Here is a 139,463-nt window from a genome sequence, read left to right as displayed (position 1 = left end):
TGGTCTGCGACTGACAGAAGGAGCTGAACTCACTCATCAAACGAGATATCAACGTCTGGTGGGTAAACTTATCTATCTCTCCCACACTAGACCTGACATTGCATATGCCGTGGGAGTAGTCAGTCAATTCATGCACAAACCCCAAGTTGATCATTGGGAAGCGGCTCTAAGAATTGTGCGCTATCTGAAGGGAACACCAGGGCATGGGATCCTATTCAAGAACCACGGGAACTTAGAAGTACACGGGTTCACAGATGCAGATTGGGCAGGGAACCCGAATGATCGAAAGTCGACTGCAGGGTACTTTACCTTCGTTGGAGGTAATCTGGTGACTTGGAGAATCAAAAAGCAAAAGGTGGTAGCCCTATCAAGTGCAGAAGCAGAATTCAGGGGGATCAAGAGTGGGATAACAGAGATCCTATGGCTAAAGAAGTTACTGACGGAACTAGGCTTGATGTCAAAGGAACCGTGCAAGCTCTTTTGTGACAATAAAGCAGCGATCAATATATCTGAAAATCCGGTACAACACGATCGAACGAAGCATGTTGAGGTAGATCGACATTTCATCAAAGAAAACATAGAAGCAAGAGTGATAGATCTCCCATATGTTCGTTCAAAGGACCAGCTAGCAGATATCCTCACGAAAGCAGTTGACGCTAGAAGTTTTGGTGAAGTATTAGGCAAGTTAAGAATGGGAAATTCCCTTACTTAACTTGAGGGGGAGTGTTGGAAGATACACAATATCGCATAATATCACGGAAGATACACGAAGATCACGGAATCAATTATAATTATTCTCTCCCTAATTCTAGCTAGGGTAAATCATATTTGTATCTTACCATGTGTAGAATTCCTTAGCCTATATGAGGCGTGTAATCCCTCCATATTGTATATACTAGAATACATATAAATTCTCCTTTTAACAATAATTGATCTTCTGCTATTTTTTTATACACCTACACCCCAATTCTTGGTTTACTGGATGTAGGCCATTCCTCCATTGTTTTTCTCTTGAGAAAGCTCGATTTTTCTTGTATAGTACCTTTGGTTGCGAGCTTTTCAACCTCATTTCTTCATAAAAGTGGATGTTGTTTAGTAGTACTCCATTAATATCACTTTCTATTTTAAAACTATAAAATGTCAAATTAGTAGAATGTATACCAGGTTTGTCATAACTCAACGATTCTAGTATTTGTTTTGTATTATCGATAATTTAGGATTTTTTGAGACAAACGTATAGTTTCAATCTTGATTGCTAATATTGATGATTTGGTATTTTTTGACACAAACATATAGATTATGATTTAAATTGATATTATAATAGACTACTACTATTTAAAACTGGAGTATGAAAAAAATTAACGAGTAATCTCGATTTTTAGTGATTTTATATGTGATGCTACTGCTACATCATTGTCACAATTTGCCTGTGTAAAATGTATCCAACTTATCCAATACAGATTAATCATTAATCTATACGATAAAGCATTAAACGGAAAATGATTGTGACACGTTCATTTTTTCTCGATATAAATAAATGGACAGAATAATGAATAATGTGGCCACGAAACAAAAGGGAAGGTCGATTGAGAGGTGGCTGCATCTCCACCATTTATGACCCTTTCTCACCTCTAAGACCATCCACAACGCGTCTCGCGCCGGGCTCGCGTCTCGTCTCGGAGAGACGAGACCCCCGCGAGACGCATTGCAGCGCCCATCTCGTCTCCAGCTCGCGACCGTCTCGTCGCGTAGCTCGTCTCGGCGAGACACGAGACGAGATGTCTCGCCACGCGCCAGGGACACGTGGCACGTCCCCATGCGTGCGTGACGCCTACTCGCTGGCCCGCGAGTGGGCGTCGTCACTGATGACGCAATAATTCATTTTTTTTTAAAAAAATTGATTTTTAATAAAATTTTTTTTTTTTCAAACGGTAATATTACCGTTAAATATTTATTTTCATTTTTTAAATTTTTAATTTTTTACTCTATAAATAATTCTATTCCATACTCATTTCAAATACAAACACACATCTATTCCTCTCAAATCCTCTCTATCACTCCAATTTCCATCTTCAATCAACTCAAACAAATGGATCCTTTTGAGCAAATGCGCCAATTAATGGAACAATCACTCGAAGAAGATCGACGACGAGAGGCGGAGGAAGCCGCACCACCCCCACGACGCTCCCGGAAGTACATCAATCGGAACCGGGAGGAAGCCGCCGCACGGTTAGTACGCGACTACTTCTGCGATAACCCGATTTGGGGAGATACCTATTTCCGTCGCCGTTTCCGCATGCGGAAACCGCTATTTCTCCACATAGCGAATACTTTGGCGGCCAGGGAGGAGTTCTTCCGAGAAGGGTTCGACGCGGTCGGTCGTCCCAGCCACACGACGCTGCAGAAATGTACTGCAGCCATCCAGCAGCTTGCGACTGGACAAACGGCCGACATATTCGACGAATACCTGCACATCGGAGACAGCACTGGGCGCTTGTGCTTGCTCAACTTCTGCAGAGGCGTCCGGGCAGCCTTCAGTGACGAATTTCTCCGGAGGCCAACCACGGAGGATTGTCAGTTCCTCCTCAACCTGCACGAACAAGTGCACGGATTCCCCGGGATGCTTGGCAGTGTCGATTGCATGTACTGGCAATGGAAGAATTGCCCGGTGGCTTGGAGGGGTTCCTACACGAGCGGCCACAAAGGCACCCACCCAACCGTTGTACTCGAGGCCGTTGCCGACTACCGACTTTGGATCTGGCACGCGTACTTCGGGGTCCCTGGCTCGAACAACGACGTAAACGTGCTCCAACAGTCCGACCTCTTTACCGAAGTTTTAGATGGTAAAGCGCCGGCCATCAACTTCGTCGCCAACAACCGGCGGTATAAAATGGGGTACTATCTCGCCGACGGCATCTACCCGAAGTGGCCGACCTTCGTGAAGACGTGCGGCAGGCCAGCGAACCCAAAGCAGGCTCTTTTTGCGCAGAAGCAGGAGGCTGCGCGCAAGGATGTGGAGAGGGCGTTCGGGGTTCTCCAAGCGCGCTTCAACATCATCAAAGCCCCGGCTCGTTCGTGGTTCATGGAGAGCATGGTCGACATCATGTATACGTGCATAATCTTGCACAACATGATTGTCCGAGACGAAGGACCCGATGCCGGAAATTGGTTCGACCCCGAATCCCCCGGAAGCTCAACCGCAAGTAGTCCGCCGCGAAGTGGAGCGCATCCATCTATACAAGAACGGTTGGCTATTCGGGCAAGGACACGCGACTCTAGCGCCCACACCCAACTCCAAGAGGATCTAATTGAGCACATTTGGGAAAACTTTGGCGGAGAAGATTAAATTATGTCATTTTTATTTTTTTAGAATTTTAATTATGTCTTCGTTTTTTTTAATGTTAAGTTGTAATATTGTTTTAATTTTAATAAAGTGTGTTTGTTTAAATTGAATTGGGTTTTAAAAAAAATTATAAATTAAATTGAATGAATAGTAATTAAGAGACGGTATAGAGACGGTTAAGAGACGGAGCGTTGCAGGTTCCGTCTCTTAGTTAAGAGATGGAGGAAAAAAGGACAGTGGGGCCCTCAAATAGTGCTCAAATAGTAGTTAAGAGACGGTTTAAGAGACGGTATAGAGACAACGTTGTGGATGGCCTAAGACTCTAACTTAATAAAGTGTTAACATCCAATTAAATATAGTAATAAAATACTAAAGTAACCTTAAGCCTAATTATGTGAGAAGTATTAAACATGTAGTCAAGTATATTCAACACAAATGAAAGAAATTTAATTCGATAAACAATAAAATAGGGTTATTATATATCAAATTATTAAAATAATACTTATAGTACACTAATTATTTTGACTCATTTGTATGGAGTATATAACTATGCATTAAATGTAATCAAAATTAAAAAAGCGGTTGTATATCTTGTGGAACAATCCACCAGCACAAAGGATTGCACTACATACATCTAGAATATTCTGACATTTCATTTCTCCGTTAATTTTCTATTTATGATTTTCTTTATATTCTAAACCTCAGCTATTTGCATCCGCCTCTCCAAGCCCCAGAGTTCCTCTTTCATAAACCCTAAGCCCTAGCGATACACTCTCAATTTCAATACAGCTTTCCATTTCAATGGCGAGCGCCGTCCTCCTCCGATCTCTCCGTCGCCGTGAAGTTTCCTCCGCCTCTAGCTCTGCTTTCAGAATAGTACGTCTCGCCGATTCTCCGATTTTCTGATTTTCTTTTCCTTTTTCTCTAACGTTTGATTCGTTTCTGTGATCTGGTGTGAAGCTTTTGTTACTGTCTTAGATCTGGTCTGTAATTCGTTTCTATTTAAATGAATCTTTTAGAGAATTTTTACTTCGCTTTATGTGAATTACTGGTGATTTTCTGTGAGAGTATATTGTGAATTCGTGGTTTATTGTCATCTGTTTTGGAATTTCAAACCATCTCTGGGTAGAAATATTATTACTTATAATTAAGCGATTATCCTATTTATTACTTAGATTCTTTACTCAAATTCAGGGAGGTCCAATTTGTCGACAAAGGTCGGTGACTGAATTAGTGGCAGTACTTAATATGTCTTGCTCTTGGGGACTGTATTGTTTTGACGATACTATTTGATTAGTAGATTTGAGTAGTCGAACTATTTACTGCTTAGGTGAAAGATCATATTTCTATGGATGGAACCCCTCAAAACTCAGTGTCTGAAGATTATACTAGTAGCATTAAGAACCTTGTGATATTTTGGTGCCTACTAATATATTTTGTATTTCAGTTAACTGGAAACACTAAACCATCGTGGGCTGTAAGCAACAACTTGGCAGGTCTTGTAAGGCCGTTCAGGTATATGCCATGTTCATCTTTTGTATATCAGGCATTAGGTCATTGTCTTTTTCAGTTTTTTAATTCAATTCTATTTATTACTGAGCAGTACCAAACCGGCTGGAAATGATGTGATTGGTATTGACTTGGGTACCACAAATTCTTGTGTATCTGTTATGGAGGGAAAGGTGCAAACATTTTTTTCTCTATTGAATTCTGCATCATACTATTTGATCCCAATTGATTACTTACATGTAGTATAAATTGTACAATATTTCTAACAGACTCCAAAAGTTATTGAGAATGCTGAGGGTGCTCGGACAACGCCATCAGTTGTTGCTTTTAGCCCCAAAGGAGAACTGTTGGTTGGAATACCAGCAAAGAGACAAGCTGTCACCAATCCTACCAACACAGTCTTTGGAACCAAGCGGCTAATTGGTAGACGTTTTGATGACCCTCAGACACAGAAGGAAATGAAGATGGTTCCTTACAAAATTGTCAAGGCTCCTAATGGAGATGCATGGGTTGAGGTCAACGGGCAGCAGTACTCACCAAGTCAAATTGGTGCTTTTGTCTTGACCAAGATGAAGGAAACTGCTGAAGACTACCTTGGGAAGACTGTAACCAAGGCTGTTGTTACCGTTCCTGCTTATTTCAATGACGCGCAGCGACAAGCCACCAAGGATGCTGGGAGAATTGCAGGGCTGGATGTGCAACGGATTATTAATGAGCCTACCGCAGCTGCACTCTCTTACGGCTTGAACAATAAAGAAGGCCTTGTTGCAGTTTTTGATCTGGGAGGTGGAACATTTGATGTATCCATTTTGGAGATTTCCAATGGCGTCTTTGAGGTGTGAAATACTTGTTAAGCACATTTTTAACTATTCCCTTCCATGTTTTATGTTGTTATGCTGAACACATGTTTTCCTGCAGGTGAAAGCCACTAATGGTGACACATTTTTGGGAGGGGAGGACTTTGACAATGCTTTGTTGGAGTTTTTGGTCAGTGAATTTAAGAGAACGGACAATATTGATCTGTCAAAAGATCGTCTTGCTCTGCAGAGATTACGTGAGGCAGCTGAGAAGGCAAAGATAGAGCTCTCATCAACAACTCAGACTGAGATCAGCCTGCCCTTCATCACCGCTGATTCAACTGGTCCAAGGCATCTGAATATCACATTGCCGAGGTCCAAGTTTGAGGCTCTGGTTAACAGCTTGATTGAGAGGACTAGGAATCCTTGCAAGAGTTGCTTGAAGGACGCTGGCATCTCCATTAAGGAGGTTGATGAAGTACTCCTTGTTGGAGGAATGACTCGTGTTCCCAAGGTTCAGGAAGTAGTTACTGAAATCTTTGGCAAGTCCCCAAGCAAAGGGGTCAATCCAGATGAGGCTGTTGCCATGGGGGCTGCTATTCAGGGTGGCATTCTCCGAGGTGATGTCAAAGAGTTGCTTCTTCTTGATGTTACACCGCTGTCTCTTGGTATCGAGACACTTGGAGGAATCTTTACCAGATTGATCAACAGAAATACCACAATTCCAACAAAGAAAAGCCAGGTCAGTAGCTATTAGCATTTTATGAATGTGTATTTTCTGACATTATTGTACTATTTGACTGGCAAATCCTTTATGTTTCTGGTTAAAAAATTTCTGATGCAAGTCTTGTCATTATTTCAGTCATTCTCGACAGCTGCTGACAATCAGACCCAGGTTGGCATCAAAGTGCTTCAAGGAGAGCGTGAGATGGCTACAGATAACAAACTCCTTGGTGAATTTGAGCTCATGGGTATTCCTCCAGCTCCTAGGGGCATGCCTCAGATTGAAGTCACGTTTGACATTGATGCTAATGGTATCGTGACTGTTTCTGCAAAGGATAAGACCACCGGCAAAGAGCAGCAGATCACAATTAGGTCATCAGGTGGTCTATCAGAGGATGAGATTGAGAAGATGGTAAAGGACGCTGAGTTACACGCCCAGAAGGATCAGGAGAGGAAGGCATTGATAGATATCAGAAACAACGCGGACACCACCATCTACAGCATTGAGAAGTCCTTGAATGAGTACAGGGAGAAGATTCCAAGTGAAGTAGCTACTGAAATTGAGACTGCCGTTGCAGACCTGAGAAGCGCGATGGCCACTGAGAACATAGATGATATCAAGGCTAAGCTTGATTTGGCAAACAAGGCCGTGTCGAAGATTGGACAGCACATGTCTGGTGGTTCAAGTGGTGGTCCCACTGGAGGCTCTGAGGGAGGTGACCAGCAGGCACCTGAGGCAGAATATGAGGAGGTAAAGAAGTAGATGGGTGATGTGGGATGATAGCCAGTTGAACTAAGTTAATTTTTTTTTCTTTGGCGGTTGTATTTACATTACAAGTAGTTTTGGTTGTAGTTGTTGGAGTTCGATTAGAAACTTCCTCGGGCTGAATTAAGCATCGGTTTTTTTGACATAAATTTGGCTAAGATTGATTTATGCTAAAAATATACTACTGTAGTATAATAAATTCTATGCCTCTGGGGATTGAGATTATTTTCTACTGTATTTGATTTGTTGTGAATATTGCATTATTTGGAGGTGCCATATCTTTGCATTGTCTACGTTCGTTTATGCGCTTTGCTATGCTATAGGATAAGATGAATGAAAGGTGAATTTCAAAGTGAGAGGAATAATACTCCCAAGATTTTTCTTTTTATTTATTAAATAATAATCATTGTAGGTTATCTATTTTTCTAATTTAAATGTTAAAATAATTGGTTTTAAACGATTAATTAATTATATGGTTGAAGTGAGTAAGCCAATCAAAATATTTTAGAGCCCACTGTCAAATATGGAACCTTTGTGAAACGAGTCATATTGTTTGATATGAGAAGGATTGCATATGACCAAAATCCATTTGGAGGGGATTACTATTTTTATGTCAAATATTAATTAAATATTACTTTTAGGGGTAAATGAGTTTTTTATTTATAATATTAATCATTTTTAACTGACATACTTTTATATATATGTGTATTCCTTAATTAACTCAGGGAAGGGAGTGTATATTTTAACGTCCAAATTATGGTGTAGAGTATTTAAATTTTCACCCTTTATAAATCCGTTTTTATATTTCCAATTAATCAACAAATTTATAAAGCCTAATAAAGATCGATAGCAAAAAACATTGGGTCGGGCGAACCGAATCCGTATCCGAATAAAATACATCACGTAGGTTTCAAACTTCAGCCTCCCTCCCTTCCATCTCTCCCGTTTTGCTTTCTCTCACTTCTACTCTTTTACTGTGTGTGTTTGTTTTTGTATTGATTTCTAGGAAGGTTTGTGTTAGTTTGGTTCTGACGATGTGTTTTTTTATAATTAATCAATCAACGGTATAGAACATGATGGTGCGTTTTTATACCTCTGCAGAAATTTTTTTACAGTTTTAAGCTGAGGTGAATGGGTAGCATCAGAAAGAGGAGAGAATCGCAGGAATCCGCGTTAGAAATTGGCGAAGATAAGCACAAATTGAATGCGGCGGATGTCGAGCCGTCGTGAAAGAAAATGAAAAAGGAGAAAAAGAAGAAGGATATTGAGTTGCCGGAGGCTGAGAATGTGAGCGATGCTGATGCTGCACCGGCATCTTCGAATGCTCATAAAACTCCCTTGAATTCGATGGAGAGGAGGAAACATAGGAAGTTGCAGGATAAGGTGAGGCACTGTGGAGATAAGCGGATAAGCGATTCAGGGCTTGAAAATATGGACGTGGAATTGAAAAATGAGAGTGGTGGAACGAGCAGTAGTGGTGGTGGAGTGTTGCCTAAGTTCCTCATTGGGGTGTTTAAGGAGCTGTCAGCTGCGGATGCGAGTGTGAGGGAGGCGGCAGCTAAGACGTTGGTTGTGGAGTTGAGGGAAGTTCAGAATGCTTATGATACCTTGGAGAATGAGGGAAGTTCAGAATGCTTATGATACCTTGGAGAATAAGGATGAGGTGGAGGAGAAGGATGATGGCTTGAATAACTGTGCTCCCTCTGGGAGGTATGCTGTGCGGAGGCTTATTCGTGGTGTTTCCTCATCAAGAGAGGTGCGGTTTCTTATTTTTTAAACAAATAGGCAGAGAAAGTTGTGGTACGCTTAATAGAAAAGTTGACAAGTTATTTCTTGGAGAGTGAGTTTATCCTATTTTTAACTTTATTATGCATGAGAAAACATGTTCCGTATGGCGCAGTGAAGATTTTATGTTCTTATATTCAGTCTTCACTCTTCAGATATGATTTCTTTTAGCGTCCTATAGGGTATTGACATATTGTTATTTCACTGTTTCTTTACCGTATTACATATGTACTTTAAGGATGGTTCGAATTTGATTGGAATTTAGACGCAATGCTTATAAGTTCTGCTCTTTTCTCTACTGTTCTATTGCAGTGCGCAAGACAAGGGTTTGCATTAGGTCTCACAATGTTAATTGCCACAGTTCATAGCATTAAATTAGAATCCTTGTTAAAGCTAATTTCAACTTTGCTGGAAGTCTCGTCTTCCATGAAGGGTCAGGTGAGTAATGGCAACTTCTTAAATGTAGTCAGTATCTGAGATTTATGTTTTATTTATGAGGAAACCTTTTATCTATAGGAGGTTAAAGACTGCTTATTGGGTCGCTTATTTGCTTATGGAGCTCTTGCAAGATCGGGAAAGATCACTGAAGAATTGATTGCAGATAATAATAGTGAACTCATCAAAGAATTTACCAAATGTCTTATTGATCTTGCAGTTAAGAAACGGTACTTACAAGAGCCTGCTGTTGCTATTTTATTGGAGATGGTTGGAAAGGTAATCCAATGCATTACCTGCAGCACATTATTATTTTTGCCATCATTGTGAGGAGTGGAATACTTTTGCATACAATGATCATGATGTACATTCTAGTGGTCATGAGGACTAGGTCAAAGACTTTAGCTCTTTTTTTTGTATAATCTTTTTTAAGTTGTGTGTATACGATTAGGCTACAATAGCAATTCTTAATATGTACTTCTGTAATCACTCTATTAGATCATGGTACGACATAACTTGTACATCTTCATTAATTTACTTATAGCCACCTTTTGTATTAGTTATAGGCCTTCTTCAGTGCCATATCTTTTCAGACTTGTTCATTGTTGGTTTTATACAGTTGACTAAATATTACCTGTATCTGTGTCATGGTTTAGTTGCCTGAGGAAGCACTACTAAAACATCTCCTTGAAGCACCAGGGCTACAGGAGTGGTTTGAAGGAGCAACAGAAACTGGAAATCCTGATGCATTACTTTTAGCTCTTAAAATACAAGAAAAAGTTTCTATTGACCATAGATTCAGTAAACTGTTGCCTTCCCCCTTTAACAAAAGTGCCCTTTTTGCTGCTGATTATCTATCCACTATTTCCAGTTGCCTGAAGGTACTACTCATATTTGTTTCCTTATAGATTTTATTACATGTTAAGTGATATTTTATTCTTTACTGATGTATCTGTCTGGGATATTGCAGGAATCTACCTTCTGTCAGCCACGAGTGCATAGTGTATGGCCTGTTTTGGTTAGTTATCTCTTACCTGAGGTGGTACAAGATGTTGATTCAGCATCAGGTCTAAAATCAAGTAAGAAGCACAAAAGAAGTCGTAAGTGTAGCTCTGCTGATGAAAATATAGAAAAAAATCTGCTCTGCTTCTGTGAAACAATAATTGAAGGGTCACTTCTAACCTCATCTCATGATCGCAAAAAGCTAGCATTGGATGTGCTGTTGCTTCTGCTTCCAAATCTTCCTTGTGGACATACTCTCCACAAAAGATTCTTGGCTTTATAAAGTTGCTCAACATTTTCTTAAAGAACTGTCTGAATGGGTAGTGCATGATGACATGAGGAGGGTTGAGGTTATTATGGCTCTGCAGAAACACAGCAATGGAAAATTTGATTGCATCACCAGATCAAAAACAGTGAAAGACTTGATGTCAGATTTCAAAACTGAGTCTGGCTGCATTCTGTTCAGTGAAAGCTAGATTACCATGTTTCTTGATGAAGGTCAATCTAACCTTCAGATCAAAGTCAAACTACTGACAACAATTCTGAGATCGGATCTATTGAGGATAAAGATCCTACTGGGACACTGGGAAATACTGAATTCCTTAAAAGTTGGGTTGTGGAATCCCTTCCTGCTGTTCAAAAGCATTTGAAGCTTGACCAAGATGCTGTAAAATTCCGCGTGCAGAAAGAAGTTTTGAAGTTACTGGCAGTTCAAGGTCTATTCTCATCATCACTTGGAACTGAAGTAACGTCTTTTGAACTACAAGAAAAGTTCAGGTGGCCAAAATCAGCAATTCCCAGTGCATTGACCCATATGTGTATCGAACAGCTTCAGTTGTTGCTTGCAAATGCACAGAAAGGAGAGGGGCCTCAAACTGTGGCAAGTAGTGTGGAGGCAAAGGATCTTGGGTCTTATTTTATGCGGTTTCTGGGTATATTATACAACATTCCTTCAGCTTCTCTGTCAAGGGCTTTGAATAGTGATGATGAAAAAGCATTCAAGAAACTGCAGGCCATGGAAAGTCAACTATCAAAAGAGGTACTCCCTTTGAATGTATGCTATGGCCTGCATCCCTTAATGATAGTCCCTTGTTCATCTTTTATCTGGTCCAAAATCATAGGTAACATGTTAAATGTGCATTATATTTTCCTTTTCTTTAATCTACCCCTGATTGATAATCTTTGAAATTAGCAATCTTTTTATTTTCTGTGAGTATATAGGTCTAGTAGGAAATCTTTTATGTAATTTAACTAATTTAAGTGCAGAAAATACATTTTCAGCTCTCTTAGTTACATAAAATACTTGAAGTATTTTATTATTCCAAGTACATAAAATACAGTTTCATAGTGTGTGAAAGACGGGAATGATCCTTTTGAAATATTCTAAACTAACTTATCATCTGTTTATAAGAAAACTATAATTTAACCAATCTTATCTCTAGAAATCTTATATTTGCGATAAGTATTATTTTCAAATTGCTTATTTTATTTTTGACCAATGCCTTGAAATTTGGAGGCCTTGTCGACCTCCACTAAAATTAGTTTTAACTACTTAAATCTTGGATTTTCTTTACAGGAACGTAATTGTGCTATCACCACAGACGCAGGTAAGTTACATGCTCTGAGATATTTACTTATCCAACTACTGCTTCAAATCATACTTCGACCTGGAGAGTTCTCCGAAGCTGCCTCCGAAGTTGTCATGTGTTGTAAAAAAGCTTTCATCTCTTCTGATCTCGAGTCCTCTGGAGAAGATGAATATGAGGGGGATGGTGCGTCTGAACTGATGGATGTACTCGTTGACACAATGCTTTCTCTGTTGCCACAGTCATCTGCTTCATTGCGATCTGCTATTGAGCAGGTACCAAATAAACATTTATGTTACTTCCCTGTAGTTAAGTGCTGTAAACATTTTATTTGTCTTCACATCGAATATCTTAATGAATGATTCCATTAGCTGACTAACTTTGGCATATCTGAGTAGTGGGGTGTTTTTGCAATTGACTGAATAAATTCTAGTGCTATATACTCCCTCCGTCCCGAGATAGATGTCACAATTCGGTGATGGCACAGGATTTTAGGATATGTTGTTTTGTGTTTTAAGCAGCTAGAAAATATATGTTATATATTAATGTGAGAGAGAACTTTTACCAAAAAAGAAAATGTGACATCTTTCGTGGGACAAGAATGTGTGACATCTACCTTGGGATGGATGGAGTATTATTTGATGGTACACTGGTGGGGGCACTATTCTTGCCTCCACTTTGTTCCTCATTGCCGTGTTATAATTTCTAATACTTAGTCAATGTTCCTGAGATATGGACCTGGGCAGTGTATGATGCAATCTTTAATGTAGAAATTTTTTTGGGTCAAATTATCCTTTAATGAATTACTCTACATGTTTCGGGTACAAGTAAAGATCAATCGCACACTAATATAGATGAAGGATGTTGTTCATATTTATTGGCATCCCTTTGTGTTTGAGAAACACTGAATTGAGTTTAAGGAATTAATAAGAGACTTAGTGTGGCTCTGTTGCAGCAAGGTGACACCAGACCAAGTTTTTTTGTTATGAGTTTGTTTTTTGCATGTAAATAAGGGTCAAAGATTAGTGTGATGGTGTGAAAATTCAAATCTAAATAAATTAGCAGTTTAACAAAATTCTGTTTAACGAAAAAGATTGCATGAGTTGTTAAAGACCATATCCTACTTCAGACATGAAGTGTATTGCATCAAATTCAAGAAATCATGTACTATGAGATTTAAAATAAACTGTTGAGCTGGAATTCAGTATAATAGCAGTATATTACTTCTCTATGGTAAACCTATCAGTTTCTTGGTATGAAATCTTCATATGTAAATACTTTATATGACCTTTTGAGATAGTATTAATTTTCAAGTAACTGCCATCATCTGCATCGATAGAAATTGTCATGCTTACTTGCCTATGTGATGAAAGACTTTGGTGCATTCCCTTATAGCTTATCTATCGTCCTCCTCCAGGCTAAATAATTGGTTTATCTTCTACAGGTTTTCAAATGTTTCTGTAAAACTATAACGGATGATGGGTTACATCGGATGTTGCAAGTTGTCAAAAAGGATTTAAAACCTGCTCGGCACCACAATACAGATAGTGAAGATGATGATGCTGAAGATGATTTTCTTGGTCTTGAAGAAGCTGAAGAATCTGATGAGGCTGAGACAGGTGAAACTGTTGATAGCGATCAGCAGACAGATGAGTCTGAGTCAGTGGTTGGGGTTGATGTAGTTACTGCTGAACTCCCTGATGCCTCGGATGATGAATCTGGCGAGGGAATGGATGATGATGCAATGTTTCGCATAGATACTTATCTAGCACGAATATTCAGGGAAAAGAAGAACCAAGCAGGAGGAGAAACTGCACATTCTCAGCTTGTCCTCTTTAAGCTCCGTGTCCTCTCGTTGCTGGAGATTTACCTGCATGAAAATCCAGGCAAGTTGAAATGATATATAACTTGAATTTTGATCCATTCCTAGATCTCAGCTCCATGCCCTCGGTTTTGAGCTCTTTGATCCATTTCTTTAGATATATAACTTGAATTTTGTCAATTTCTTAGTATTGACATTGCGCGAAGGCATTATAATGCTGGATTTACATCAACTTCTTCTATGTATTTGATTGTTGAATGATTATGAATCAGACCTAGTCGTCCTTGGTTATTGTTGATGCAGGTAAACCGCAGGTGATCAAAATATTCTCAAACCTTGCTCAAGCATTCACTAATCCACACACGACAGAAGGAAGCGAGCAGCTTGGTCAGCGCATGTGGGGAATTATACAAAAGAAAATATTTAAAGCCGAAGAGTATCCAAAAGGAGAAACAGTGTCAGTTGCAGTACTTGAGCCTCTCCTGGAAAAGTATCTGAAGCTGGCAGCAAAGGCCTTCAAAAGAAAAAAAATCTGCTTCTAATCCATCTAAGAAGAAACAGTCAGCCTCCTTGAGTCGGCACAAAATGATCAATTCACTTGCCCGAAGTTCAACATTTTGGTTTTAAAAAATCATTGACGCGAGCAACTTCTCGGAGTCTGAGCTACAAAGGGTCTGCGAAATACTGCAGAATATTTTAGTGGACTACTTTGATAGCAAGAAATCACAAATGAAATGCGAGTTCCTGAAAGAAATATTCAGACGGAGACCATGGATAGGTAAACAGCTATTTGGTTTCCTATTAGAGAAATGCAGTTGCGCCAAATCACAATTTCGGCAAGTTGAAGCTTTGGATTTGGTGACTGAAGTGCTGAAGTCTCATGGTAGTGCAAGTGACAAGGCATCCGAAAAGTTTTTGAAAAGCCACATTTCAAAAATAAGCCATTTGATAAAGCACCTTGTGGTGAATATGCCAGAAAAGCAGGCGAGAAGAGCTGCTGTTCGTAAATTTTGTGGCAAGGTGTTCCAAATGCTAACCACTTTTATGTTCAGTTCTAGGTTTGTTGATGCTTTGGAAGAAGATGGTCATGGCGCCTGTCAATCCCAACTCGGTGACATATTTCTTGCTCTCAAGAAACAGCAAGTTTGAGCGAGGGAGAATAAGTGATAGTACTACATATTTCTTGCTCTCAAGAGGCCGCAAAAGAGAGGCAAGTTTGATTCTCTAAACTCTACTAACTTTGTGAGATTATTTACTGGGGCCACGGAGCTTGCAAATTACAACTATAGGGCCAACACAAATAGAGTCAGTTTTGCACCTTATGTTTTCTTGTTGGCGTAATACTTTTTCACTTTGTATAGTTGAGCTTGAGTTTAGTTTTGCTTTATCAGATTGCACATTCTGCTGATATATAGCCTTAGTACGTTTTCCCTATATATTGTTATGCTGCCTCATAATTGTCATGTGAAACTGAGATTATATATTGTTGTGCTCAGTTTCAATACCTAATGTCTCATAATTTTAATTGAATTTGAGTTTATTTCACTATATAAATTATGTGTTTGGTTTCTTATTCTTATGTTGAACAACAAAATTGTGAGAGTTTTCCTCAATCTTTAATCTGGCTGAAAATTTGAACAATTAAAGCATATTCAGTGGAATTGTTGTCAAATATGCAAAGGTGCAACAAGCTGTACAAATAGCTTTTTTTTACTTGGTAGAAATACCCAGCATTTCTGGGAGGACAAAAACTGTGACAAATTAACGTAACCAAACTAACTAAAACCTTTTAACAATTACTCCACTATTCTTCCTAAGCTTAAGCTGACACTTCCCCATGGAAGAGTAATCCAACACATTAATCCCATTCCTTCATCATTGGCATCTATAACAACAACCTTATTTGCCATTCTGCCAAGTCAAATAAAATATCCTTCAGCTCTTGTACATTACCAATTACCAATTACCAATTACCAATTACCAAAGTAACAAGTACGCCGTTGCAAGAAACACAAACCTCATGAACAAATATGCTAATTTGTGAGAGTACCCAAATGCCCGACCAGAGTAGCACTGAATTCATTTCAGATTTGCTCAAAACAGTTATCAAGTCATGACTGTGCATCATCTGCGTCGGACTCACTACCAGAGGAACTCCCTGAATCAGAATCTGTAAAAAGCAAGCTCAAACGCATGAACATCTGTTTCTGTTTACTTACTCCCACCCTCAACACAATGTAGAAACGCAAGAAGAATCAGTATCAATACCACTCGAGGATGATGAATCACTACTTGAGCTGCCACTGCTCGAGCTACTGCTGGCATTGCCTCCACCATCATTCTCCTGTCCAACAACACCATCATTCTCCCGCCCAACAACACCATCTTTCTCAATCTCAATCTCGACAGGAGGGAAGCTCGCTGCTGGCATATCATCATCAATATCTACATCTTCTTCATCATTCTCTTTCATCTTCTTGCCACACTCGTCATTCTTCTCACTCAATGCGCCCTACACAACATTACAATTAACATGAGTAAACAGTTAAAATACCACAAAAAAGGACAAATCTTTGTGCAAATTAAACTTACCAGATCAGCATCTGTAACAGGACTGGAGGGAATAGAAACTCCAGCAGCTGGATTGTTGTTCATCATCAACGCTTGCCGCTTTGTCTTGCTCACCATCTTCTTCCAATTGGTCACAAACCTATCAAGTTCCCACTGCGTCTCCGTATCAAGAGCCTCAATATCAAGCTCAATTTCATCGCCATCCTGTGCCAAATGCTCATCCCTCTTCCTGATTATCTGTACAAGTTGAGGCATCTTCTCTTGGGGTAAATTCTGCAACCCAAATCCAAGTTTCTGCTTCTCGTCCATACTCATCTCTCTCTTATTAACATCCTTAGCCCTTGGCTTCGGCTGTTTCGGTGTCACTACACGTCCAGGTTTCTGCTCCTTAGCCGCAGGTAGAGGAGGAGCTCTCACTGGAGAGGGAGGTAACGGCTCTGGCTCTGGTGCTAATGGTTGTAGATTCATCGGCGGTGTTGAAGCAGTAGAATGGTCTTGCATTCTATCAGACTTCTTCATAACATGGGAAACAGGAACATGTCCACCTTTCCTCTTCGACTTCTTTGCAGCAAGAGCCTGACAACCATTACTGTTCCAAGAGCTGCCCTGCAATTCCTCAACCTCCCTGAACGACAAATCATTGTTGATTTTGAACTCGTGGGGCTCATTCTTGGGCAGCTTCTCTAGCACGCTGTTGAACTTCTCCTGTACAGGCCTGAACATCTCCTCGAACCGTGCCAGAATTTCCTCTGTCATGCCATGAACAGGATCCGTTTTAGGGTTGTAGAGCAACGCATTGTTAAAAGTCAGCCTGACGTCAGCTGCGAATTCTGCAGGCGACCGATACAAATTCTTCGCCAGATTCGCTTTAACGGTGCCGAGATCCATTGGATGCTTCACAATCAGATGATAATCGACAAGCTTAAAAGCCACTGCATCCACCGGATCTTTGAAAACATAGCCGAATTTGCCTTTGATCAATTTAGTCACAATCTTTTCGCATTCTTTCAACAAAACCCCAAAATTAACAGTCTCCAAGCTGCCATTTTCATATCCATCGCCCAATCTCTTGGGAGCGGATCTAATAGCAGGGCCAGGACGTTTACTGCCACTATATTTCTTTGATTTCGGCTGAAATCTTGGGGTTTCCCCAATGTTGAACCGACCTAAATCAATTCGATCACGCAAATCACGGATTTGATCGAGTTCAGCAGAGAGGCGTTTCCGGAGCTCCAGAAGCTCTGATTTAGTGTACGTCGCAACATTGTAGGTCAAATAGCCACCGTAATTCCCCGCGTTACCAGCCGCAGGCGCCTGGTTGAAAGAATATGCATCATCTGACGCTGTCTGCGTGACGGCCGGCGAATCGATGTTGTTGTTGCTGATGCTACGGTAGCGACCGGTGGCACCGTTCGCTGGAAACGGGTGGAATTGCTTCTGCTTCTTTTTAGGGTTTGGATTCAGGTTGGGATTCGCGTACTGCGTCTTTCCCATGTGGGCCCAGTTCGACTCATTCTGGCTCGCTAAAACAGCGGACGCCATGAATCACACCGTCGGCAGCGCTCAGCTCTGTTGAGCCTCCGGCAGCGATTCCCCCCAAATATCATGTATAGAATAGCCGGAATCTTCCGCTGAATTAAATTGAAAAATTAGCTAGAATTAGGGGGAAAAAGAAAATGTTATACTTGACTCCAATTTCACTAGGTTGAAGAGATATTAGGGTTTGAGCGAAGAAATCAGATGGAGAGGGCATCCTTCTTAAAGGCCATGAGATCTGCCCGATTTTATTTCGGGCAGAATCGCAGCCGTCGATTATCCAGGTGACGGAAATCTAACGGCAACAGTGGGTTTGTCTTTTGGCTGAGAGTTGAGACGGGGCTGTTGGAACACGTGGCGGATGAGTTTAAATGGGTCGGGTTATAGGGTTCTGTGGGCCCTCTGGAAATGATGACATGGCAATGAAGTAAACTCGCTTTGGCACGTGACGTGTCAGGGGATCTCGCCACGAGCAGAGCAGAGCAGAGGGTTAAGAGCATCAGCAATGGAGGCGTCAAAATCGCGACGCCGATTTTTCGCCGATGCCGATTCTGACGCCGAACCATTGCGACCGGGGTCGGCGAAATCGGCGTCAACTTCGGCGTGGCCATGCCGATTCGTGTGATGACGCCGGTTCTAACGCCGATCCTCACGGCGCCATTGTAGGCCCCAGATCGGCGTCAGATTTTAATTTTTAATTTTTTTTTGTCTCGAATTTTAATAGTATTATTCGAATTTCTCATATTTGTCTCGTAAATTAAATTTCATATGTTGATACGATTGTAAATTAAATTATATAATTGTTATTAGTGATGTGGATAGGTAGTGGGAAGGCTATGTGAGAGCTATTTGATGTCCAGTTGATGTGGCAGGAGAATTTTAGTGCTGATGATGTGGCAGTGTGAAGGCTATGTGAAAGCTATGTGAAGTCCAGTCTCATTGTGGATGCTTAAAAGGCCGACGAATGCCTGCAATAAATGGGTTATGGAGGTGCCTTTTTCCACAAGTGTTGATTTTTTTGAATTCTATTTATAATTATTTTGGTCCCCACCTGACAAAGTAACTAGTTTTGGTATAAATTGTTTTCTACTTATATAAAAGGACCCCTTCTAATAGCATTATCAATTGAATTGGTTGCGATTTAAATAAGATTCCATTCCTTCCCAACAATATGTTAAAAGTGGTTGGTACGTAGGAGTGAGTCTATGGATTTTTTTATCAATATTTATTCGGTTGTTGCTCAAAATTAAGATACGAATGCAACTAAAATCACATATTTTTTAAGATTATTTGCTCATAAATGCATGAACTTTCATCACTTTTTATTTTTTTTTAACTTTACATAAACTTTAAATTTTTCTGATTTTTCCCCTAAACTAAAAATTAAAATTGACGTGGCAAAAAATTAACAAAACAACCTCTTTCTCTCTCCCGCATATCTGTATCTTCTTTCATCTTCCTAAACTTCCATTTTTTTTCTACTTTTCTCTTTCAATCACAGAAAATATATGACAAAATACAATTTTCATTCTTAGATTTTCTTGGTGCCTCTACTTCCCATCACAGTTATCATTTATGTTTAGGCTTGATTTTTACTGTTGTTGTTTGCTAAATTAGTGAACACACTCATATTGCATTCGTTTATGTTATAAACATTGATTTAAACTTGAATGCTTTGGAACATGATAGCCTTTTATAATAGAAGATGTTATTTATTCTTAGTGTATGATCCAATTTATATAAATGGTTTTGCTTATAATGTGAAATACCAGTGTGCTTTGTATTGTGTATTGTGAGTGTGTTTAAAATTTTGAATAAATCTATGAATATCCTAAATCTAAGGGTGAGAGTTATCAGTTATGTTTTCGTGGTATATTTTGAGCAATTGAAAAAGGAGATCGAAAAAGATGGAGATATGGGAACTGGAACGAAGGCAGTGAGGAAGAAAGAAGACGAGAATAATGAGATTAGTAAGGTGGAATTTCATTTTCTAAAATTTTTAAATAATAAAATCAAAACTACGTCGTTTGATTGCCGTGTAAGATTTAGTTTGCCACATCAGTTTTTTTCTAAAAAATGAAATGTGACATCTTTTATTAGACAAACTAAAAAGGAAGTGTGTCATCTACCTTGGACGAATGGAATATAATAGTACAATATTTTTAAGTTGTTAAAGAATCTAAATATAGTTTAAATTTTTTCTTTATCTCATCATAGATTCATAGTAACCGGATCCATGTATCATCCCCTTTGTGCTACCGTTGTTTGCTCTGCACACAAATCTTCTACTCATTCGCATGAGAAATCGTGAGTTCAAATTGAGTAGCACCACCTCACTAAACAACGAGGAGGTGAGGGTGTCATATGCGATGAAGAGGAAAGTAAAAGAGGTGACATTGATTTTGTGGTGATTTTATTAGATTTTTTTATATATATTTTGCTTCCCATTCATCGCCATTAACCATAGATTCTCCACCTCTTCGAGATATGACGAAAATTCTTTGCAACATCTCCATATTCATGTTATGCACAAAATTTAGAGCGACACTCATGAGAGTATGTGGTTTGGATGAGAATTGAGATTGTTTGTTTATTTTATTTAGTTGATGTATCTATGTATCTATTCGAACCATAAGGACACCCGCAACATGTTACTGTAACAACCTAGAAAGAAAAAAAAATCCTAACTTGGTCACCAAGTCAATAAATCAATTTAATATATTCTCCCCACTCCCTATATCTCTCCCACATCAAAACAAATCACCTCTCACGTTGCACCATCATTCAGGTTCTGTATAATATATGTTCACATCTCTCACAAGAACAAGGCAACTCTTAGATCGAATTCGAACTCAAGCCTCTTGCAAGGACAAAGCTACCTTTTCTCCCCGTTCCAATCTAGCCGAGCTCAAGGTAATCTGCAAAACATCCCCTATCACTAATCTGCCAGTTTTGGATAACCCATTGAATTTTCTCTGTTAGAAAATCTGAGAAAACTAAGAGAGGAGAGAACGAGAGCCGAAACCTCTTTTTCGAGCCAATTCGTTCCCAATCTACCAAGGTATATCAATTTCCTCTGCAATAGCCTAGATTTTGTGCATCTCATAAGCTCTGTAACCAATCTAACAATCTGATAATCAAAACAAATCGAATAAAGATTGAACATTTAACGAATCAGGTTGGTATCCAAGCCTCCTAGCTCAACTGGTTGAGAAGGGATGCAAGGATATGGCGCCATCCAGGAGGTCCTGAGTTCGAATACTGGATGGCGCAATTTTGGGATTAATTTCCCTGTGGGCCTAAGGCTTGTTGCCTTGGGACTTTGCAAGCACACGGGCCTGGACTAGTCTGAGGGTGGTCAACTTACGAGCCGAGACCCGTCTGAGGGTGGGTTAAGCAGCTAGTTCGTGGGCCACGAGGGAAAGGGAGAGGCCGGTGCTTGGCCTGGACCCGTCTGAGGGTGGGTTAAGGGACTAGTTCGTGGGCCACGAGGGGCAGGAGGAGGCTAGTTCGGACGTGACCACGAGGGGCTGGAAGAGGCTGGTTTGCCTCGGGGCTGTTTCGGGGAATCGGGGCAACGGAGTGGCAGAGACTGACCGACGGACGCTGCTGACAGCAGCGGCGTCGTGTCTTCCCGACGAGACAACAGCGGCGTCGCGTCTCCCGGAGGCGACGGAGCAGCGGCGTCTGATGGAGGTGGACGATGATGACGAACCGGTGGCTGGACGTTGAGGGCAAATCGGCGGCAGCAGCGGCGACGGATCGGGAGAAAGATAGAGGGGGGGCGGCGGCGTGACGGTGAAGAGAGAGAGAGAGAGGAGTAGGCGCAGCCGGAGCGGCGGCGGAACGATGGCGACGAGAGAAGGGAGGGAGGCTGTGCATTTTGGGGAATGAAGGAGGAAGAAAGAGACTTAGGTTTTTACTTAGGTTTTCTTAAATCGGGCTTATTGATTGGGCTAGTTCTTTTATTTACTTGGGCCAAGGGAGTGAGGAAATTAATGTGAGCCCAATTCTTTTAAAATCATAATGGCTGCTTTAATTGGAGGGAGGCCCAATTTTCGGATTTAATTATTGTGGGCTAAAAATGGGAGAGAGTCTCGGCCCAGTTTCGAAAATGGTATCATTTGGGAGAAAATATAATACTAAATTTTAGCCTAAGTTTTAAAATAAGATTTCATTAATGTTTACTTTAATTATTGTTTTATGATTTCTTCAAATGATGTAATTAAACTAAAATAATGGATCTTGGAATTTATTTCAGAGTTTTACGTTAAAATTTTAGTTACACATGGAGTGTCACTTAGTCGGAGCCCGAAATAGCAACAAAGTAGTAATAGATAATGTAAGTTTTAGAAAATTCTTAATGAATGATAATTACACTAATAGTAGTAATAATATTAATTATAAAAATAAAAATAATAATATTAATAATAAAAATAAAAATAATATTAATATTAATAATAGGGTTAAACCTTGAGATTTTTCTTTCTCATTTAATTAGATTAGTAAAACTAAATTAGTATTTTCTTATTGTTTTATTTTCAAAATGGTACGTTCGCAAGTAAAGTCGGAACGAAAGATTCAAGTTAAGGGAACTAAACGATCAAGGTGAGCTTTCTTATACTAAAAATACAAATCGTATTTTGTGAAAACACGAACTCATGTTCGTGATTTTTAAGGATGTTGTCTTGCCATAAATGTTTTGTGTATGATGCCTATCTGTTGGCTACGGCCAAGTGAATTATGAATGATGATATATGTGAATCGATTCGAATTTGAGTCCTGGTAGGGTGGTGTCCCTACTTGGAACCTCTGACCGTGAACGGCAGAGAAGGTGACCGTGGAAGGTGGCCACCTTCCCGGCACGAGAAACCTCTGTCATGATGGGCAGAGAAAGTGATCGCGCGAGAACACCATCTCGGCGGGCAGGTGATCAGATATGGCTAAATACAGGAAAAAGGGGCTGCAGCCCAATGTGAATATTTTTAGTAAGCTCGGGTCTTTTTCAATAACACCCCCGAGTGTTACTGTGATGATGGCTTGGCAATATTTTCAAATGTATGTGTGTAATTTTCAGCAATGTGTTCACTGAGTACATTTTGTACTCAGCCCTGCATATATTTCTAAATGTGCAGGTTGAACAGCGAAGTGGTGGAGGAAGTGCTATTGAGACAAGACATTTAATTCAGTCAGATTTTGACTCTCGGAGGTTCATGTCTTCATACATGGAACCTCGTTCATTTGCTTCCGTTGTGCATCTTAAAAGACTCAAGTCTATTTTGTTCAAAACTCTGATATTTTAAAATTTTTACAAACAATTACTCGAGTTTTCATGATCGAGTATCTTTTCTTCTATGTATCAGCACTTGATTAGTCATGACTCGCAACCAATGTTTGATTTTATTTTCCCTAAATTCTTTTCCCGCTTCTTATACCCTCACCCCTAGTCACGGTTCCCCGACTATGCTATCCTTAGCAAGTGCGGTCGTGACAGTTACGCGGGTGTCCTGCGTTCCGTCACGGAGGGACGGGACGCCGGCGCGATGCGTTGCAGCGCCCCGTCTCGTCCCCAGCCCGTCCCGATCCCGTTCCGCATCCCGTCACGGCGTGACGAGTGATGAGCCGTCTCGCCACGCGCCGAGCTGACGTGGCGCGCCCAGGCGCCATGCGTGACGCCCACTCGCCGGCCCGCGAGTGGGCATCGTCACGTTGACGCAATAAATCATTTTTTTTAAAATAATCGAATTTAAAAAAAATAAAATAAAAATAAAAATTGTAAACAGTGTTTAATTAGCCGTTTTTTAATTATTTTTCCTCATTTCACACACAACTACACATCTTCTCTCCCCAAATCATCTCCATTTCCTCTCCAATTTTCATCTAACATCTCATCACAAAATGTCCGGCGACAGAAACTCCGGCGTTGGCGGCTCCGGCGGGTGGGATCTCAACGCGTTCGGTGACTGGGCGAGCATGTACAACACATTGGGTGGTTCCGGTTCGTCGACGCCGGGTACCCAGGGTTCGTCGACGCCGGGGGTACCAACCACCCAATTTTGACGTGGATGCATACGCCCGTCCCTTTGCCCCGCGGTATTCGCAGGGATTATCCCAGATTCGGGCGGATTATTCCGTTGAACACACTCCGGGAGGAGGCCGAGGCGGTGGAATCTCTAGGGTAGAGGCGGAGGCGGGCGAGGAGGAGGATCTAGGCCGGCATCCGTACAGCAGCAAAGAAACGATGGCGGCGTACAACGCCTGGATTTGTGTGTCATACGATCCCATCGTTAGGAATCAACAAAGCCGGAAGTGTTTCTGGGAAAAGGTTTCCGAGGCCTACCACCAGATTAAGCCGAAGGGGTCCCGCCTCCACACATATAAGATGCTTCGCGCTCACTTTGACCGAGTCGACAGAAAAGTCAAAAGATTCTGCGGCATCTACACGAACGAAACGGCTCAGTACCAAAGCGGATCCACGGGCGCCGACATTCTGAGGTCGGCTTTGCGCGTCTACCACGACGACACCGGCAAACAATTCAAATTTGTTGATGTTTGGCAGGTCGTCAAGGACGAGGAAAGGGGGTCGCCGATGTCCGCTCCAACTCGGGCTCAACCTCCAAGCGCACGAAGCACATGGCGAGTGGCCAATACTCGTCTGGTGACGCCGGTGAGGGCAGCGGTTCACAAGAGAGTGCCTCGCAGGAGGTTGAGGGCACGACCGGCGATACTGGGGGATCCTCCCATGGGCGCCGTTAGCCACAAGGGACTAAGGCGGCGAAGGTGGCTAGAGCGAGGAAGGGCCGAGGCGAATCAAGCCAGGCTGGCTCGGGCTCGGGCTCGGGGGGAGGCTCGAACTCCCTTATGGCCATGTACATGACCGCCACAATGGCGGACACTTCCCGCTTTACGCCCGCCCAGTACTAAGCCTGGTGGAACGGAATTGTCTTTATAGCAGCACAACTTGGCCTTCTGCCTCCTACTGGCTTTAGTGCACCCCCACCGCCTTCGGGGGATGATTCGCCGGCGGAGTAGTTTTTTAATTTTCTATAAAATTGTATTTTAAATTATGCCACGTTTATTTTTTTAGGATTTTAATTGTGTTTTTTTAATTTTTTAACTTTTAAGTTGTATTTTTATTTTATGTTGTAATGTTATTTTATTGTTAATGAAGTGTGTTTTTTATTAATTGAATTTGTTGGAAAAAAATAAAAAAATGAAATTGAATGAAAAGTAATTTAAGGGACGGAGAGTTGCAGGTTTCGTCCCTTAGTTAAGGGATGGAGTAAAATAGTACAGTGTGGCCCGCAAATAGTGTTTTAAGGGACAGTTAAGGGACGTTATAGTGACAGCGTTGTGGATGGCCTAAGGGCATCCGCAACGCGTCTCGTTGTGGTCCCTATCTCGTCTCGGAGAGACGAGACGGCAGCAAGACGGCGTTGCGGGAATCGTCTCGTCCCCAGCCCGTCCCCATCCCGTCGCGTGTCTCGTCGCGGAGAGGCAGTCAACGAGACAGCTCGCCACGTGCGTTGGCGACGTGGCGAGCTGTGGTTCGTCCGTGACGCCCACTCGTCGGCCCGCGAGTGGGCGTCGTTTATTTTCGTTGAAAATGTAATTTTTTTATTTTTTAAAAAATTCAGAAAAAAATTTGAAAAAAAAAATCCCAAAATTATACTAGCCGTTTTTTGCATATTTTTAATTTTTTATATTTTTTTAAGCCCACAATCACTTCTATAAATATCAAATCATTCCCACAAATTAATCCACCATTAAAAAAAAAATTCTCTATTCTCACTCAAACACTCTACATTCTTCATCTCAAAACATTATTCTTCTCCCAAATTTAATTTACTCATGGATCCATTTGAGCAAATGCGTCGAATAAAAAAATAAAACATCCTGAATTTTCAAGTATCGTTGGAATTCACAGACTAAAAGTTCGTCGGAGCTCTCTCCCAAATTCGAAATAAAATCCTTCACCTCCCCAAGTCTATCGCTGCGAATTTTTGTTGCCTCGAGCTTTGATCCAACGGAATAAGACATCGCAACTGATGATATCTTCTTCTGCTTCTTTGAGTTTTGAGATTTTGAATTTAGAGATAGTGAGTGGAAGATTTTAAATTATGTATTTTATATTTTTTTAAGGATTTTATTAATGTGGTTTTTTATTTTTTTAGAATTTTAAGTTGTAATTTTATTTTATTTAATGAAGTGTGTTTTTATTAATTGAATTTGTTAGAAATAAAAATAAAAAATGAAATTGAATGAATAGTTAAGGGATGAGATGGTTAAAAGATGGTTAAGCGCTGAGGTGAAAAGTATAGTGGGGCCATGAATAGTTAAAGATAAAATGGTTAAGAAATGAATAAGAGACAGCGTTGCGGATGACCAATGATGAGACCACAAATTCCTTTGAATTGAAAGCTTTTGGTGGAATATGGATTTAATGATAGGAATTTCGCTTAAAAGTCAAAGTTTGTGTTCCAATAGATAATTGTCGTTTGAATAAATTAATTAGTCGTGCGTTGTAATAGATTAATGTAGGACTAATGCAATTTTCTATTACCGATTAATCGAATCAAAACTTGTCGGTTACCAAGCAATCAAAAAACTCATTTGTTGGAAGATTGCATAAGCTCATATAATGAGAATTATATTTTCTATTTGAGGGTATCAAAAGCTTATGACATGAAATCTTATTTTTTCAAGAATGCCCACGTCATTTTAAGAATAACAATTCTTGTTATTTGATTGTTACAACCCTTGGTTCATCTAGGAGTTCATATTTGACTATTGAGTGAGTCTGAATCAGACTCTCTAAGTCGTCTTTGGTTATTGTTGATGCAGGTGATCAATATATTGTTCAAGCATTCACTAATCCACATACAACACAAGTAACGAGCAGCACATATGGGGAATTATACCAAACAAAATATTTTTTAAGCCAAAGAGTATCCAACACCAACAGTGTCAGCTGCAGTGTTTGAGATCAATTCACTTGCCCCCAGTTCAACATTTTGGATTTTGAAATTCATAACTTCTCTGAGTCTGAGCTACAAAGGGTCTGTGTCTGTGATATATATTCTGTGTTTTGCTTCTTGTGAATAATTTTAATTGTGTCTCACAAATGAGTTTTCATGTACTCCTGTTTGGTTTCATTATCTTTTAAATCTGTGGCTAACAAATTTGTGTACTTCAATAACTCGGCCTTTTTTCACTAGGTAGAAGAAATTCCCACCATTTCTGGGGAAGAAGAAAACTGTACTACAAATTAACCTATCCAAACTATCTACTTCTATTTTCTTCACCTAAGCTTAAGTGACACTTCCGATGGAAGAGTAATTCTATAGTTTTAATCTATTTTCTTCATTCCCGGCATCTACAACAACCACCTCATTTGTCATCCTGCAAAGTCAAATCAAACATTCGTCAGCTCTAGCACATTGACAAGAATCAAGAAAGCCGCAGCAAGAAATACAAAGCAGCTAATTTGTGACAGCCCGACCAAAGTAGCACTGAATTCATTTCAGATTTGCTCAAAACAGTTGTCAAGTCAAGACTCTGCATCATCTGTGTCGGACTCACTACCAAAGGAACTCCCTGAAACAGAATCTGTAAAAAGCAAGCTCAAACGAATGAACATCTGTTTCTGTTTCCATACTTCCACCCTCAACACAATGTAGAAACGCAAGAACAATCAGTATCAATACCACTCGAGGATGACGAATCCCTACTTGAGTTGCCAGAACTGCTTGAGCTACTGCTGGCATTGCCTCTACCATCATTCTCCTGCCCAACAACACCACCATCATTCTCCTGCCCAACAACACAATCTTTCTCAATCTCAATCTCCACAGGAGGGAAGCTCGCTGCTGGCATATCGTCATCAATATCTACATCTTCTTCATCATTCTATTTCATTTTCTTGCCACATTCGTCATTCTGGTCACTCAATGCGCCCTACACAACACGACCATTAACGTGAGTAAACAGTGAAAACACCAAGAAAAAAAAGGACAAATCTTTGTGCAAATTAAACTTACCAGATCAGCATCTGTAACAGGACTGGAGGGAATAGAAACTCCAGCAGCAGGACTGTTGCTCATTATCAACGCTTGCCGCTTTGTCTTGCTCACCATCTTCCTCCAATTGGTCACAAACCGATCAAGTTCCCACAGCGTCTCTGTATCCAGAGACTCAATATCAAGCTCTATCTCATCACCATCTTGAGCCAAATGCTCATTCCTCTTCCTGATTATCTGTACAAGTTGAGGCATCTTCTCTTGGGGTAAATTCTGCAACCCAAATCCAAGTTTCTGCTTCTCATCCATACTCATATCTCTCTTATTAACATCCATAGCTCTTGGCTTCGGATGCTTCGGGGTCACTACTCTTCCAGCTTTCTACTCCTTAGCCGCAGACAGAGGAGGAGCTCTCACTGGAGAGGGAGAAAACGGCTCCGGCGCTAATGGCTGCAAATTCATCGGCGGCTGAGGCGGATTAGAAGGCGTTGAAGCAGTGGAATGGGCTTGCATAGATGCATGCATTCTATCAGACTTCTTCATAACTTGGGAAACAGGAACATGTCCACCTTTCGCCTTCGAGTTCTTCGCAGCCAGAGCCAGACAACCATTATTATTCCATGAACTGCCCTGCAATTCCTCAACCTCCCGGAATGGCAAGTCATTGTGGATTTTAAACTCGTGGGGCTCCTTCTCACGCCGCTTCTCGAGCACGCTGTTGAACTTCTCCTGCACCAGCTTAAACATCTCCTCGAACCGCGCCTGAATTTCCTCCGTCATGCCATGAACAGGATCCGTCTTAGGGTTGTAGAGCAACGCATTGTTAAAAGTTAGCCTGACGTCAGCTGCGAATTCTACAGGCGTCCGATACAAATTCTTCGCCAGATTCGCTTTCACGGTGCCGAGATCCATCGGATGCTTCACAATCAGATGATAATCGACAAGCTTAAAAGCCACTGCATCCACCGGATCTTTGAAAACATAGCCGAATTTGCTTTTAATCAATTTAGTCACAATCTTTTCGCATTCTTTTAACAAATCCCCAAAATTAACCGTCTCCAAGCTGCCATTTTCATATCCACCGCCCAATCTCTTGGGAGCGGATCCAATCGCAGGACCGGGACGTTTACTGCCACTATATTTCTTTGATTTCGGCTGATATCTAGGGGTTTCCCCAATGTTGAACCGACCTAAATCAATCCGATCACGTAAATCACGGATCTGATCGAGTTCGGCAGAGAGGCGTTTCCGGAGCTCCAGAAGCTCTGATTTCGTGTACGTCGCAACATTGAAGGTCAAATAACCACCGTAATTCCCCGCGTTACCAGCCGCAGGCGTCTGGTTAAAAGAATATGCATCATCTGACGCCGTCTGCGTGACGGCCGGCAAATCGACGTTATTGTTGCTGATACTGCGGTAGCGACCGGCGGCAACGTTCGCTGGAGACGGGTGGAATTGCTTCTGCTTCTTCTTAGGGTTAGGGTGAGGGTTTGGATTTAGGTGGGGATTGGCGTACTGCGTCTTTCCCATGTGGGCCCAGCTCGACTCATTCTGGCTCGCTAAAACAGCGGACGCCATGAATCGTACCGTCGACAGCGCTCAGCACTGTTGAGCCACCGGCAGCAATTTACCCCAAAAATCATTTACGGAATAGCCGGAATCTTCCATTATACCGCCTCGCCGAACGATCTGCGGCGGCTCGGAGCTATATTAAATTTTAAAATGGCAAGAATTTAGGGGGAAAACAAAAAAGCAAAGGATATTATACTGGACACTATGTTACAAGGGTGGGGAGATCTTAGAGCATTTCCAGTGGGCGGACATCTCACTAGAACATCCACTAGAACATCCCAAAAACACCTCATGCCACGTCACTAGGACTTCCCATCCCACTGCCACGTCACTAGGACATCCCCTGCACAATCCGCCCTTCCCATCGCCCTTCCCACTAGGACATCCGGCAATAAAAAAAATCACAATAATTTAATTACGTAAAAACAGAAATATAATTTTGACACAGAATACGTGAAAGCAAAATACGGACAAAAATACATATTCATAAAACATAAAAAAAACATAGTTAGAAAAAATCAAAATACATAGTCATTCGAAAAAAGAAAAATACATAATTTGTTGGATATTTTAGTGTAATTGGATTAACTTGATTGATCAATATAATTATAATGAGACATCAAATAAGTTGGAAGTGCGGAGTGCACACTTATTTGAATTCGTTATGATTAGACGGGGGTTCAGGGGCAGCGCCCCGAGAGCGGGGTCCAAGGGGCAGAGCCCCTGGCTGGGGTCGAACTGGAATGGAATTACTGTGCAGAAATCTTCATCCGGAAATGGAATTTTCGATAATTGAAGGACCAAATTGCAATTTTATAACCCGCCAACAATCAGTTATTTTCGGTTGTGAAATGAAGGGATGCAACGCTTCATCCTAAACCTCTACATAATCCAACATCCCCGGCCCACTCCGCGTTGAAATGAAGTTCAACGAGCCGTATATATAGAGTTTTTTTTTTAAAAAAAATAATAATTTCCGGACGTCCGACCCGGACGTCCGACCCTTGCCACAGTGGCGGACGTCCGCCCGCCCGTCGCCTGGACGTCCGAGGACACCCGACGTCCTCACGGGACGTCCGTATCCGACCTAAACGCCACATCCGTCGCGACGTCCGACCGGACGTCCGCCATTGGAGATGCTCTGAGAGTGTCCACTATGGGACGCCTGCGGCTATAGCCATGGGTTGGGGTGGTAGGCGGGCGAATTATAGGGGCGGGCCCGGCGGACGTGGGTGGGGTGGGCGGACGGGCGATCGCCGGCAGCGAGGCGAGGACGCGGCGGGGGGGGGGGGACATAGCCGCGCCTATAGGCGCGGCGACTATAGTGTGATTATCCGCCGCGGCTATTGCGGTGTGATTTTAAATTTTTTTTTTTGTTTTTTTCCTCTATAAATACCACTCTCCACCACCTATTTTTCACCATTTTCACAAAATCCATCCACTCACTATCTACACAACCACTCTCTAAAAAATGCAACGAGGAGACGAAGAATCACCCGACTCTCAGGAATCGGGATATGGCAGCTATCCATCAAACCCCTCGGGCTATCCTTCGCAGCCATCGGGTTTTGGCGGATATGCTTCTCAGCCGTCGGGCTTTGGCGGATATGCACCTCCGTCCCAGCCTTGGACTTGGAATCAATTTCCCCCACCGTGGGCATCGAGTCCACCCCTTCCTCCATCTCAGTCGTGGAGGTCTTCTCCAACTCCGCCACCTTTACAGCGGAATCTGAGTCGTTCCGCATTTGGAGATTACTCACCCAACCTAGACACGCTTCACCAGCCGCGTCCGGGTTCCCCTTTCCAAGCCAGCCAATCTCCGTTCACCGAGGCAGATCAAGATGCGTTTGATACTATGATGGGTCTGCTCAGTTCTGGCATCCCAGATACGCCGGCAGCACGGGCAGAAACGCCCGTTCCGACATTCCGAGTGGCGAGGGCAGTGGCACTGGCGGTAGCGGTGGCTCTGGTTCTGGGTCAAACCGGGGCAAGCCATACACCAAAGACGAGAGCATTGCCGTGGAGAAGGCTTGGGATGCTATCACTTCAGATCCCGTGGTGGGCACAGATCAGGCCGAGGGGAGCTTTTGGAGGCGCGTCATGTTTGCATACGAGGAGTTCAAACCCGCCGGCGCCGAGAGGCGCGACCCAGAACAGCTCCGGAAAAAGTGGGGTAGGATTCTCCATGCGACCAAGCGGTTCGCGTCCATATACGAGAACAACATTCGCCACGCTGAGAGTGGCCGCAGCGCAGCTGATGTTAAGAACCTGTCTGAGGGCCAATACCACACGGAGGGCTGGCCGAAGTTCACCTTGTGGGAAGAGTATCTTGTCCTCGCGGATTGTCCGAAATTCAGGTCGATCGTGGCGAACGAAGTGGGAACAGCTCCTGGGCCAAAGTGCACAAGGCACAACCTTGCCGGCGACTACAGCAGTGGAAGTGGCTCGCACGAGGTCGAGCAGTCCGACGAGCAAGTCGAAGAGCCAGTCGATACTCACACTAGGCGACGACGGCCCATGGGACAACAGGCCTCTATCCGCAGCGCCAGAGGGGGTAGAAGTGGCTCCCGCCTATCGGCGGGCGCGTCCGGATCGCGCATCCACCAATCCACCCCAATCCCACAGCCTACGGTGCAACCCCACGAGGTTTTGTTCAATACCATAGACGTGCAGTTGATGCAACAACTGCAAGACGTATGCAGCAAATACGCAGGGGAAACTGACCCGTACGTCAGGAACGTCTACAAGAGGCTCATCACTCGGATTGAGAGTCGAATGGGGTTGGTTGATAATGCGCCTGGGATACCGCGGCCGGCAGCAGCGAGAGAGGAGGAGGAGAAAAAGAAGAAGAAGATAAAGACGAGGAAGCCGACTCCGACACCGAGTAGACGGTGGCGGAGTTTTGTAGTTGTATTTTATTTTAATTATTCGTTGTATAATTTTACCGCTTTGCAATACAACCAATATTCGGCCCTAATTACCTCGTATTCTAGTTATTTACACTGCGATTATTTAAATTACACTTGATTGAAACTAAAAAATATTTAAAAATGAAAATTGATTATAAAATTTGGGGGTATTGGAGGTGTCCACTATAGTGGCGGAAATAGAATTTTGGGGCTATGGACAACAAAATTGGGGCTATGGACAAAAACTGGGGCGGGGCTATTTGGCGTGTCCTCCTTATAGTGGACACCCTTAGGGTTTGAGCGAAGAAATCAGATGGAGAGGGCGTGCTTCTTAAAGGCGATGAGATCTGCCCGCTCATATATTGGGCAGCATCACAGCCGTTGATTTCCAGGTGATAAAAATCTAATGGTAACAGTGGATTTGTCTGCTCGCTGAGAGTTGATCGAGACTTCTCTCACGGACGGCCAAGATGGGACTGTTGGGACACGTGGCGGGAGTTCGGGTTTGAGATGAGATGAGTCGGCTTGTAGGGTTTCTGTGGGGTTCTATGGAAGTGGTGACGTGGATATGAAGAAAACTCGCTTTGGCACGTGACGTGTCCGGTGTATCTCGCCACGAGAAGAGGACTTTGTTTTGAATTCACCAAAATGCCCTTGCTTTTAATGGAGATGCCTTTTTCTACATGGTCTTTTTACACGAAGTAAGCCGGTCCTATACACAATTAATTTGGTCCCCACCTAGAGATGCTCAAGGTTTTCGGTTTCGGCGGTTAATCGCGGAACTGTAACCGGCGGTTCCGGTTCAGAACCGGGTCTTTTTTATTGAACCGGAATCGCCATATTTTGTACTCCGGGCCGGTTTCGGTTCCAAATTTTACGAACCGAAACCGTGCCGGAACCGCTGGTTCTGGACGGTTCCAAACCGGAATAGTGAAAAATCATCGGAAAACCGTGAAATCTAGCCGGAACCTCGAAAAATAGCCGAAAACCGGCGGTTCGAAACCGTAAAAACTGTCATAAAACCGGCGTTTCGGAACCGGAACCGCTGATTTTCGAACCGAAACCGGAACGGTGAAATAGCCTCACAGTTTGGTTCCGGTTTCACATTTCACGAAACCAGAACCGGCGGTCCGTGGGCATGTCTATCCCCACCTGACATTCGGAACTGCCGATTCACGAACCGTGGGCAGGTCTATCCCCACCTGACATATAACTAGTTTTGGTACGCTTATATTATTTTCTTAAAAAAGGACCCCATCTAAAAGCATTACGATTTGGATCGGCTAAATAAGATTTCATTCTTACTTAACAATATGTTGATAGTGGTTGGCAGGAGAGTTTATAGAATTTTTGTTTAATAATTATTCGGTTGTTGCTCAAAAGTAAGACAAGAATACAACTAATTATAATGTAATTACAAAAAGGGGAATTTGAAACATAAGTTTGTGTAGAAGATCTTGTTTTGGATCACAAAGTTTTCATGGATAAATGTGATTAGAGTGAGATTATCTAATATAAAAGGTAAAAAATAAGTACTATGACCCGTAATTACAAAAGTACTATCATTTGTAGTTAGAGTATCCACGTCGGCCGCCCCATTCCCGCCGATCTATAGTGGCGAGGACGTCCACCTCGGGGCGGATGGCATTTCCGGGGCGGAAGGGCCTCTGCCGAGAGTTGTGCGAGGACGCGCCGGTGCCCGATCGCCGCGCCTATGGGCGCGCCGGCCGCCCAGGTCAATTTTATTTTTTTTTTTCAAAAATTCTATTATAAATACCACCCTTCCACCACCCATTTTACACCCTTTTCACACACTCTCCATTCATTCAATCTCTACACTTTCACTCTCTAAAAATGCACGGTGGAGACGACGAATCACCCGGCACTGACGAATCTGGATATGGCGGCTATCCTTCCCAGCCGTCGGGATATGGCGGCAATCCGTCCCAGCCGTGGAGTTGGAGTCAAACTCCCCCTCCATGGGGATCGAGTCCAACCCCTCCTCCATCTCAGCCGTGGAGGTCTCCTCCCACGCCCCAACCTTTTAAGAGGAATTTGCGTCGCTCGGCGTTTGGAGATTACAGACCCAACCTCGACGCGCTTAACCATCCGCGTCCGAAGACCCCTTCACCAATCCAGCCAATCTCCTTTCACCGATGCAGATCGAGACGCACTGGAGACGATTATGGGTTTGCTCAGTCCGAGCATACCGGATACGCCGGCAGCGCGCGTGGATACGCCCGTTCCGATGAGAGCGTGTGGAAGCAGGGGCGGCGGAAGAGGCGGCAGCAGCGGGAAAGGCAGCGGCGGTGGCAGCGACTCGGGCAGCGGCGCTGGCAGCACCGGCGGTGGCGGCGAGGGCAGCGGCGCCGGAAGCCGGAGGTAAACGGGTCACGCTCTACACCAAAGCGGAGTCCATTGTTGTGGCGCGGGCGTAGGATGCCGTCACATCGGACCCCATAGTGGGAACCAATCAGACCGAGGGGAGCTTTTGGAAGCGCGGCCTGTTGGCATACAACGAGTTCAAACCTCAAGGTGCCAAACCGCGTGACGGGGAACAGCTCCGCAAAAAGTGGTCTAGGATTTTGACGGCCACCAAGCGGTTCGTGGGCATATACGAGAACAACCTACTCAATGCTGAGAGTGGCCGAAGCGAAGCCGACGTGAAGGCACTGTCTATGAGTCAATTCAACACGGAAAACTGGCTGAAGTTCACAATGTGGGAGGAGTATCTTGTTCTCGAGCACTCTCCAAAATTCAAGGCCATCTGTGCACAAGAGCGGGCAGGAGCTCCTGGGGCGAAGCGTACTAGACACAAGCCGGGGACTACAACAGCGGCAGCGGATCGCAATCAATCGACCTCAACAACGAGCAAACCGAAGAGCCCTCTGCTACACACTCTAGGCGCCCACGCCCTCCGGGACAACATGCCTCTATTCGAAGTGCTAGAGTGGCTGGAAGTTCCTCCTGCCTATCGTCGGCCGCGTCTGGATGGCGCATCCTGCAACCCGCCCCTATACCTCAGCCCATGGTCCCCACGAGGTCTTGAGGGAGAACCTAGATGTGCAGTTGATGCAACAACTACATGATAACTGCCTCCGCTACGAGACCGCAACCGACCCGATCATCAAGGGTATATACTGGATCATGAGTCCCAGCCGTTGGATAGCTCCGATGGCCGCCACGTGTGCACCCCCACACGGATCATGAGTCCCAGCCGTTGGATGGAGGGTTGTGTTTGTTTGCGGAGTAATATCTCACAACCTCCTCACTTCCTCTCCTCAGTTAGTCTGTTACTCTCTCTATCTTGTTATTTACTCGGCCTTCTCTCTACACTCTCTCTCTACGGCGGTTACTGCCGTTCGTCTTCTCAGATCTCTTTCTTCCTCCGATGATCATCGGTTCTGATCTGAAGTTAGGTCACTGCTTCGGTTTCCTTCTCAGGTCTTGTTCGAGGTCTGACCACAGGGTTAGATATAGTTAGAATCAGAAGTGTTCTTGTGAGATCTTGTGTTGTGAGGCGGAGATCCAAATGGTTCGTGGTGATCTGTGTGTGAGAAGGCTGTGGTGTACGGTAGTCGGTGAGATCTAGGGTTTCTGATCTCAGACAGTGTAGTCCACTCAACGGTTTCCTCTTTGTGATTTACAGTTGAGATTTGGGGAGGTCCAAGGCCTAGTGCAGTCACTGCTATGACCTGAGCCATATCCTCTAATCTCTACTTTATGAATCGTGTCTGTATACGTGTTAGGCTCTACGAAGTCCTTTCTTGTTATACTGACGGTTTTCTTTAGTGTGCAGGTGTTAAACTGGTGAAAGCTTTGAGGCCAGATCCTGACGAGGAGCTGATCTTAGCTAGGGTTCAGGTTGTAACCAGTACTTAGTTAGTTAGATTGTACTTAGGTTTTCTACTGTAATTAATCTTTTGTATTTCGGCTTGTAACTCTGAGATTAGCCATCTTAATAGCGGTGTAATTGAAAAAAGTCTCGGTAATTAGTGAATCTCGAATTATTTGATCCCTATAATAATGAATAAAATTCTTTACTGGGCTGAGAGGATATTTGTAGTGAGGATGTGATGAGAGAGCTCTCTAAAGTTAGTTAACCATAATGTAATTGAAATCATGTGGGCTATACTTTAATTAATACCATCTCACGGTAACACTTCTTACCCATATATGTGGGCCCTACCACGTGCCATTCTTTAAGTTTAGATAACCTTCTGGGGAACGGATCCCCTGCTGTGGAGAAATCACAGCAGGGGCTGCTGTGCTCAAAACGCAGCGTTTCGGAGTTGGGGAACGGCGTCGTTTTGTGTGTTCACAATTCAATTGACAATTTCTTCCATGTTTTCATTTCAATCTAATTCCTCTCTCTTTCTGATTTTTTTTCTTTACTGGAAACTAAATCAATTTAATAAAAATAAGAAATATGATACGTATACAAATCCAATTATAAACTAAACTAATCTATGAAGGAGTTACAGAATTGTATTTAGTTAATTTGTATAAGGCAATGGGGTATTTATACTTGAGATTCAGACCAAATGTTCCAAGTAATGCATACCAAGTGCTCGAAGAAAAGAAAAGACCAAACAGCGCCGTATTGCATGCTTAATTCAATAGTAAAAAAGTGCTATAACGTTTTAATTTTCTGCACTTCCTCTCTATTCCCAAATACTCTACTTTGAATATTTTCGTTTCCCTCTTTTTCCGTATATTAGAATATAGAAATTGAATCATTAACTTTTTCATCTTATTCTTCCCCACCAAAAAGGCACGCACGACTTCTGCTCTCCTTTTTCTCTATGCAATTTTCTTTTTTTCTCAAAGCTTCTCATTGCTGATAAGCATCAGGTATTCAATTTAAATGTAAAATCATCTATACATTTTTCTATTATTAATGTTTTGTGGGGATGGAGACATTCTATAGTGAAATACTCTATTTTCTCAAATTTATCTTCTCATGAATATATTATTGGTTTTGATTGTTATGGAGCTTGATATCTAATATTGAGAGGAACATAGCATTGCATATATTCTGTGATTTCATGTTTTCCTTACACATTTTCTTTTTATGGCTTTTACAGACTTTTGCAATAATTTGTCACTATGAACAGTCCAGATACTGATTTTAAGCCTAGAATTGGTTTGGAATTTGATAACTTAGATGATGCTTGGATGTTTTGGGTTCAATACGGAGGAAAAGCTGGATTCGGAGTTAGGAAACATTATTTTAACAAATGCAAAAAAACGGGTCGAACAACATCATATAAATATGTTTGTTGTAAGGAAGGAGTGCGTCAAGAAGACAAAAGAGATTCATTGAGAAAAAATCCTCGACTTGAGACTCGAACATATTGTAAAGTAAGATTAGGGGTGACTTATGTGAATGGTATGTATAAAGTAAAAGAGTTTATCGAAGAGCATAAGCATACTCTTCATCTCCCCGAGACAGTACAGATGTTATCTTCTCAACGTCGCATTACAGAAGTTCAAGCCCATGAGATAGATTTGGCAGATGATGTTGGGCTCAATCAGAAATCGTCTTTTAATTTAATGAGCAGACAAGCTGGAGGAAGAGATGGCATTGGTTACACTATATTGGATGCTAAGAATTATCTTCGTACTAAGAGACAAAGAAGCATGGTATATGGTGAAGTCGGTTGTCTAATGAAATACTTTCAAGACCAGCTATCCAAAAATCCATCATTCTATCATGCGAACCAAATGGATATGGAAGAGCAGATAACTAATGTTTTTTGGGAAGATGCAAGAATGTTGATTGACTATGAGTACTTTGGCGATGTTGTATCATTAGATACCACTTATTGTACTAATCGTGATAATAGGCCCCTTGCCGTGTTCTCAGGTTTCAATCATCATAGAAGAGCTGTAATTTTCGGTGCATCACTTTTGTATGATGAAACAATAGCTTCATTTAAATGGTTGTTTGAAACTTTTTTGGAGGAACACAAACACAAAAGGCCTCTGACTGTCTTTACCGATCAAGATCAAGCTATGGCAAAAGCTTTGCACGAGGTAATGCCAGATGCATTTCATGGATTATGCACATGGCACTTAATGCAAAATGGAATCAAACACTTAGGAAATCTTATGAAGGAAGGATCGTGTTTCTTGACAGATTTTAAAAGGTGTATGTATGGCTTTGAGGATGAGGCCAAGTTTGAGGAGGCTTGGAGTAACTTATTGACACAGTTTAATCTCCATGACAACATGTGGTTGAAACATATGTACAACGTGAAGGCGAAATGGGCATGTTGCTATATAAAAGCCTTCACCCTTGGTATGGGAAGCACACAACTTAGTGAACGTGTCAATTTTACTATCAAGAATTGTACCATGCCCAACTTAAACATTGCACAATTTTTTAAAAATTTTGAGCGTGTCGTGGAGGATAAACGGTATAGCGAACTAAAGTGTGATTTTGAGGCACGCCAAAAATTGCCTAGGTTGAGGTTGGAGAGTTCTCCCATGTTACAACAACTTTCTAAGATCTATACTCCATCCGTTTTTGATCTATTTCAGAATGAGTTCATCTTGTTTGCAGCTGCATATATAGAGCATAAAGATGAGTCAGGATCATTATTCGAATATGTCATCAGACTAATCAATCATGATGGAGAATGGAGGGTGACCTATGATCCTAGTACAAAGATGATTCATTGTAGTTGCCGAAGGTTTGAGATGATAGGATTGATATGTTGTCATTCTGTGAAAGTGTTTGATGTGTTAGACGTGAAGTTGCTTCTGGAGAATTATATTCTTAAAAGGTGGACAAGAGAAGTTAGAACTGGTGTAGTGCACGACTATGTAGGAAATGAAGTTGAAGAAAATTCTAAATTGCAAAGTGTTGAGCGGTATAGGAGACTATGTCAAATGCTTATAAGGTTGGCTAATGAAGCTTCTGTTCACCAATCAACCTTCTCCTTGGTGCATGAAACGATGTCTGGCCTCTATAAAAAGGTAATGGAAATGCATTCAAAAGAAGATGTCCAAGAAAATAGGAACAATGCGAAGATTTCCTCAGTTGTCTCTCATATGATGGTATCAAAAGGATTCAAGAAAAAAATTGGTTCAAAAGGTTCTAAACGATTTAAGAGTTGGGTAGAACTTCAACCAAAATGAAGGAAACCAAATCATAAAGTACAAGTAAGTAGAATTATTATACTGTTATAGATTTGAAAATGAGTTAGCTAATTACATATTTTGTAATAACTGTAGGTTGTTGGAGCACAAAATTCATTGCATATTGCTAGTCCGGCACTTCTAACATCTAATGCATGCCTTGAAAGGACGGGAAATTATTTAAGTTTCACTGAATTGTTAACGGTATGACTACTTATACTACAACTTTTGGGTGTAATTTGTTGCAATTTATATTTTTTTATTTTTTAATGTAGGCACCATTAGATCAAACCTTATATTCTGTTGATGGAACACATTCCAATAGAACAAAAAGCTTAAGTCCGAGATGGTACCCTCTTTTATTCTTTGTTCTTAGTTGTGCCTCTCTATAAACTATATCTTTTCTTCTTAGCATGCACATGTTTCATTGATCCAATTATTCGATGCAGCACTAAAATGGAGCTCTGGAGGCACATCTAGCATCAACTATCAAGATCATTGAAATTCATGCTTGTACTTTTTGATATAATAGATATCTCGTACATTTGAATATATATTTTTGATGTAAGCATCTCTTGAAGTGTTGAATTATAATTGTTTTTTTGATATAATAGATATCTCATGCATTTGAATTTATATTTTTGATGTAAGTATCTCTTGAAGTGCTGAATTATAATTGTTATATCTAATGTTAACTATAAATGGAGTATTAATGTTTTAAACATCTACTCTGTTTGAATTATTTCAGTCTGACTTATTGGAGAAATGGGAGAAGACTTATTTTAGAAATGAAAAATCAGAGAACTACTTATTTGTTCTATGGACGGACGTATGTATCTCATTTCCCAAACCATATATTGCATATTTTATAAATGAAATTGGGAAATATATATTATTATCGAACATGGAATCATTATTTTTTACTATCATTTTGTTTTTATATGATTGGCTATTACTAAAAAATAGTGTTGTGGGCAGGACTTATGAAACAAATATTGTAGGAATGTAGACGGGACTTTATAAATTTCTATATAAGTCCCGCGTAAATTACTTCTCTGGTCTTTTCTTCGAGCACTTGGTATGCATTACTTGGAACATTTGGTCCGAATCGCAAGCATACATACCCAATTGCCTTATACAAATTAACCAAATACAATTATGTAACTCCTTCACAGATTAGTTTAGTTTATAATTGGATTTGTATACGTAACATCAGATTTCTTATTTTTATTAAATTGATTTAGTTTCCAGTAAAGAAAAAAATCAGAAAGAGAGAGGAATTAGATTGAAATGAAAACGTGGAAGAAACTGTCAATTGAATTGTGAACACACAAAACGGCGCCGTTCCCCAACTCCGGAACGCTGCGTTTTGAGCACAGCTGCCCCTGCTGTGATTTCTCCACAGCAGGGGATCCGTTCCCAACCTTCTGTGCGGAGATTATAGACTTTTCAAATTTGGCATCCCTGAATCGAAGATGACCGATGTACTTGGGCTTGGATTCCTGCGGGAGATCCACTTCCGATATATCTTATGATTCTTATCCAACGAAGAGATGGAGACAATGGAACACATCATGTGTTGCTACAAAATTTTCAGTAAACTCTTGGTATCATTGTTGTGATTTGCTATTCACTTGCCGAGTAATCTGAAGGCTTGTTTGTTGTCTTGATTGAGATATCTTTTTGTAAAATTAATAGGAATAAGTGGATGTTTCATGTTTTATATTATCTCATAGTCCATCTCTGATGTCCATAACAATGTAGTGTTTCGAGACATTGAGATTGATCGAAACGGGGATATGGAAAATAAACTCTTATGTATCATACTAGTATGTGGATTAAAGGTTGGTGTCTGAATTTTCTTTTTGCCTTAGATCGAATAATTGATCACTTAAGGATAATAGGAGGTGGTCGGAATCTCGTATACATCGATCATATACTCCCTCCGTCAGCGAATAAGAGTCCATTTTTTATTATAGTCCGTCCGTGAATAGGAGTCTCGGTTCACTTTTACCATAAATGGTAAAAGGGTCGATTTTTCACTAACTCATTCCACTAACATTTCATTCAAAATTAATATATACAAGTGAGACTCATATTCCAGTAACTTTTTTCCGCCCACTTTTCTTAACATTTTTTAAAACTCATGCCGCTAAAGAATGAGACTCCTAATAGCAGACAGAGGGAGTAGCAGTTGACATGTTGTGCGTATCCCTAACCTCTTTATTTTTGAATAGTATTAGGCTCGACTTCACCTCTTTTACGAAACTAAAGATGACTATAAAATGAATTGAAAGCAAACATTTTTGTCAACATTCTATGTAGTGGTTTCTTTAGTTTTCCTACCTATTTCCCTTGATTTCGGCCCTGATATAGTATAATTTGGTCTTAAATTATGGAACATTCTCATCTAATACCTCAAGGGCCTTATGTCGAGCACTACTGGCTACTGCACTAGTAACTCAATCGAGTCTTTTTATATATGCAAACTATACAACATAAACAATATAACACAGTACCATAGCATGCAAAACCCACCCCTATATATAGTATATGTAACAAAAAAAAACAATGACTAAGAGTGATAGACATCATAGACTCCAAAATGAACAAAGGTTTTCTTACTTTGTTATGTAAAAATAATTGTAGCATGTAGTATATGTTTAGTTTGTTCACCATGTATTTTTGTATTAAATACATGGTTTAGTTTGTTCACCATGTATTTTTGTATTAAATGTCAACCTTTTATTTTACTATTCAAAATTTCAGATTTCGACCAGTTACAAAACTAATTGAGATTTTTATTTTTCAATATTACAATACATATTATTAGATATTTGAAAAAATATATTACTATGTTTTACTTAGGATGGGGACCATTGAAGTTGAATCCTAGACCTTTTTATAGCAGTATTACTCCAGAATTTTGCTTCCATGTACACAAATTTTCAATCGCTGACATTTCTCATAAAATTTTATTATCGCGTATTTAGTTATAATCATCCCTAACAAAATTGGCATATTTTAATGTACTTTGGAATTTTTTAAAGATCTTTCGTTCGATTGAATTTTTTTTTATTTTGATTTATAATTTATAGTGGAGTACTATTTATTTAAAAAAAATGGATTTCATATATTTATAATTTCGTTTCAATTCATATCTTTCCGATATTTCGAAACAATTCAGATTTATAGTGTTATCTTAGAATTTAAAATTTTAAACTAATGCAGATTAAGAAAACAAATCTGAACGCTGTCGATATTCCATAAGTTTATTTGATAGTAACAGAATCATTAAAAAAAGTGAAAATGGATGGCGATAGCAAATAATATTTAGACAACACGCCGAAAACTCCTATTTGGAAGTAACGTGTTCCCCCTTAACAAGTATAACCAAAACCTTAACTATAAGCTTTGAACAATCGAATATTAAATTATGGTAAAAGAAACCATAAATTAGGGCTCTTTCCCTATCACTTAGTATAATATTATACTCCCTATTTCTTCATCAATTTTAGATGGTACCAAACCAATATGATAGTATTATCCTTTAGAAATGATTACAAAGGATAACGTTATTATTACTATTAAACCCATTTTTCTACTCTTAATTTTATATTTGTATGGCAATTTTCGGTAGCGATCTCCTTAATGTACATAATTCGCATTGAGATAATATAACAACATAAAACCGAGCTTTAGATTCTTGAGTTGATGAGATGCATTTGAGGAGGTATCAATGAGATGCATTTGAGGAGGTATCAATGATCAATCCAATAGATAATTATTTATTTAGTGAGTGTCTCTCACTTTATTTCCAATAGTCATAGATTCTAACGGTTTAGATTATTCTCTCATTTTTTTTATTATTTACTACTCCCTCTATCTGCTATTAGAATTCTCAATTTGTCATTTCTATTTGTCCATAATTAAGAATCTTGTTTCACTTTTATTATAAATGGTATATATATATATGTTTCATATTCCACTAACTCATTACATAAATGATATGTTGGTCTCATATTCCACTAAATTTAGAAAGTTTACTTTTTTGCTCAATTCACACTACTCTCTTCGTCCCCTAATAATTTTCTACTTTGGTTGCGCCACGAGTTTTAAGAAATGTAAAAGAAAATATGTTGTAAAATTAGTGTAATAAGAGTCTCACTTTTATATATTAGGTTTATAATAAAATGTGAATGAAATGAGTTAGAGGAATATGAGACCTACTTACTATTTATGGTAAAAAAATAAAAGTGGACAATTAACGTAGGACCGACGAAAATGACAAAAGTTGACATTTAATGAAGGACAAAGTTAATATTATATTTACTTGAAATAATCAATAATCAATAATAATCATAAAAAGGTACATCATGTGATAAAAATAATTTTTTCTTATTAATTCAAGAAATAAGGTTTTACGTAGTACAAAGTACCTCAAAACATGTTTTTCAATATACACCGAACAAGTAGAAGTATATACCTTATTTGATTGAAAAATGTTGAAATATTCATATATAAGTCTAGTAAGTCACTTCTCCTATCATCACTCAATTTTATTAGGATTTTATTGGTCTTAATTATGTACATATGATTCAATGAACGAGAATATCTAGCTCTATAAAATTTAACATGGCATCAAAATAGATCTTACTCTCATCATATCTACATTCATAAACTTTAACTATTTTATTAATATAAACTCAAATGTCCTTTTTACTCATCAATAATAATAGTACTATGTTTTATGTTCTGATGTATGACAATTTTAACAAAAATTCAGTCAATATAAGGATTGTTGTTTTACTCTTTATTTTGGCTAGGCCATAAAAATATCAGGAACTGAGCCATCACCCACAATTTATTACGTTTGTTGAAAAATTTCATGCTAGGTGAACCCTTAGTGCATGCTCATCAACGTCATGAAACCTCTGACCAACTAATTTTATTTATAAATTAAGGTAATAATGGTGAAGTTTTCCCAAGTATTATGTATTTTTATAGTCTGAATAGGATTTGTGACTTCTAAGTTTCGACCATATAAAATTGAATGGACAAATAAAAAACTTACACACACATCTTCATATTATAATAAAAGACCTGCACAAACTAGTTCGAAAAAAGTAACGAATTGAAAATTTCTTCCAATTAAATTTATACCTATATTCAACTCAGGTATTTTCTTTAATTGCTAGTTGTAGTTATTTATATAAAATGGTTAATTTTAGTTGCTGTTTCATCAGTGTTCAAGGACTTTTTATCTATTGTTATCCTGAGTTTGGATTTTCTTGAACATTATAAGAGCATCTCCAAGGAAGAAAGATATATTGAGAAGGTACATTTCTTATTTACTTTTTTTTAAAAGGTTATTATACCTTCTTAAAAAGTAATGAATTTCAAGGAAAGAAGGTAAATTAGAAAAGCAAACAAAATAACTAACTTTATAAACAAAATACATTCTCAAAATGAAATAAGGTATAATACCTCATCAAATACTCTTTCCCTTGGAGCATGAATTTTATGAAGAAGAGGTAAATATGGTAGTTATTTCTCTTTATCTCTCCATATACCCTCTCCCTTGGAGATGCTCTAACAATAAAATCCATCACTGGTGGTATAATTAATTTACACTTGACTCGACGTTTGTTTTGTTACAATTGAATAATTTGTTTTGTAACGCATTCTAAATAATTAATTAATTCGAAAAACATTGTAAATATATGGAAAATTGAAAATATCCTATTCAAGCAAGTTTTTATTTAAAAAGGAAAGGGTATTGAAATTGATCTCAATTTTTTCGATTTAATCTGTATCATACTAGAATTAACCGTCCATGAAATTCTTTGATAGAAAAAAAGGTTGAACATTATTAATTAAAATCAAGATGTTCGTCGAGTAGACAGAGGTGGAAAGAGAGAAAATCAAATAAAAAGGAAGATAGAATAAAGTAGGTAAAATAATAAAGTAAAAGAAAACGTGTTAGTATTTTTTTGCTAAAAAATAAACTAAAGAAGAAGATAGAATAAAGTAGGTAATAAAATAAATAATGTGTTAATTACTAGTATTTTTTTGCTAAAAGGGAAATTTTAGATGGAACATACTGGCTTACAGTGAAGTGAAAGAATTAATACATTTTTGGGTATGACAATATATACGAGTATTATTCAAGGTTGGAGAATAACACTGACGGCTGAAACTGAGTGTAGAAAAATTGGCTTGCAAGTTTTCCATCAAGTTTAAAAGAAATACACTTGATGATGGGGTGCGTACTAAACAAGCCCCACAGCAATGACGGCCCATCAGCCCAAAGCCCAAGGAAGAGTATGAGTTCGGCATTACCAAAGAGTTCGGCCTCAGCCTACAGCTCGGTAAAAGCCAACCTATCAAGCTCTGCTCTCAGGTCGGCATCAAGCTCTACTCTCAGATCGACAACCAAAGCAGGAGTATGAGTTCGGCATTACCAAAGAGTTCGGCCTCAGCCTACAGCTCGGTAAAAGCCATCCAATCAAGCTCTGCTCTCAGGTCGGCATCAAGCTCTACTCTCAGATCGGCAACCAAAGCAGTTCGGTCTCAGTATTCGACCGAACAAGGAGTTAGTGGACCCATACAGGATGTCCAACACACCCACTACCACGTGGTGTCAACTCAGGCCACGATCGTAGGCCATGACCTACGCTACATCCACGATCTTAGGCCATGACCTACACGACATCCACGACTTAGGGTGGTGATGCAAGCCACGATCTTAGTTCAAGATATAAATAGAACTTAGATCAGATAGAAGAGGGTTAAGCTCTCTAGAGATAAAACACCATATAGCAAATAGCAAGTTGGTATTTGTAAGCTGTAGAAAACAGATCAAGCAATACAATCTTGCCCTCCCTTTTTCCCGTGGACGTAGATTTACTTCAGTAAATCGAACCACGTAAATTCTTTGTGTCATAATCTTCATTCTCTACCAGCATTTACTAACGTCAGAAATTCGCGGATCCATCACTGGCGCCGTCTGTGGGAAACAGAGAACAAAATTTGTGATAAAGCGAATTTTTGATCCATTTTTTCCACCCAAAAAATGCATACCAGATCGCAGAGTACCCGCATTCCTGCCCGTGAGAACCAGGAGGAAGCCAATCCATCCCATAGGTCTGGAAAACAGCCTAGGGATAAATCCACCACCAGTTCTCATGGCGAAGGAACAGGCCGCTCCAAAAATCGTCCCACTGAGTCTTCCCAGCAGCCTGATTTGAATGAGGCTGTCAAGCTGTTCTTGGCTGAGAAGCAGGATGAGTTCTTAGCCTTCCTGCAAAAGAGCCAAGAGCCGAAGACGAAAACGGAGGATTCTCCTTCCTCATCCAGACATGAAAGTCACTACCGCAGTAGTGCCGTGTCTTCCAGGAAGAAGAATCCTCAACCCCGACATATTCCTGTTCTTCCTCGGTACCGGAATCACAGGAGAACTCAATCTCCTCCATACCGACGAGATATCGGATTCGCCGTGTACGGAGCACTGAAGACTCCGTTCTCGGACGACATCACCCGAACTCCCCTACCACAGAACTACCGAACTCCGTCGATGACTTACGACGGGCTCGTGGACCCTCACGATTTCTTGGGGCGCTATCAGTATAACATGGCGAACCAGGGTCTCAACGAGGTCCACATGTGCAAGCTGTTTCCCGAGCTGCTCATCGGGAACGCGAGAAGATGGTTCGATAGCCTCCCCCAGGGCAGCATCAGATCTTACCGAGATCTAATGGATGCCTTCCACAGGAGGTTCTTTCAGAAAGCGGAAGCCCGAATCACTTCGGCTCAGCTGCTTTCCATTCGTCAAGGTCGCGACGAAAAAATCAGCGACTTTATGACAAGATTCCACAAGGAATGCTTGCAAGTAGACGATCTCAACGACCTGCTTGTCATCTCGGCATTCCAAAATGGAATCCTGCCCGGAGCTCTCTACAGGAAGCTCGTTGAGTGCGGTCCGCAGACAGCTCAGGAAATGTGGGACATTGCGGACCAGTACTCCCGGGCCGATGAGGCAGACCGTCGCAAACGGTCGTTAGACAGCTCATCGTCCCGAGGAGACAGGAGGAAGCCCGATCAAAGCGATCAGGGACATCCTCGCCGAACTCCTTTTGGCGATCAGGGACATCCTCGCCGAACTCCTTTTGAAAGGATTCAAAGGACTCCGGTGCAAGACAGATTGGGACCCCGTCTCAATCCCGAGAAGCCGTCCGCTCAGTTCGTACCGCTGAACAAGCCGAGAGCGGAAATTTTCGAACTGCACTCTGACCTGTTCGAAAAGCCAAAGCGGATGACGAAATCAGCCGCGCGCCGACCCCAGGATAACTACTGCTCCTACCATCAAGACCACGGTCACGATACCGAGGAGTGCAGAAACTTGGCTGCAGGTATCGATGTTCTTGTGAGGGCAGGGACATTGAAAAAATACCAAAGCAAGCAGTCAAAGAAGAATAAGAAGCAGAGAGGTGCGAACTGCGCTCCTCAGGATCCGAAAAGGCAGCCGGATCCCGAAGACGATGACGAGCCGCAATATGATGGAGTAATCCTGACTATTGACGCTCTCCCTGCCGGGAAGACCAAGTCGTCCCTGAAGTCAGAGCGCAGAGGCTCCAATCGAGAAGAGCCAACGCATAAAAGGCTGAAACAGGACGAAGTGATTACGTTCTCGGATGCTGATCCCGTCCCGGCCATCTCTCCTCACCAAGACGCCATTGTCATCCAAGCCGGAGTGGCAAACAAACTGATCCACAGGGTGTTTGTGGATACAGGAGCGTCAGTCAGCATTCTTTTTAAAGAGTGCTTCGACAAACTAGAAGTGGACCCAGCTCGGCTCAGCCCGGCTCCGCTTCCCCTGAAGAGCTTCGCCCAGGAGGACACCCGCCCTGAAGGTATTATCAGCCTTCCGATCACGGTGGGGAAAGCGCCTACTAGCTCCAGTACGATGATTGAGTTTTTCGTGGTGAAAGCTCGGTCCCCGTACAACGTCATCCTGGGAAGAGACTGGCTCAACACAGTTCGGGCCATTTGCTCCACTTATCACCTCACCATCAAGATCCCTACTAAAGGAGGGATAGCGGTCATCCGAGGTGACCAAAAGAGAGCAAAGGAATGTCTGCAAATTGCGCTTAGAAGTGCCGAGCAGTCAGATCGGCACCACCAAGCATAGCAATCACAGCAGCCGGAGTCAGAGGCAATGACCGAAGTCATACCGGAGCCGAATTCGATGACAGTTCAGCTGTACGAAGACGATCCATCCAGAACGGCTAAGATCGGCTTCGCGGGAACGCCTCTACTTCGGGAAAAAACCATCCAGCTCCTCAAGGAGTACAAAGACGTCTTTGCATGGTCTCCGTTGGACATGACCGGAGTGCCCCCCGAGGTAATCACTCATCGTTTAAATATTGATCCTTCGGTCCGGCCGATAAAACAGAAGCAAAGACTCTTTGCGGCAGAGCGAAGTCAAGTCATCCATGACGAAGTCCGTCAATTATTGAAGGCGGATGTGTTATTCGAAGTGAAGTATCCTTCGTGGGTGGCCAATCCTGTCATGATCAAGAAAAAGGAAGGAGGATGGCGGATGTGCATAGATTTCACCGATCTAAATAAGCACTGTCCCAAAGATTGCTATCCCCTTCCGAACATAGATAAAAAAGTAGAAGCTCTGATAGGCTTTGAAATTTTTTGTTTTCTTGATCTATACAAAGGATACCATCAGGTTTTAATGGATGAGATTGACGCTTCAAAAACGGCCTTCATTACTGATTTCGGCATTTTCGCTTATAAAAAGATGCCATTCGGTTTAAAGAATGCCGGAGCCACTTATCAAAGGATGGTAGACAAGCTTTTTCGGCACCTGATTGGAAAGGAGGTCGAAGTGTATGTTGACGATATAGTCGTCAAGAGCAAAAGCACCTCGGAGTACGAGCACAACCTCAAGTCCACTCTCAACGTGCTCAAGAAAGCCAACCTCAAACTTAATCCCCAAAAGTGTACCTTTTTGGTAGATTCGGGAAAGTTTCTGGGTTGTTGGGTTTCAAAGGACGGACTCAAGGCAAACCCCTCAAAAGTTCAAGTCGTTCAGAACATGGCAATGCCGAAGTCCATACATGACGTGCAAAGGCTAACCGGATGTCTAGCCGCACTGAATCGATTCCTTTCCCAAGCAGCCGAAAAGCAACTGCCGTTCTTCAAGGTGTTGAAAAAGGCACCAAAGTTCGAGTGGGGAGCCGAGCAGAAAAAGGCCTTTGACGAGCTCAAAAGTTATCTAGCCGAGCTTCCTATTCTCTCTGCTCCAACCGAAGCCGAAGTAATATTCTTATACTTAGCGGCATCGGATCAAACCATCAGCGCGGTGCTTGTACGAGAAGAAGGCCTAAAGCAGCTTCCCATCTATTTTACAAGCCGAGCATTAACAGGTCCAGAAACCAGGTATCAATCTCTGGAAAAGATTGCTCTAGCATTAGTAAATGCAGCAAGGAGACTGCGGCCATACTTCTATGCTCACAAGGTATGCGTCTTAACTGATCTGCCACTTCGGCAAGTGTTGACCAAACCAGAAGCATCAGGCAGAATCGCCAAGTGGGCTATAGAGTTGGGAGAGCACACAATTGAATATCTACCTCGGAAAGCCATCAAGGGACAAGCCTTGGCAGATTTTCTTGCAGAAGCCAAGTTCGATCAAGCAATTCCTGTTATTGCCGAACAGAAGAATTCTGCCAATGCCGAACTAGCACAGCCCTTGGAATCCGAAGTAGAGCCGCCGGACTGCTGGAGCGGATTCGTAGATGGAGCTTCAAACAAGATGGGAAGTGGAGCTGGTATTTTACTTGTCGCTCCCGACGGACACGAGGTAACCTACTCACTTCGTTTCCTATTCCCCACTACTAATAATGAAGCCGAGTACGAAGCCCTCCTGGCCGAACTCCAGTTAGCGCAAAGTCTGCTCGTCAAATCTCTCAAAGTCCATTGTGATTCACAAGTCATAGTAAATCACATGTTGGGTACAAGTGAAGCTCGTGACGAGAGAATGAAGAAGTATTTGGACAAAGCGCGAAGCATCAGCCGAAGTTTCTCCTATTTTCGGATAATCCGCATTCCTAGAGCGGAAAATAGCCGAGCAGATACCTTAAGTAAGTTGGCCTCAGATCCGAGCTCAAAGGCGGAAGAATTAATGCATCGAAGCATTGATGAAGCCGAGGTACATTCAGTATCCAGCTCGCCGAACTGGATGACGCCGATCTTGCAGTATCTGGATCAAGGACAATTGCCCAAGGATAAGAGAGAAGCTCGGAAGATCACGTGCCGAGCACTTCGGTACGAACTTCATGAAGGAGTCCTCTTTAGAAAGTCTTACCTCCAGCCGTTATTGCGGTGCGTAGGACCAGAAGAGACGGACTACATCCTCAGAGAAGTTCATGAAGGATCGTGCGGTAGCCACATCGGAGCCAGAGCTTTAGCTAAAAAAGTTCTGAGATGGGGATATTATTGGCCAACCATGGTACAAGAGGCAGTGCAGCTCGTCAAGAAGTGTACGAAGTGCCAAATTCATGCAAATGTCCCAAGGATGCCGCAGACCGATCTATACACTATGCAAAGCCCTTGGCCTTTCATGCAATGGGGCATAGACATAGTGGGACCACTTCCTCAAGCTCCTCGGCAAATGAAATTCCTTATCGTTGCCGTGGACTACTTCACGAAGTGGGTGGAGGCTGAACCATTAGCTACGATAACGAGCTCAAAGGCATTGGACTTCGTCTGGAAGAACATAGTGTGCCGATTTGGCATACCCCACATCCTCATCTCGGATAATGGGACTCAGTTCACCGACAAGACGTTCAAGAATTGGTGCCAAGAGCTGAACATTCAACAGCGGTTCACTTCGGTCTCCCATCCCCAAGCAAACGGACAAACGGAAGTAACGAACCGGATTCTGGTGAAAGGGTTAAAAGCTCGGTTAGAACAAGCCAAAGGACAATGGGTAGAAAATCTCCCTCAAGTCCTATGGTCCTACCGAACTACGCCCAAAACCTCCAACGGTGAAACTCCGTATAGTCTGGTGTACGGCACTGAAGCCGTAATTCCGGTGGAGATCGGCGTACCCAGTCCCCGAACTCTAAATTTCTCCTCAGAAATGAATGACGACGGACTGAGAGCAGAACTGGATCTCGCCGAAGAAAGAAGAGAATTGGCGTGCATAAAAGCAGCCAAGTATAAGGAGCAAGTAGCCCGGTATTATAACCAAAGGGTGAAAAAGCTTCAATTTCAAGTGGGAGATCTCGTCTTGAGAAACAACGAGGTAAGCCGAGCAGAAAAGCTGGGCAAACTCGAACCCACATGGGAGGGTCCATATCGGGTGTCAGAAGTCCTCGGCAAAGGGTCTTATAAATTGACTCACATGTCAGGAGAACAAGTACCCCGAACATGGCACGTCTCCAACCTCAAGAAGTTCCACTTGTAAGAGACAAAGTCCGGTCAGTCCGTCTCGTGTCTAGTTCGGTCATAGGGGTATGTGTTTTTATTTGTTTGTTTTTTACTTGTACCGTTTACTTGTCGTTTTAAAAAAAGGTTTAAAGTTTTTTTCCTTCGTCTTTTTCATTTTTTCTCTATGTGTTTTGTCTCTATGTGCTTGTCGTCTCTTACAAATGGTACCAAGGTATATCGTTCTTTAAAGACTGATCCCCTTTTTAGATCGATTATTAAAGACTATTGTGAGTCCAAGCTTCTAAGGAGGATATAAGACCACAATTCAGCTTAACAAGCAGTCCGTCTGAAACGAACTGCAATAAGCAAACGATTGTGAGTCCAAGCTTCCAAGGAGGATACAAGACCGCAATTCAGCTTAACAAGCACTTCGTCTGAAACGAACTGCAATGAGGGAAAGTCCGATCCACGCGATAAACCTCGCCGAATTAGGACGACCAAGTTCGGTCAAAGAAGTTTACCTCATAAGACCGGGGACGACCACGTCTAGTCAAAGAGGTTTACTGCATAAGACCACTTCGGTTAACTGGGAAAGTCCGATCCACGCGATAAAACTCGCCGAATTAGGACAAGGGAAAGTTCGATCCCGGCGACAAATCGCCAAATTAGAACACAAACCAAGTCCGGTCAAAGATGTTTATTTCATCAGACCAAAGACGAGTCCGGTCAAAGATGTTTATTTCATCAGACCAAAGACGAGTCCGGTCAAAGAAGTTTACTTCATAAGACCAAGGACCAAGTCCGGTCAAAGAAGTTTACTTCATAAGACCGAGGACAAGTACGATGAAATTTTTTCGCTAAGCTGTAAATACAGTGTTAGAAGCGAAAACAAAATTTCATTTTTCAAATCTTGTTCGGCATACAACTCCGCTACCCTACAAAATGGCGTTACGCTATTACAAAGGACTATTCTACTGTCCAGGGTTGCTGAAGTTAAGCCACCTATCTGCAAAATCCTCTGGAAGCCGAGTTCGGTTGTTCCGAGCAGATGAAGAATAAGCAGGTCGACGAGATGCTATCCTCGACCCAACGCCTCTTCCCCGAGCCCGAGAAGTCCTAACACCTCGGCGATGAAGAGTCTATGCAATAATCATCTGCTGATCTTGCTCGCTCATAGTCACAACTCCTCGGCGAATTTCAGTCCGTCCCTGCCTTGACGATTCCGGTTGCTCCTGAGCCCGTTCTCGTCTTGACGTTTCCGGCTGTTCCGGAGTTCGTTGTTGACTGGGAGTAGGATTTTGAACAAGGGAACCAGAGGTTTGATCTGGAGTGCGAGCATCTGTTGGCGCGATATGCCGAAGGAATCTTTCTATGGAGGGGCGCCGAGAAAGAACAATGTTGTACCGAGAAGCCCAACGCCGCAGTGATGTCACAACTTGTTGGCAAGCCGGGCTCTCCAGCACATTGTTCATACGGAGTACATGATATTCCTCCCACAGTTCGTCAACTCGACTCTGAACATCTGATATGGTCATTCCCCCGCGCACACGGATGTAATCCTCATACGCAGTCCTCTCAGCAATGGCCGTATTCAGCTCGGCCTCCAGATCTTTCTTATCGGACTCTAAGTCCTTGATATCGGCCTCCAGCTTCACTAAACGAGCCAGAAGCTCGTCATTCTTCGTCTGATCGGCTATAGCTCTTCTCTCAGCTTCGTCCAAAGCCGAAGAGTACAGCCGTTTCCAGTGAAGTATCTCCATCTCCTTGGGTACAAAGCAGCTATATTAGTTCGGCAGCTGTACCGAGCAGATAGTAAAATACAACAGGAATAAAGGCGAGTACGAAAAGCTATACGAAGACAAGTGTAGAGAATTTTTCATTCACAAGGAAAATTTTACACTAGGAGGGCATCAAGGCCATTTTACAAGGAAGAAACTAGACTAAGAGAAGGGAGACGAAATCATACTCCGCCAGCTTCGTCTCCGGCTCCTTGGTCTGGTTCAGCTTCTTTCTCCTGAACTACCTCAGCCTCGGCCTCGCATCCTGCCGGCCTCGCCTCCGCCTCCTGATCGGCCTCCTTCTCCGGATGCCCGGCCCGCTCGACTTCGGCCTCCAGCTCCAGCGGCTCGGCCTCACCCTCTCCGTTGTAAGTCGAAGCGGGTGAAACGGGTCCCACGGAGGCAAAGATAGCCTCCAGGTTCTCGTCCCGATCAGCTCGACAACTCCGGACTCGGTCTGCAGAAAGCAGGACCGAGGATGAAGCGAGCTCCTCAAGGAGCGGCAGATTCTGAAGCCGAGCTGCTATCTCTCGGCTGTACAGAGGCAGCACGACGTCGGCCCCCTGCTCGCCCTTATCGGCAATTAGCCTTACCAGACTACCGACAAAGGCCGAGAACTGGCTGCTCAAAAAGAGTTTCTCCGTGTAAACACGGAGAGCCTCCCCTTGGGCAACCACGGCAGCAGCATCCCTCCGTTTCGTCTGCTCCCGCTGGATGACGAGCTGGTTTTTGGCAAACTGAGCTTCATCCTGGGCCGAAATCCTAGCAGCTCTGGCCTTCTCAAAGTTAGCCTCAGCCTGTTCGGCCCGATGACAAGCAGCCGCCAACTTCCTCTGCATCTCAGCATAGTCATTGGACGCTTTGGAGAGTTCGACGGCGACGAGCTTGGAGAGCATATCGTTCCTCTGAAAATGAATAAAGAAAAAAGTCAACAAAGGGACCACAAAAAATACAGAAAAAAAAAGCAAGGCCAGAAAATCAAGAAGAGAATTCACCTCGGCGAAGTCCGTGGGCCATAAAAACGGCTCACAGATATGTTCCGAAGGAGGCGCCAAGACCACGTCTTTCTCTGGCGCTCTTGGGGGCTTCTGGGCCTTCCCCCTCCCCTTTGCCGAAGTTGCCTCCGGCTTCTTCGGATCCGAAGAGGTTTTTTGCCTTTTCGGAGTCCTCTCGGCATCAGACGCCGAGCTGGTGGTTTTCGGCCTCTCCGGCTCCTTGGACTCCGAAGATTTTCGGGTAGCCTTGTTCAGCATGTACACTGCCAAAAAGCAAGAAAGCAAGGTTAGTTTTCTTCGTTAAGGCAGTAGAACATAAAGGTAAAGAGAAATCCTCACCCTCGGCCTCTTCGTCCGAAGACGAGATGTCGAACACGACGTCGCCCTTGACGAGCTCAGACTCCGTGTATTGTTTCCTAACTATGGGAATCTTGTTGAGCTCGTCATCGAGCTCGGCCAATGGTTCTAACCGAGGATGAGGAATCACGGACTTCGGCCCTCTCCAGGGGAAGCCCGGAGCCGCTGTCCTATTATAAAAAAAGAAGCGGTTTTGCCATTTCGGCCACTTGGTTTTGCAGAATGCCCTAAAAGGCTGCAAGGGGATCAAGTAAAACCAAGATCCCTTCCTTTTAAATTGGAAAAAATTAAGGATTGCCCGCAGAGACAGATCCTTATCTAACCTACGGAGTTCGGCAGCAAAAGCCGACAAGTGCCTCCAAGAATTCGGAGTCACCTGACCTAAAGGGAGTTGAAAAAAATCAAGAAGCTCTACAAAAGGTGGGGGAAGAGGGAAACGAAGCCCGCATTCTAAGCAGGCTTCGTAAACGGTGGCATAACCCTCCGGCGGGTCGTTAGCCCTATGATCATCGTCGGGAACCACCGCCTTCCCCCCAGGAAAAGAGTATTTTTCGTAAAGGGATATCACAGTATCCTTACTCAAGATACTGTGAAAATACTCTACGGTCTTCTCCCCGGATTCTTTCCGGCTAGAAGACCCCTTACCCCCTTTTCTACCGCTACCAGACTCAGACGAAGAAGAAGCAGACATGGTTCTTACTCTTTGAAAGTTGAAGAAATCCTGAGGAAATTTTTGAAAGCGGAAGGAAATTTTTCACGCAAAAGATAGAGAGTGCAGAAGAAGCCAATAGCAAAGGTGTTCAAATGATGAAGAAAGGCGGTATTTATCAGATTTGGAAAAGATTTCAAATCATCGCACCGTTTCATATCCCACCTTTTCAGGATTCGACGGCCGGATTTTACTGTCGCATTTAATGCCGCATTTAATGCAGTCACGCGCAGGGCACGTCCCCTGACTTCAGCCTCCCCCGTACCCTTTTTCAGAATGCCGAAGTGACTCGCTTCGCCGAAGTGATTCACTTCGCTTTTCGGGGGGGGTAGTGATGGGGTGCGTACTAAACAAGCCCCACAGCAATGACGGCCCATCAGCCCAAAGCCCAAGGAAGAGTATGAGTTCGGCATTACCAAAGAGTTCGGCCTCAGCCTACAGCTCGGTAAAAGCCAACCTATCAAGCTCTGCTCTCAGGTCGGCATCAAGCTCTACTCTCAGATCGACAACCAAAGCAGGAGTATGAGTTCGGCATTACCAAAGAGTTCGGCCTCAGCCTACAGCTCGGTAAAAGCCATCCAATCAAGCTCTGCTCTCAGGTCGGCATCAAGCTCTACTCTCAGATCGGCAACCAAAGCAGTTCGGTCTCAGTATTCGACCGAACAAGGAGTTAGTGGACCCATACAGGATGTCCAACACACCCACTACCACGTGGTGTCAACTCAGGCCACGATCGTAGGCCATGACCTACGCTACATCCACGATCTTAGGCCATGACCTACACGACATCCACGACTTAGGGTGGTGATGCAAGCCACGATCTTAGTTCAAGATATAAATAGAACTTAGATCAGATAGAAGAGGGTTAAGCTCTCTAGAGATAAAACACCATATAGCAAATAGCAAGTTGGTATTTGTAAGCTGTAGAAAACAGATCAAGCAATACAATCTTGCCCTCCCTTTTTCCCGTGGACGTAGATTTACTTCAGTAAATCGAACCACGTAAATTCTTTGTGTCATAATCTTCATTCTCTACCAGCATTTACTAACGTCAGAAATTCGCGGATCCATCACTTGAGTATTTTCCAAAGCATCCATCGACATAAATAGAACAGCTGCCCAAGTTCCAATTGGCTGACCACAACAAGACAAGGTTTTGCTGTGCTTCTCCACCCCTAATTAACAACTCCTAAAAAATGAGGAAACTTTGTTGTCATAACTTGATTGATTCTTTTTTAAATATAAAACTCATACTATATCTTATCTCTATGTTATAAGAGGAATATCTTAGTACTAATTAAATTATACGACTAGTAATTTGTTGAGAAAAATAGCACTTAAAAAACAAATCTTACTAAAATTTGAAACTGTAATTTTACTATTTTAGCTTTAAAATATTTACTCAATCACTAGAATGGTGACAGACAAATAAGAGCACTACAATTGCCGATCTTTTTATCGGACGCGGTCGGTGGAAAGATCGGCTCTATTGCACGATAACAGCTGATCTTTCCACCATCCTCTACTCCCCAACGATAGGGCACACTGATCGGTGCTCTATCGGCGCTATTGCGGGTCCCCAACCACGGAATCCGCGATCGGACTAGAAAATTTATTATTTTATTTTATCCTACATTTTCCACTATAAACAATGACATCAAACGTGTCCAATTCTTTAGGATGCGAATCTTGAAATTAATTTTGAAGTAGGAAGTAATGTGATCTCGAAATATGTACAAAAGCATATGGAACGAGAAACATACATATATATAGTGTATCCATACAACACTCAAATTATTATCCAATAAAGCTAAGGTTTAATGGCTATTTAAAAAACAGCATAATTGTTGACCAAAATCACATAGAAGCCTGAGTTTGCGTAACTTTGGGGACACCCCTTCCACCACCGGCTTCCGGATTCAGTCCTCCAGCTGTCCGCATGTCGGCGCCGCTCACCACGGCTTGATACTGCGGCGGCGCCCCCACCATGCCCCCTTGCGCCGTCGTGTACATCACCTGCCTCCCCGCCCCCACATCGTACGCCACCTGCGCGTACCCTGCTTCCGTCACCACTCCTACCCCGCCACCTGTCCCCGCCCTCACCATCCCGAAACCCTCCGAATATCCCGCCGCCTTCTGCTGCTGCGGCGGCGGCGCCATTGATGCAACCGCTGGCTGTGGGTGTGGAATCACATTGTACATCTGCTGCTGCTGTTGAATTTGCTGCTGTTGTTGCATCTGCTGCAGTTGTTGTTGCTGGTCTGACGGCATCCGCTGAACAGCGTAGTACCCCTGCGCCGGAGCTCCGGTCACTGGTCGCATCATCGGCGCGTGGTACGCACCCGCCGGCGTTTGGACCATGTAAACCGGCTGCTCGGTGCTCGTCGGGAACATTCCGCCGGGGATTTGCCTGTTTTCAGGCCAGTGAGTGACGGCGCTAGGCATAACCGGCGGAGGAGCTTTCTCCGGCACCTTGTAATACTCGCCGGCGGGATAACCTCCGGGTAGATTATCCTCACTTTTTCTTCTGTAGATTCCTTGCTGCTCCTCGAGCCTCAGTCGCTGCTGCTCCTGAATATGCTTCTGAATCGGATCCATCGCCATTGACCGCTCATCCTGTCCTGGAAGGAACACCGGGTCCTCCACATCCGGAACTCTCCCCATCATCGGCTGCTGAATCGTCGGTTGCGCCGCCGCTATTGCGTTCGCTTTCTCCAAACCAAACATGAAATCGATGTTACCAGCCGGCGGCTGCGTCTGCGGCTGTAGCGGAGCTGCAGCCGACGCCGTATGCAGCGGCGCGGTGATAATCGGCGCAGAATTCAACGCCTCCACAAACCTCTCCTTTTCCGATTTGACCTCATCGGAGCCGAAGCTCCTAGTGGAGGAATTGAGGCTCTGATTCAGCGTAGTGAAAATGAAAATCCTCAACCTCGTCGGTTTAGGCGAAATCCGGTACAACCGCTCGTACTCGTGCATCATGTGCTCCAGATCGTCATCGTTGGTGACCGAAATTAAAGCGTCCAGATCTTCGCCGGGGAGCTGGTACTTGAAGGAGATACTGTCGTTATCACAGAGTGCGACGAGCTTGGAGAGCAGGGAGCCGAATTTGATGTTGCGATCGACGGAGAGGATCTTCGTCTCGCCTCCGATGTAGGAGAGCTGGTTATCGTGCGGGCGCGGGTGAATCTTCCCTCCGTAGCTGCACATAAACTTGACCTTATAATTAGGCGGTGGCTGATTCCCCTGCGAATCCTCCCACGGCGGCGGATTCTCGAAGTCGATCTCGCGAGAGCGCGGCGAGGAGTCGCCGGACTCGGGGTAGGAGTTGTACGAGTAGTTCTCCATAGGCGCAGAGATTGGTTGCAGAGAGGAAGCAGATTTAGAAGAGAGGGGAGGGGAGGGGATTTCAGATTTGTTTACGCTAATAAAAAGAGGGCATCTGTGAGAGAGAGATTAGAGTAGAGTAGAGTAGGTGATTAAGAGGAGGCGTTTTATTTAGCTGAAAGATAGAGAGAGGATTGATTGCATCATTTTGTCCGTGAAACCATTGGTTAGGTGATGTGGCGGGCAGGGGACAGGTGGTGCGGTGACCGGGGGAGTGGGAAAATGGTGATATTGGTGGGAGAAAATGTGGGGCGGGGCGGGGCCCACCATAGGTTATTGATAATTGATTTTGACAAGGATAAGAAAGAGGTCGATTCATTATGTTGACTTGGATTCGGTGATTGCTCATCAAAAATTTTCATTTTTTCTTCTAGTTCATAAACATCAATTCCATAAGCTTTTCATTTAGAGCACCCGATGCGGGCTCTATCCCGTCTCAGAGAGATGAGATCGCATTGAGACTGCGATGCGGACTCCGTCTCATCCACAGCCCGTCCCTTGTATCGCTGCTGAGAGGCAATGCGCGAGACAGCTCGCCACCTGCGTTGGCCACGTGGCGAGCGTTGGTTCGTTCGTGACGCCCACTCGCCGTCCCACGAGTAGGCGTCTTTAATTTCTGTTGAAAATGTTTTTTTTATTTTAAAAATTCAGTAAAAATTCTAGAAATTAAAAAATTCCCAAAAATATACTAGTCGTTTATAGCCGATTTTTACAAATTTTTAACTTTTTTGTATTTTTTAAGCCCCCAATCACTTCTATAAATATCAAATCATTCCCACAAATTAATCCACCATAAAAAAAAACTCTCTATTCTCACTCAAACACTCTACATTCTTCATCTCAAAACATTATTATTCTCCCAAATTTAATCCATTCATGGATCCATTTGAGCAAATGCGTCGAATAATGGAAGAATCGCTAGAAGAAGATCGACGTAGGGAGGAGGAAGCCGCGGCGCCTCAAAGGCGATCCCGGATTTACATCCATCGTAATCGGGAGGAAGCCGCCGCAAGGTTGGTACGCCGATGAACGAAAATCAGGCTCTTTTTGCGCAGAACCAAGAGGCTACTCACAAGGATGTGGAGAGAGCGTTCGGGGTTCTCCAAGCTCGATTCAACATTATCAAAGCCCCGGCTCGTACGTGGCTTATGAAGAATATGATCAACATCATGTATACGTGCATAATCTTGCACAACATGATTGTCGCTGACGAAGGACCTGAGGCGGAAAATTGGTTCGACCCTGAAACCCAGGGAAGCTCTACCGCAAGTAGTCCGCCTCGCAGTGGAGTGCATTCGTCTTTGCAAGAGCGACTGTCTGTTCGGACAAGGACACATGATTCTACCGCCCACGCCCAACTCCAGGAGGATCTAATGGAGCACATTTGGGCAAACTTTGGCAACCAGTAGACGCACATGATCGGCATTAGACAACTCTTTCTTCTGCTTCTTTGAGTTTTGAGTTTTGAACTTAGAGAGAGTGAGCGGAAGATTTTAAATTATGTATTTTTAATTTTTTTTAGGATTTTAACTGTGTTTTTATTAATTGAATTTGTTGGAAATAAAAATAAAAAATGAAATTGAATAAATAGTTAAGGGATGAGATGGTTAAGAGATGGTCTCTTAGTTAAGAGATGGGGTGAAAAGTACACTGAGACTCATGAATAGTGAAGAGATGAGACGGTTAAGAGACGGTTAATAGACAGAGATGCAGATGGCCTTATACTGTTTATCGGGTCGATCCCCAATGAATTGGACGACATATTACTTTGATTAAAGAGAAATCTCAAAATATGACCTCTTCCCATTTATGATTACATTTATTATTCACATATATTTGCACCCTTTTTGTTTCTCTTCCATTTAAATTTTAAATACTTTTCTACTTTCAATTTTTGGCTAATTTTCTTACTGCTGAATAAAATTTTTCTAAACCAATTTAGAAAACACCGAGATTATTGCACAGTCACTGCGTATATTTTAGCTTTAGAGCATCCGCAACGGGGCGCGGAACCGTCCCGCATTCCGTGCCGGAGGGACGGAACGCCCGCGAGATGCGCTGCGGCACACCATCCCGCCCCGGAACCGTTCCCAGCTCGTCCCGTAACCCATCTCTGCGAGACGCAGGACGGGCTGTCACGCCACGCGCCATGGCGACGTGGCGCGCCCCTGCGCCATGCGTGACGCCCACTCGTCGGCCCGCGAGTGGGCGTCGTCACGATGACGCAACAAATCTTTTTTTTTGTTAAATTCGAATTTAAAAACAAATAATTTTTTTTATTAAACGGTAATATTACCGTTTATATCCGTTTTTTCTTTTTATTTTTATTTTTATTTTTATTTTTTTACTCTATAAATACTCATAATTCATCCTCATTTCACACACAACTACACATCTATTCTTCCTAAATCAATTTCATCTCCTCTCCAATTTTCATCTAACATCTCATCACAAAATGTCCGGCGACGGCAACTCCGGCGACGGCGGCTCCGGCGGGTGGGATCTCAACACGTTTAACGATTGGTAGACCATGTACAACACACTGGGTGGTTCCGGCTCGTCGACGCCGGGCACCTAGGGTTCGGCGACGCCGGGTACCAACCACTCACTTTTGACGTGGATGCATACGCATGTCCCTCCGCCCCGCGGTATTCGCAGGGATTATCCCAGATTCGGGAGGATTTCCCCGTTGAACCCACTCTGGGAGGAGGCCGAGGCGGGCGAAGCTCCAGGGCGGAGTCGGAGGCGGGCGAGGAGGAGGAAGAGGAGGATCTAGGCCGGCATCCGTACAGCAACAACGAAACGATGGCGGTGTACAACGCCTGGATCATCGTCTCGTACGATCCCGTCGTCGGGAATCAACAACCTAACAAGTGCTTCAGGGAAAAGGTCATCGAGATCTACCACCAGATTAAGCCGAAAGGGTTCCGGAAGCGCACATATAAGATGCTCCGCTCTCACTTTGGCCAAGTCGACAAACAGGTCAAAATATTCTGTGGCATCTACTCGACCGAAGCGGCGCACTACCAAAGCGGAGCTTCGGGAGCCGACATTCTGAGGGCGGCTTTGCGCGTCTACAACCAGGACACCGGTAAACAATTCAAATATGTTGATATTTGGCAGATCGTCAAGGACGAGGAAAGGTGGGCCGGCGGTGTCCGCTCCAGCTCGGGCTCAACCTCAAAGCGCACGAAGCACACGGCGAGTGGCCAATACTCGTCTGGTGACGGGGGTGAGGGCATCGGCGCACAAGAGGGTGCACCGCAGGAGTTTGTGGGCACGACCAGCGATGTCGCGGTATCCAGCCATGGGCGCCGTCGGCCGCAAGGGACCAAGGCGGAGAAGGCGGCTAGAGTGAGGAACGGCCGAGGCGAATCAAGTCAGGTGGCCTCGGAATCGGGGGAGGCTTGAACACCTTAATGGCGGTGTACATGACCGCCACAATGGCAGACACTTCCCGCTTCTCGCCCTCCCAATACCAAGCCTGGTGGAATGGAATTGTGCATATGACAGCACAACTTGGCCTTCCGCCTCCTATTGCACCTCCACCGCCTTCGGGGGATGATTCGCCGGCGGAGTAGTTTTTTATTTTCTTTAAATTTGTATTTTAAATTATGCAACGTTTAATTTTTTAGGATTTTAATTGTGTGTTTTTTATTTTTTTAAATTTTAAGTTGTATTTTTTTTATGTTGTGTGTTTTTAATGAAGTGTGTTTGTTTTAATTGAATTGGGTTGGAAATAAAAATAAAAAATAAAATTGAATGAATAGTAATTTAAGGAACGGTTAAGGAACGGAGGGTTGCAGGTTTCGTTCCTTAGTTAAGGAATGGAGTAAAAAAGTACAGTGGGGTCCGCAAATAGTAGTTTAAGGAACGGTATAGCAACAGTGTTGTGGATCGCCTTAGTGGTTTCATGTCTAGCTGGTTGGACAATATCATCAAATTTTCAACTTTTTGTTAAATGTAATTTTCTATTTTAATGAACATGTTAGTTTTCTTATTTTATTTGTAAAATAATTTAATTAAAATTTATGATTAAAAATTATAAGAAATAAAAATATAAAAATATGTGAATTTCTATTGCACAATTTCTTAGTGCTAACTGGTAGTAAAAAATAGTGTTCCAAAATGCATGAATTGAATAGTGTCGTGATCAAAGGCTGTTAATACCCAATCTAGAGAATGCTGGTAAGATGGTGATATAGATAAGGGCTTTGAATTAGAGCTTGGATTTAGTTATTGTTAATAACTAATTTTAGGATTTTGATTTAGTTATAGATATTGTTGATAACTAATTTTAGAATTTTGATTTAGTTATTATATTACTACAAATAGAAATGACTCATGTTACTTAGAACAATTAAAATAGTACGTGACTAGTTTATGGTAGAATGGAGGGAGTAGTAGTTACGATTTCTTTGTTAGTATTTGATTTTATTTTTATATGTTGAATGTCACTGTAGTATTGAAGTCGCCCACTTGTAGCCACGGCATAGGAGTTCACATTTTTGCAGCATTTCATTCAATTTACTTAACATTGATAGAATATTTTTTGTTTCGTGAACTTTGTTAATGTATCAAGTCCGTAACGTTTGAAATATATTTTTAGGTTCATTAACTTCAATGTAATATTGTTTGATCTATTTTTTTACTATTTAAAACTTTTTCAGATGAAAATACCCTCAAGTAAAACCTTTTTTACTTAATATTGTTTGATCTACTTCGGTTGTTTGATCTACTTTTTTACAATTTCAGTCTATTTATTCTTCTTTTCTAAAATATTTTAATTTATCTCTCTTAATTTTTTCCTCTTTATTAAAAGAGATATGGGGAAAATGGGAAAGAAGAGAAAAAGATAAGGAAGAGAGGGGCAAAATATATTAAGAAGAGATAAATTGAAATTTTAATAAAGAAAGAAAATAAATAGACTGAAATGTTATTGATATTTACTGAAACATGAACAACTGGATATACTGAAAGGCGTGAACAACACTTTCAGATCAAATCAATTTGTTGGTTCTACCAATATTTGATCGGATACCATTCAGGTTTTAGAAGTTTCGTATGTTGATTCTACGATCACACTTTGAACCGAAAAAGATCAATAAGAAGAGGCATGAAACGAAACATCGCGTCTCTTCACGAAGCATTGCGTCTCTTCCATTTCTTAACTGATTTTAACAGTTACTAAGGAGTTTCAAAAATTGCAAATCAGTCATTCGACTATCAGAAATTATATTTCCGGATGAATTTTCTACACAACAACTTTAATGGAAATAAAAAATTTCCAAGCTGACCCCAGCCAGGGACTGCCGCCCCTTGGACCCCGCAACTCGGGGGCGTTGCCCCAACCCCCGTCTAATCATAATGAATTCAAACAAGTGTGCACTCCGCACTTCCAAACTTATATGATGTTTCATTATGATAATATTGATCAATCATAATCCAATTACACTAAAATAACCAACATGAAATGCCCTTTACGGGCTTGAAGGTATTTTCATCTAAAAAAGTTTTAAATAATGAAAAAGTAGTTAATCGATATTATATCAAAGTTAATGAATCATAAAAAAGAATTCAAATGATTGGTTCATTGGCAAAGTTAATAGACAAAAAAAACTGTTCTCTCGAATAAAAAGTTATGGTTGCATTGTGCAATTTATGTTTGTGCATTTATGATTCCTTGTCCATCAAACGCTATATATAACTATTTATGAGAAACAACATTTTGTATGATATTGCAATGTTTCTAAAGCTGAAAAAAATCTTTTATCATTTCAAGTTGTTTGTATAAAATAAGACTACTAGCCAAACTAAGATAAGGCTTGATGGATTTCTTTGTTTATTTATTTTCTACTGTAGTAGTAGTAGTAGCCATTATTTACATGACCTTCAACACACACATAGGATTCCACAATTTTTTTTCGGTCAGATCTGACTGGGTAAATTTTACATAAATTATCTAGACTATTGATCTGCAAGGTTAAATTGCTTTGTTATTTTACCCAAACTTTGATACCTAATGTTCTTCAAAATGAACAGTTTTAGGTCAGATGAGTAACGTTTTAAGAATATAGTAGGAAAATTGGATAAAAAGTTTTTACCCAAACTTTGAAACCCAGTTTATACTCCATTAAATATTATTTTTCTGCCTGATTCAAAGGATCGAGAGTGGTGAAAACTATTGTTGCAATCTTAGTCATTGTTTTGTTAGGTTGTGTACCGTTGTCCTACTTAATCGTTTTCTACATTGACTGATTAATTTTGGCTTTTAAATTCCTTAATAATTATCGATTGGCGTAACATATATAGAACATATACTATAAATTATCGAAAACTGTCAATTGACTAATTAAGAGTTTTCATTTACATGTGTAATTGATTTTACTATTTTTGCTTAATGTAATTTTTCGATTAGATCTTTAGGTACTGCCAATTTAGTACTTTTTTGCAAATATAAGTGAATACGTGGTTATGAAGTTTTCTCTAAATATAATTCATACTTTTAAGAATCCCTGTTTTTTAACATTTCCAACGAATAAAGGATTTTCACCACAAATATTGAATAAAATTATAAAAGTCAAGAAAATATTACTCATAAAAACTCGTTCCTGCATGTGTGACCACAGATGAATCCCATGTGAATCTAAACTGCAAAAATTTGAAAGTAACATGACTACATTGATTAAGGTACATTATAGATTCTCGATTGTTATACTAAAGTATTAAACCATGATCAACAGTTTGAATCATTTTTTGTAGACTTTTATAAATCAGAGATAAACTTTGATGCTGCCTTCCTTGTTTTTTAATTAAATATACTAAATTATTAATCCAGAACTAATCGAAAATCAGTTGACTTCATCAATTTAGAACTAAAATTTAATAACAATAATTTGGATTTAGTAGTTCGTCCGCACCATGTGGCCCAACAAATTAATGCATGACAAGGCTTGTTTAGATCATTATTTTATTAAGACTAATATTACGAAGTAAAGACTTTTGAAGTCAATATAATATAGCGATTTTCGATATCTATATATCGTGATAATAAATTGTGCTAGCCTGTACATCTTTATCTGACTTCAAAATCATACAAATTGTAAACTACAACCCACCATAATATAATACTTAAAAGTTTGTTGGTTATGATTATTAACGTCATAAATTATTATCTCAAGAATTAAAAACATAACTTGGAACAAAAGAAGAAAAATATTAGCATCCACAAATGACTCATAGCAATTAAATTTTAATCACAAAAATTTCCACAATCGCTTATTTTAATTATTTAGAAAATACCAATTAAAAATCGTTTTGCATCCTTGATGAATTCAATCAAACACATGTTAATTTGACTCTGACCTTGAATCCTGAGACAGTAAAGTTGCCGTATTACAAGTAAAGGAATCTGGCTGTCTTACGCTAATTACAGTTAATTAACAGTTAAGGGTCTTAACCTATTCCTCGGCATTTATGTTTATTCGTTACAGTTTCCCATAACAAGCTACAAGGTAAATAATTAATCAATAAAGTTTCAGTACAATTATGCCAACTATAACTCACTAGATATTACTTCGATACCATATTTAATTCACTAGATATTACTTCGATTTCATAATTAATCAAACCAAAGGTTTCATGACCTAGAGGTTTACTCGAGTTCATAAATGGTTTCTTAATCTTTTATACCGTATGTCTTTAACCTTCGGCTTTATATTTTTAGGGTTGCTCCATGAAGATGGTCTTCTCGAGTAGAGTCTAAATTAATTCTTCTAGAGTTATCAAATTTTTATTAGATTAAACATGTTTTAATTTGTCTTTGTTGATTTGGTTTATCGGATAACTAAATTACAAAAACCATAAGAGCATGCGCAGCGGTGGCGTCCGTCGCCACCGCCGTCCGCGCCGCTGGCACGGACGCCATCCGCCGCCGCTGCGCTCGCGCCGCTGGCACGGCGCTGCTCGATGTATCGAGCACTTCCGTGCCAGCGGACGCACACGTGGCGCGCTCCCATTCATCAACGGCGTAGCCGTTGCATTTAAACGTTTTTTTTTTTTAAAATCGGTTTTTTATTAAAAAACCCGATAAAAAAAAATTCACTTCCCCAAAAAAATATATCCGTTTATAACCGTTTTTTACACCGTTTTAATTTTTTTTTTTCATTTTTTTACCCAAAAAATACACACTTTCATCTATAAATACCCCCAATTTCACCCAAAAAATTCACATCAAACTACACAACTCTCATCATCATTCTCCAATATCCATTCTCATCTCCATTCTCTCATATCCATTTTCATCTTCATTCTCTCATACCCTACAACATCACTATGTCCGGCCAAGACGATAACCCTTCGGGCTCCCACAGTTGGAACCCCGAATGGTTCGGTTCACAACCGTTTCCTAGTCCGGAAACGGAATATTCGGCCCCTCCTCAAACCCAAGATTCGGCCGTTCCGGGTGGCTACCGTCCATACCCAATCGACGACCAAGGTGCCTCCGAAGGGCGCTACGGGTGGACACCGGAGCCTAGGCCTCGCGCCCCTTCCCAAATGCCGACTCCTCCATCTCGCGCCGGTGTCCGCACACCGTACTCACCGGCGGAGATGGAAAGATTGTTCAAGGCGTACTTGGAAATCTCCGAAGATGCGGTGGTTGGAACGAACCAATCCGGCGATCACTTTTGGTGGGGCGTCTCTAGCCGGTATAATGCAAACCGGCCGCCGGGAACGATCGAGCGCAACGAGAGTATGGTGCGCAACTGCATCGGCCGAGCCAACAAAGAAATTGGCAAGTTCAACGGCTATTTCATCCAGGAGTCCCGGAATGCCGGGAGCGGCCGAAGCGAGGTCGACATCATCACCGCCGCGCTGAGCACCTACCAATCCATGAACGGTAAGTCGTTCAAATATCTTAATGTTTGGCAGGAGACGCGGACGCACCCGAAGTATAAGGGAGGCATAACATCCTCCTCTAGCGGCTCCTCCAAACGATCAAGGTCGGTAGCCCTATCCGACTCCGGCTCGGAAGAAGTGGCTAGCCAACTCGCCGGAGCTAACTTGGGTAGCCCCGACGCCGGACCGAGCGGTTCCCAATGCCGCCCCCAAGGAAGGAAGAAGGCGGCGGCCAACCGTCGTCGCGGCTCGACTCCCGAAGCCGCTCCCGCTCCCTATGTGCCACCTCCACCCTCGAACAACTCGCTGTGGATGCTCTTAAGCCAACTCAATATGGCCGATAGGTCATCTATGACCCCCACGCAACTTGAAACACGCGAGACCATGATAAAAGGTCTCCAAAAATAATTGGGGTTGATCCTGCCGGATGCGTAATCTTATTAGGAGTTTAATTATGTAATATTTAATTTTTAGGATTTTAATTATGTAATTTTTAATTTTAAGGAGTTTAATTATGTAATTTTTAATTTTTAGGATTTTAATTATGTATTTTTTAATTTTATTTGTAATTTGTAATATTTATTGTGGTTTTTAAATGGATTTTAATATTATGGAAATGTTTTTGTTTAATTGAATTTTATATTAATTGTGTTCGTCCTTGCGAAAGAGCACAGTTGTGGGTGTTGTGCTCTTGCCAGAGAGCAGGTATGAATAGTACTGCCCGGGCCCACAACTGTGCCGCTGGCAAGAGCACGGTTGTGGATGCTCTAAGGATCGACAGTAATTGACTAATATTTTTGTTGTCAAATGTCAACCTCTATTAATTTCTGACCCACTTTCAACCAACCTTCAGCTGCCGGCTGGCGCATTATACCTCTCCTCTGCCCATTTTGACTGCTTCACAACAAGAGTTACTCAATGTGAGTGCTGCTCGACGATCGGTCCTCCAAGTTAGTTACTCCTACTATTTTGTTTGATTGTTTTTCTTTTGTGTGAGAAGATGGGGAAGAAGAAAGTGATGGTGTCGGCCGAAGAAGTTGATTTGGCTACGGTGAAGTACCAGTACGAAACAATTGAAGGTTTTCTAATCACTACTGTTGGTATGGATGAATTTAATTTTTTTTGTTACGGGTTTTGATTGAAAATTTCCCTACTGCAGCGCCGCATTTGACTGGAATTGGACTCAAGTTGTTCGTCAAAGTGCTCGAAGCGCCGTTGATTGGTTCTTTGATAATTTCGCAATTGAAGAAGAAGAATAAAATGATTGAGGTTAGCAGTACTGTTTTTTTCTTAATATTAATCGTTCATTTGACGGTTCTGAATTTTGAATTGGGGAAGTAGAATCGAGATTTTGTGCGAGTTTATACGATGTATTTCTCAGAAAGCTTAATTAAGTTGATGTTTGTGATTAGCAGATGCTGAGGAATACCGTGATACCCGAGGCTCCAATGTTCAAACCTGAATTTCCACCTCGAGGTTTATTTTCATGACCCCGCACCTGTTTGTTCTAGTATCTCTACCACTCCTATATGTAATAGAAATGATCTTTCATGGATTCTGAATCTGAATGTCAGGTATTTGGTCATTTGATTTTTCCAGGTTTGAACAATTAAGCTGAGCATGTGTGTTGAGAGAAATTTAGACTATCTCTGTTTTCCCTTGCTTTATAGTGGAGTAGTTCTAGGCAAACCCTGATCACAATGATGTAGTCACTTCCAAATGTTTGCTATGTAACCACTAACCAGCGAACTCAAATATTATTCAATTTTAGACATTAAGTGATTATTGTGTGAAAGGTAATTATGACCTCAAACAGAAGCAACATGACTTTAGTTTCACTACTTACACGATGCAATGCAAAAGAAAAAGAGTTGAAGAAAACAAGTTTTTTTCTATTAGAATTAAGCTGACTTCCTAATGAACTACTTTTACTATCGGATCTCCACTTGTGAAAATGGAAACCACGACAATCTATTGGTTTATTTTAGGATTTGTCTTGTCCTCAAATAAAGTTGCATATTTTATCAGATGGAGTAAAAAGCAGGGAACAGAAACATGAATCCAAAGTTTATAGGTGTTAGCTTCAGTGATAGATCATGTTATTACTATTTCCATCTATCTGACAGACTACTATTATATTCTAATGCAGAACCAGAAACAGGAGTTGTTCCTTTAGACGAGGACAAAAGGCCTGAGGAAAGAGTTGAATTAGCTGTAAAGATACTTCCAAATTATGAGCCTGCCAAGAGTTTGAGCACTGATCCTTCACCTTTTCGCTATTGGAAGATTAGAGACTTTGCATATGCATACAGATCCAAAATTACCACCCCATCTATTGTAAGCTAATATAAAGTGGCAACTCTACCAGGTTTCACATTTAAAAATGAATCCATTGATAAAATTTTATGTTTTAAGGTTGCGGAGCGGTTTATTGCAGCAATGGACCATTTTAACAATATGAAACCTCCTACTCCCTTGTTGATTTCTTATGACCCTGAACTTGTACGAAAGCAGGCTGCATCCTCCACCAGAAGGTTTGAGGAAGGTACAGAATTTTGCGCTTCCAATGTATCTGTTTCCTTAAATATACAATTCTGCATGTCCCATTATGATGTTCACAATAGATTATCTCTTATACGAGCATGTTGTTCAGGAAGCCCAGTATCAATCCTTGATGGGATTTTTATGGCAATTAAGGATGATATTGATTGCTTTCCTCATCCATCAAAAGGTAATTAGTTGAATTTACGAGCTGAATCATCCTTGTCAGCTATCAAAATATTTGTGACTGCTTCATGACAAACAGGTGGATCAACCTTCTTCCATGAGGTTCGTCCTGTTGAAGAGGATGCGGCATCTGTTGGAAGATTACGTAGCTGTGGCGTGATCTTAGTTGGAAAGGCAAATATGCATGAATTGGGTCTGGGAACAACAGGAAATAATCCAAATCATGGGTATGCTTGCTTTCTTTTTTTTTTTTTGTAAATTCAACTAACAATTTGCAAAACCAAAAAGCGAAGTCCAGCTGAAGTCTACTGAGTTGTCATTAGGCTACTAATTCCTAAATTTGATAGGAATAGTAAATATTTTTTTATATGAAGCTAAGCTATGTGATGGGAACTTCTAGCATACCACTGTTTCCTTACTTAATCAACACGCTGCATTATCTTGATCCAAATACTGATCTCACAAATGATTCTTTTGATTTTAACATTAACAACCAGATTTTGGGCATGTCTATGCTTTAGAAATCATGAAATGTAGGGAATTAAAGCATTTCTTGATGGACTGTTCTAGATAGTAAGATGTTCTTTCAAGCACTTCTTCTCTGTAGCTTAAAATCTAGGATTATTCAAAGAACCTAGTTAAACAAAATTAAGCATGGTAGACATTCTTTTATCAATGGAGAAAATTGTTTGAGGCATCCATTTGTGTATATTTTCCTATTCGCTTATAGAACTTCTTAAGTTTCTTATGAAAGAAGACGTGATAACTGGAATATTGTATGATAAATTTACATGCTATCCAAGAGCTGCTATAATAAACTGTTGTAGGAAAGTGAGATTTGGATTCAGGAATCTCTTTCTTGTGACCTATATTCAGAGTGATTTTAGTTTCACTTCATAGGGGATAGCTCATTGTTATGTTTATGCATTTGCAAGTGAAGACATGCCAACTTGCAATGAAATTGTTGCACTTGTTCATAGGTAAATATATAGTCTATCAGCTTGGAGAACTGCTAGCATTGAACTTTCTGTTGTTTAAAAGGGAAGTCAAAGAAAGATAATAGCATAGATGATTTGTTATTGTTATGCTTCCTTGCTTTTCTATCACTGCAGGCCACTGACCATAAATATGTAGATGTTCATCCAAAATTGACTCTTCTCACATGCAGAACAGCAAGAAATCCTCATGCTCCTGAAAGATACACTGGTGGGTCATCTTCAGGGCCAGCTGCAATTGTTGCTTCTGGGTTATGTTCAGCAGCATTAGGAACGGACGGGGGAGGTTGTGAATTACACAACTGTTCATTCTTGTAAACCAAGCATGGTAATTATATTGCTTCAATAGTAATATGCTTAATTCATAATACAGGTTCAGTCCGTATTCCATCCTCCCTGTGTGGTGTAGTAGGACTGAAATCAACATATGGAAGGACTGATATGAGTGGGTAAGAGTGTGAATTTCTTGTGCTCTTTTACCACTTTTTGTTAAAAGAATCATCTTCCAACTGCCAGTTTTAAAATTTTGACTGCCATTTGAACAAATAGAATATGATTGTATTTCAAGATCTAAAGTAGATACCGTTCATCATCTTTTATTACCTTCTTGTTACTGTTAAGGTGATACGATCTCACAGAGGTTTCACACGAAAGTGTGAAATATCATATAAGAGGGAGTCAACCCTTTACCTTTGACCATGGTTTTGGGTTAAGTTAGGGCTTCCTATCTTATATGCTTATCAATTTGGTGCGGCGAACGTGGATCCGGATGTCCTACGGAAAGGGGCTACCCGTAGGTGTGACCAAAGGGGATCCACCGGAAAATGTGGGCCCGAAGGAAAAGGGCAGCAATGGGGATGGTGGGCCCGTGGCTTTGGGTTTGCCACCTAGCACGTGCCGCCCGTGGACGTTCAGTTTAAAAGAGAGATGGATTGATACGATCCCTCATGGCTTTCACACGAAAGTGTGGAATAGCATATAAGAGGGATTCAACCATTTACCTTTGACCATGGTTTTGGGTTAAGTTAGGGCTTCCTATCTTATATGCTTATCATAAGGGGTAACCAGTGGGATAGAATAGCTGAACATGGGACTGTCTTTAACATCTATGTCAAATAAGGACTCTTACAAATAGCAAATAAGCTCAGAGGTCTTGTAAATAAGCATGTGCATTGTAGGTTACAGGAACCATCTAATCACAGTGAACATTAAGGTTAGCATTCTAAAGAAGCAAATGATATTTGGATATTACCCCTACAGGAGAGCTAAATCCTCTGATTGCCATGTATTAGGGAATATGAAGATGTTGAAACTTATTCATTAACTTGGGCTTGATATCTCACTCATATGCTGAAATTACACTATCATATTGTATCCAATTCCAGATACATGATCAATAACTCAATTAATTAATTTCAATGTCACTTCTTATATTTATTGCAACAACCATCTTAACCCAATGTACATAACCTTTCATAAGGTAAGATACTTGCAAAACTGTGTGATGTAGTGAAACAGTTAAGTACTTTTATAATAAAAATAAGAAGAATGAATGAAAAAGATAGTTTTAAATTACTCTATCAGCTGTTGTATACTTTATATTTCAGTAAAGTTCTGCTTAAAATAGTTTAGGGGAAAAAGCTTCTTTGCTCTGCAGGGATTATATACTATGGTTCTGTCTGTATTTCTTGCAGCTCAATATGTGACTCAGGAACAGTAGAGATTATTGGACCCATCACCTCAAATGTTGAAGATGCAATATTAGTGTGAGTTATGATGCTTGAGATATTAAATACTATTTTACCATATACTACATGTTTATTTATTACTTGAACCTTTTGAGACAGTTCCAGTATAAACTCATGTATATTACTTTGGTAACATCCGCATGGTAACCAAAGTATACTTGTATTTTCTTGTTTTATATGACAACTACATGTAGCACTTGTCATTCTACCACACAACTGTCACCATGTATGAATCCTGCATCACAAATTCAGAAGCTTACATATATGTTTCTTAATGTGAAATATTCGGTTCTTCCCATCTTTTTCCTTGGAAGTATCAAATTTACTGATGATGGCATTTGAATTGGTGTTTAGCATTTGTATTTCTTGGTAGAAGATTCATCAGTTTACCTACCGATCTTGCTTCAGGTATGCAGCAATTCTCGGATCTTCAACTGCTGAAAGGATTGCTTTAAAACCTGTAATCTCCTAACCTATGATTACTTCTTGAGTTTCAAGGCCCACTTAAACTTCTAGCTCTGGTAGGGGTTCTATGTGCTACTAATACTGCTTAATCCACCAAGGGTGTGCAACATTTAGGATAACACAGGTTATAAAAGCATGTTAGGAAGATTTTTGGTTAGTGGAAAATGTGTCCCATCAGAGGCAAAGAGTGGGTTAGGATGGTCGGCCATAGGCAGTTATTTTTTTGTAAATAAGGAGTAATGTGAGGGTAAATTATAAGGAGAGGAATTAAAAAAAGTTGCATACACTTTGTGGATGCCTAATAAGGCACATTTGTGGTGGATGGATTATGGAATGAGTATAATTTATTACACAATATCACAACTGATATGTAATCTCAAGTTCATTACACTGGGAACTAATCTCCGGATTTTGAAGAACCAAACATAAGATAGTAAATTGGCTTTCTTCTCTTTGCAGTCTCTTCCTTGTGTGCCTGATTTAACTTCAAATGAATTATCCCACGGCTATGGATCATTAACATTGGGGAAGTATACAGAGGTGACCACTTGCCTCTTACATCAAGGATAGTTTTCTCTCTCAGCTCTTGAATATCAGTTGTTTAATATGACATCTGGTCTGCAGTGGTTTAATGATGTATTCTCCACTGAGATCTCTGACAAGTGTGATGATGTTCTCAATCGTTTAGTAGAGAATCATGGATGCAAGGTAAATTTCATGCTTTCTTAAGATTATGAATTAAGTTTCCTTGCTTTAAGTTCCTTAGTCTTTACTGTTGATGAAAAAGATGGTGGAGATAGTTATCCCTGAGCTTCTCGAGATGCGCACTGCTCACATTGTTTCAATTGGCTCTGAATCTGCATGTGGACTGAATCCTGACTATGAAGATGGGTTTGTTCACTTACCTTTGTTTTCATGTACACAGGCTGAAATTGAGTTCTCACTTTACGTTATGGTTCTGTATTGTGTATATCTATTGACTTGATAATTTTATGAATCTTCACTTACTCAGTAAAAAGGCGAAGTTCACACTTGACACACGGACAAACTTAGCACTTTTCCAGTCATTTTCAGCATCAGATTATGTTGCTGCTCAATGTCTGAGGTAAGTCATTTAATTTATTTATATTTATAATCAGGATTATACTGGGGGGAAAATGATAATTGAGATTCAAGTTTTTGCTCTGAACTAGTGAAGTACAAACTAATTTCTTTAATTTTGTACAAGTATTGTGACCCTTTCCACTTTTCTGATGCTATTTGTGGTGATGACTACTTGCCAGTAACTCCTTTTTTTTTTCTTCTCATTATAATGCTTCCAAAGATAGTTATAGTGCGTGTGTTATCAGTGTACAAAATTATATCCATGAAATCTGTCATGCATCCTACTATATTTGAACTTGTGCTTGAAATTTTATGTCTTGTGTTTATTGCAGGAGAAGGCTCATGTACTACCATATGGAGGTCTTCAGAGAGGTAGATGTCATTGTGACTCCGACTACAGGGTATGATGATTAACTTTGCTAAGCTTTTTTACATTGATGATCTTCTCGTGCATCTGATGCCTTTTTTTTCTATTTTTAATTTACTTCGAGTGAAACTTATGGTCCACTAAGAGTAATCAGATAATGCCTGTTTGAACTTGTCTATTATATCTAAAGCTAATCCACTGCTGTGCTAATAAGCTAAGACGGCTATGTGGCATCTACTCGTGACAAGATTATCACCTGACCAATTTCTTTTCACAAACATATTGACCTCTGTTCAGGATGACTGCACCTGTTATTCCTCCAGCTGCACTTAGTTTGGGAGAGACAAATTTGCAAGTTGCAGGAAATCTCATGCGCTTTGTTGTAACGGCAAATCTTCTTGGGTTTCCGGCAATATCTGTCCCAGTGAGTAATCTGACGATTCTCATATTTTATCCAAACACAATGGCTGACTGATTGTTATATGTTCTTTTGTGATATTGAGATTGGATATGACAAAGGAGGACTTCCCATCGGCCTACAAATTATTGGTCGCCCATGGTGTGAAGCTACAATTTTACGTCTCGCTGCTGCTATTGAGGTTCTCAACGTTTCTTATCATTCTCAATAATCACACATCTACAAAATCAAATTAAAAGAAACCCACCTTGCCTTTCATATAACAAACAACAATACTAGGGTGTGTGAGTTGGCCAAGCGGTAGAGAGGTTAATAATGCCTAAGGCCAAAGGTGTCAGGTTCGAGTCCTCCGTGGTGCGGCCTTTAAATTTATGGTCATGTAACCATAAAAAAAAACAATACTAACAGAGAGATCATATTTTCAGGAACTTTGCTGCTCACCCAAGAAAAAGCCTCAGCAATATTACGACATATTGAAAGGGGAGTAAAAACAATTGCCCTTATCAATCATGATGATATTATCGAAATCTGACATTGATTTGTTGTTTCTACACTACTTCTGTCCTGTATTGTTGAGGAAGTATGTCAAATTTGCATGAATATAAGCACAAGGCTTGTCAATCATTCAACCACAAATTCACCACATTGTGGGCAAATAATAGATGTGAATTGTGATGGTGAAGAAACTCAGTCATGTGACTCATGCCATACATGACACTGAATATTCAAAGAAAATAATTAGATAAGGCGCCATATTTCTATGAATGTCCACTTACTGAAACATCGTGTGCTTAATTAGTCTCGACCGCCTCATCCATCAGTTAAGACATTCTCAATCAATGCCAGCGAGTTTGGTCACTCCTCTTGCTTCTTGCTATCAGCAGCGACATCACTAGGCGAATCCAGTCCGGTTGGAATCTTTCCAGGAAAGTTGGTTGATGAACAATGCGATCCAACCATACTAACAAATATACCAATTATTTCAATTTAACTGAATCTGAATAATATTCATAATCAAAGCCTTGGGTTGAGTTATGGGACTTACCCTCTGTCAAGGATAACCATGGAACGAAGCTCGCAGTTGGAAAAACTACAAACCATTCGAACATTGATAGATTTAGCCCAAATACAATCACTTATCATTAAGCGTATATTTGAAAGGCAGAAATATTAATATATAAGCAATTGAAGCCTGCTCATTTTCTACAATATAGTGTGAAGGTCTGATGTGATTGGACAAAATACATGAACAAAATCAAGTAAATTTTGATACTAAAGACGGGTAGGGATTCTAATGATGCAGTTTCACTTACTGACGAGAGATTTCTTTCTTCACACGAGGGTGAAAGTCGTTACCAAACGCTGCCAGTGTGTGAAATACGAACCCATTGTGTGTAACTATTGCTATCTCCTTTTCTTTCCGTGTGAACAACCTGTGTAAATAAATATATACAAGAAGAGTGCAATAAATGCAGCTGAAAGTACATATATGGTTAAGTGTTTTTATTTCTTGAGAACCATCACTGAGGTTGCAAATATACACAAAATCAAAATTACACCCTAAGACATGGACAAACAAGTCAGGGGGAGCAAAGTGAAACACAGCATATATGCATGGTGAAGATTAGAAAGCCAGAATAAAGGCACCAGATACGGGCGAAGGGTCCCTACACACTTCATGCATGTTGATGCGTGAGTATCGGTGGATGTTAGTACTGACTGAAGTAAACTTAGCTATATGCCTATATCAATAAACAACTTCATGCAGCAGGCCTATGGACCGGTAGCTCCCTACTCTGTCAAGATGACATATTTCTTTATAACCAGTTAGATAGAACAAGGTATGCAAACACATTTAATACTCCCATACTTGCAAAGAACTTAATGAAACTTGCTCTTAAATATAAAAGCAACATTGACAACTATCTTTGAGATTCCCTTATTCCTTTCCATCTAAATCCCACTCAGTGCCTAACTTTCTGAGCAGTTTGGATTTGGTTAATCATCAGCCGATGATCAAGAAATTTGTAATGATGTTAAAGCAGATGTACTATCATATTCAATTAACTGAGAAGAAAGGTTTGAAACTTAATAAGGCGGTCCATGGAGATCATTTACCCTTGATAAATGTTTATATGAAAGTTTTTAGTATAGAATTGGTCACCAGTTCATGAAGTTCATTCCTCTAGCTGCAACCTCATCCTTGGTCTCTCTGACATCAGCCTTCCATAATACATCATCATCACTCTCTATCTGAATGAAATTCGAGATAGCTATTAGGATATTTTCTCAAGCCCAACCCTAAATCATTAAAGTATGGGTATGGGTATGCGTATGGGTATGGGTATGCATCTCAGGCAAGTTCTCATTCACCAATAAAATATACTACGTATATCCTTAAGGTTAAACGACTTACCAGTGAAAAATCAACAGCTGGAAACAGGGACTGATATTCACTAATGCTTCTCCTCTTATCACAAGGATGAACACCCTGCAACCAGAATTGTGGGAGCAGGTTGGTGTGCCTTAGATCATGTCCACTTTTCTTAGACACATTTGAGGTTTATGACAGTTGAAAATTACAACAAATTCATCATTATTTCAAATGTATACAACTCTGGAAAGTAAATTTAGACATGGGAAAAGGTTCACTAATTAGTGTTAATTGAAAAAGGGTTATAATTTAGGTAAACACTATACCACACACTTCCCAGAAAACATGGATTAAAATCGCTTTGAAAGTTATATCAAATGGCCCGCGAGTAACTAGGAGCGTCAGCTGATCTTATACATTCATGTTAGCAGATGTTACTGGCATTTTTACAGATTATAAAGAAGCAGCAACTGATTAATTGATCATTTTGGTTTGCTGGTTTCATCAACACGAAAAGATAAATGCAATCCATGGGGCTTTCTGGTTTCATCAATATGTAAGGAAATTTTCTCTTAGGTTTGTACAAGCAGTTGTATCAAATTTTGTGCACTCTAGGACCGTTACCAAGAACATCAATTATGGAATCCTCATGAAGCAAACATGTTATATCAGTGAACATACCAGATGTTCTCGACAGAGTTCAACTGCAACAATACGTGGGCAATCAAGACTTGAAATAGCAGACCGATCACTATTTCCAGCATTTGTCACCATTAGTGGTAAATTATCCATCTTGCCGGAATAGGCCTCACCACCAAATACCCCAACAGCTGTTTGGATGGTCCTATGAATTCAAAAAGATAGGCATTCCCCCATTATTGTAAGCCGATTATATAATAGCAGGACAACAGCCAGCATCTAGGAAACAGTTTGTAGATTATCATTTAAGATGATTGGAGATTGTTTGTACAAAAGGTACTACCTTAATAATGGAGACGTAATGACCAAATCAATGTTCTTTATGAGGCCACTTGAATGGACATGTTTACGTAGGTTGTCAACCTGATAGAAGTGCTAGAGGTCAGACACTACACGAATGTAAGTGACTAAGCCGGTGGCTGCTTTCCTACCTGTTGCCAGCCTAACTGAGTTAGGTGAGCATCAAAATATTCCGGAGACATATAAGCTTTGTAGTTCTTATCTCCAACTACATTGTGGATTCCCTGAGCATGCCTCACCTGAACATATGGTTTAATGAGACCATAAAGCCTTTGAAAAATTGGCAAAATCGAGATATAGAAGACAACCTTGTTATGTGCCCTTCAAACCACAGATGCAGCATATTCAAATATTCCCTGGACGCAGTTAGAAACTTTTAAGTATCAAATAAGAATTACCAACCAGGTGGATGGTTTTGCTGCGATGCAGTGGAAACAAACTCGGGCAAACGCCATTATCCATTACTGAAAAGAACAAGCAAAGAACTACCTTATTATATAAGCACATAATTTGGTAAAGAGCATATGCAGTTACATTGAGGTGTACATTATCTCAGGTGCTATTCACTTAATGTTAATGTCCAGAATATGCTCCACGAATTCGGATATGAGACAAAGCAATGGTATCTCTTAAACGGATCTATGTAATAACACTTCGATAGCAAGGATGATACCATGACTATCTTTATCAGTTTAGTAATTAGGATACACTATCCCTATTTGATCATTGCAGTAGAAAATATGAATACAAATCAAACTATCTAAGAAACTCTTCGGATATACAAGTATTTCTCCTAATTATGTAGACTGCAACCAAGTTTTCTACTATCCAACATGTAAAAGCAATCTGCTAAAATGCTTCAAAATATCTACATAGGCACACGAACCCAGCAAGTACAATCAAAATCCTATTTTTGTCAACAAAGCACAACATAATGAAGAAAGCCTAAAAGCAACTACTTAATATTTGAATGAAATAAAAAACCCCAAGAGAGTAAACAATCGCTACACTAGTGAGACAAAGATAGTTCATCAAAAGTCAAACTTGCACAAGATTTTGGCGTCCCATTAAAAAAAATGTTAGAGTTGGTAAACTCACTGGGTAGTGAAAAAGGAGCAGCGCAGGTGTTGTGAAGCTCCTCCTTAAATGCGTGAAGATGGAGAAAATGGGAGTGGGAATCTGGAAATAAGGAAAGAAGAGAAAGAGATGTGGAATTCAAAAGGTAGTGGTGGTTATCGTGGAGAACATGTGATCGGTGCAAGATTAATGATTAATGATTAATGATTAATGATTAATGATATGGGATTGTGATTAGCATTTTGTATTGTTTTGAAGGAATTAATTATTTGATGAATAATCATTCAACTTAACTAATCCATTGTTTTAATGTGGTAATAAACGAAGCCTGTTTTCACTTTTCTATGTCATGTAAATGAATAGTAGGTGAACTGCAAAATGTACTACTATAAATTATGAGATTTGAATTTGAGACTTTTGAATTCAACAATAGCCACTCTATTTTTAGGTCATCTCCAAGATATATGGGGTAAATGTCAGGTGTTTATTTGGCAAAATCTATATAAAATAATAAAATACTCCACATAAAAGAAAAAAAAGCACTAGTACTAAAGAAAGCTTGAGGAAATTGAAACCTACTTGGACATCTACAACTTCCATTTTCATTTTGTAATGTATTTGCAGTAGGAGTACTAATTTAATGGATTTTTATTGATCTTAATAATTGAAATTATTAATACACGTTTCTCCATATAAAATAAAGCTGAAAAATATCAAGATTTAAAATATCTCCAGCGCAAACTGAATTTGATCGGCAGATCCTGTTAGTAATGTGTAAAATCTCAAAATTCACACTTGATTTCAAAGAATTAAGTTTGCAAAGGGATGAGAGAATACATGAGTGTTAATGGCATCTAAACTAACCCCAAAACTCATCACCTGCTTAATCCTCCCTTCCTGCTTCCTCATCCTCTTCTACTCCTCATTCCCCCCTTTCATCCCACAACCCCCCTCTTCCAAAACCCCTATTTTACGCTCTGCAGCATGCAATCTCTTCGAGGGGCGGTGGGTTCTCGATCCCACTCGCAAACCAATGTACGATTCCACCTGCCCCTTCCACAGAAATGCGTGGAATTGCATCAAGAATCAGAGGGATAACATGGCCCGGATCAATTCCTGGAAATGGATGCCCCGCGGCTGCGATCTGGACCGGGTCGACCCGACCGGGTTCTTGAATTTGATGAGGAATAAGAATATTGGGTTTGTTGGGGACTCTTTGAACGAGAACTTCTTGGTGTCGTTTCTGTGTGTGCTGAGAGTGGGTGATCCTGGTGCTAAGAAATGGAAGAGAAGGGGTGCTTGGAGAGGGGCTTATTTCCCCAAATTCAATGTGACTGTGGCCTATCATCGAGCTGTTTTGCTGGCCAGATATCAGTATGCATTCTTCCTTTGGGATACTTTAGTAATTCTATGTTTTATGAAGCTCATTAGTATAACCAAGACTTGGCTTTTGGTAATTGTGATATGCATTGTTGGATTTGATGATGATTATTATATTGATTTTGTATATGGTTTTCTATTTAGTAATTCATCAGTTAAGCTTGCATAATGTATTAATTGAGCTGCTCAGTATATGGAAACAAGTTTGTATTTGATTGTTATTCGTTTGGAACTCAATGCAGCTGCTGAGGTTGCTTACTGTATTTGGTGAAATCTATGCTCACATCTAATGTCTTTATGATGATATGATGATGCAGGTTGGCTGTTTATGTAGATTTATTAGCCTTGAATGTATGTCGTTCTCACAGACCTTAACTTTTCCAAGATTTGATGATGTATGCACGAGTAAGTTGGATTTGAAACATACTACTAGTATAAAACTTTAGGTGTTACTAAATGAACAGTAGAATTGTTTATAAGTCTAAGTAGGGAAGTGAAAGGATATTTCTCATCTAGATCAAACAGGTAAAATCTTCACTTATTGGAACGCAATGATTAGAAAGAAAGACGTCACTAGAGTAAATATCTTTCCTTTAGTATTTCGTAGTCGAACATAAGAGAAATTATAAATCTTCTTATTGGCTATTTAGTGCAAAAAGCTAGATAATATCTTAGTCTCTATTTTATGTAAGATGACTTATTTTCTAAAGTGCATTTATATATGAACCAAAACTTTATGTAAGATGACTTATTTCCTGGCACACACACAAATATTAGACTGTCTGAAATTAGAGAGAAAGAAACTGTATAAACGTAGCTACCATTTTCCTTCAATGGATTGATTTTCACATTAATATACTTTTAATTTGAACATCGTATTGGCTACATGTTTGTCCTTTTTTTTTTTATCAAATTGGTTGCATCTCTTTGCCTCTTTCATATAATCCATGATCTCACCTTTTTCTACCTGAGCAGTGTGTATGACCGTGTCAGACATTACCTGACTGAATTTGATCCTCTTACATGTGATTCTTTAAGTGCTGGATATATATTATGATATGTACCATGTCCATGGGTATTTTTTGTTGGATTTGCTTCCTCACTAGCTAATTACTGATTAAACAAGGTGGCAGACTAAACAGCCTGGGTTTTCTGGTCAAGATGGAGTTAAAGGAATATATCGAGTAGATGTTGATATCCCGGCAAATGATTGGGCTAACATTTCTGATTTCTACGATGTTCTGGTCTTCAACACTGGTCACTGGTGATTCTCTAATCTTTTCTTACTCACACCTTTCCTCTGGCTGGGAAGATTTTTGTTTAGGTGCTGTTATGTGGTCTCATTTTGGTTGTTTCATTTTGTATCTTGATGCGATAATGAGTCGTCTTGTGCTTAGGTGGGGTCCCGATAAATTCCCTAAAGAGACTCCTCTCGTATTCTTCCGAGATGGGCAGCCAATACATCCTTCTCAGGAATTGATGGATGGGCTGAAAGTTGTTGTCAAGAACATGGTAGCTCATATTGAGAAAGCATTCCCCAAGAAGGTGCTCAAGTTCTGGCGGCTGCAGTCACCACAGCATTTTCATGGCGGCGACTGGAATCAGAACGGAAGTTGCTTGTTCAACGAGCCTCTCGAAGAATCTAAACTTGTTTTATGGTTTGATCCGGCTAACAACGGAACAAACAGAGAAGCTAGAAGAGTGAATGAAGTGATTGGGGATATGTTGAAGGGGACGAGCATCCGACCCCTGGATTTGAGTCGTTTGAGCGAGTGGAGAGCCGATGCTCATCCGGCAGTGTGGCTGGGGAAGAAGGATGCAGTGGCTGAGTGGGGACAAGACTGCCTGCATTGGTGCCTGCCTGGTGTTCCTGATACTTGGCTTGATATCATAGCACAACTCATTACCAACAACTTAACTTCAATTTGATGCAAGATTTCAAAGTTGGTTTGCACCTATTCGTTTCATTATTGTAAAACCAATGCAACCACCATTTTGTACATGCTCTATGTATCTTTGGTCTTTTTGATGTTTTGACAAGGTGCCTTGCATGATTAAAATAGATCTCTGTATACTGTTTCCGTCCATGATTTATTGACATAACTTTCTTTTTTCATTCATCCATAATTAATTGACACCTTTATTTTTTACTATAAGAATTTGATTGTTGCGGTGCTTACGGAGAGATGAAATCCAACAAGGACGCAGCATCAGCCGTCAAATTCCTGCAGAAAATCGAACACAATTTCATGCGATATTGATCATGTTTTTCACATTGTAAATACAAATGTATAGTAGGAGTATATAGCATTGATTTTTGTAACATCCCAAAAAAATTAATAACTAGAAAGAAAATGATGAATTAATAACCTTTACTCGTGTAAATTATACCATCAAGAAGTTATTATTCTGCATTAAATTAATTTATTCTGTTAACTTAAATTTAAAATAGATGACCAATAACAAATTGTAATTGTTTTCTCGTTTTATAAAAACTATCAGCTTCAAATATAATAGAAATGAAACCAACTCTTATATTCTAATTATTAAATTTAGAGAAGCCATACATAATAATAATAATAATAATAATAATAATAATAATAATAATAATTTAATTAGAAATTATATAGAAATGAAAAATTAAAACCAATCATCTTCAGCGAATCATTCAATTTAAACTGGTGGCCCATACATAATACACTGAGGCCCATCATGATGCGAATCAAATTATATATTTTTATTCCCCTAACTTTACATGATTTATATAGTTTGATGCTTGCAAAAGTATGTTTTTTGGTGTAGGAATGAAGCCCGAATGGACTGCCTAGAGAGCTCTCAAAAGGAGGCACCCGGTCGGGTGGATTTTTATGCCTATTAATTCCACCCGGCCGGGTGCAATTTTTAGTGCATGGAGAGTCCAGAACTTCACCCGACCGGGTGATATTTCAGTTTCAATATTCCACCCGTCCGGGTGGGTTCCGCAATGCATGAGGAGTCCAGAATACAATCACCCGACCGGGTGATTTATCAGTTTTAAAATTACACCCGCCCGGATAGTGCATTTTCAACTGAAAAATAGCAGTTTTCTTCGTGAGTTAGGGGGATGAAAAAGGAGGAAAGGATGGGAATTGGGGAGAGGAAATTGGAGAAAAGAAGAGAGAGAGGAAGAAGAAGGGAGGAGGATCCGGCATCCAATCTTCATCATCTCGGAGACGGACTACCGCCGGTTATCGGAGAACACCATTTGTCTTACGGTTTTTCTTCTTTAGCATGTGTGGCTAGTTCTTTCTTCATTGCTCCTAACACTAGTAGGATGAATTGATTGTAGAGATTCTATATTCAATCATTCGCTTTGGTTTTCGTCTATGGTTCGAATTTCATTTATGCTATGTTTTGATGCATCAAATGTAGTATATTAATTGCCTCTTCCCAACGTCTCTTTAACTTGGAAATTGGATGAAAACTTAGATGAAAAACTTGTTAATTTTATCTTGTTCGGAGATAAATGTACAAGTGAATATTGATGTAAAAAAGTCTTCACAGTTGAATTAATACTTACTATGCATCCGTAGGAGTTTAGTTTGATGAGAAGATGTTTATGTGTTAAGTGTTCAGCTAACCATAATACTTGTTGGCTTTGAGAAGTTAGTCTAGTATTTACTGCGCTTTCGCGGGAATAATAGTCTAATGAGTAGGTACTTTTAGCTATGTGTTCAGCTAGTATTAGTACTATAATTCTTTAAGTATGTTCAATACTTTTAGAGTGTAAAATTGATCATCGTTCTCAATAGCTTATGAATTTGAATATAGAATCAATACAATAGTGATTCATCCGAATGTTGTTGGGAGCAATGTTCTTTATCTCTTGAGTTTCTCCATTTTCGTACTTTAATTCTTAAATTTAGTTTTTTTAATCTTTTCAATTCTTGTTAAATAATCAAACTCCTCCATGTGGTTCGACACTCGAATAACTACATTCGACGATGTAATCTTGCAGTATCGTTGTAATATTAGAGTTATTTTTATTAAACTTGTGTGATCTTACGCTTGATATTTGAACTCGAAAATTATACATCACACTTGTGTAATCTTACGCTTGATATTTGAACTCGAAAATTATACATCACTGTCACAAATACAAATTAATTTTAAATGTCAGTTGTATTTTCTTCTTCCTCCTGTGTCTCTCCCTTGTTCAGTTCTCACTTCTCAATGGATTTCGTCTTTATAATCGCCACCACTTCCTTCTAATATAATCGCCGCTGGCCTCCATGTGCCTATCTCCATCTTCCTTCTCTTCACAAGTTCCCATCTTCATGGAAGTTGGATTAAAGCAAAAAGTTAGAGAATTGAAGAGAATTGAAAATTAAGGTAGATTTTTGGGCATTAATTTAGTCTCTATCCTGTAAATTGAAGAGAATTGAAAATTAAGGTAGATTTTTGGAGATGAATCAGAGTTGGATCAAAAGAGATAAACTTAATTTGATGTATTTAATTGAGTTTAGAATTACGCTAATTGATAGCTGTAAATATTATTTTGGCTACAACTTAAAAAAAAAAAGAAGAATTTGAAGCTTAAGTTATGGGATTGTAAAGAACTATGTAAGATGATTATGATCTAAAGTATGGCAAAATTCTATTTTTGTGAATGCATGTTAACTTAATTCCAATTTAATGAAGAGCAATAGATGAATTCCCGCACAGTGAGTGACGCATAACATTTGTGCGTCGTTATTAATGAAACGCACAAATGTTATGCGTCTTTACTGAAAGACGCACAAATAATATGCGTCTATAAAAAACGACGCATATAGATTATGCGTCGATAAACGACGCATAACTGTTATGCGTCGTTGCTAAAAGACGCACAATATATATGCGTCTTTCAGTAAAGACGTATATTATTTGTGCGTCGTTAAATCGGGATTAAGAGGGCAGAATGCTCGTAATTGACAGACGACGCAGCGTGCAACGAAGGAGGGGCGATTTCAGCGACGATTTCCGGCGATTTGAGGCGTTTTCCGACAGATTTCAACCAAATACCAAACATATTTCGGTAATTATTCATCCATTTGGCTACATAAATCAATAATTGCTGAAGTTATGGAGGTTTTCCCTAATTTAGTAAAGTTAGGGTTTATATGAAATTGCTCAATTTACGGACGATTTCTGTTAGTGTGTTGTTTATTTGTGTTGTTTTGTTGCGTATTTGTGTGTTTCACATGAATTTAGGGTCAATTGTAGAAGTAAGTGGTTCAATTGAAATTATATACACAAAGTGCAGAAAATAGATATATTCTTGTGCAAAAATGTGAAAATTTTAGTTATCTTATGCTATTATATGTTGGGTGAATGTTTTGAAGTAGATGGCATCTGCAAGTTCTGAACAACAGTTATGTTATGGACCTGAGGATCCATCCGTACTGTTTCATCAAAACGAACATATTTCAGCCTCATTGTTGGCGAATGGCACAACAAATGTGTTGAGAGTTCGTAGGACGGAGAGTAAGGTTTGGGCACTGCCAATACATGAAGATGTGATGCATTGGCTTGATGTTTGGGGGTTCAGAGGTGTGATTGAATGTGGAAGGCCAAGAAGGATGGACAATGACCTAATAACTGCATTGATCGAGCGATGGAGGCCTTAGACCCACTGTTTCCACCTTCCAGTTGGTGAGGTAACCGTAACCTTACAGGATGTGCAAAACCTGTGGGGTTTGAGAGCAGCCGGTCGTGTTTTCACTGGCTGTGACTACCCTATTGGATATGAAGATTGGCCCAGCAAGTGTAGAGATGTGTTGGGATGGATACCTGACGCAGAAACAGAAACGAAGCACGGTGGGTTGTTGATGACGTCTCTGATCAACCAAGCGACTATGCCGTTGGGTGATGGGCTGCATGAGTATGCATACGTCCAAAGAGCACGTATACATGCTCTAATCTTGTTAGGGGGGCTTATTTTACCGGACACTACCGGGTGCAAGGTCCCCTTTATGTGGATAAATGCCTTTGACGATCCGGAAGACGTGGCTAATATCAGTTGGGGTAGTGCTGCTTTAGCATACCTGTATCATTATTTGTGCGAAGCTTCTGTAGGCAGACAGAGAAGAGATGTGGGTGGCCCTATGGTTCTCTTGCAGCTGTGGGCGTGGGAAAGAATGCCTACATTGAGGCCAGCCTTCTTGATATCGCCTACGCACACGCCGTATACCCCGTGTGGAGCCAAGTAATATTTTTTTTAAGTAACGTACTTAATTATGTATTTTTTTGGGTAACTTTTGATATTAATATTCCGTGTAGGTGGCACGGAGTTACTGAAATTGGAAATGCGCCCCAACATTCAGTAGCTCATTATCGTGATCAGTTATCATTGATTCGTCCGGGCCAGGTGAAATTTATTTTTCTTAGCTTAGCTAATGAATTAATCTAGTATGAAATTAATTGTGTGAATGATATTATGTTTTTGTAGTTTCTGTGGACACCATATACAGATTGTATCCTGCCCGATTACTGCATTGATTCGACCACATCCTACTTGTGCGACACATATTTGGTGTGCTGGTCATTTGTCGAGGCACACGAGGCTGGACGCGTTTGCCGACAAATCAACCGCTACCAGCGTATTCCTCAGTATTGTGATAGGATGCTACATAATGCCGGACATCTGTCTAAAAGTCACCGCCGTGGGAGGAAGGGCGCCGATTGGGCTAAGGTACATAAATTCTACATTGAAGAATGGGATTTGAGACACCACAGGTTCCAAACAAATTTTGATCATGCCACGATGACCATGGATGGTAGCATTCATCCGGGCTATATGGCGTGGTTCAATAGGATCACAGTGTCGTACCTAGTTCAACCTGCGACACAGTCAACGGTTGGGATGAACGAGTCAGCATCTTCTATGATGAAATTGGTATGTTATGTTTTTTTATATTATAATGTATTTAGTTTGAAGTTTGTATAGATTGATTGTAATGATTTTGTATTTGTGCTATCTAGGTCGAGACCATTCAGGGGATATGGCATTTGACCTCTGAACACGACACAGACCCTCGATTACGGCAGATTCGTGCAATGGCTGCTGAGGCGCTTCGTACGACGGACCATACTGATGTGATGGAGTATCCAACATCGCAACGGCGAAATGTGGTCATGCCGCCACGCCCACCAACTTCTCTTCGTCATGGACTGCCGGGTGTCCGGACGGGAGGACACGGGATTACACGACAGCATAGGTTGTCGCAGCAGCAACCGCCGCAACCTGATTATGCGGTACCAGAGCCCTTGAGTCCGGAGCACGATCCCCCAGGATGGTCTCAGTTGAGTGGTGCAAGCCACGAGCCCTCGCAATGGGGAGCACGGGCATCATGTGATTCGTTCTTTGGCGGTGGGTCTGATTGGGGTGCAACTCAACCAGGGCGTGATTCATACTTTCAAAATTATCAATTTGTTGATCCTGTGGGGGAAGAAGAGGGCGGGGAAGAAGAAGAAGAAGAAGAAGAGGGCGGGGAAGAAGAAGAAGTCGGCGGGGAAGAAGAAGACGAAGTAATATTCCGACGAACGTCCGAGGGATCCTCACGACCAGCTATGAAGAGTTCATCAAGTGCGATTGGGAGGGCTATGCACAATGTATTAAGGGGATTGTCAACAAGGAAGAACAAAGGGAAAGCTCCGACAAAGTTCACGCCTTCATCTAGATAGATTTCGAATGTGATTCGTTCTTTCGGAATGTATGAAAGTAATTTGTTTTGAACAATTTTTGATGTGATGAAACAGGTTGTCATCTCACATATTTTCTATCCTGCAATTTTTGAACAATTTCGGTAATTCGTTCTTTGTGTCTATTGAAACCGGTTGTTATGAACATTTTAGATATGGTGGAATGAACAAGTATTATGATTTTTGACGCATAACAGGTATGAACAATTTTCTGGAATCTACAGTGTGTTTCTTCATTCACTCGGTGACGCATAACAGTTATGCGTCGTTTCTGGGTGACGCATAATTGTTATGCGTCGTTCGTTAGTGACGCATAATAATTATGCGTCGTTTGTTAGTGACGCATAACAGTTATGCGTCACCGAGTGAATGAAGAAACACACTGTAGATTCCAGAAACTTCGCCCGAGCGGGCGATTTTGCGTTTATAAAACGCCCGGGCGGGCGATTTTGAGCAATCCAATGACGATTTTGAAGTCGGATTGTGATTTTTGAGTCCAGAAACTTAGTGACGCATAACGATTATGCGTCACCGGGCGATTTTCGTAGCACACTGAGTCCACAAACTTGTGATTTTTTAACATTTTTGAAAAATTGTCGACTAACATCTCACATATGTTGACACATACACATAGTACCTATTACATCAGCCTCAAACACAGATACATAAACATAGTAGTTTATACATAAACATAACATACCACGACTTTACTGAACGGCACCGGCCGAGCAATTTCTTCTGTCATGCCCCTCTATCCCGCAATTTCTGCAGCGGCGGGGAGCCCTCGGTTCATCTTCCTCCTGGACATCCATTTGATTAAGTATCCTCCTTCTTCTAACGCGGCCACGCGTTCTAGGAATCAACTGCTGAGGGGTGATGCACAATTTCCATGAAGGTGCAACCCAATACTCTTCGTGTCTTGGTGCATCAAATGAAACTTGAGTATAGTACTGTGATCTCCATGTACCTAGGTAGTACTTCTCATCTATGAGGTCCATCATAACATGACCTCTGTCTCTAGCAACCGCACAAGCATGCGAACAAGGGATTCTCCACATCTGCCACTTACCACAACTGCAACTCGATTCCAAATACCTGACTATTTGAACATTGTTGCCCTTTGACACTCCTTTTACGATTCTTCCTCGAGTTCGGACATGGTACTTCCCAACATCTCGGTCAATGACAGTGACGTAATGTTTTCGCCCCTTTGAGTCATTCTTAGCAAGTTTGTCCCTCGCCCATGGGGTTAATTCACCTTCGGTGTGTTCGATTGTTGTCTTCTTCTCCACCCACCATTTCACCGTCCTCCAAAATGTCAAATCAACCAACGCTCTAATCGGCAACTCTCTCACACCCCTCAAGACGTTATTGTAGCACTCCGACATGTTTGTTGTGGCCACCCCCCACCTAAGTCCACCATCGTAGCACAGTGACCAACATTCTTTTGTAATCCTATTTAACATTCGAACCGCACCACTGTTGACATCATATAGTGCTCGACGTCTTCTGGCAAATTTACGTTCCTGAGAACTTACCCCCAACTTCCATATAATGGCCTTCACATTGGGACCCTTGTGCTTCTTCAACACATTTGCCCTAACATGAAGCAAACAAAATTTGTGGTGTATCTGCGGGGCCCTTGTCATGATTTCAGACTCCATTGCATTCAAGAGTCCTTTATGCCTATCTGATATAATGCACACCTCCCGCTCGTATTTCACCACATGAGTTCTGACATGATCCATAAACCACGACCAACTGTCATTGGTTTCTTCATCCACCACCGCATATGCAATAGGCAAGCATGTCTTGTTAGCATCAAAACCACAAGCAACAAGCAACTTACCTTTAAATCTTCCTCGGAGGTGAGTCCCGTCAACTGTTAAAACCGGTGCGGCCTTCTGGAACGCATGTATTGCAGGCCCAAATGCCCAGAAAACATAGTTGAACACCATTGTACGCCTCTGACTCAACAGATCGTTATGCTTCCACTCAACAATTGTGCCCATATTCTGTGACTGGAGTTCAAACATGTAGCTTGGCAACTGCCTAAACGATTCCTCCCATCCACCGTATACAAACTCTATAGCCTTTCTCTTTGCATACCACGCCTTCTTATAACTGATTAACACACCAAATCTGTCTTGAACATCAGCTATTATGGAGAAGACCTTGAAATCGGCACATTGTCGCACATGATGTCGAATCAACAGAGCTATCATTGGGGATGAAAAGTTAGCATGATCTCTATTAGCACGATGGCCTATACAAGTATGTCGATTCTTCCACTTCCTAACTTCCCACATATCGTCATGCGACCTTTGTGTAACCGAAACCTCCCACTTACATTCCCTCGCCTTTTCAGCGTCGGTGGTGCTGATGATGCCTGCCCCTGTTACTGTCGTTCCTGCTGGAAATTTGCATACAGCATGCCACCTTCTTAGTTTGCTCTCGACAACCTTAAACTGTTTTTCATTCCACAAACTCCACATAGTAATAGCAGTCTTCACGTGTAGCTTGGAATCGAATTTTGTTCCCAACACAATCCGATGCGGCTCATTCTCATTCCAATACAAAAGGCTGTGTTCATTACCACCCACATCATCCGATACTCCAGAAGGACGACTTGGTAATTCACGAAAGAATCTAAACCCACTAGGATTGTATTCCGGAAGTGGTTGTTCACCTTGCATAACAGGTTTACATGGTACTATCTCATCATCAGAACTAGCACCGACATCATCAGCACCATCACCATCACTGAGATCGGGGTCTGCCTCTGTCTCAGATAGTGGCCTTGGCTCAGCAAGATCATCTGCAGCATCGACCTCATCATTCAATCCAACCCCAACATCAGCAACATCTACAACATCTCGCTGCTCATTCATACTACGATCAAAGCTCATTTGGTCCACCCTCGCAGATGAACCAATACCACAGTCAAAACTCATTTGTTCAAACCTCGCAGATGCTCCAATACCATAATCAACAACTGGTGGGATTTCTTCACTCCTCACAGGTGAATACTCAACAAATAATTCAATACACCCACTTGAATTTTGAGCATTGTTGAACATAAACATTACACTATCATCATTGCGAATCACAGAACATGTATAACTCATACCGGAACCATAGACTATACATTGTCTCCATAATAATTCAATTGTGTGTTGGTTCATATCTATTCCCATTGCATCACAAATCATTGCTACCAACTCATAATAGGAAACACCTGAATTTAATATAATGGAGCTCCTCGCACGAGGTGGGTCATAACCAATACCCATATGTGGTAGTTGAACTACTCTACCACCCCAATACAAACTCACAAATACTTGCATGATTTCTGCATCAAAAACATATAAACCAACGACAATTAAGGACATTTTTCCTACAAGCCCTAATTTGTATAAATTGGGTCAAACTAACAAATGAAAGCGCAATAAACATGAATAATGTCGAATGTAGCTAAATTGATTAACAAATTACCGGATCTTATGGAGAAATCGCCGGAAATCGCCTGAAAACGCCGGAAATCGCCGAGAGAGGAAATGAAAGTGTGTGAATGTTCGTTCTGTGATCTGTGTCTGCCTGGAGGGGGTTAAAACCCGACTTAACGACGCATAATGTTTGTGCGTCGTTCAATAGCGACGCACAACCCTTATGCGTTGTTAAGCGACGCATAATCTTTGTGCGTCATTATTAAACGACGCATAAGGATTGTGCGTCATTAATAAACGACGCACAAACATTATGCGTCACCCCCTCTAGTAGAATGAATCTATTCTCCTTCATTATTTTGGAATTCCATTAACTTCTTAGCACAAAAGAAGAAAGAGCTCTCTAAAGTTTTGGAAGACTATCGTGAGTTGGGAAAATTAATTTGTTGGTTGGTCCATAATATACACTTTTCTTAGGGGCGGCAAATCGTGCAGATTGGGTCGTTATCAGGTTGACATGATAACGACTCAACCCAATAAGACCTAACCGAACCCGACCTGTTAAGGAAACTGTCAATCCGAACACGAACCCGATCTGCTATCCTCAAACCCGAACCCGATCCGAACCTGTTAACGACACGATAACGAACTGAACCCGATATTACACGATTAAACCTAATTTTAAACTTGATTTATATGATAAAAATCTATTTTCTATGATTTAATCTTGATTTACATGAAATTTGTAAAACATTATTTTTTTATAAATAATAAAAATAATAATATTAATTTTTAATGGGTTATCCGTATCCAACCCGAACCCAACCCAAATTTTTCGGGTTCTTAACGGGTCAACCCAATAAGGACACGAACCCAATAAGGCTTTACCCAAACTCATTATTTTCGTGCGGATTCATGTCAGATTAACGTGTCGGATCAAAAATTGTCAGCCCTAACTTTTTTTTGCTGTAATGTTGAGCATCAACTGTATGAGGAAATTAAGATCATATACTCCCTCTGTCCCATTAGAAATGAAACGTTTTCCTTTTTGGTCTGTCTCATTAAAAATGAAACGTTTCTAAAAATGGAAACAATACTCTCCCTACTTTTTCTTCTCTCTTACTTTACTCTCTCTTCATTAACTCACAAAACAACACTACATAAAATCTCATGCCGAAAAGCAAATGTTGCATATTTAATGGGACGGAGGGAGTATAAACCAATTTTCCCTTTGTGTGCAGGTAATATCCATCATGTTAGGCTATCGGAAAATCCACTCTCTCCGCCGCATCACCGCCACAGCCCACCCGTTCTCCACCATCTCCTCCAATGACAACCACCACATCTCCAGCATTAACTCTAAATCCGAACTGCTCGACTTATACACTGTCACACCCCCAATCAAACCCTGGCCACGAAAACTCACCACCAAACGCCTCTGCTCCATCATCACCCAACAGCAAAATCTCGACCTCGCCCTTCAAATCTTCCACTACGCCGGAAATTACCACCCGAATTTCCATCACACTTATGAAACCTACCACTCCATTATCCACAAGCTCTCCCGCTTGCGCACTTTCGAGCCCATACCCTCCCTTTTAAATCAATTACGCGGTTCCCAAATCAAATGCGGAGAAAATGTATTCATCACGCTAATTAGGTACTACGGTCTTGCCAGCAGACCGAGAGATGCAATTAAAATGTTCCTTCAAGTTAATGATTTTGGAGTGCAAAGGTCAGTTCGTTCGTTAAATACTTTGTTAAATGCTTTGGTTCAGAATAAAAAGTACGATTCTGTGTACCTTATGTTCAAAAATTGCCAGAAGAGGTTCAACATTATGCCCAATGTGTTTACATGCAATATATTATTAAAAGCCTTATGTAAAAAGGATGATGTTGAGGGTGCGCTCAAGGTACTTGATGAAATGCCTGGAATGGGAATGGTGCCTAATGTGGTGAGTTACACTACTATTATGTCTGGATACGTGGATCGTGGTGATATGTCAGGAGCAAAGAGAATGTTCGATGAGCTCTTGGACCGTGGTTGGTTGCCTGATGCAACCACATACTCGGTTCTGATGGATGGGTTTTGTAAATTGGGGCACTTTGTTGATGCAACGAAGGTGATGGATGAGATGATGGAGAATAGGGTTGAGCCGAATGATGTTACATATGGTGTCATGATTGAGGCATTATGCAAAGTGAAGAAGTCAGGGGAAGCAGTCAATATGATTGGTGATATGCTTGACAGTAACTATGTCCCCAGCTCAGCTTTATGTTGTAAGGTTATAGATGTCTTGTGCAGGGAAGGGAAGGTCGATGAAGCTTGCAGCTTGTGGAAGCTATTGTTGGTGAAGAACTGTACCCCAGATAACGTGATACTGAGCACAGTCGTGCATTGGCTCTGTAAGGAAGGGAAGGTTTGGGAAGCAAGGAAGTTGTTTGATGAGTTTGAAAAGGGTTCTATACCTAGTGTTTTAACGTATAATACGCTCATTGCAGGCATGTGTGATGAAGGGGAGTTGTGTGAGGCTGGGAGGTTGTGGGATGACATGGTAGAAAAGGGTTGTCCTCCCAATGCTTTCACTTTTAACTTACTGATTAAAGGGTTCTGCAAAAAGGGTTATGCAAAGGAAGGTATCAAGATATTTGAGGAGATGTTGGATAAAAGGTGTTCTCCAAATGAATCCACTTACTCTATCTTAATTGAAGGGCTTTGCAGCTCTGGTTGTGAAGATGATATACTGAATGTTCTTGGTGCTGCTGTCTCTGGTAATGTGGAGGTCAAATCTGATTCTTGGAGCATTCTAGTGAAAAAGTTTGTTCCTGATTGTGGCAACATAAACGTCACTTTGGAAACAATTTTATCGGAGAATGTTGAATAAAGTTTCCGTGCCAATTGACTTTGGATGAATGCTTGGAGGTCAATGCTCTGGTTCTGCACATAATGTTTTAATGTGTAATGATTTGAATATCTTTGCTTTTTCTGGACTTTATTTTGATTGGAGATTTCTGAGGCCAAAGCTAACATTAGCTTAGTAACATCAGCCCGGGTACGTAGCCTCCACACTCTCCTTTGAATTTCACTTATGCACCTGTTATTAAGTCTAACCCAATACAAATGAGAATTTTTTGGCCACTAGTTTCTTAAAGGAATTTATGAGGTTCCTAAGATTTATTTCATTTGAAATCACTAGCATTATTTTTTGTTCTTTTAAAAGATTGAATGTGGTTCCGTATCAAACAAAGATCAACTAGAACCCTTTTTGTGATAAACTTTGACCTTGTTTGCACTTAGTACTCGAGATCATGATACAGAAAGACACTTTGAGTGTTATGTGACTGTTCTTAATGTACGTGTATGTCGACATTTTGCTTTTTTGCAATTTGAAACTCATGAAGATGCCACAATAGCTCTGGACACCCATATGCTGTAATGAATATGTTAACTTGTTTCATCTCTATCTTTTCTTAACCTCGGTCTGATAAATTAACATGTGGATTTTCAGAAAGATGTCGATAGAGTTGTTTCTGTTAAGTATGAAGGGTTAATGATGAAAGGGGTCGCAGATATGGTAGCCCCATAAGAGAAAATGGAAGTCGTAGAAATGATGCTTCCTTGAGGTCACTCAGTCTAGCATACCACCATAGTCAAGCAAGTCGTGATTATGGGCTGGCTCGAGGCACATATTATGATAGGTATGATGGTCCTTCATATCTCAGGGCTAGGAATCCTTTCTGAGATATTATGGCATCTACATGTCAGAATCGTAGAATTTTCTGAGCTAATCTACATCTGCCAAATATTTGTCTGATTTTGATGAATCTCTTTTATTGTTTTCTGTTAGTTTCCAACAAGTTTGGATTTGTGAGAAGCATTTTTCTGAATCTATTCGTAGGGTTTTGGTAAGGTTGGCATGCCTATAAAAGAACAATGAATGAGATTTTAATTACTCTTATAAAGCAGCTAAAAGGCAAAAGTTTGTCCATGAATATTGAAGAAACGAAACTTGAATTTAAGTTAACAATTTGACATACACAACTCTAAAAAGTTTTGTTTACATTTTTCATATGAATTAAATTGACTTTCAGTAAATCAAGTTTTAATAGTACTAATTTTTAGAGCATTTATATTTGCATATTCTAATTTACAATGTTATGAATCGAAGCAGTCAGGCTAATAAGAGAATGAATCTTTGATATAGTTTAGACATTTTTCACATTACATGGTCGTTACATTCAACTTTTAAAATATCTATTCGTTAAGCGACTTTCACTTAGGAACTTATCATATTCTATCAACACAACTTTTGTAATGTAGACTCGTGATGTACTAGAAATGAGCTTGAAATCCGATATTAGAAACCGTGATGCTTCATCCCTCGATCCGGCTGACTACATCTTCTAGAAATTGTGTAATAAAAATAAGATCTTTTGAAATTTATTAAATTTCTAGTAACATGCGTCTTGGATACCCCAACACGAAATAAAAGTTAAATTCCCCGGAAAAATATATGCTTAACAAGAAACACTTACAAGTATTGCATTCTGACCTCTCTCATGTTTATTCATAATGCTAAGTCAGATTTCAATGGCTTGCTTTTGTATCCTTGTCACTGAAGTATAAAAACCAGCTTTAAGTCGTCCCCGCCTATATAAAAGAGTTGCGACACCTCCCAATAATGATAAACTCAATGCCGATGGAGAGAAGCTTCCCTCCCCTCCCCCAAATCAAATGAACGAATGGTTGCATACAGAGATCTCAAGAAGCTACTTGTTTGTTCTGTTGTTTCACTTTTGCCCGTACTTTCTGCTCCAGAACGGATACCTCCGTGTCTAGACTGAATATTCTGTTAAGCGCGTGCATGTTTTCCAGGATTTCGTTCAGACCACGGTTATCCGTGCCATCACATCGCAAGTGTTGCATGGGACCATGAAGAAGCTTGTTCACAATCCCCATACTCAGATCATATATAGCTTTCTTTTCACTCTTTGGTAGATCATCACGCATCTTTGACAAGCACTTTTCCATCTCAGCGGCCTTAATTCTCTCTGCATATGCCCTAAGCTTCTTGATGGTTGGAACAGTCTCAAGGGAGTCCTTCCATGCTTCGAATTCTTCCACTTCTGCTTCAATGATCGCCTGAGCTTCCATTGCTTTCATCAATCTGTCTTCCTTGTTGGCAGCCACTACTTCCTCCAAGTCATCCACATTGTAAACTTGAACGCTCTCAATATCTGACACACATGATCCCACATTCCTAGGAACAGAAATATCGACAAATAACCTCTCGCCTCCTACTTCTGAAGCCACAGGGGGGAGTGTCTGAACTTGATCTTTCGAGAATAGAAGTGTTTCCAAAGCTGTACATGTGAAAATGACATCTGCTTCACCAGCGCATGTCAATAATTGTGAGAAAGGCCTATATTCAATCTCAACATCCTTGAGCTCCTCTCGTATGGAATTTAGTCTGTCCTCTGTTCTTTATCTCAGTGCAGTCTCTCTTAAAAGTCCACCATCAAGGTCAAATAGGAGAAAAATCTACCATCTTGTGCCTTGCACAACCCTAAATTACACATCAGCACCAAAATCCTTGTCGCGAAATCGCCAAAATTAAGAGCAATTAATCCACAACCAGGAAGAGACTTTATGACGTTACTCATCCAAAACACAGTATCACAACACATTGAAAATAAAAAGTAAAAATCCTGAAAAAAAATGTACTCCAATTAATAAAATGAAGAAGGATGAAACTTACGATCAGCAGCGGAAGACTTGAGAAGCTCCAACGCGGAAAGGCTCGATTTGGAGGGAATGGAAGCAAGGTCGCATCGCGGACATAATGTAAACGACCGCGTTTTAGGAGCGGAAGTCCTATGGTTGAAAAGAGGTCGTGTCGGTGGAGGAAAAGAAAGCAAGGAAGAAGTGGAAAGATTGGTGCAATTATGAATTTTGAATCTAGTATAGGAATTAAGATTAGAGTGGGAATCGAGATGTGATGGTTGGGCGAATTTTTGATGGTAGTGAATGCGGGTAAAAAATATAGATCACGACACAGGGAATTACGTGGTTCGATTTACTGAGGTAAATCTACGTCCACGGGAAGAAAGGAGGGCAAGATTGTATTGCTTGATCTGGTTTTCAGCTTACAAATACAGACTTGCTATATGATATTTGATGTCTAGAGCGCTCTCTCCTTAGTCTATCTGATCTAAGTTCTATTTATACATTGAACTAAGATCGTGGCTTGCATCACCACTAACTAGGTCGTGGCTTACATCACCACTAACTAGGTCGTGGCTTACATCACCACTAACTAGGTCGTGGCTTACATCACCACTAATTAGGTCGTGGCTTACATCATCAGTAATTAGGTCGTGGATGTCGTGGAGGTCATGAGATCCTACATGGGTCCACTATCTCTTTGTTTGGTCCGCTATCCTGCATGAGATCCTGCATGAGTTGACACCACTATCTCCCAGTTCGGTCGAATAATGAGACCGAACTGCTGAACTATTGCCGAGCAGCTTTTGCCAATCTGAGAGTAGAGCTTGATTGGTCGGCTTTTACCGAGCTGTAGGCTGGGGCCGAACTCTTTGGTAATGCCGAACTGATACTCTTCCTTGGGCTTTGGGCTGATGGGCCGTCACTGCTATTGGGCTTGTTTAGTACGTACCCCATCACTACCCCCCCGAAAAGCGAAGTGAATCACTTCGGCGAAGCGAGTCACTTCGGCATTCTGGATAAAGGTACGGGGAAGGCTGACGTCAGGGGACGTGCCTTGCGCGTGACTGCATTAAATGCGACAGTAAAATCCGGCCGTTGAATCCTGAAAAGGTGGGATTCGAAACGGTGCGATGATTTTGAAATCTTCTCCGAATCTGATAAATACGTCATTTCTTCATCATTTGAACACTTTTGCTATTGCTTCTTCTGCATTCTCTCTCTTTTGCGTAAAAATTTCCTTCCGCTTTCAAGAATTTCTTCAGAATTTCTTCAGACTTTCAAAGAGTAAGAACTATGTCTTCTTCTTCTTCTGAGTCAGGTAGCGGTAGGAAAGGGGATAAGGGGTCTTCTAGCCGGAAAGAATCCGGGGAGAAGACCGTAGAGTATTTTCACAGCATCTTGAGTAAGGATACTGTGATATCCCTACACGAAAAATATTTTTTTCCTGGGGGGAAGGTTGCGATTCCCGACGACCTTCATAGGGCTGACTCGCCGCCGGAGGGTTACGCCACCGTTTATGAAGCCGGCTTGGAATGCGGGCTTCGTTTCCCTCTTCCCCCTGCCTTTGTAGAGCTGCTTGATTTTTTTCAACTCCCTTTAGGTCAGGTGACTCCGAACTCTTGGAGGCACTTATCGGCCTTTGCTGCCGAACTGCGTAGGTTAGATAAGGATCTGTCTCTGAGGGCAATCCTTAATTTCTTCCAGTTTAAGAGAAAAGGATCTTGGTTTTACTTGATCCCTTTACAGCCTTTTAGGGCCTTCTGCAAAACCAAGTGGCCAAAGTGGCAACATCGCTTCTTTTTTTATAATAGGACAGCGGCTCCGGGCTTTCCCTGGAGAGGGCCGAAGTCCGTGATTCCTCATCCTCGGTTAGAACCGTTGGACGAGCTCGAGGGCGAGCTCAATAAGATTCCTATGATTAGGAAGCAGTACCTGGAGTCTGAGCTCGTCAAGGGCGACTTCGTGTTCGACTCCTCGTCTTCGGACGAAGAGACCGAGGGTGAGGAATTCTTTTTTGTGCCTTACTGCTTTTGTGGCGAAAACTAACCTTGCTTTCTTGCTTTTTGGCAGTGAACATGCTAAATAAGATTAGCCGCAAATCCTCCGAGCTTAAGGAGCCGGAGAAACAGAAGGCTACCAGCTCGGCGCCTGATGCCGAGAAGAATCCGAAGAGGCAGAAGACCTCTTCTTCGGATCCAAAAGAGCCGGAGTCCACTTCGGCAAAGAGGAAGGGGAAGACCCAGAAGCCCCCAAGAGCGCCGGAGAGAGACATCGTCTTGGCGCCCCCTTCGGAGCATGTCTGTGAGCCTTTTGCATGGCCAACGGACTTTGCCGAGGTAACTTCTCTTCTTGATTCTTTGGCTTTGCTTCTTTCCTATGTTTTTTTGGTGGCCCCTCTGTTGACTCTTTCCTTTTTCCATTTTCAGAGGAATAGCATGCTCAGCAAGCTCGTCGCGGTCGAACTCTCTAAAGCGTCCAGCGACTATGCTGAGATGCAGAGGAAGTTGGCGGCTGCTCGTCACCAGGCCGAACAGGCTAAGGCAGACTTTGAGAAGGCCAGAGCTGCTAGGATCTCGGCCCAGGATGAAGCCCAGTTTGCCAAAAACCAGCTCGTCATCCAGCGAGAGCAGACGAAACGGAGGGATGCTGCCGCCGTGGTTGCCCAAGGGGAGGTTCTCCGTGCTTTCGCGGAGAAACTCTTTCTGAGCAATCAATTTTCGGCCTTTGTCGGTGATCTGCTGAAACTGATGACCGATAATGCCGAGCAGGGGCCCGAAGTCGTCCTGCCGTTGTACGGCCGAGATATAGCAGCTCGTCTCCAGAGTCTGCCGCTCCTTGAGGAGCTTGCTTCGTCCTCGGTCCTGCTTTCTGCTGACCGAGTTCGTAGTTGCCGAGCTGACCGGGACGAGAATATGGAGGCTATCTTTGCCTCCTTAGGGCCAGTTTCACCCGCTCCAATTTTCCACGGAGAGGGTGAGACCGAGCAGCTTGATCAGCAGACCGGAGACAGGCAGGCCGAGCAAGAGGTGCTGCTGATCGGTGATGGGGGCACCGAGCAGGCTGGGGGGAGCAGGGAGGCCGAGGCTGAAGCTGAGGCAGACAAGGAGAAGGAAGCTGAACCTCACCGAGGAGCCGGAGACGAAGCTGGCGGAGTATGATTTCGTCTCCCTTCTCTTAGTTTAGTTTCTTCCTTGTTGTAAAATGGCCTTGAAGCCCTCCTTGTGTAAAAATTTTTTTCTTATGAATGAAAAAATTCTTCTTTCTACACTTGTGTCTTCGTATAGCTTTTCGTACTCTCTTTTACTCCTGTTGTGGTTTACTACCTGCTCAGTAAACTGAAATGCCGAACTGACATAGCTGCTTTGTATTCTTAACTCTTAAGGAGCTGGAGGTACTTCACTGGAAGCGGCTGTACTCTTCCGCTTTAGACGAAGCTGAGAAAAAAGCCATAGCTGACCAGATGAAGAATGACGAACTCTTGGCTTGTTTAGTGAAGCTGGAGGCCGACAATAAGGACTTAGAGTCCGAAAAGAAAGATCTGGAGGCCGAGCTGAATACTGCCGTCGCTGAGAGGACTGCGTATGAGGATTTCATCTGCGGACGCGGGGGAATGAGCATATCTGAAGTTCAGAATCAAGTTGATGAACTGTGGGAGGAGCTTCATGTACTCCGGAGGAACAATGCGCTGGAGAGCTCGGCTTACCAACAAGTTGTGAAATCATTGCGGCGCTGGGCTTCTCGGTACGACATCGTTCTTTCCCGGCGTCCTTCAATCGAGAGATTCCTTAGGCATTTCTCGCCAACAGATGCTCACACTCCAGCTCAAACCTCTGATCCACTTGCTCAAAATTCTACTCCAAATCAGCAACGAACTCAGGAGCAACCGGAAACGTCAAGACGAGAACGGACTCAGGAGCAACCGGAAACGTCAAGACGAGAACGGACTCAGGAGCAACCGGAAACGTCAAGACAAGGACGGACTGAAGTTCGTAGAGGAGCTGTGATTATGAGTGAGCAAGATCAACAAATGCTTTGTGAAGAGACTCTTCGCCGCCGAGGTGCCAGAACTTCCCGGACTCAAGGAAGAGGCGGTAGGTCGATCAGAGCATCTCGTCGACCTGCTTATTCTTCAGCTGCCCGGAACACCCGAACTCGGCTTCACGAGGATTTTTTGAATAGGTGGCTCAACTTTAGCAACCGTGGACAGTAGAATAGTCCTTTGTAATAGCGTAACGCCTTCTCGTAGGGCAGCGGAGTTGTATGCCGAACAAGTTTTAATAAATGAAATCTTCATTTCGCTTCTATCACTGCGTATTTACAGCTCAGCGAAAAAATTTCATCGTGCTCGTCCTCGGTCTTATGAAGTAAACTTCTTTGACCGGACTCGTCCTCGGTCTTATAAAGTAAGCTTCTTTGACCGGACTCGTCTTTGGTCTTATGAAGTAAACTTCTTTGACCGGACTTGGTCCTCGGTCTTATGAAATAAACTTCTTTGACCGGACTCGTCTTTGGTCTTATGAAGTAAACTTCTTTGACCGGACTCGTCTTTGGTCTTATGAAGTAAATTTCTTTGACCGGACTAAGCTTGTGTCCTAATTTGGCGAGTTTTATCGCTCGGATCGGACTTTCCCTTGTCCTAATTTGGGGATCGGACTTTCCCTTGTCCTAATTCGGTGAGTTTTATCGCGTGGATCGGACTTTCCCTTGTCCTAATTCGGCGAGTTTTATCGCGTGGATCGGACTTTCCCTTGTCCTAAATCGGCGAGTTTTATCTCGTGGATCGGACTTTCCCTTTGTTGCAGTTCGTTTCAGACGAACTGCTTATTTCTTAAGCTGAATTGTGGTCTTGTATCCTCCTTAGAAGCTTGGACTCACAATCGTTGGCTTATACATGTTCTAAAAAGGGGATCAGCCTTCGAAGAACAAGATACCTCAGTAACATTTGTAAGAGACGACACGCACATAGACAGACAAAACGCACATAGACAAATAAAAAGGACGAACAAGATTTTAAACTTTTATAAAACAAGCACAAAGAACAAGTAAAAAAAACAAAGAAAGCACATACCTCTAGGACCGAACTAGACACAAGACTGACTGACCGGACTGTCTCTTACAAATGGAACTTCTTAAGGTTGGAAACGTGCCATGTTCGGGGTACTTGTTCTCCTGACACGTGAGTCAATTTGTAAGACCCTTTGCCGAGGACTTCTGACACCCGATATGGACCTTCCCATGTGGGTTCGAGTTTGCCCAGCTTTTCTGCTCGGCTTACTTCGTTGTTTCTCAAGACGAGATCTCCCACTTGAAATTGCAGCTTTTTCACCCTTTGGTTATAATACCGGGCTACTTGCTCCTTGTACTTGGCTGCTTTTATGCAGGCCAATTCTCTTCTTTCTTCGGCCAGATCTAGTTCGGCTCTCAGTCCGTCATCATTCATTTCTGAGGAGAAATTTAGAGTTCGGGGACTGGGTACGCCGATCTCAACCGGAATCACGGCTTCAGTGCCGTACACCAGACTGTACGGAGTTTCACCGTTGGAGGTTTTGGGTGTAGTTCGGTAGGACCATAGGACTTGAGGGAGATTTTCTACCCATTGTCCTTTGGCTTGTTCTAACCGAGCTTTTAACCCTTTCACCAAGATACGGTTTGTTACCTCCGTTTGTCCGTTTGCTTGTGGGTGGGAGACCGAAGTGAACCGCTGTTGAATATTCAGCTCTTGGCACCAATTCTTGAATGTCTTGTCGGTGAACTGAGTCCCATTATCCGAAATGAGGATGTGGGGTATGCCAAATCGGCACACTATGTTCTTCCAGACGAAATCCAATGCCTTCGAGCTCGTTATCGTAGCTAATGGTTCAGCCTCCACCCACTTCGTGAAGTAATCCACGGCAACGATAAGGAATTTCATTTGCCGAGGAGCTTGCGGTAGTGGTCCTACTATGTCTATGCCCCATTGCATAAAAGGCCAAGGGCTTTGCATAGCACATAGATCGGTCTGCGGCATCCTTGGGATATTTGCATGGATTTGGCACTTCGTACATGTCTTGACGAGCTGCACTGCTTCTTGTACCAAAGTTGGCCAATAATATCCCCATCTCAGAACTTTTTTAGCTAAAGCTCTAGCTCCGATGTGGCTACCGCAAGATCCTTCATGAACTTCTCTAAGGATGTAGTCCGTCTCTTCTGGTCCTACACATCGCAATAACGGTTGAAGGTAGGACTTTCTGTATAGGACTCCTTCATGAAGTTCATACCGAAGTGCTCGGCATGTGATTTTCCGAGCTTCTCTCTTATCCTCGGGCAGTTGTCCTTGATCTAGATACTGTAAGATCGGCGTCATCCAGTTCGGCGAGCTGGTTACTGAATGTACCTCAGCTTCATCAATGCTTCGGTGTAGTAATTCCTCCACCTTTGAGCTCGGATATGAGGCCAACTTACTTAAAGTATCTGCTCGGCTGTTTTCCGCTCTGGGAATGCGGATTATCCGAAAATAAGAGAAACTTCGGCTAATGCTTTGCGCTTTGTCCAAGTATTTTTTCATCCTCTCATCTCGGGCTTCACTTGTACCCAGCATGTGATTCACTATGACTTGTGAATCACAATGGATTTTGAGAGATTTGACAAATAGACTTTGCGCTAAGTGAAGTCCGGCAAGGAGGGCTTCGTATTCGGCTTCGTTATTAGTAGTTGGGAATAAGAACCGAAGTGAATAAGTTACCTCGTGTCCGTCGGGAGCGATAAGTAGAATACCAGCTCCACTTCCCGTTTTATTCGAAGCTCCATCTACGAATCCGCTCCAGCAATCCGGCGGCTCTACTTCGGATTCCAGGGGCTGTGCTAGTTCGGTATTGGCAGAATTTTTCTGTTCGGCAATGACAGGGATTACTTGATCGAACTTTGCCTCTGTAAGAAAATCTGCCAAGGCTTGTCCCTTGATGGCTTTCCGAGGTAGGTATTCGATTGAGTGTTCTCCCAACTCTATGGCCCATTTGGCGATTCTGCCTGATGCTTCTGGCTTGGTCAAAACTTGCCGAAGTGGCAGATCGGTTAAGACGCATACCTTGTGAGCATAGAAGTATGGCCGCAGTCTCCTTGCTGCATTTACTAACGCCAGAGCAATTTTTTCCAGAGGTTGATACCTTGTTTCTGGACCTCTTAATGCTCGGCTTGTAAAGTAGATGGGAAGCTGCTTTAGGCCTTCTTCTCGTACAAGCACCGCGCTAATGGTTTGATCTGATGCCGCTAAGTATAAGAATATCACTTCGGCATCGGTTGGAGCAGAGAGAATTGGAAGCTTGGCTAAATAACTTTTGAGCTCGTCAAAAGCCTTTTTCTGCTCGGCTCCCCACTCAAACTTTGGTGCCTTTTTCAACACTTTGAAGAACGGCAGTTGCTTTTCGGCTGCTTGGGAAAGGAATCTATTCAGTGCGGCTAGACATCCAGTTAGCCTTTGCACATCATGTATGGACTTCGGCATCGCCATGTTCTGAACAACTTGAACTTTTGAAGGATTTGCCTTGAGTCCGTCCTTTGAAACCCAACAACCCAGAAACTTTCCCAAATCTACCAAAAAGGTACATTTTTGGGGATTGAGTTTGAGGTTGGCTTTTTTGAGCACGTCGAGGGTGGATTTGAGGTTGTCTTCGTACTCCGAAGTGCTTCTGCTTTTGACGACTATGTCGTCAACATACACTTCAACCTCTTTTCCTATCAAATGCCGAAAAAGCTTATCTACCATCCTTTGATATGTGGCTCCGGCATTCTTTAAACCGAATGGCATCTTTTTATAAGCAAAGATGCCGAAGTCAGTAATGAAAGCCGTTTTTGAAGCATCATTCTCATCCATTAAAACTTGGTGGTAGCCTTTGTATAAATCAAGAAAACAGAAAATTTCGAAGCCGATCAAAGCTTCTACTTTTTTATCTATGTTCGGAAGGGGATAGCAATCTTTAGGACAGTGCTTGTTTAGATCGGTAAAATCTATGCACATCCGCCATCCTCCTCCTTTTTTCTTGATCATCACAGGATTGGCCACCCAAGAAGGATATTTCACCTCGAATAATACATCCGCTTTCAATAATTGGCGGACTTCGTCATGGATGACTTGATTTCTTTCTGCCGCAAAGAGTCTTTGCTTCTGTTTTATAGGCCGGACTGAAGGATCAATATTTAACCGATGAGTGATTACCTCAGGGGGCACTCCGGTCATGTCCAACGGAGACCATGCAAAGACATCTTTGTACTCCTTGAGGAGCTGGATGGTCTTTTCCCGGAGTAGAGGCGTTCCCGCGAAACCGATCTTGACCGTTCTGGATGGATCATCTTCGTATAACTGAACGGTCATTGAGTTCGACTCTGGTGTGACTTCGGTCATTTCGCTTGCCTCTGACTCCGGCTGCTGTGATTGCTATGCTTGATGATGCCGATCTGATTGCTCGGCACTTTTAAGCGCAATCTGCAGACACTCTTTTGCTCTCTTTTGATCACCTCGGATGACCGCTATCCCACCTTTAGTGGGAATCTTGATGGTGAGGTGATAAGTAGAGCAAACGGCCCGAACTGCGTTGAGCCAGTCTCTTCCCAAGATGATGTTGTACGGGGACCGAGCTTTTACCACAAAGAACTCGATCATCGTACTGGAGCTTGTAGGCGCTTTTCCCACCGTGATCGGAAGACTGATAATACCTTCAGGGCGGGTGTCCTCCTGGGCGAAACTTTTCAGAGGAAGTGGAGCCGGACTGAGCCGAGCTGGATCCACTTCTAGTTTATCGAAACATTCTTTAAAAAGAATGCTGACTGACGCTCCGGTATCCACAAACACTCTGTGGATCAGTTTGTTTGCCACTCCGGCTTGGATGACAATAGTGTCTTGATGAGGAGAGATGGCCGGGACGGGATCTGCATCTGAAAATGTAATCACTTCGTCCTGCTTCAGCCTTTTATGCGTTGGCTCCTCTCGATTGAAGCCTCTGCGCTCTGACTTCAGGGACGATTTAGTCTTCCCGGCAGGGAGAGCATCAATAGTCAGGATTACTCCATCATATTGCAGCTCGTCATCGTCTTCGGGGTCCTGTTGCTTTTTCAGATCCTGAGGAGCGCAGTTTGCACCTCTCTGCTTTTTGTTCTTTTTCGGCTGCTTGCTTTGGTATTTTTTTAACGTCCCTGCTTTCACAAGAGCATCAATACCTGCAGCCAAATGTCGGCACTCCTCGGTATCGTGACCGTGGTCTTGATGGAAGGAGCAATATTGATCCTGAGGTCGACGCGCGGCCGATTTCGTCATCCGCTTTGGTTTTTCGAACATATCGGAATGCAGTTCGAAAATTTCCGCTCTCGACTTGTTCAATGGTACGAACTGAGCGGGCGGCTTCTCGGGATTGAGACGTGGCCCCAATCGGTCTTGCACCGGAGTCCTTTGAATCCTTTCAAAAGGAGTTCGGCGAGGATGTCCCTGATCGCCAAAAGGAGTTCGGCGAGGATGTCCCTGATCGCTATGATCGGGCTTCCTCCTGTCTCCTCGGGATGAGCTGTCTAAAGACCGTTTGCGACGGTCTGCCTCATCGGCACGGGAGAACTGGTCCGCAATGTCCCACATCTCTTGAGCTGTTTGCGGACTGCATTCCACGAGCTTTCTGTAGAGAGCTCCGGGCAGGATTCCATTTTGGAATGCCGAAATGACAAGTAGATCATTGAGATCATCTACTTGTAGGCATTCCTTGTGGAATCTCGTCATAAAGTCGCTGATCTTTTCGTCGCGACTTTGACGTATAGAAAGCAGCTGAGCCGAAGTGATTCGGGCTTCCGCTTTCTGAAAGAACCTCCTGTGGAAAGCATCCATTAGATCTCGGTAAGATCTAATGCTGCCTTGGGGGAGGCTATCGAACCACCTTCTTGCGTTCCCGATAAGCAGCTCGGGAAACAGCTTGCACATATGGACCTCATTGAGACCCTGGTTCGCCATGTTATACTGATAGCGTCCCAGGAAGTCATGAGGATTTACTAACCCGTCATAAGTCATCGACGGAGTTCGGTAGTTCTGTGGCAAGGGAGTTCGGGTGATATCGTCCGAGAACGGAGTCTTCAATGCTCCGTACATGGCGAACCCGACATCTCTTCGGTATGGAGGAGATGGAGTTCTCCTGTGATTCCGGTACCGAGGAGGAACAGGAACATGTCGGGGTTGAGGATTCTTCTTCCTGGAAGACACGGCACTACTGCGGTAGTGACTTTCATGTCTGGATGAGGAGGGAGAATCCACCGTTTTCGTCTCCGGCTTTTGGCCCTTTTGCAGGAAAATTAAGAACTCTTCCTGCTTCTCGGCCAAAAACAACTTGACAGCCTCGTTCAAATCGGGCTGCTGGGAAGACTCGGGGCGATGAGTCTTTGAGCGGCTTGTTCCTTCTCCGTGAGAACTGGAAGTAGATTTCTCCCGAGGCTGTTTTCCAGACCTGCGGGCTGGACTAGCTTCCTCAGGGTTATCACGAACGGTATTATGGGTGTTATGTGATCTGGTATGCATTTTTTTTTTTTTTTTTGGGGTGGAAAAAGGGTCAAAAATTCGCTTTATCACAAATTTGGTTCTCTGTTTCCCACAGACGGCGCCAGTGATGGTTGGGCGAATTTTTGATGGTAGTGAATGCGGGTAAAAAATATAGATCACGACACAGGGAATTACGTGGTTCGATTTACTGAGGTAAATCTACGTCCACGGGAAGAAAGGAGGGCAAGATTGTATTGCTTGATCTGGTTTTCAGCTTACAAATACAGACTTGCTATATGATATTTGATGTCTAGAGCGCTCTCTCCTTAGTCTATCTGATCTAAGTTCTATTTATACATTGAACTAAGATCGTGGCTTGCATCACCACTAACTAGGTCGTGGCTTACATCACCACTAACTAGGTCGTGGCTTACATCACCACTAACTAGGTCGTGGCTTACATCACCACTAATTAGGTCGTGGCTTACATCATCAGTAATTAGGTCGTGGATGTCGTGGAGGTCATGAGATCCTGCATGGGTCCACTATCTCTTTGTTTGGTCCGCTATCCTGCATGAGATCCTGCATGAGTTGACACCACTATCTCCCAGTTCGGTCGAATAATGAGACCGAACTGCTGAACTATTGCCGAGCAGCTTTTGCCAATCTGAGAGTAGAGCTTGATTGGTCGGCTTTTACCGAGCTGTAGGCTGGGGCCGAACTCTTTGGTAATGCCGAACTGATACTCTTCCTTGGGCTTTGGGCTGATGGGCCGTCACTGCTATTGGGCTTGTTTAGTACGTACCCCATCAAGATGGAAATCGAGAAGGCGCTCGCCGTCGCCATTGGTGCCGGGGCGACTTGACTTGGGGCAGCTGAGTTTTATTAAAGGGAATGAGAGAGGAGAGGGGATTTGGTTTGGTGTAACGAAATTCAACTGCTCAAATAGGATGGACGATGGAAGTTTGGTGCATCCACCACAATTGACCACGCAATGCCAATGCCTATTTATTCTCTCTCCCTTTAGACATTATAAAATGACATCATCCTAAAATAATGTGATGATACATTATTCAAGTTTAATAGTAGTAGATCGGTTTAGCTTTAATAAAAATATTAGAAAATCATGCTCCTTGATATGGAGAGACCTAATTTGTTTCTCAGTTTTGCAAAAGATTGTGTTCAATAATTTGATTTAAACTTTCATTAGAGCCAGTTTTAGTGTAAATTAACAAGCGTTTTGGACTGTGCTTGGTCGCTTTTGAGTGGGGTAGTATAGTATATATTATATGTGACTAAGTCGCGCGTTTTATAATGAATACTCCACTTTCTTAGTCAAATTTGACTGTGCATGAACCTTTGTTTAAAAGAGAAATTTCAGAATAAGTGGTTAAATTCGCTGACCTTTCGTAATTAGGGATTCAATTCGCTGGCCTTTCGTAATTTAGGATCGAGGCATGCGTATTCTCCAGAATAAGGGATTTGTGATATTTTATCTTATTTATGTTCTTTTTGTAATATTATTTTCCTCTAACCATTTATTAATTGTCTAAATTACCCCTCTAAGATTCTTTGTCTAATATTCGTAGTATATTTTTGGAATTGAAAATAAAGCCGAAGTCTCTCCCTCTTTATCTCTCTGTCTATTTCTCTCCAAAACATCACAATCAGCTGTGGACGCTACATAGCTATCAAGCTCTCTTAGGCCATCCATAACGCTGTTCCTATACCATTCCTAAACCGTTCCTTAAACTACTATTTGCGGGCCCCACTGTACTTTTTTACTCCATTCCTTAACTAAGGAAAGGGAACCTGCAACCCTCCGTTCCTTAACCGTTCCTTAATCGTTCCTTAAATTACTATTCATTCAATTTCATTTTTTATTTTTATTTCCAACTCAATTCAATTTAAAAAACACACTTTAGTAAAAAACAAACACACTTTATTAAAAAAAACACAACATTAAAGTAAATTAAAACAAACACACTTTATTAAAAAACACACAACATTAAAAAAATTACAACTTAAACTTAAAAAAAATAAAAAACACACAATTAAAATCCTAAAAAATTAAAAAACACACAATAAAAACACACACAATTAATAGTGGGAAAATAAAAAAACTACTCCTCCCGCGAATCACCCCTGAAGGTGGTCGAGGTGGAGGGGGAGTCGGAAGGCCAAGTTGTGCCGCCATATGCACAATTCCGTTCCACCAGGCCACGTATTGGGAGTGCGAGAAGCGGGAAGTGTCCGCCATTGTGGCGGTCATGTACGCCACCATAAGTGTGTCCGAGCCCCCCCGCTAGCCCGATCCCGAGCTCGGCTGGCTTGATTCGCCTCGGCCCTTCCTCGCTCTAGCCGCCTTCGCCGCCTTCGTCCCTTGCGGCCGACGGCGCCCACGGGTGAATCCCCCGTAATCGCCGGGCGTATCCGCAAACTCCTGCGGTGCACCCTCTACTGCGTCGCTGCCCCCACCGGCGTCACCAGACGAGTAGTGGCCGCTCGCCGTGTGCTTCGTGCGCTTTGAGGTTGAGCCCGAGCTGGAGCGGACACCGCCGGCCCACCTTTCCTCGTCCTTGACGATCTGCCAAATATCAACATATTTGAACTGTAGACCGGTGTCTTGGTGGAAGGCGCGCAAAGCCGCCCTCAGAATGTCGGCGCCCGAAGCTCCGCTTTGGTAGTGCGCCGCTTCACTCGAGTAGATGCCGCAGAATTTTTTGACCTGTACGTCGACTCGGCCAAAGTGAGCACGAAGCATTGTATATTTGCGCTTCCGGGCCCCATTCGGCTTAGTCTGGTGGTAGACATCACGGACCTTTTCCCAGAAGCACTTGGCGGCTTGTTGATTCCTGACGATGGGATCGTACGAGACGGTGAGGCAGGCGTTGTACACCACCTTTGTTTCTTCGTTGATGTATGGATGCCGGCTCAGATCCTCCGGTTCCTCCTCCTCGGCCGCCTTAGACGCAGCCCTGGAGCTTCCACCGCCTCGGCGTCCTCCCTTGGTGGGTGCAACGGGGATATCCTCCCGAATCTGGGACAATCCCTGAGAAGGCCGCGAGGCGTAGGGTCGAGCGTAGGCATCCACATTGAAAGTGGGTGGTTGGTACCCACCCGGCGCGAAAGTGGGTGGTTGGTACCCACCCGGCGTCGCCGACCCCTGGGTGCCCGGCGTCGACGACCTGGAACCACCAAGTGTGTTGTACATAGTCTCCCAATCGCCCAACGCGTTGAGATCCCACCCACCGGAGCCGCCACCGACGTAGTTGCCGTCGCCGGACATTTTGTGAAGAGCTTGAATATGAAAATTGGAGAGGAAATGAAGTTGATTTAGGAGTATAGATGTGTAGTTGTGAATGAAATGAGAATGAATTAGGAGTATTTATAGATTAAGAAAATAAAAATAAAAATAAAAATAAAAAAAATTAAAAAACGTTAAAAAAAACGGTAATATTACCGTTAATTTTTTTTTTATAAAATCAATTTTTTTTAAAAAAAATTAATTATTGCGTCAGCACGTGACGTGTCCCACTCGCTGCCCGGCGAGTGGGTGTCACGCACGACGCGGGGAGAGCCACGTCGCCGAAGCGCGTGGCGGCACAGACCGTGCCGCGTTTCGTTCCGCCGGCACCCGGCACGGAATGGGAACGGAACCGCGACGAAACCATGCGCCGCAACGCGTTCCGCTGCGAAGTCGTTCCGACGGAACGGCACGCGGAACGCCGGCGGCCCGCGTTGCGGGTGTTCTTACCTCTCCTCCTCCACTCTTATTACTACTGCCAAACTCCACAAATTCAACCTCCCAAATTTTCTGCTTTCTGCGTCCTTCTTCTTCTTTTTGTATTTTTGTAGAGAGGGAATGGCAGAGATCAGTCCACAGCAGAAGGAGGAGGTGGCGGCTACACCAGACGCTCACAATGCGGCCACTCTACAGTAGTGTTCGTGAAGTTCAAGAAAAAAGATCCCAAAAAGTTTGGGAGAGATGAAACGGGCTGAGTGAGGAAAAGAGGAGACGAAACGGCGCTGAAACTTTTATGAAGTAGAATTTAGGTCGCCGAAACTTTTATGAAGTAGAATTTAGGTAAAAATTTCAAGAGGGTAATTTAGGCAATTGATAAATAGTTAGAGGGAAATAATATTTAAAAAAACATAAATAAGATAAAATATCACAAATCCCTTGTTCTGGAGAATACTCATGCCTCGATCCTAAATTATGAAAGACCAGTGAATTGAATCCCTAATTACGAAAGGTCATCGAATTTAACCGCTTATTCCGAAATTTCTCTCGTTTAAAACTATAAAATTAAACAATCTCCTAAAATTTGCTTCAGATAAATGGATTTTAAAATTGTGGACGACGTGAGTAGTAGTAAAAATAAAATTACTGCATAGAGATATGGTCAATGATAGTAGTAGTAAACTCAGAACAAGCATCCAAAACATTGGTGCAGAAGCTTTGGTGATGGAGAAGAATACAGGCGGATGCTACATGGCCGTAGTTAGTCTGCTAGAGGAGCTGCAGCAGCACCTTTCCCCTAACAATCTCATCTCTCCCTTCAGCAAGAGGGAGATTCACATTCTGCACGATGCAGTCACTTCTATGCACTCGCTCCTCACTCATTCTTCGGGACTCACTTACAATTATCACCTCATCAATCAAATCTCCGAGAACAGGATCCTGTCTTTGGCTCAAAATGCTAGCAAATATCTCGACTTTTGGGTACACTCACTGCGTGTGTTTGTGTTACTCGATTTCTTTGCTTTCATGAGTTTAATCCCCTTTTTTGGAACAGACGGTGAAATTGAATTTGTGGAACTTGTTCAAACCCATAAGAGAAATCCCTAGCCTCGCTGAAATCACTCAAGAGATGATCGCCATCAACCACGAGCTTAACATATTTCATCACTCCTCTTCTACAGGCAAGAACAACATCTCGATTGCGTGTATTGTATTCACTTTTCATCATTCATCTTTAAATACTCCATGTCAGAGAATTTGGTTAAACTGTCTGCCCTTTATTTTCTAGTCAAGTTCTGATTCCTATAATTTTGTATTATTATTAACTAGCTTTTGCTCGTTAGGAGCAGATAATCCTTCATCTTGGTTGATTCCATTGACAACAACTGTAAATCCAGAAGCCAAAATGATTGGTCTTGAAAATGAGTTTGTAGCAATGTTGGACTGTCTAACTGGACATCCATCCAAGCTAAAAGTTTTCCCAATCATCGGTATGGCTGGGGTTGGCAAGACTACTTTCTCCAACAAACTGTATCATAATCCTCTTGTGGTTCACCACTTCTACATTCGTGCGTGGGTAACTGTCTCACAGCAATACCAAGTCAGAAAAATCTTGTTGACAATTCTAAATTGCGTTGCCAATGAAGATTCATTTGATTTGCAAGGGAGGAGCGAGGAGGAACTAGAAGAAAAGGTATATAGGATTTTAAAGCAGAAGAGGTATCTCCTGGTATTAGATGATATGTGGGATACTAAAGCTTGGGATGAATTAAAGAGAGTATTTCCTGATGATAAGAATGGTAGTAGAATTATTCTTACAAGTCGGCTTCAAGAAGTAGCTGTTCATGCAAGTGAAGACACTCCTGCCCACTGCCTGCGTTGCTTGAGTATGCATGAAAGTTGGGAGCTTCTAAGCTCAAAGATCTTTGTGGGTGGTGAATCCTGCCCTCAGGATATGGTGGAGGTTGGAAAGCAAATAGCCTATAAATGCCATGGTCTGCCACTAACAATAGTTGTTTTAGGAGGGCTTCTGTCAAAGATGAACAAGAAAATAGATGTTTGGGAATCAGTTGCCCAAAGTGTGCGGTCACTGGTGATGGAAGAAGCAGACCAGTGTCGACAGACTCAACACATACTTGCTTTGAGTTACAACCATTTGCCTGATTCCTTGAAACCATGCTTCCTTTACATGGGTATGTTCCCTGAGGATTATGAAATATCAGTAAAGAAATTGACATGGTTGTGGGTTGCGGAAGGATTTATCCGGTCTACTACTCATAAGAGCTTGGAAGAAATTGCTGAGGATTATTTGGCAGACCTTATAGCTAGAAGTTTAATTTTGGTCAAAAGGAGAAGTTCTCGTGGTACTGTCAAGACTTGCTACATCCATGATCTGATGAGAGAACTCTGCCTGAGAGAGTCCCAGAAGCACAATTTTCTTCATGCAATCAACGGCTGTGGACAACTGCGACTGCATGTTGAGGATATGTCTGGTGTTGATCTCCCTCCAGACTTTGGAGAAGTTCCCCCACCTTACCTTCATGATCTGCAGAGACTCTCCTTCCACTCCAGCATCCATGAGTATAGCAATAAAGCATCATTCCCTTACACCCGTTCTCTAATGAGCTTCGAGAAACTATCAGTATCAGGTCATCGACGTTTCTTAGGCATGTCGTTTAAGCTACTAAAAGTGTTGAACATAGTTAACACAAATCTAATGGAGCTTCCAGGAGAAATAATGATGCTAACTCGGTTGAAGTTTTTGGCACTCACTATCCAAAGTTCCTTAGATATACGGAACTTAAGTGAATTCCGCCTCCTGCAGACCCTTTTCATTGATTGTGAATGGGACGGCTATTTAATCCGAACATTCTGGGACATGCTGGAGTTAAGACATTTTCATATGAAGAGAAGTTGTCAGTCTTATTTATCTACTTATTCTCTATTATCTCAGTCACAGCTACCCCTAGTGTCTGCAGTAATAGAATCACTTCTACCACTAAGGTTGCTTAACAATTTGTCAACAGTATCCACAGTACGGCCTATCAGTTGTACTGAGAAAATGTTGAGATCCATGCCCCATTTAAAGAGCTTGGGAGTGTATGAAAGCGAAGAAGACTACCAGTTTCGTGGCTGGTTCGAAAGGCTTGTCCTCTTACCAGAACTTGAGAAGCTCAAGTATGTCTTTAGCAATCCATTTGTCAGTTCATCTCTCAAACCGGGCCGCCTTCCACCGTGGCAGAGTCTTCCCCCAAATCTAGTGAAGCTGACATTGAGTGGCACCTCCTTGCCATGGGACGATATGTCCAAGCTCAGTATGCTACCCAAACTAGAGGTGCTTAAACTAAAAAATTATGCCTTCTCGGGAACAGTATGGAATTCCTGGACGGGTGGTTTTTGTTGTCTCAAGTTCCTGCTGATTGGCAGCACAAATCTAGAGATATGGGAGACTGATGGAAATCATTTCCCAAATCTTCGTCAGCTTGTTCTAAGGCATTGCCGGTTTTTAGAAGAGATCCCTTATGGAATTGGTGAATCACCTCTGTTGGAGACCATTGAACTGCATCGGTGCAAGAATTCTGCTGTTATATCTGCAAGGAGCTTGCAAGAAGAGCAACAGAGTTTGGGAAATGATGGACTCACTATTTACATCACGGAAGGCTAAGTAAGCAAATCCCAACTTTCTTTTATAAAAAAAATTATTCTTCCAGAAACACGCAGTTGGAGAAATTTAACACTTTCAATTGTGGAATTGTAGTTTCTTGCTGACAGCTCAGTGTTGAATGAGGCAGAAAAACTGGTCTCTGAAACTTTTTGTTTGAATTCCTGGTGTAGTTTGGTTTTTGGAACTTTTCAAAATTTGTCTTTTTAAGTTTTAATATTGTCAGTCATCTACATCCATGATTTTTTGTTTGAGAAACAATAAGTATGCAATGCTTGATTGACATACAAGTCTGGTTTTGATAAATGATTGCAATATCTAGGCTTATATGAATGATCAGATTGAGCCTAGTGTATGTCGTGTAGAGTGAAATGATTGAGAATGTATGAGGAAAGAAAGAAGTAGGTATATATATTTCGTGTTTTCTGAAGATTTTGATTACTACTGGCTTTATTGTTAAACTGATAACTATCTAAAGATTTTGATGCATTTATCACTTGAGTTTTTTAAAGTTGTGGTCGACATATGACTGATGTCTGATATTTGCAGGTTTTGGTCTCTAAAATCATATGGAGAAGGAATAAGGTAGGCTTTTTCTTGTATCCAGACAATATCAAAATTATTATATAAGTTATGTAAAGAGTCGACGACGAGCTGATTATCTACTTGATTATTTGCATTTTTGTTCATTTAAATGCAAATTATATTAAAATCACGACACTCATGTATTGTTTACGTACCACATGGAGGACACAGTGCATTCCAGTTGATTTGCATAAGTTTAATGCTAGTAGTTTTAATTTTAACTACTTATGAATTCAATTAAATTAATAATTAGCATTGTAAATTCTAAGGGGGCTGATTACTTGATTTCATCCAATTAATGTAATTTTGATTCTATACATATTTAACACATTAAAGAACATAAATACACTTTTTTCAATATCAGATTATTGGAGTTTACTTTGTACTATATGGTACAGTTTGATTAAATTTGATTAAAATAGCTGAACCATAATTACAAAATAGACTGAAATTTGAAAATAAGTTCGCGTAACTATAAATTTATTATTCATGAAAATTAATTTGAGGTCGACATATTTAATAATTCAACTGACTCATAATTTATTTATATATAAAATTTTTATTCCATGATTAATGATTATTGATTGATCTCTACCCAAAATAATATAAGTGCATATTAGTTGCAAGATATGGGGGAAAAAATAAACAATATGCCATAAAACCAGTATCCATCGTGTCACACAAATCATTTACCCAAAATTACAAAACAATAGTCATAAAATTAACATATTTAAGGATAAGATTTGAAAATCATGCCCAAAACAAGAATCCAATTCAAAAATCCAAAATTAAATTCACCAGCTATGATCAAAAATAGATTTGGACATTTGGAAATAAAGGAGAGGATAATGATTGAAAATTTGAAATGGCTTCACATAACAAATCCAACGAAAAATACTCTAAAAAGATCCCATTCCATTGAGCCAAAATTCTCAACATACATCAACAACAATTGTATCCTTCCTCACCTGAATTCAGAATGATTTCTGTAAATCATTGACGAAGTTTGATTCAAGCAAAAGCATACGAAGTGAAAAAGGTAAAATAAAAACTATATAAAACAAAACAAAAATAGGGGAAGAAGACGGGCGGTTGAACATCGGTTGCAGTCAAACCAAACAATAATACTCCTATTATCCTATATTTATACTCCAAGATATATCTCATTTGATGGGGGAAGAAGAAAACACACAAGACCCCAATTCAAATCCCAGTCCAAATTCAAATCCGGGGCCTAATCCAAGCCCGGATCCGAGCCAGGCCCCAGGGGCTCAATCTGCAGCTGTGACTTTGGAGACGGAGAAAGAGACGGGTTCAGATATGGCTAGAGCTTCCACCTCTTTAGCCCCAAAACCTTCTTGGTTTACTCCGAAAAGGTCAACCTTTTTATCCCTGCCTATTATTTTATGTTGATTTACCATGGTTGTAGTTCAATATAGCTGTGATGATATGGTTGATATTCTTGGTGAATTGGAGAATATATGGTGGGGGGTTGAAAAAGTTTGAATCTTTTTGGGTTTGGTTTTCAAGAATTGGAGTGGGGTTACTTGGGAGTAATGCAGCAGCAATTTGTTTTGGTTGATGGGTTCTGTAAATAATTCTGGTTTAAGTTAGGGGGAAGATGCTATCTTTACTAGGAGACTTGTTTATAATTTCTTAGTTGTCTCTCTCTTGACCTTGTTCACTCATGATGTTTGACATTTGTTTCTGTGTTGTTTGTAACTTTTTTGCTGTATTTGGCAGGCTTCTTGCTATTTTTTGTGTGATCAACTTGATAAATTACATAGATCGTGGAGCTATAGCGAGTAATGGAGTAAATGGGAGCGCCAGAACTTGCTCAGAAAGTGGTGTATGCACCTCTGGTAGTGGAATTCAGTAAGTCTATCATTTGGCATTTTCTCATATTTTTAGCCTGTAATGGTAGTGGTTGTTCTCTTCTTACTGCTTTCTTCAATATTGAATATTGTTATGCTAATATGATCCAAAATGACACATCTGACTAGCTTCAGTTTTCCATATCACTGATTCACAATAAAAATAAATCTTATGTCAGATTTCCAGTCTTCTTCACTGGCTTTAGACTCATGTCCTTGTTTTCTTCCGTTGTCATTATGTGTCAGATGAATTATTTTGAATGAGTATGAAAAATGCTTTCTTTTCTTACTTAATTTTGGCACCATATGCTTCAGTCTTTCCTCGAGATTGTAGAACAAGAAGACCAAGAACTAATGCCTTTCTTGGCTTCACTTCCAAAGGAGTAATCTGATTTCAATCTAATAACTATTCCAACATAATAGCATGAATCGTGATCAAGTTGAACATAATGCTAATATTCCAAGAAAGTTTCATTTCTCTCCCTATCTTTATGTAGGGGTGAATTTGACATGACTAATTTTGAGGATGGAGTTATATCATCTGCTTTCATGGTTGGCCTCCTTGTGGCTTCTCCGATATTTGCATCTACAGCCAAGAGGTAATAAATCTTCAAACTCGTGACTGTTTTTCCGTAGTGGCCCTACTAGGCCATGATAAGTAAAATTTGTCATCAATGACTGACCATCAAATAAGAACAGCCATGATCTGGATGTCTATAAGTATCTACCATTTGAGCCCTTATTGCCCCTTGTCTTTTATATCATGTAGCATTATGCTTTGGAATTTCATGGAAACATTTCTCAGGCATAATTTGTCTTAGTCTATGATTCACATTTAGCTGGGAAAATCCCCCATAGAAACACGGATCTGCTTTTGAGTGTTCTCCGTTAGTAGTATACTACTTCAATGTTATCAAATAGCGGATATGGCGGCGCCATGGCGCTATGGCATGGCGTTCAGTGGTGGAAATGCCATAGCACCATGTCGCTGCCATAGCACTGCCATATCCGACATTTGACAACATTGCGTGTGTATTGTATTTAGGAATGGGGCATTATGCAAGAAACATGGAGGTTAGAGTTGTATTTTATACTTTATTAATTGTTTAAAGTGTTTTAGATGTTGTAATTTAATTATTTTCTACTTTCTGAATTATATATAAATATATAAGTATTATTTTATTTATTTAATTATTGACCGCCATACTAATACGCCATATCCTTGTGGCGGTTTTTAGGCGAACTGCCATAAGCCGCCATACGAGATTGATAACATTGTACTACTTCCTCCGTCCCTTATAATTATGAGCTTTCTAACTTAGGGAAATTTTTTCTTTCTAATGAGGTGTGACCCATTCTCCACCAGCAATACTTCAATCACTTTTTATTTCTATCTCTATCTTACTTTACCAACTGTGCATTAAAACCAACGCCCCCTCAAAAGTTCGTATTTTTAAGGGACAGAGGGAATAGTATTTAATATCCATGCCTTCAATATCAATATAAAGGTGTGGAATGTGAAGAGAAATGATAATGCACTCCTGAGGATTGCTCATCTTTTATGCATCCTTGGAACAAGAATCTAATTCTTCTAATTTTGTCTTACTTTTCCTGTGTTTACTTGAACCTGCAGTGTCAATCCTTTTAGGCTCATTGGAATTGGCTTGACTGTTTGGACTGTTGCTGTTACTTTTTGTGGGTTTTCGTTTAATTTTTGGTCCATTGCGGTTGCTCGCATGTAAGTAAGATCTTTCTCAATACACAGAATATGTTGAGGATTTGTTCCTTATTGTTGTGCTGTTAGTTAATTTGTGGCTGGAGTTCGTTTTCTGTAGGCTAGTGGGTGTTGGTGAGGCTTCATTCATAAGTCTTGCTGCTCCTTTCATAGATGACAATGCCCCAGTCACACAGGTTTGATGTCTGTCCTAAACATTCATGCATAAGACTATTAAGACCTCAGATCATTATTCATTGTGTTTATTAAACACTTTATCAACATTATGTTTTCTCTAAAAACTTTGAGTTGGTAAAAGTTCCTTGGAAATATGCTGATTGCTGCATATAGAACATCTTTATATAATTCACTGGAGCAATGTACAATAAATTCATCATAGACTAAGCACTAAAAATAGGTTATTTTAGTAATGATTTTCATTGCTAGAATCTGATAAAAAATTATAGATCACCCAGGGCCTGCATATTACTGCAAATCTAATGCCAGACTTTTACTGGCATATCTATTTAGGCATTTGAAAAGGCAAATATGAGTAGCTATATTCGTTTCGTCTTTCCAACATACTAGTATTGGTAGCTTCAATGTCTATTTTATTGATAATTTGGTTATACTAATTATAAAGCCTGGTGCTGTTCAATCCATGAGTTTGGTCTTCAAGTGGAAACATTCTCCCCTTCCCTGTAGAGTCTAGTCCATCATTTTCTACTCAATCTTTATTTGTGCTATTTCGTTCTTGAATTGACCTTTTCCTTTTTGACATTCTCTCTTCCTAGAGAATAGCATGGCTCGGAGCATTTTACATGTGTATACCAACTGGTATTGCAGTGGGGTACATTTATGGTGGATTGGTATGTTCATGCTCGATAGCTACTATATCTGCTAATTTCTATTGATTAGTCCTACTTGATCAAGCAGTGAGTGGTACTACATATCTCATTGGACTTGATTCTTGTATTCCGTCTCCATTGTTGTCCAGATATCAAATTAATTAAAATGTTTTTATGTTAGTTGATTCAGTTCACAAATACTTTGTTGCTTGATTACAGATTAGTACCTTTGGTTGGCGATGGGCATTCTGGGTAGAGGCACTATTGATGCTTCCTTTTGCTATTTTAGGCTTTGTGATGAAACCATTACAGTTGAAAGGTCAGTGAACCAGTCATACACTTTGCATAAACTATATCTATTAGCTGATTGTTGAAGCCTATTTTATCCAGGTTTTGGTCCTGCTGAAGCTAGCCAGCCTTTGACAGCAGCAGATGATGGATCAGAAGATCAAGGTGCTAGCGAATCTAAAACCGTAGAAAGATGTTTACTTTATTATTCCTTTCTGTTAAGTGAGAATATCGTACCAGTGTCCTAAATCTTGGTCGTTAAATTTTTGCCGCTTATAACGTGATTCAAATACGTACCTGAAAAATGTTGGGGGACCTTTTTTGAGCTTTAGTGGTGTCACATAATCGGTTGTGTTCAAGTAAAATATACGAATGGACTTGTAATATTCTTGGGTGGGCTTCATTGGTGAAATATCGATACGTATGTATTGTACATATCCTGGTTTCCTACTTCCTTTTTTGACAAATACACCTGTTATAAGTGCATAGTTTCTTAGTCTCCTTCGGAGCTTCATCTCTAGAAGAACTATATAATATTTTCTTAATTAGATTACCATTTTCAACTATCTTTGCAGGGTCTGACCTTTCTACAAGGGGAGTGGTTGGTGATGAAAGTTCAAAATCTTTGAGGTAAAGAACGTATGAGCTAACATCATCACTCTGGTTTAAGATGTCTAGTTTTTTTCTAGAGGAAAAATCTTTCTAAACTAACATTTCCATTTATTATATGATCTGATATAGAGCACATATGAATAGTTTTTTTTCTTTTCTTGAATAAATGCTATATATTTCAGGTTCGGAGCTTTAACGACATTTGGGAAAGATATGCAACTTCTTTTGCTTAACAAGGTGTACGTGGTTAATGTTCTTGGTAAATCTTCTTTCTTCTGAAGCCACAAACGATGAAATCGTGATTATCTAGGGCGCCGGTATACTATAATACTCCGTATTACTTTGACCAAAAATATGGTCATAGAAATGGTTGCTGACCCACAGTCAGTTGCTTACAAGCCTGTAAAGGGAGAGCATTTCCTTGCTACTACTGTTCTTCCTTTGTAATTCTTCTCCTTCTCAATGGTGATTGCAGGGTATATTGCATATAATTTTGTGATAGGTGCCTATTCTTACTGGGGACCTAAGGCAGGCTATAATATATACCACATGGTAAGATCTTTGTGCACCTTAAATGGAAATGATAAATCGGCTATGCATCTGAATGCTTTATGTGGAGAAATATCTATGTGTCATGTAATAAATCCTGATGTCTCTGTTGGATGATTATTTCTGATGAATCGTTGTTTTATCCAGAGCAATGCAGATTATATGTTTGGTGGAGTTACAGCGATCTGTGGAGTCTTCGGTTCAATAGCAGGCGGTCTTGTTCTTGATCGTATGAATTCCACATTACCCAATGCGTTTAAGGTGATCCGGCATTCCTTTATACATATTGTTTTAATGTAATCCAGATTCAAAGCATGTTGTGATTGTTGATCACATATGAAGCTACGGATTTCTCCAGCAGAATTCATCCTTCTCCCTGATTCTGCATTAAAAATAAGAGAGGGGGGGGGGAGAAAGTTTAATATTTAGTAAATTACACCAAAAGTGAATGGAGCAGCTACTATCACTGTAGATCCCAATTATTCACTTTCTTTATTCTTGCTATTTTTGTTTGTAGCTTCTGTCAGTTGCCACACTCCTTGGAGCAGCATTCTGCTTTGCTGCTTTTTGTTTCCATAGCCTGTATGTTTTTCTGGCACTTTTTGCAATCGGGGAGTTGCTCGTATTTGCTACCCAGGTACCGTTCTTTCCAATCATCATTGCGCATTCAGATTTCTAACTTGGTCTCAATTTCAGTCTGTTTGAAGTCGTTCATTTGGTGTGGTCTTATCATTGCTCTTGGATTTCATCCCCACATTTTGACCTAAAATATGTTAATTCAATTGTGAAATATGATTCCATCAATGACCTTTGCAGGCCCCTGTAAATTTCGTTTGTCTGCATTGTGTCAAGCCCAGTCTTCGACCACTTTCAATGGCAATATCTACTGTATCAATTCACATATTTGGTGATGTGCCGTCCTCTCCCCTCGTTGGGCTTCTCCAGGTTTGTTTTATATTTCATCTTTCACAACTTAATCCTAGATGGATAATCATGTGATAATTAGTCATAGGGCCACCCCTTAATCCTAGATGGATTATCCCATGATAACTAGTCATGGCAACCGAACAATACCCACAATATAAAACAATGTATTGAATGCTGGTTTAGGCAAGCAAGATCATATGAGCCGTTATTAGTAGTACTCATGATAAAGAGTTACCTTCTGCAGGATCGGATTAACAATTGGAGGGTTACTGCCCTTACTTTGACGTCTATTCTATTTGTGGCTGCTGGAATTTGGGTTATAGGTACGAACGTTCATATGTAGTTTTCTAAATACATAGAGTATCATTTAGTATTTGACTAACTACAATGCTCAAAATTGTTCAATCTACAAAGCATGTGGTAGATTAGTGTATATTGTTTTTATTGGTCTAAATTATCGTTTAAGTAAACACTCCATTAGAACATCGGCAGATTTGGTCTAGTACGTATCTTGAGCACTAGACAATGAGCACATCTTGTATATACAGGAATTTTCATGCCTGCTGTGGATAGATATAACGAGGATGCTGAGCACCCAGCTCCGGTGGTGGATAAGTTGAATTCCACTCCATTGCTTACGGATAAGATGGTGGAAGCAGCTTAGGGTTTGGAGAGTTTGCACCGCTTCCTCAGCAGTTCAACTTTGCTAAGCCTTTTTTGGCATACAAGCAAGTAGGAGACATGGTTGGAATTTTCACCTAGTTTGTGTAAATTCTTCCTTTCAATTTTCATCATGTATATAATCTGATATTCCCCAGAAATGTCCATATTTGTATGGCATTAGTTGCCATGTAATAGTATTGGGACTAGTTTTCATTCCTAAATATTGTGATTTGCTATGGAAATTTTCATCACAAAAGGACATAAGGGAATCGCAAGACATGGAGTATTTTCTTGTCCAGATGTACTCGTGGTTAAGTGGGGTCTGTTGAAAAGGAAGTTACAGTAACACTCCTGTCATCCACTGTCTATAAAGCCATCCATAATTTTGCCCTGTAATCCATATTCTCATTTCAATAACAGTTTTATTATTCAGTTGTCATGTCAATATTTTTTACTGAATAAATTTGTAAATAAAAAGAGATTGTGCAAGAAGAGTAAGTGTGAAAAACTGTGTAAGAAATGAGTGGATTTATAGTTAGAGACTTATAAGTAATTCAAAAATTAAAAAAATGTCGGCGACCACACAGACCGTGGGCTTTGCGCCGATTGATGCGTTGCAATGCAGCCGCGCCCGAAGCGACTACAGTATGGATGGCCTAGTGTGTATATTTCTATAAGGGAATGTGGAATATTTTATATGGATGGATCAAATTTTGTTAATTATATAGAGTACAACACAAGCATATAAGGAGTTGGTGGGTAAGGAAAGAGACTCTTCATTCATGAAAAACTTGTCCGAGGTGAATACACAAGCAATAGTTCCATTGCTGAAACATTTTATCTCTCAGTACCAGAAAAATAAATAACGGCAAATTGCCAGCAAAAGAAGTACATCGCATTACCAGGGATGCTGAAAACTTGCAGCACAAACACTCTAGCTTCATTTAGACAAGAGATAGTTCACCAGAAGGAATGGATCTTTTCACAAGTTTAGCCCACGATTCGTTTGTCTCAGTGATAACCTTAAGTGCATAATCCTGCCCTCACCGAACCAGGAAATATTTACCAGATCAATCATGGTTAGGATAGGATCGATAGAGGCAACGTTTTTCAGATACATAAATAGTTGAAATAATACCTTGTTTGCTGGCTTGTTGTCAAGGCCAAATCTGTTGGCAGGTTTTCCATCGGGTATCTTGTAGTCCCTGAACCAGTTTCTGATTGCAGTGAGAGTTCCCTGTAAAAGTGTTCCAGTCATTGAGTTTGGCACTTTATCTGTTTCAAGCTTTTTACAGAACCAATTAACTTATGACTTATGAGATGTATTATTATGTAGATTGATCCACTACACTCTTCATAGAAGCCAAGCAAAGAAATCACCAGTTAAAAAGTAGATTGTGTTCTATTATTGTGAATGGCAATCAACAAATTTAAATGTGTAGAAGTGTGACAAATTAGGACTTGATATCATTTCAAGCTGTCCTAGAAAGTTCAAACTAAATAAAGATATAGATGAACTTTTTAAGCACTCTTAAAAAGTTAGAAATACAAGGCAGCTCTGTATGTGATAGAACAGGAGAATGATGAAGTAGAGTTTTAGTAAAGGTAGAAAAGCCTGCTGACTAATATCATATTGGAAGCATCCATATGGATATGATATTACTTACTGGAAAATGCTTCTCGACATCATCAACATCATTAACAAGGGAAGCCCTGGGATCATCCAATGAAATGGCAACTATTTTCCAGTCAAGCTCTCCCTCATCTATCATTGCCAAAGCAGCCAAGGGCTTCACTTTCATGACTTGCCCAATTTTTCCTTGGCTATCCCCAATCTCAACAACATCAACTATAGGAAAAGGATATTACAATCAGATTAAACTTGCTCCCTTACTTTATTTCCTATATAAGTGTCCATAGGGAAGTTTACTGAACTACATATTAAAAGCATGATGTTGAAAAACATGATACTGCACCTGGATCATTGTCTCCAAATGCCCCTTCAACTTCAGCATTTGCAAGTGAAGGATCTTCCCATGTTTGTGGAAGCAACCCATAGTTCCAGTTGATGTTGTATCTACAAAAGGGCATACAACGAGCACAGTTCAGAAGGGGGAAAATTCAGAATAAGAAAACAAACATGAGGTAAAACAAGCAAGGGAATCATAATTAGGTCAATCTAGCAAGAGAAGAAGATAAAGGGCTCAAAAGTAAAATGGCAGTATAGAGGTATCAATTCAGCAATTCCTATAAAGCAACTAAAATTCCATTTCCATCTTTCCTTTTTTCACTTTTGGAGACCATTGCTCAACATATTATATCATACTCGGCCATTTCACAAATTCCGAAAATACAGAGAGCCTAACATGGATGCTTTTTCTGTTGGTTTGAAACATCAAATTTATGTTTCAGTGCCATGGAGTAGGAAAGTGAAATTAGAGCAATCATACGGGTAGTATCGGAGTTTTCCCTTCTTTGTATCTTGCTTAATGGGGGTATACACTTCATCTGTAGCAACTTCCATCTTCGCACTCGATTCCTTTGGAATCTCCACTATGAAATTGAATACACCATCACCTAAGTGCAGTGGAATATCATGCCAGGGGGAAATCTGTGTCAAACAATCACAGCACTTGTCATCAATATAACGCCTATGACATAGCCAGCATCCATTAATTCCAAATAAATAGCAAAATTATTTCGACGAATTTGCAAGAATTTACTAATTCAATGTTGTTCCCATTCGATGTTGTTCCCACACACGATAGCTTGGTTAGGGAATTTGCATCAGCCAATGTATAAACGCCTAAAATAATTCTCAATGTATAAAGAAAATCATCAATACTGTTGATTTTTCTGTTGAATTGAACGGAAGAAGTATGAAAAAGATACGATGAGTCAAATAGTGCTAGATTATATCCAAAACCAGTGTAAAATCGCCATTCACCACAGAAAGAAAAGGTCACAAATATCAGATTCCATCCTCCAATTAAAGTAACTTTCCAATAAAACATAAGAGTGAAAGGACATAAAACAACGTGTTATATCCGAGTGTGACATACCTTTTTGCCGGAATTATCGAGGAAGAAGACGCGGTAATCGAAGGATTCGGGCTGGCCCTCTTCCTTGATTTGAACTTGGGGGTTTTGTATGGCATTGCACGTAAAGAGGCGCCTTTTCTGCGTCAGCAATCTGCCGTTTCTGAAGGTGAGATTGAGGCTTTGAGGCGCAGCCCTGAATTGGCCTCTGCAGAGAAAACCGCCGGAGACGGCGTTGCCAGCCGATGCTATGACTCTGGTCGCCGCCATTTCTAATTTCTTTGTGGTGAGTGTAGTGAGAAAGCTCTGTGGTGGTGACTGTGTTTCCACTATTTTACCACAAATGCTCACCTCTGATTGGCTGCTAAGTTTTCCAGCATCTTTGTAATAAATTTCTTGTTTTTGGGGGATTATTCAGGTTATATTAGATCATCCCCAACCCCATCCTAAATTCAGACTCCAAGTTCCTTACACGTCATCATTCCTCTAAATTTGAGTCTCAAGCCACAACTTCTCTAACCCTGCAGGCCTCAACTCGGCCCACAACTATTAAATTACACTATTTACAACTCCAACATATTCTACTAGTAAAATAGAATACTTTGAACAATTAAACCGAGAAAATCATTGTTCAGTCAAAAAAAAGAAAATTACAAATCCTAGAAAAAGAAAATTACAAATCCTAATAAATAAAAAAAAACTACTTCTTCTTCATTTGTGCACGAAGGTATCCGATCATCTCATGGTGCAACTCTAACTCTAGCTCAAACTCCGACATTGTCGAGGTATCCTTCGATGTCAACAAGTGTATAAATAGGCAAACAAAATATAAAAAAAAATTAAAATCGAGGGGACTTGCGGCCCGGCCTGAAGACATCTAACGCCGGGCCGGGACTCGCTCATTGCGGCGCGGGCGTCGTTAACCCTGAGCCGGGCCGGACCGCGGGCGCGGCCCCGGGACGCAATTGCGTCCTCAGGACGGTCCCAGGCCGCAACTCGTCGACGTTTAACGCAAGGCCCGGGCCGGGACTCGCTCATTGCGGCCCCGCCCCAAGCGTTGGGGATGCTCTTATACTCCATCCGTCCCCGAAGAATACACACTTTGGGGACAACACGGATTTTAATATAAAATTAGTAATGTTGAGAGATATAGAGAGAATTTACTAATTAAAGTATTGTTAGTGGAAAATGGGTCTCACCTAAGAAAACTTTCCAAAATTAAAAAGTATATATTTTTGTGAGGCGGATTAAAAAGGAAAAAAATGCATATTTTTATGGGATGGAATAAGTAATAATAGTAACTGATATTTTTATAATTATGTGTTGACTCAAAGAAGTAGTAATTGATTTGGCATCCACAATCTCTTACTGTGATCTTAATAACAAAATAATATTACTAGTTTGGATATTGAACAACTATTTTGACTGATATTTTTTTTATTGGAGGTTTTTATTGGTTTTAAAAATCACGATTTTATTTGGTATGCATGTTTTGCTCATCTTTTGCCGGATTATGCTGGGGATATTCCCATATAATTGTGCTGAAACTACTTCAAGACCATGCCTTCATCAACTACACTAATCCAGTATATAGTATAATTTGTAGCAACACTAAAAAATAGATAAACTGATATCATGATTCTCATATTTCAACCTTTCAAGCCCAATCATGTTTTCATAATTATATGCTTTAGATGTATGAGTATGATTTTCAACTGTGATCTTATTTTATTTTCCCATTTTCCTTTTACATAATTAGAAAGGAAAGAGTTGGCGTGGATGTAGAATTGTCGGAAGTCGATTAATGGAGTTTTCATTCAAACGAGCATTCTCTATTTAATAATATAGGTCACGTAACGTCATTTGACGCCTTTAATTATAATATGAAGGCTAGGTGTTCTTGCTACGTAATAAACTATTGATAATATATTACTCCATGTACCAAAATAAAGCAACGTAGCCGTTCATTTACGGTCTACCTCTAAATAGCTAGAGGGACACATCTACGTCTAAACAATTAGTTCACACAATTAGGGATGTTAGTGGACTTCGTAGTCGATAGGTTAATCCGAATAGTTCACTAAATTTAGAGGGTTAGGTTTGGAAATTTACAACTTGATAAAGTTACAATCTGATTATTCCACAATCCAAGTAGACCAGACCCGAAACTCAATGCGCTGGCCTGATAGATTGGACGTACATACAACTATTATCTATTGTTTCCACATGTTCGACACATAATTTGACATTTCATTAATTATTTTTATACTCTCTCCGTCCCATAAAATTATGTGCATTTAAAATAACACGAGAATTAATACATAATTAGTAAAGTAAAAGAGAGATGGAGAAATGTAGTTAAAGTAATGTTGGTGGATAGTGAGACGCACATAATTATTAGTGTTTAATGGATTGTAATGGTGGACCATAGTGGGTATAAGTTGTATGTAATATACGGCGGTGTTCGGTTTCCAAGATAAAATAATACCAAGATATAATTTAAGATTGAGTTGTGAGATTATTTTAGTCATGGGGGGTTAGCTATGATTAATTATCTCATGATTATTCATCTAGGATTGAGTTGTGGGATTGAGTCTCATGAACCAAACACACTATAAATTTGATCTGGGAATACGATCTTGTAAGCTGAATATCTCCTATGAGTAATGAGATAGGGATAACTTTCAATGGAAATGCTCATATTTTTATGAGACGACCAAAATGGAAAATGCATCCATTTTTATGGGACCAGGGAGTATGAATAATAGAGAAGCCACTCGTTGTTAGCGTAATAGACTAATGTAACTGGTTGTTAGGCCATCCACAATAGGAATAGCCCAGCAATAGCCCAGCCATAGCCTAGCCACTGCCACATCATCAGCACTAAAAATCCTCCTGCCACATCATCAAAACAAGCAAATAGCCCAGCAATAGCCCAGCCATAGCCTAGCCACATAATATCCACATCACTATTAACAAATATATACAAAATGAAATAATTAACAATCACACAATATACGAAATTTAATTTACGAGACATATACGGGAAACATTAATAATACTATTAAAATTTTAAAAAGTACAATAATTTTAAAAAAGTACAATAATTAAAAAAAATTACAATAATTTTTAAAAAAGTACAATAATTCACTCCTCGTCGCCGTCGTCATCTCCTCCGTCGCTGTCGCCACCATCGCCTCCGCCTCCGTCGCCGCCGCCTCTACTCCCGTCGGCTTCCCTCCGTGCCGCCTCCAAATCCTCCTGCATGCTCAGGAGCAATGTTTGAAGCAAACTCTTCTCAACGGGGTCCACCGCCGCCAGCCATTCGGCCATCGTCTTGACCATCTGAGCGCGCGTTTGTTGACGCGCGAAGAATTTGAGATCCGCTGTGGATTGGCCAAGGGGGGATGCCGACTGGACCTCCTGTGAACCCCCGGCGACCCCCCCTCTCCTCCCGTTGAGCCCGCCTGTGCCCAACCGGGCGAGTACGGCGAGCAAACGAACGAGGGGTCGGGACCTCCTGGGCCGTCTCAGGGAGGTCGTGGGAACCACCGCTACTGCCGCTGAAATCACCGGAATAGTTCAACCGTTGCTTCTTCGGCCAGCCAGAGTCGACACCTACTCGGAACTTCTCGGAGTCGTTCAGCACAAGATAGCAGTTCCAGTAGGTGAAGTCCTTGTACACCCCCTTCAGGGGGAAGGCTTTCTCCGCTATCCTCCTACAGTCGTCCTCCGTTTGCCCACTGCTCATCATGCGGAGGGCGTTGGTGTACAAGCCCGAAAATCGGGAGACCTCAACCCTGATTCGGTCCCACCCCTTCCGGCAATCCTCCCCATTGCGTGGCCTCCCCTCCGGGCAAAACCTCTGGTAGGCTGCTGCTATCTTGCCCCACAAGTTGACGATCCTCTGGTTGTTCGAAACGAGAGGATCGTCGCAAACACTCACCCACGCCTTGGACAGCGCGACGTTCTCCGCGTCCGTCCACCTCCTCCGTACCGAGTTGTCGTCCTCACCCGGCTACGAGGACTCGCCGACCCTTTTCCCCTTGCCTTTCTTCTTTGGGGCGCCCCGACCCCGCCCTGCGCCCCCCGTTTGAACGGGAGCATCCGGAACACCGGAGAGATCTAACCCCAAGTCATCGAAGGAGAAAGTGTCAAACTGGGCCGGAGGCGCAGCCTCCGTTGGCGTCGATGTGTGCGACGAACCAGTCGAAAAATCAAAACTGGGGCGATAGACGTCCCCCGGCGTCCCCTGCGTCGCCGGTACCCCCCGGGCATCATCTGCATCCCGGGTGCCCACCCCGGCATCTGGACACTGGGTGCCCATCCCGACATCGCCGGAAACGCCCCCGGCGGACTCCCCCCCGCTGGTATCCCGGGCATCATCTGCTGCCACGGGTACATGTTGTAGTATGGGGGCATCTGACTCCATCCACCTCCCACGGGGATGGAAGAGTTTGAGATCCGCTACTCCTTGAAGTAGGCTTGTTGTTGAGATCCATTTACCGTTGTTGATCTTGTACAGAAATTTAGATAGAGAGAGTACTCGTTAATACAAGTGGTGCGAATGAAAATGACAGGCAAATCGCGTATATATAGTGTTTTGGAAACAAAAAAAAATTAAAAATTCGCGCTAGGCGGTGCGTTAGGCAATCCGGACGCTGCAATAGCGCCTAGCGGATCGCCTAGCGCACCGCCTAGCGCCGCGGAACCGCCGAGCGCTAGGCGGTTTTTTTTTCGCGAAATCCGCTAGGCGGCTGCAATAGATCGCCTAGCGCACCGCCTAGCGCCGGCGCTCGGCTAGGCGGTGCGCTAGGCGCTATTGTGGATGCTCTTAATATCCACTTGTATAATGCAACATTACAGATGAAAAAAGAACAAGATGATGTGAATACAAATGTGTTTCTCGACTATGTTCTCAGATGGTTTGGAAACACTCATCAATGATTTTGAAACGGATAGTATAAGTTTTGGCATTGTATTACTGGTACTATGAATCTAAGATATATGCATATTATTTAGAAAGAATTTGGTTGAAAAAGTATTAGTATTTCCTTTCTGCGGGGAATAATTAAGGACAGAACATAATATATGACGTGAATGATGGTATAATACAAGAGTGATCCACGGTAACATGAATGTTAAAAGCAACAGCCGTAGCATTACATGATTATTATAAATAAACACAATTACTTACAAAGGAGGAATAAAAGACGAATAAAATGGAAAGGGTTGGCAATGGCATCGCTCCAGATTTTAGCAATGTATGAAATGATCAACTCTGCTGAATGCCACTAGGCCATGTCTGATTTTTCACAGGTTTCAGAATTTCTTCAATCTCTGATATGGCCTTCTCATCCTTCCCAACTGTTGCAACTTCAACTGCAGCTGCTACATTTTCATCAACCTGCCGAGAAACATATGTTAATTGATGCAGATCCATCTAGTTTATTTACAAGTTACTACACGTAAATTGGCCACATAAATCATAAATGTATGATAGTCGTGATCAAATCTTTATGGCAGTGTTGTCTGATAAAAGAAACATGCTTTTGTAATTGACACTTGATAAGTCTCTCTAAACAGTGAGCCATACCAATTGTACATATCCAAGGAGATTTAGATTTAGAAGAGCAGAATAGTCTTTTAAGAAGTTATATTGAGGTATAGACAACCCAACTGAATCAATATGAAAAAGAAGAAAAAAACAAGCACTTTAGTCAAACTCAGGAGAACAGAAATTGGGATATAAATTTCTATTTTACCATCTAATAAAACTACTGGCGCATCTACTCAGACACTTCCCATAGATCTTTGTAAACGAGAAGCCATATCAATAATGTGTTTAATGCAATTGTGTAGGAAAATAGTTAGAACAACTGAAACACAGTTAACAGAGACTAGGCTTCAAGCTATTTGTGATAATAAAAGTAACATTTTGGAGGGCGGTGAAAAGGGATTAACATTTACCTGTTTGACAGAATTCATCCCAACCAAGATAGTCGAAATATCTTTATTTGATAAGCTGTATTGCAAAGATAACTTTGATATATTCTTCCCTTTATCTTTACAATAAGCAGCAGCATCTTGACATGCAGCCTGAGAGGAAACTATACAGAAGCTTAATTACAGAACCAATGCAAGCAGCATTCAAAAGGTTGACTTGTAACTTAGAATTGATGATTTAACATATTAGTCAAAATAGAAGTTTCTCCTTGCATATAAACCTCACAAAATTCAAAGAGTATCTTTCTCTTTTTCAGGTGCAAAGTACAGGCTTTTAGCTCGATGTATGGTAAGACAAAATGAAACAAATACTCCGTAATATTTTGAAAGCATTTGGTAGTCCAACAATCAGATGGAGGCCTAAAGAAGTCAGAGTCACCTTGAGTTCCACGGAAGCAGGGTGCCATTCTGGAGGGCCGCTTTCAGTAAGAAGTCCCATAGCAAGTGGAGAAGCACTTATTATACCAACACCCTTGCTCTTCAAGTATGGGATAAGATCCTCCAAAGTGGAGTCGTTTATACCGTAGTGGCAGTATGATAGGATTACATCAACTGTTCCAGGTGGACTTCTATCCAGAACATAAGAGAATATCCCCAACGGAAGCCCCGTTATACCAATGAATTTAATCTTCCCTGCTTCCTTCAATTTAAGAAGTGCGGGAATCGTCTCAGTAACAATCTGCACACAGAAAACAAACTCAAAACTTTTAAATCAACCAACAGATGAACTACAAACAATGAGATCAGAAGGTGGACTGTCTCAACCTCACATTGAACATATATACTACCAGATTAGAGTTCACAGAAAGATTAAGATTGCACAGCTTCTTGGAGACATTTCTCAGGCTGTCAGATAAGAAACCTAATTTGACTAATGACATAGTATATGCATATGATGAAGGGTGTCACTGAGAAACAGCACATATAACAGCTCAAGCGATTAATCTTCAAGCATATGGAGATAAAAACAAAATGGAACCTGATCAAGTGAGCCAAATTCTATATCATGACATTGCAGGATATCAACATAATCAAGCTGCAATCTCTCCAGGCTCTCATCAATGCTCCTCGTCACTCTTTCAGCACTAAAATCAAAACCTTCTTTATACCTTCCACATTTAGTCGACACAATGTACTCATTTCTAGGTACTCCCAAAGCCTTCAATGCTTTCCCCAACATCTTTTCAGATAATGTTCCTCCATAATACCTAAAATTCCAAATTCATCAGAATTAAATCATCCACAAATCTGAAATGTCAAGAATTTTTTTTTAACATAACAAACATAAAGTAATTAACACTCAATTCGGACACAATCCAACTTCCTGAAGTAGTATATAAAAACATAAATTGAGAGGTGAACCAAATCGGCAGGTGAAAAAGTAAAAGAAAGAGAAGAGATAAACTGAGTGCATTACGGTGATGTATCGAAAAAGTTGATTCCGAGGTTAAAAGCTTGGCGGACGGTGGCGATGGCGTCGGCTTCAGAGACGATTCCGAAAACATTACCGAGTGGTGAGGCGCCGAAGCCGAGGGAGCTGAGCTTAAGCCCCGTATTGCCCAACGGCCGGAGCTCTAGTGGGGTTAGAGCCATTATCGATGGAGAGTGGGAGAGAGAGGAGGCAGAGACGAAGATAATGAGGGGTGTGTTTGGTGAGATAACTGATAAATATTCTCAGGTCCCTTATTAATTTACAACAACGACTTTTTAACTTTATTGATTAGAGACGTGGATGATCATTTAAATATAACCAAGAAATCATGAATATCTAGAAAATGACATTAAATTAGTATTCCGGGCACTAGTGCTTGGTGAGAGAGATATACTTATTAAAGTTTAGTTAGATAATCACAAATTAGGTGAGGGCTATTCGTCATGAATAATAAAGCCACAAAATTTTCAAATTGTAGAGTTAAATTCATACCGACTAAATAGGAGAACTTAAGGCAAAAACACTAGGAGAAATAGTTTATTTAGTTTATATATTCCACACCAATTGTTTTCACATCTATATGAGAAGTGAGTCCGTAACATTCGACTCTCCTTTAAAGACCAACATCCTTTTTGGTCAAGGCCACCTTGGTCATTGCTGGTTCTCGTTTGTCAGGGCACCACTCTGCGATTCTTTGCCTGACCATCACTCCGTGGGTCACCACGTCGGCCCCAAACATACTCGTTTGTCACGGCAGCATTAATGGTGAGGGCTTATTTGGGAAACCAGTTGCAGCATGGAAATAGAAGCCGATGAAACTGGGTGCAAATCGATCGACTGAACAACCAGTAATAACATCATTTCAGTGGAGCCCACAACCTTCATTCCCATCCAGTCTCATTTCTTTTCATTCCTACACTTGAAAGCCGAACACGCCCTATTCATATGATGCGAGAATTTTGCTTCCGCGTTACTCCCTCCTTCGTCCGCGAAATGTGGTCTACATTTGATCCGACAAAACACAGCAACAACTCTCAGACAAACTGTATGCTATCATTCCTTCATATCCTGATAGCACCACGTAAATTCTTAATCAGCTCCTTCATATTCAAACCAGATTCTCCATCCTTCTGCAAAGAAACCGCCACCAAAATTCACAACTTTGTATGTTTACAATAATATATAGAGACATTGTTGATCAATGCATATATTTACAATACCTTTGCAATTATGGTTATGTTTATGGTGAGAGCAGAATCTCCAAAAGTCACGACGCAACAGTTTTCTCCAAAATCCCTTTCCTCTTCTCGCAATGGATGCTAATCAGCACATCCTTGTCGCAGATCCTCGCTTCGATCTCCGGGAGAGGATCGCCACTTAACACCACAGTGGTCTTCTTCTCCTCTAGCGCCTTCACTTTCTCCTGCAGCTGCTTCATGTACTCGATTGCATCTCCAAGAACAGAAGCCTTATCCATCTGCATCATTAATTATCGCGACAATCAAAATCATATAATTCTATAAGTTCAGTAATTTAACACTATTATCACCTTTTTAAGGCCGGGGATTAAGGCGGACAAGGCGATGGCTGAGCTTCTCTCTCCTCTTTCTCTCAGCTAAGATGTGGTCATTTGGTTGAGAGAGCTTGGTGTTGGGGGTGATTCTCTTGATGCCTTGGCATGGCTTCAGCACATGGTTTGAGGTTTGATGATCAATTGGAAAGAACCATGTTTCCTCTTTAGGGGTATTGGTTGGAGGAGGTGAGTTTGACATTCTTTCTTGCTTGCAGCTGCTCCAGTTTGAGCCTTTCAGTTGCTTCCACGCCCGGCCTTCGCTGCCCGGGGACGCCTCTGGCGGGGCGTAGAAATCATCGATTGGGTCTACTTGCCATTGCTGGAAGAAGAGAGGATCATCCATTCCCTGCAATTAGACAAAAAATCTAAGTAATTAAATTTATTTGAAAATAATAAATAGAGATGATTAGTTTACTTACGAAATCATCAGCTATGTTTCTGAAGGTTGAAAACTCCATGCTCCGATAAATTAATTACTGCTATAATGTTACGGACGTCCTCCGTAACGTGACTGGCTATCTATCTTCTCGGACGGATAGGGTGATCAATCCTTCGACAAGCTCGAAGGAAGGCTCACGGATTTGCTGATTCACAGACGTTCTCCGATCAGCAGCAAATAGGGAACAATAATTATACTTGATACTCAAGACAAGTTTAGGGAAAATATTATATTGATTGAATGAAAAAAGTGATAACAATAACTCCTATTTATAATGCTACTAACTTAATGAACAAGAAAACAAAGATATAGAAAAAGATACGCAAATCCCTAATATATCTAAACTAAATATTCATAGTATAAGACACGTATCAACTCCCCCACGGTTAAAATTCACCTTGTCCTCAAGGTGGGAACCACGAACCAAGGACGAGAGTTGAAAGCAAAAGCTTTAGCTAGACGTCTCCTCCTGGATCAAACACATATCGAGCAGCTGAATGTCTCCCTTTATCACCTTTGTCAAAAGTCAACAAAGGAGACCCAATGTTGTCGGCAAAATTCCATGCCAAAACGAAAAGCTTGTTCACGCCTCCCAGAATGCCCAAGCATGGCATGTCATTACTCGGAGGGATCAACCTTGCATCTTTGTCGAGCGATGTTGATCGATGATTCATACTTGGAACATCACCGACATTCAAATCCACATTGACACAAACAATTACGGGCAATTCGGTGTAAGCATCATCTCCTTTCTTGCCCCAACAATTTCCAACAACATTTTTGGATGACACTTGAACAACATTGAGTGAGGCGATTATCTTCTCCACTTCACCAATAGAACCATCCTCCTCTTTATCTTCTAGCAATGTCTCCTCCTTTTCACCAATCTTCTCATCATATACCCCAACGAGCACTTGCGGTGGCTCATTGTCGTTCTTGACAATCCCTTTGTTCTGGAGGAACTCTCCAGGGGACTTGTTGTTTGGAACATCAAGAGGAGCGCCATCATTGTGAACATCGGTAATGTCATTGGGAACATCATCACCGAATACTATCGTGAGAGTATTATCAGTTTTCTCGTCGGCTAAATTCTCACCTTGAATGTTTTCCTCAAACTCCTCCCCATCATCCGCATAACAGAGAATGCGTTGTTTACACACATGTCCCATCACCCATTTCTCGGGGCAGTGCCAGCAGAGACCCAACCTGGATCGTTCTGACTTCTCCGCCTGGGAGACCCGTATTAGCGGCAGACGTGGCTGCTCCGGAGTTTGGCTGGTCACACGCGCGGGCTGACTGTACAGGTCCCGCGTTGGCTTTTCGGTGGAGTAGCGGGGCTGGTGGGAGGCGGGCTGGACTCGCGCTCTCACCTCCTCCCGAGGGCGAGGTCGGTCCCAGCACGTCTCCGAGCGTCGGGGCCGGTCAACGGTCGGGTAGCCGCGGTCCTGCTGTTGCGCCGGTGGGTCCCAACAGGTAGGTCGGCGCTTAGGCGGTGATGGCGAGTACATATCTAGCTCGTAGGATGAAGAATGCTGATATGCAGTGGTCCGACGGGTCCATGGTGGGTCCCAGCAAGTGGGCTTTCTCCGACGGGTCCAGGGTGATTCTGTATCAGGCCACGACGGCGGACGGAGTACTTCCGCCCGGCTGCTCGGAGGGTCCCAACAGGTTACACGCCGAGGTTGGACCGGCTGGTAGGGACGGAATGGCTGTGTGGCCTGAGGGAAGTCGTATTGACGACGATGATAACCGGCGTAGTCGTATGACATGTCGACGGGCTGAAGCGTGGTTGTGGTAGATGATGATCGTCTGACTTCAACGCGGCACGCGGGAATCCTTCCCGTCGGGCGTTGCAGAAGTAGTGTTGTCCGGCGGCTAGAGCTCGGCGGATAGGCGGAACTCGGTAACCAAAGCAGTTGCTGTGCGCGGAATGTTTTCCGTCGGGCAGCGGTGTAGCTTCGGTTCGAGATGGTGGGAGGGTGAGATCACGATGAAAGCACCAGTTGTTACGGACGTCCTCCGTAACGTGACTGGCTATCTATCTTCTCGGACGGATAGGGTGATCAATCCTTCGACAAGCTCGAAGGAAGGCTCACGGATTTGCTGATTCACAGACGTTCTCCGATCAGCAGCAAATAGGGAACAATAATTATACTTGATACTCAAGACAAGTTTAGGGAAAATATTATATTGATTGAATGAAAAAAGTGATAACAATAACTCCTATTTATAATGCTACTAACTTAATGAACAAGAAAACAAAGATATAGAAAAAGATACGCAAATCCCTAATATATCTAAACTAAATATTCATAGTATAAGACACGTATCATATAACAATCAATTTGTGCCAAAGATTTTATTTTTTTCAAGTTTGTCAAGCTTGG

The 139,463-nt window shown here is 41.4% G+C and overlaps 15 protein-coding genes and 3 pseudogenes across 21 annotated transcripts; 9 read left to right on the top strand and 9 right to left on the bottom strand.

The window, feature by feature from the left end:
* Window positions 1-4,033: 4,033 nt before the first annotated feature.
* Window positions 4,034-7,363, top strand: LOC121808531 (heat shock 70 kDa protein, mitochondrial-like). The gene is made up of 6 exons (XM_042209070.1): window positions 4,034-4,219; window positions 4,791-4,858; window positions 4,947-5,025; window positions 5,122-5,688; window positions 5,771-6,391; window positions 6,512-7,363. Exons 1-6 carry the CDS (start codon window positions 4,145-4,147, stop codon window positions 7,133-7,135), a joined length of 2,034 nt encoding a protein of 677 aa, XP_042065004.1. The 5' UTR covers window positions 4,034-4,144; the 3' UTR covers window positions 7,136-7,363.
* A 722-nt stretch (window positions 7,364-8,085) lies between these two features.
* LOC121807391 lies at window positions 8,086-15,298 on the top strand (annotated as a pseudogene).
* A 162-nt stretch (window positions 15,299-15,460) lies between these two features.
* LOC121807390 (transcription factor GTE2-like) lies at window positions 15,461-18,077 on the bottom strand. Of its 2 annotated transcripts, XR_006051816.1 has the most exons (4): window positions 16,361-18,077; window positions 16,037-16,280; window positions 15,786-15,938; window positions 15,461-15,679 (listed from the first exon to the last, which is right to left on the bottom strand). XR_006051816.1 is itself a non-coding variant. In XM_042207605.1 (3 exons), exons 1-3 carry the CDS (start codon window positions 17,879-17,881, stop codon window positions 15,880-15,882), a joined length of 1,824 nt encoding a protein of 607 aa, XP_042063539.1. In that variant the 5' UTR covers window positions 17,882-18,077; the 3' UTR covers window positions 15,461-15,879. The 2 variants fall into 2 exon arrangements, 1 of the variants encoding a protein (XP_042063539.1); XM_042207605.1 differs by having other exon boundaries at window positions 15,461-15,938.
* An 8,980-nt stretch (window positions 18,078-27,057) lies between these two features.
* LOC121806838 lies at window positions 27,058-29,625 on the bottom strand (annotated as a pseudogene).
* An 8,210-nt stretch (window positions 29,626-37,835) lies between these two features.
* Window positions 37,836-39,521, top strand: LOC121809115 (protein FAR1-RELATED SEQUENCE 5-like). The gene has a single exon (XM_042209659.1). It carries the CDS (start codon window positions 37,836-37,838, stop codon window positions 39,519-39,521), a length of 1,686 nt encoding a protein of 561 aa, XP_042065593.1.
* Window positions 39,522-57,478: 17,957 nt separating this feature from the next.
* Window positions 57,479-59,392, bottom strand: LOC121809437. Its single transcript, XM_042210057.1, has one exon. The coding sequence runs from the start codon at window positions 59,150-59,152 to the stop codon at window positions 57,662-57,664; it is 1,491 nt and encodes a 496-aa protein (XP_042065991.1). The 5' UTR covers window positions 59,153-59,392; the 3' UTR covers window positions 57,479-57,661.
* A 9,538-nt stretch (window positions 59,393-68,930) lies between these two features.
* On the top strand, window positions 68,931-76,549 carry LOC121808060 (fatty acid amide hydrolase-like). The gene is made up of 20 exons (XM_042208398.1): window positions 68,931-69,009; window positions 69,090-69,168; window positions 69,249-69,358; window positions 69,505-69,565; window positions 70,239-70,426; window positions 70,505-70,634; window positions 70,743-70,820; window positions 70,896-71,043; window positions 71,985-72,097; window positions 72,185-72,260; window positions 73,506-73,577; window positions 73,968-74,019; window positions 74,484-74,564; window positions 74,649-74,732; window positions 74,812-74,915; window positions 75,037-75,129; window positions 75,461-75,529; window positions 75,793-75,919; window positions 75,999-76,094; window positions 76,339-76,549. The coding sequence occupies exons 2-20, from the start codon at window positions 69,090-69,092 to the stop codon at window positions 76,399-76,401; spliced, it is 1,824 nt and encodes a 607-aa protein (XP_042064332.1). The 5' UTR covers window positions 68,931-69,009; the 3' UTR covers window positions 76,402-76,549.
* Window positions 76,504-80,560, bottom strand: LOC121808061 (phosphoglycerate mutase-like protein 1). Of its 3 annotated transcripts, none has more exons than XM_042208399.1 (10): window positions 80,385-80,560; window positions 79,689-79,750; window positions 79,418-79,525; window positions 79,270-79,349; window positions 78,969-79,131; window positions 78,330-78,404; window positions 78,078-78,166; window positions 77,227-77,346; window positions 76,959-77,003; window positions 76,504-76,874 (listed from the first exon to the last, which is right to left on the bottom strand). In XM_042208399.1, exons 2-10 carry the CDS (start codon window positions 79,746-79,748, stop codon window positions 76,769-76,771), a joined length of 846 nt encoding a protein of 281 aa, XP_042064333.1. In that variant the 5' UTR covers window positions 79,749-79,750; window positions 80,385-80,560; the 3' UTR covers window positions 76,504-76,768. The 3 variants fall into 3 exon arrangements, with proteins under 3 accessions (XP_042064333.1, XP_042064335.1, XP_042064334.1); XM_042208401.1 differs by lacking the exon at window positions 79,689-79,750 and adding an exon at window positions 79,595-79,642 and having other exon boundaries at window positions 80,385-80,559; XM_042208400.1 differs by having other exon boundaries at window positions 79,595-79,750; window positions 80,385-80,558.
* A 531-nt stretch (window positions 80,561-81,091) lies between these two features.
* LOC121809490 (protein trichome birefringence-like 12) lies at window positions 81,092-83,863 on the top strand. The gene is made up of 3 exons (XM_042210141.1): window positions 81,092-81,737; window positions 82,870-83,007; window positions 83,141-83,863. Exons 1-3 carry the CDS (start codon window positions 81,211-81,213, stop codon window positions 83,670-83,672), a joined length of 1,197 nt encoding a protein of 398 aa, XP_042066075.1. The 5' UTR covers window positions 81,092-81,210; the 3' UTR covers window positions 83,673-83,863.
* A 4,072-nt stretch (window positions 83,864-87,935) lies between these two features.
* LOC121809114 (SKI/DACH domain-containing protein 1-like) lies at window positions 87,936-89,447 on the top strand. Its single transcript, XM_042209658.1, has 4 exons — window positions 87,936-87,969; window positions 88,044-88,131; window positions 88,213-88,659; window positions 88,746-89,447. Exons 3-4 carry the CDS (start codon window positions 88,387-88,389, stop codon window positions 89,445-89,447), a joined length of 975 nt encoding a protein of 324 aa, XP_042065592.1. The 5' UTR covers window positions 87,936-87,969; window positions 88,044-88,131; window positions 88,213-88,386.
* Window positions 89,448-90,172: 725 nt separating this feature from the next.
* LOC121809113 lies at window positions 90,173-90,853 on the bottom strand. The gene has a single exon (XM_042209657.1). The coding sequence runs from the start codon at window positions 90,851-90,853 to the stop codon at window positions 90,173-90,175; it is 681 nt and encodes a 226-aa protein (XP_042065591.1).
* A 3,305-nt stretch (window positions 90,854-94,158) lies between these two features.
* LOC121808274 (pentatricopeptide repeat-containing protein At5g16420, mitochondrial-like) lies at window positions 94,159-100,767 on the top strand. Of its 2 annotated transcripts, none has more exons than XM_042208671.1 (2): window positions 94,159-96,610; window positions 100,710-100,767. In XM_042208671.1, the coding sequence occupies exon 1, from the start codon at window positions 94,165-94,167 to the stop codon at window positions 95,794-95,796; it is 1,632 nt and encodes a 543-aa protein (XP_042064605.1). In that variant the 5' UTR covers window positions 94,159-94,164; the 3' UTR covers window positions 95,797-96,610; window positions 100,710-100,767. The 2 variants fall into 2 exon arrangements, with proteins under 2 accessions (XP_042064605.1, XP_042064604.1); XM_042208670.1 differs by lacking the exon at window positions 100,710-100,767 and having other exon boundaries at window positions 94,159-95,964; window positions 96,421-96,846.
* On the bottom strand, window positions 97,328-98,396 carry LOC121808275 (glutamyl-tRNA reductase 1, chloroplastic-like; the record flags this gene model as incomplete). The annotated part of the gene is made up of 1 exon (XM_042208672.1): window positions 97,328-98,396. A coding segment is annotated over one exon (723 nt), but the record flags the coding sequence as incomplete, so codon positions are not given.
* A 12,787-nt stretch (window positions 100,768-113,554) lies between the features above and the next one.
* Window positions 113,555-117,337, top strand: LOC121806251 (putative late blight resistance protein homolog R1A-10). Of its 2 annotated transcripts, none has more exons than XM_042206234.1 (4): window positions 113,555-113,848; window positions 113,922-114,048; window positions 114,217-116,531; window positions 117,078-117,337. In XM_042206234.1, the coding sequence occupies exons 1-3, from the start codon at window positions 113,591-113,593 to the stop codon at window positions 116,529-116,531; spliced, it is 2,700 nt and encodes an 899-aa protein (XP_042062168.1). In that variant the 5' UTR covers window positions 113,555-113,590; the 3' UTR covers window positions 117,078-117,337. The 2 variants fall into 2 exon arrangements, with proteins under 2 accessions (XP_042062168.1, XP_042062166.1); XM_042206232.1 differs by having other exon boundaries at window positions 114,211-116,531.
* A 689-nt stretch (window positions 117,338-118,026) lies between these two features.
* Window positions 118,027-124,863, top strand: LOC121808020 (probable sphingolipid transporter spinster homolog 2). The gene is made up of 16 exons (XM_042208359.1): window positions 118,027-118,489; window positions 118,857-118,988; window positions 119,485-119,586; window positions 120,621-120,725; window positions 120,823-120,898; window positions 121,496-121,570; window positions 121,769-121,868; window positions 121,940-122,002; window positions 122,413-122,467; window positions 122,632-122,708; window positions 122,925-123,001; window positions 123,146-123,259; window positions 123,516-123,635; window positions 123,815-123,943; window positions 124,170-124,248; window positions 124,474-124,863. Exons 1-16 carry the CDS (start codon window positions 118,284-118,286, stop codon window positions 124,587-124,589), a joined length of 1,626 nt encoding a protein of 541 aa, XP_042064293.1. The 5' UTR covers window positions 118,027-118,283; the 3' UTR covers window positions 124,590-124,863.
* Window positions 124,864-125,348: 485 nt separating this feature from the next.
* On the bottom strand, window positions 125,349-128,015 carry LOC121808021 (soluble inorganic pyrophosphatase 6, chloroplastic-like). The gene is made up of 6 exons (XM_042208360.1): window positions 127,651-128,015; window positions 127,039-127,199; window positions 126,565-126,665; window positions 126,256-126,437; window positions 125,727-125,825; window positions 125,349-125,625 (listed from the first exon to the last, which is right to left on the bottom strand). The coding sequence occupies exons 1-6, from the start codon at window positions 127,894-127,896 to the stop codon at window positions 125,533-125,535; spliced, it is 882 nt and encodes a 293-aa protein (XP_042064294.1). The 5' UTR covers window positions 127,897-128,015; the 3' UTR covers window positions 125,349-125,532.
* Window positions 128,016-132,694: 4,679 nt separating this feature from the next.
* Window positions 132,695-135,310, bottom strand: LOC121809633 (L-galactose dehydrogenase-like). 2 transcript variants are annotated; one of them, XM_042210359.1, is made up of 5 exons: window positions 135,050-135,308; window positions 134,612-134,840; window positions 134,012-134,311; window positions 133,597-133,725; window positions 132,695-133,033 (listed from the first exon to the last, which is right to left on the bottom strand). In XM_042210359.1, exons 1-5 carry the CDS (start codon window positions 135,223-135,225, stop codon window positions 132,902-132,904), a joined length of 966 nt encoding a protein of 321 aa, XP_042066293.1. In that variant the 5' UTR covers window positions 135,226-135,308; the 3' UTR covers window positions 132,695-132,901. The 2 variants fall into 2 exon arrangements, with proteins under 2 accessions (XP_042066293.1, XP_042066294.1); XM_042210360.1 differs by having other exon boundaries at window positions 132,896-133,033; window positions 133,597-133,736; window positions 135,050-135,310.
* An 815-nt stretch (window positions 135,311-136,125) lies between these two features.
* LOC121809634 lies at window positions 136,126-137,095 on the bottom strand (annotated as a pseudogene).
* Between the last annotated feature and the right edge of the window lie 2,368 nt (window positions 137,096-139,463).

The sequence above is a fragment of the Salvia splendens genome, chromosome 6 (assembly GCF_004379255.2).
Source record: "Salvia splendens isolate huo1 chromosome 6, SspV2, whole genome shotgun sequence".
Classification (NCBI taxonomy): domain Eukaryota; kingdom Viridiplantae; phylum Streptophyta; class Magnoliopsida; order Lamiales; family Lamiaceae; genus Salvia; species Salvia splendens.
Note: the sequence above shows the minus strand (reverse complement) of the source record. Positions and strands in the feature narration are given on the sequence as shown.

What these genes read in the sequence shown, in the direction of transcription:
- LOC121808060 (XM_042208398.1), top strand. Translation starts at nt 69,090, where the DNA reads ATGGGGAAGAAGAAAGTGATGGTGTCGGCCGAAGAAGTTGATTTGGCT. An exon ending in CCAGTACGAAACAATTGAAG is followed by an intron (nt 69,169 to 69,248) that starts GTTTTCTAATCA and finishes TCCCTACTGCAG; the next exon opens with CGCCGCATTTGACTGGAATT. An exon ending in CTTTCCTCATCCATCAAAAG is followed by an intron (nt 70,821 to 70,895) that starts GTAATTAGTTGA and finishes CATGACAAACAG; the next exon opens with GTGGATCAACCTTCTTCCAT.
- LOC121808531 (XM_042209070.1), top strand. Translation starts at nt 4,145, where the DNA reads ATGGCGAGCGCCGTCCTCCTCCGATCTCTCCGTCGCCGTGAAGTTTCC. An exon ending in TATCTGTTATGGAGGGAAAG is followed by an intron (nt 5,026 to 5,121) that starts GTGCAAACATTT and finishes TATTTCTAACAG; the next exon opens with ACTCCAAAAGTTATTGAGAA. An exon ending in TTTCCAATGGCGTCTTTGAG is followed by an intron (nt 5,689 to 5,770) that starts GTGTGAAATACT and finishes GTTTTCCTGCAG; the next exon opens with GTGAAAGCCACTAATGGTGA.
- LOC121808021 (XM_042208360.1), bottom strand. Translation starts at nt 127,896, where the DNA reads ATGGCGGCGACCAGAGTCATAGCATCGGCTGGCAACGCCGTCTCCGGC. An exon ending in TCGATAATTCCGGCAAAAAG is followed by an intron (nt 127,200 to 127,650) that starts GTATGTCACACT and finishes TGTTTGACACAG; the next exon opens with ATTTCCCCCTGGCATGATAT. An exon ending in ATTTGGAGACAATGATCCAG is followed by an intron (nt 126,438 to 126,564) that starts GTGCAGTATCAT and finishes CTTTTCCTATAG; the next exon opens with TTGATGTTGTTGAGATTGGG.
- LOC121806251 (XM_042206232.1), top strand. Translation starts at nt 113,591, where the DNA reads ATGGAGAAGAATACAGGCGGATGCTACATGGCCGTAGTTAGTCTGCTA. An exon ending in GCAAATATCTCGACTTTTGG is followed by an intron (nt 113,849 to 113,921) that starts GTACACTCACTG and finishes TTTTTGGAACAG; the next exon opens with ACGGTGAAATTGAATTTGTG. An exon ending in TCATCACTCCTCTTCTACAG is followed by an intron (nt 114,049 to 114,210) that starts GCAAGAACAACA and finishes TTTGCTCGTTAG; the next exon opens with GAGCAGATAATCCTTCATCT.
- LOC121808020 (XM_042208359.1), top strand. Translation starts at nt 118,284, where the DNA reads ATGGGGGAAGAAGAAAACACACAAGACCCCAATTCAAATCCCAGTCCA. An exon ending in TTTGCATCTACAGCCAAGAG is followed by an intron (nt 119,587 to 120,620) that starts GTAATAAATCTT and finishes TTGAACCTGCAG; the next exon opens with TGTCAATCCTTTTAGGCTCA. An exon ending in CCCTCGTTGGGCTTCTCCAG is followed by an intron (nt 123,944 to 124,169) that starts GTTTGTTTTATA and finishes TACCTTCTGCAG; the next exon opens with GATCGGATTAACAATTGGAG.
- LOC121808274 (XM_042208671.1), top strand. Translation starts at nt 94,165, where the DNA reads ATGTTAGGCTATCGGAAAATCCACTCTCTCCGCCGCATCACCGCCACA.
- LOC121809115 (XM_042209659.1), top strand. Translation starts at nt 37,836, where the DNA reads ATGTTATCTTCTCAACGTCGCATTACAGAAGTTCAAGCCCATGAGATA.
- LOC121808061 (XM_042208399.1), bottom strand. Translation starts at nt 79,748, where the DNA reads ATGGATAATGGCGTTTGCCCGAGTTTGTTTCCACTGCATCGCAGCAAA. An exon ending in CTCAGTTAGGCTGGCAACAG is followed by an intron (nt 79,350 to 79,417) that starts GTAGGAAAGCAG and finishes CACTTCTATCAG; the next exon opens with GTTGACAACCTACGTAAACA. An exon ending in GGAATGAACTTCATGAACTG is followed by an intron (nt 77,347 to 78,077) that starts GTGACCAATTCT and finishes TTATTTACACAG; the next exon opens with GTTGTTCACACGGAAAGAAA.
- LOC121809633 (XM_042210359.1), bottom strand. Translation starts at nt 135,225, where the DNA reads ATGGCTCTAACCCCACTAGAGCTCCGGCCGTTGGGCAATACGGGGCTT. An exon ending in AACTTTTTCGATACATCACC is followed by an intron (nt 134,841 to 135,049) that starts GTAATGCACTCA and finishes TTGGAATTTTAG; the next exon opens with GTATTATGGAGGAACATTAT. An exon ending in GGATGAATTCTGTCAAACAG is followed by an intron (nt 133,034 to 133,596) that starts GTAAATGTTAAT and finishes GTTTCTCGGCAG; the next exon opens with GTTGATGAAAATGTAGCAGC.
- LOC121809490 (XM_042210141.1), top strand. Translation starts at nt 81,211, where the DNA reads ATGGCATCTAAACTAACCCCAAAACTCATCACCTGCTTAATCCTCCCT. An exon ending in GTTTTGCTGGCCAGATATCA is followed by an intron (nt 81,738 to 82,869) that starts GTATGCATTCTT and finishes TGATTAAACAAG; the next exon opens with GTGGCAGACTAAACAGCCTG. An exon ending in GTCTTCAACACTGGTCACTG is followed by an intron (nt 83,008 to 83,140) that starts GTGATTCTCTAA and finishes TCTTGTGCTTAG; the next exon opens with GTGGGGTCCCGATAAATTCC.
- LOC121807390 (XM_042207605.1), bottom strand. Translation starts at nt 17,881, where the DNA reads ATGGCGTCCGCTGTTTTAGCGAGCCAGAATGAGTCGAACTGGGCCCAC. An exon ending in CTGTTACAGATGCTGATCTG is followed by an intron (nt 16,281 to 16,360) that starts GTAAGTTTAATT and finishes AATGTTGTGTAG; the next exon opens with GGCGCATTGAGTGAGAAGAA. An exon ending in TGATTCATCATCCTCGAGTG is followed by an intron (nt 15,939 to 16,036) that starts GTATTGATACTG and finishes TGCTTTTTACAG; the next exon opens with ATTCTGATTCAGGGAGTTCC.
- LOC121809113 (XM_042209657.1), bottom strand. Translation starts at nt 90,853, where the DNA reads ATGTCGGAGTGCTACAATAACGTCTTGAGGGGTGTGAGAGAGTTGCCG.
- LOC121809437 (XM_042210057.1), bottom strand. Translation starts at nt 59,152, where the DNA reads ATGGAGAACTACTCGTACAACTCCTACCCCGAGTCCGGCGACTCCTCG.
- LOC121809114 (XM_042209658.1), top strand. Translation starts at nt 88,387, where the DNA reads ATGCTACATAATGCCGGACATCTGTCTAAAAGTCACCGCCGTGGGAGG. An exon ending in CATCTTCTATGATGAAATTG is followed by an intron (nt 88,660 to 88,745) that starts GTATGTTATGTT and finishes TGTGCTATCTAG; the next exon opens with GTCGAGACCATTCAGGGGAT.